Source organism: Silurus aristotelis (assembly GCF_946808225.1).
Source record: "Silurus aristotelis genome assembly, chromosome: 20".
NCBI lineage: Eukaryota > Metazoa > Chordata > Actinopteri > Siluriformes > Siluridae > Silurus > Silurus aristotelis.
In genome coordinates this window covers 8784410-8899409 of record NC_139593.1, presented here as the reverse complement: position 1 = coordinate 8899409, position 115000 = coordinate 8784410, and the positions used below count along the sequence as shown (strand labels likewise).

The following is a 115000-nucleotide window of genomic DNA, read 5'->3' as shown; positions in this document are numbered from 1 at the left end:
GGAGGATGAGTAATAGTAGTAGTAGTAGTAGTAGTAGTAGTAGTAGTAGTAGTAGTAGTAGGAGGAGGATGAGGAGGAGGAAGAGGAGGATGAGTAGTAGTAGTAGTAGTAGTAGTAGGAGGATGAGGAGGAGGAAGAGGAGGAGAAGTAATAGTAGTAGTAGTAGTAGTAGTAGTAGTAGTAGTAGTAGTAGAAGTAATGTGCTATTATATACATGGAAATGTGCAATTTTCTTTTATGGCGTATTGACCTGTTTCATCAACATGTTCATAAATGCTGTCGTACTATATCAGTGTTTTCTTTGTTGTTGTTTTTTTCAAAATAATTTTTCCCTCCCTTCCTTTCCTTAAGTTCTGGATTACAGCAGTTGTGAACATTATAAAGGTCACAGAATATTCCTTAAATCACATCATATAATTGATTAAGGCTTTTCAAACTGTGATATCAACCAAAATGGAAGTGATTCAACTGAAAATTATTCGTTTTGTAACACAAGACAATGAGTCTGAAGTCAGTCGGATTTCAGCTACTCTCTGTTAGCACTCATTATCAAACGCGGCTTGCCACCTACCGGACAAAGCGGGAAATGCAACGCATGAGGAACGCGCACGCGCACTGGCGCCTGAACGCAGACGGCGCCACTCAGTCGCCTCTGCCTCCTCAGGTGAGCAAAATAGCAATTTACCTCCGGTAAACACCGGGGATAGAAAAAAGCTCATAGGCCACCTGATGCCCTGTCGCGCCAAACGCCCCCCTAAAACGCCCCAACAAGTGGCAATTTTCTCTGAGTCTCCTGTCAGGGCCACTGAGGTCGGGAAAGACTACATATTAATTTCAGGATACTCAGCTGAGCAGGCTAGGCCTTTGGCTGCCGAAAATGCCAGCGTTACAGTTTAAAGGAGATTTCACCTTGAGCCTTGTAATACCCTGGGACAGTAAAGCTTGTTGGGGTTATTTCAGCTCAGTCTTTATCTCACTGTGTCCATTCTCATGGTACCAAACATCCCACCATCTCAAACCACCCCAGAAACTATTTTGTACTCAAGATTTTTACTAAACAATGTTATTCTGGAGAATTCAAACATCATATGGCCCAAATTGTAAGGAGACCAATTACTGATTGTACCTCTTCTGCTGCAATACATGATTTTTTGACATACCACTGACATAAATGTACATGGATCAACAGTAACTAGAGATACATTCTTAGCACAACATTGTTGTGTGTGTGTGTGTGTGTGTGTGTGTGTGTGTGGAGGGGGGTTGTTTTACAACACCTCTGTTTCAATGCTTTATTGGGAAACATCTTCCAACCAAAAATATCCAGTGCGACTGCCATAACCATGGGTCTTGGTGGCTTGGAAAGCTTGCTTGCAAGCTTTTAAGATTAAATCTACTAAAATTACAGGCCATGTGAATGAGTGGCAAGTGGTAAAAATAACAAAAACTGATGAAAATGAACGAATAAAAATATATACGATGTAAACGAATGTAAGTTAGTGAGAAAAATCTATGAAGAGACGTTTGATGTGATCAGGCAAAAATCAGTTTTTATTGCATTCTTTAATGATAATAATATGAATCTATTATATTAATAATAATTTCTTATTTATTCCTCTATTTTATATTCTTTCTTATTTTGTTACTTTTTATGTCACGGACTACTGTAATTATTAACAGCGCAGAATGTCGTACTGTATGATTAGATACATGACAAATAACATTTTAATTATATCTTGCTAGGTACCTGTGAAAAGGTAGGATATATTAGGCAGGAAGGGAAAAGTCAATTCTAAAAGTTGATGTGTTGGATGCAGGAAAAATGGGCAAGCATAAGGAACTAATTGATTTTGATAAGAGTAAAATGTAATTGTTTATCCTTTTTTCTTTCTTTTTTTTGCTGCATTGCTGCAGAGTAAGTATTTCTCTTAATGTTAACAGTAAAAAAGGTTTTGATTTTGCCTCCAGATTTCTTTAATCTCAGACTGATTGAGCATCTATGTGAGGTGCTGGAGAAAAAGAAAATCTGATCCATGGAGACCCCACCTCTGAACTTACAAGACATAAAATATCGGTTGCTAACATCTAACATATTGGTGCCATGAATAAGAAAATCTATCTACAGTATCTCACTAAAGTGAGTACACCCCTCACATTTCAGCAACTATTTTAGTAGATCTTTTCAAGGGACAATACTATAGGAATGAGACTTGGATATATTTACTCAACATACAGCCATTATTGTATTGTAAAATAGCTGGCAGCAAAAGTGAGTACACCCCAAGCGACAACAGCTGTTTGTCGCTTAACCATGCAAAGCCACATGACGTCCCATTCATCATTTTCATGTTATTGTCTGCTTGACAGGACCAGAAAAATTTGTGTTTCTCAAGTTAGAGCAGTTCAAATTTGGTGCTTTGAGTACAATTGTCTCGTACTGACCATTTAATGTTTAAACTGAGGTCATACAGAGGTTTTCCAAAATGGGTTCCACTCAGAACAGACCTCACAAGGGTCCATTAAAGAGGTTTAGTCCTCATGCTGTGTGTCAGGGGCAGAAGCTGGCTTCAAAAAACAGATGCATAAATGCTGCCAGCGTTGCTTTAGAGGTTGCAACCATACAAGTCGGTTAGCATGGACGTCTTCTCAGAAAGAAGCCTCTTCTAAAGCTGGCTCACAAGAAAGCCTGCAAACAGTTTGCTGAAGACAGCCTGTCTAAGAGCATGAATTGCTGGAACCATGTCCTGTGGTCTGATAAGACTAAGATGACCTTAAGCAGAAGGTGGAGATGCGCCATGTGTTTAGCATCCAGCAGCTCTGTGATGTCATTATGGAGGAGTGGAAGAGGATCCCAACAACAACCTGTGCAGCTCTGGTGAATTCCATGCCCAGGAGGATTAAAGCAGTGATAGATATCAATGGTGCTTTACACAAAATATTGACACTTTGGACATGTTCACTTAGGGTGTACTTTTGTTGCCAGGTATTTGAACAATAATGGCTGTATGTTGAGTTATTTTCAGAGGACAGTAAATCTGTACTGATATACAAGCTGCACATTGACTACTATTAAACATATCCAAGATTCATTCCTATAGTTTTGTCTCTTGAGAAGATACTAAAATCTATACTATCTATCTATCTATCTATCTATCTATCTATCTATCTATCTATCTATCTATCTATCTATCTATCTATCTATCTAGATACAATAAATTGAACTTACTTGTCATAGCTTCATGCAGTTGTAGATGATTTTTTTTAGTACATTAGTGCAATATTTAATGCTTGACTTTATGTATTCTAATATACTTTAAGAGGTACAATTTCTACATCTAAAAAAAATTTTGTTTCGTTAGAACTATTGTTCTCAATGTGTAGTTCTAGAACTGTGGCGCCCCAGTGATGTGGCAAATGATTACTGCATGTGCTCTTCCACGTACACACACACACACACACACACACACACACACACACACACACACACACACACACACACACACACACACAATTCTTACCATTCTTAAATAGCATTTCCCCTGCATAATTTAGTTTTTTTTTATTTAGTGTTTACATTCAGATCACATGTTATATGACGTTAGTAGTTGTTATGTAGTTTCATTCCATGATTTCAGTACATACATTTATTTAATGGTCAAGAGGTTCCTTGCTTTTGCAAACTGGTTTTGCATTGGAATATAATAGAGAAATTACAAACTGGGGTTCTACCAAAAGAGCAAATGAAAGAAGGCATACTTAAAAAATAATAAACTAAACACACACCAAAGCCTTTAGACGTAATCATCTCACAATAATATAACCAACTTATATAAGTGGTATCTTAAAGCTTTCTTTTATTGTGCCTTTATTATGTACATTCCAATAATATGTGGGTCCTGAGAGTAGCACCCTGAGGACAATGAATGTTTAGTTCATTTTGATAAAAAAAGGTTCGAGCCGAGCATTTCCAAAAAAAAACTTGGCCCAACAACCTTCAGATGAAGGTTGATTATTATTTACTGTATTGTACATAATAACTGATCATTCTTCTGTACGTTTCTTGAAGTGTTGCAGGAAAATGTTACCACAAGATGGCACTGTTTAATACCCGTTTGGTCTGAGTAAGCATTCTATAAAAAACAAAAAACAAAACTCGTCCCAAGTCCTCACCAATGGAAAGAGCAACCTCACAGCTGATCCAGACTCATCTTACAGTAGCATTACTGCGTTACTCCCATGATGACTGGCCTTTTTTCAGATTACAGGGCAGACTTGTAGAACTGCTGATACAGATCTACATCATACCTGGGTGGTGATTACTCATTCAAAAGCCACACAGATTGCCTTATACATGGTCATGTAAGCTTTAAAGCTCAGCCTGCTTTATAACAGGACTGATGAGTGAATGTGACGGTATAAGGTCAGTGTAAAAAGAACATCCAGGCTACACACTTCACACGAGAGACATTTACAGCCAAAGATTTCCAAATAAAGGGAAGTGAGCGAGCGCCTGTGTGTGGATTCTTGGAGTATACTTCAAAGCTTGCGTTTCACCTGGCTTTCATCAGTAGAAATACCAATACTGTAAAAAACAAAGGCGTCTCATCCCCATGTTTGCAGGCATGCTGCTGCTGTGTGAAGGATATTTCTGTCAGTCATAAAGAGATTGTTGAGAAAAATGGGTTTTTCTTTAAACCCTTTTGCCAGTGTTGTTACTGCTGCAAAATTGTTTTAGATGGACTGCGATTTTGGTCTGCGATATGTTCTAGACATGTAGATGTTATCTGGGTTCTGTTTGTAATAAAAAAAAAAAGACAGAAGCATTGGATAGACACATGCTGTAACAAGTCGTAAACAGAATATAAGGCTTGAGTTACACAATGTACTATCGAGTGTAGGGAACATCACATGAAATCAGGTAGATGATCTGGTAGTGTTTGAAAGCGAGGTAGTGGCACTGTCATGCCAGAACAGGTTTGTGTCTCTTAATTCCAGTAATTCTACTGTATAATTATTTATTTTTGCTTGCAACATTGTTAGTACATATGGCTGTGATGGTTATGTCTGTACATACTACTTTTGCACATATTGAACATGCTAAAAAAGGCAGATATCAAATTCTGTCTGAAGTCAATGTATATTCTGTTAGTTACGTTGATGTATGTTAAAGTGTACAGTTTCACACTTTATCAAGGCATTTTTTTATACACCTGTCAAATAAATAACCTGTACACTCTATAATTAACTGCAGCATCTTAATATATTCTATTCATAGTTATTTATTATAAATTAAAATATTTGTTAAATAAGAACAAGCACTAGCATGAAATGTTAGTCATAGTAATATCTGAAGGCGACTATTCTTTATGCTTGAATCATCATCCATATCAGCCATTATATTATTTATTTGTGTGTCATTTCCCGTAGGAACTGCCTGCCAAACCCAACTGATCATGATTAATAAGGCATTGTACCAACCAGACTTCCTGCATTTGTCAGTCAGCCGACAGGGAGGAGCAGAGTGTCTTTCCACTTTCGCCACTGTTTTGTCCATACATGAATAAAGGAGTGGAGCTCTGCAATAAAGATGTGGCAAGGCAAAATATGAGAAAGTGAACTCTGAGTTATTGTTGCAATAATCACCTTATTTTACTCTCTGATCTGGCTCTCTTATCTCCTAATCTCTCTCTAACCTTATCTCATGCATTCTTCGATTTTTTTTTATCTCTTTTTCTCTCCCCCCTCTGCCAGCTCTGACTCCATGATATGGCGAGCACACCTGTGTGTCCATGTCCATGCTTTCAGGCATATTGTTTCCAGATGAGAAAGGATTCTCAGCTTCAGACATAGTTCAAAGTTATAGCTGCCCTTCATGTGCCCTGTTGCAGTATTTCATTTAACACTTGAACACACTCGGTGAAGGCAATGTGAAAAGAAATACATTTTGTGAAACTATTTGAAATAAATTTCTTTGTGGAACTAACAAAATAAAAATTTTACTCCAAAACTGTACCATTTTAAAGGATTTATTACCTATTTTAAACCTTAAATTGTTTGGTTTGATAATAACTTTTCCAAGTTTTCTAAATTATCAATTTAAACGTTTAAACATAAACTTATTAAAATGATGGCATTCACATAACATTGGTTGTGCGAGTTTAACAACAATTCCTGTATGTAGTATTCGCACCAACACTACAGATATAATAAACTGGGAGTTGAAATGTAAAAATGCTGAAGTATTCCTTTCAAGTTAAGACAATGTGGTTCATATAAAGAGAATCAGATCTCTAAAATTAGAGCAGATGCTCCAAAAACCATGAGCGCATTTGGACTACATCACAAGTCTCTGTATACAGTAAGATCTTGGTGTTTTGGAGATTTGCAGGATTTCGTGAAGAACAGCCTTGAGGTTGGGTGGGAACAGGGAGGGTTTGAGATGTGCATGAATGAGCAGGGTGGGTCACGAGTTTTCGTGTGTGTGTGTTGGAACAGGGTAGAAGGGTGTGTGTTCAAACAGGTAACACTATGTGACTAGAAACGTACCTTTTGCTAGTTCCAACAGGCCAATCACTTCACATTTCAGAGAAAAAGCATTTTGAAATGTTACACACTGATGTTGAACACAGGCATGTTTGTACCCCAGGACAAGTCATTTTAAGGAATTTGAAATGATCTATGTACAATAGTCTCTTTCATACCATCTCTTTATTTCCATTCTTACAGAATGTATGAATATACAAGCTGGAATATCTCATATGTTCACTTGCCATACTAAGTAGAGCAGGGATCAAAAAGGTTGTAGAAACCTGACCATACCACTCATATGTGGTTGTTGAACATCTACATCTTATTCCAGATTATGTCCTACTTTGCTGTTAAGATAACCAACATTCCTCAGAGAAAGCGTTCCACTAGATTTTGGAGTGTGGATGTGGGAAATTGTGTTCATTCAGCTACAAGATGTCAGGCACTGATATTGGGCGTGTTGCACAGCTAAAATTCCAGTTCCTGTACACTTTTCAAATGTTTTGGATGAATTTACTAGCTTTGTGCACAGAAGTATTGAGCTAAATTAAATTGCTACAGAACATACAAACCGGATAAACAGTTGCACAATTTCAGTAGCTGCGTTTAAATAAACCAGAGGTGGAAAGTAACAAATTACATTTAATATCATTTTTTCTACTTTAAAAAATTTTTTTTTTTATCTGTAATTTTACTTTTACCTAAGTATGTTTTGTTTGAAGTATTGTACTTGATTACATTATAAATGATATTTTTACTGATTTTTAAATAAAAAAATAAATACAAATAATGTAAGGGGAAATAAATTGCGGGAAAATACGCACTGATTGATTGAGAAACTTCATCAGACTGTTTGGATTTGAGTTTGTTGGTCTTGCTTGTGTTGACAGGAACTAACTGTAATTGTAGCTAAAATATATTAAAAGGTGTGATGTGTAATTCTTTAAATAAAATAATTTCTCTGGCTATTATTCATTTTAAAAATAAGAGCAATAAAAGCATACAGCAACTCTAGGTGTCGGATCAAGCAAGTTAATTCCACAGTGAAAACATACTGGAATTGCAAATCAATGAAGAATGACTAATGACAGTTTCAATACAATCCTTTTTATCACAAATGTGAGTAATAAACAAAAAAAAACAAACAAAAAAAAATCTGTATCTACAATATGCATAAACTTTCTTTTCGGCTTCTCCCGTTAGGGGTCGCCACAGCGGATCCTCCGCACGTTTGATTTGGCACATGTTTTACGCTGGATGCCCTTCCTAACGCAACCCTCCCCAATTTATCCGGGCTTGGGACCGGCACTAAGAGTGGCTGGGGATGGTTCCCTGACCGGTAATCGAACCCGGGTCACAGCGGTGGGAGCGCTGCATCTTAATCACTAGACCACCAGGGGACATTGTATCTACAATATGCATACTCGTTGCTATTGTAAGTTGTACTGCAAAGATTCTCCAAGGAGAATTCTATCTATCTATCTATCTATCTATCTATCTATCTATCTATCTATCTATCTATCTATCTATCTATCTATCTATCTATCTATCTATCTATCTATCTATCTATCTATCTATCTAAGGAGAATTAAATGGTTACGAAATGTGTGCTACGGTTACAGGACTGATTTTCTTTTTTCTTTTTTTGCTGGACCTTTCACTCAGACCTGGTAACCATACTCCAAGTTCATGATGAGCACCAGGGTAACCATGTCTAATGTGGAATGTCTCTCCAGGATTCCAGAGTCTGAACTGGTTTTACATTCACACGGTTGTTCGCTTATTCATTCTGCCGTATTTGATGTTCGCTATTGCACTTTGGATTACATTGTGCTTTGTATGTTAATGCTAATTTCACAGTGCCACCTCAGCACATCACTAATCTGTGGATGCTGGGCTCAAATTAGATTAATGTACTTAAGGAGAATGCTGTCAGTGTCAAACAGAGGAAGTGCAATGTTTGTTGTTTACCCGCTGAATCTAACTTCCTGATTTAGTGATGCTAGTGCTACAGGATGTGATAGACTGGTTAGCATTGTGTTATAGATTTTTGATGACTCACTATGAGTTCATACTCATAAATATGATCTGCTATCAGGACTATGTTGCATTAAGATTGCTCAGATCACTTTTGGGCTACTTGTACAATCTTCTTTAGTACTATACTAGTATACCATGAGACCTTTGTGTTAAAACCAAGCAGGTTGGTTGGTGTTTGTCTGATGCGAGAAATTTTATTAAACAAGAGCCAGTGTGAGCTTTTTTTCTAAACAAGGACAACATAACAAAATATGAAATCTGCGAAGGAAATCAGGGTAGTTTTTATTACCTCTACTGCCTGATTAGTGGAAATCAGAACACTGATATATGGCATGTAAACCGTGTTGGCTGAATTTGAGAAAACATGGACCAAAAATGGTGAGGAAAGCAAAATTAACATTTGAAACAAATTGTGTAATTATTTTCAGTTTCTGAGAACATTTAACAGATGAGTGCTTTTTAGTGTTCTGTATACTAAACAAATAAAAGAAAATGCTTAAAAAATCAATGAAATTGAAAATAAAATCTACCTCTAGTCTTAGACCTTAGTCTAATACAATTCAGAAGCTGTTTAATGATTGTGTTTGTATGTGGAGAAGTGAGGTCATTAAGACCAACCAGGATGAGCCACAGTGTGGTTAAATGCAGGCAGTAAACGAATGCCATCATAATTCCAAATAAAAGCGAGAAACTGTTTGTAGTTTACGGTTTTCTTGTGGAGGGTTTTTTTTTTTTTTAGTGTAGCTCAATAGACATCTATTAGAGTGATTTAAGCATTCAGTGTGTGTTTGCATTTTCTGGCGCCCAAATGTAATTCCTTAGGGTAATGAGTAGTCTGCACAGTAATCTGTGAAACGACACACACTACAGACTCTCTCTCTCTCTCTCTCTTAAACACAAACACACACACACACACACACACACACACACACACACACACACACACACACACACAAATCCCAAAGCTAATGTATTTTATATGCTGTTGTTGGTTTTTTGGTTTGCCATGCAACCAGTTGGGTTTTTGCATTACTGACCCACTCAGTATTGAGAATTATTGAGCAAAGCCATCAAATATAAACTGTTGAAGTTTAAACACCTGTAATTCTGCACCAATACTCCATTTCCATCAGCTTCTCTTTGGCCTTATCGCACATACATACAAAAACCTTACATAATCTGAACTAATTTTTAGCCTTCATATATACTGTATACCCTGTGCTTACAGAAGCTAAACTGAATTTTATTCCCTAGATGGCTGCTTCAGGTCATGTCATGTTCTATAAATAATATTGAAACAATACGTCCAGAATGTGAACTAGGCGATAGGTGAAGTAATGATTTCATTCTCGTTCTTTGAAGCTGTATTTGCAGGAAGACACAGTACAGACTGGAACAAAAGGTAGAGGAGACAGGAAATAAGATTATGCAAACCAAAGACAAAAGGAAAAGAAATTGTGTAGGAAAGCAAAGGAAAGACTTCCAGGGCATTAATGCAGCTTTCAAACCTTAAACCATAAACACACATTAATATTGTTGCATTTGAATTCTCATCTGAAACACAGTAAGTGCTGATTACAATTACTGTATGTCATATAGTCATTAGAGTCTAGATGTTTTTATTATAATTGATCTGTTGCATTCTGTGTTATCAGGGTGGCACTAAATCTTTAATTGACCAACTTAACCACACACATACACACACTAATGCCACATTCACGTGAGTCACCAGTCAGGTGTTGCAACTACTGGTCCCCACAGTGTCTAGACATCAGGGACAACAAGACTTTCTCTGTTGGTCTAAACACTTCAGAAACACTGACTTACATTTTATAATATTTTTATGAATATGTATTCAATAGTCTATTTTCTAAATTTTTTAGATTTTCTCTCGGTTGCACTGCTTCCAGTAGGGTATCTTTATGAGTTTATGAGTATCCAATCATATTCCAGCCATCAAGTGTTGCCATAATCAAATAAATCTGCCTTGAGCCTTCAGAATAAAGCTTTTGCTTTAACCATTCGAATTTTGAGTTGGCGACACTGGGGCCATCTACCAGGCGTACAACATCAGTATTTTCACATCCTTGGACTGGATGGTCACAAACCTCATCTGTAGCAAAGTGCACAAGCTGAAATTTATTCGTGTAGACCTAGTGGACGTTGTTTCATTCCACAATGGCTGACAAAGGAGAAGAAAATGATTTTTATCGCAGATATACATACGAAGCCATTTTCAGGATGGATCTTTCAAGAAAAGCTGGACATCGTAATGAAAGTCTTAGCTAAATCAGTTCAGAACAGTTGTTAAGCTTTTTCAAGAACTATTTATACTTTTGTGCTTGCTTTCCTGTAGAATTTGTACAAAAACACAATTTGCTTTAATGTCAAATCCCCAGGAAAACTGTAATGCATGGAAAATGCACAAAATTGCACAGAAAGCTGTGGTAGACTGTATTTTCTGTAATTTTATGAGGTTAATATTGATGCTTCTGCTAGAGATGATGTATGTGGGTGGTGCAGCTGTGGTCACAGTAAAAGGGGACTTGTTAAATTGTGTTAATTGGGTTTCTTGCTTTAGTTATTGCATTTTCATGGCATGAGATACCTGTCTGCGATGCAGCACTCTGTTACATTGTGTTTCTCTATAATACTGATGGTGTCATAATGATGGTATTAAGAGTTGGATTCATCGAGGTAGGATTTTGTAGTGACATTTTTTTCATCCAGCCAATTCATTTGGAAAAGTTTGTTACCATGGGGATGGGAAAACTCATGCCCGCGGCTATGATTGGCTAATAACAGGATGTGTTGGATGGTTGGTAAATGTCTCCACTGAGCTTCAGGTTTAGAGATATGCCCAGAATGATACAGTGTAGACCAAATTATATTTCCAAAGTCATAAACACACCGCCTGAAGGCACATTTTCACTTCTTAAAAGCGACTGATGATGATCCTTGCTTGTGTCTGTTCATGTTTTTATGTCTCAGTCTGTCGTCCCCTCGTCAGCTGAAACATTAACATTTGTTTTTGGTACTCTTCCTCCTTTCATAATGGTTGAAAAGCATTGGAAACAATTGATTTTAGCACAATAATCATTTGAACGTGAATTCTTTGCCATATGCTGGTGTCGGGTTCCTAACAAGTACTGAATGAAGTTCTTGTTGAATGGATTGTGTTAGATAATGTTAGCATAATCTCTGGAGCTGGTTAAACAACTCACAGTGTAAGGAACCTTGTGAAATTTGTAAAAACGTTCCCCCAGGCCAAGAGGAGGGATTTATGTCTGACAAAGGAGAAAAGTCTGCAAAGCGTGTAACATGTCAACTTTAGTTAGCTATTAGGGGCCAGAAATGACAACAGACTGACAAATTTCTCTCAATGATGACAATGAATGGAGCTTCTCTATATCAGACAATTGTTTATTATACATAATGCCTTGCTAAATTCAGAGGGATGATGAGAAGCGGAAAAGCTTCCTATCGTAACCTGCTGTACATAGCTATACTATGTCTGTTCTAACAAATCCGATTTCCCATACTGCTTTTTTTTTTTAAGTCAGAAACAAATACTAGACTAAAAACTAGTGTACAAACACAAACAAACAAACTAACAAAAAAAAAAGAAAGCTCCTAGAAAGAGTTTCCCAAGCTTAAGTGGCTCAGATGTTGGCCTGCTTACCATTAATGAGCCACATGGTCATATGACCACCATTACAGGTAATCCGGAATGCTAAATCACTCCAACACCATAACCACGTTCAGGAGAGTGAGAGAGTTTCCAGCATATTGTACAAACATTATTCATCGCAGTGGTTTGGATATAGAAAAGCTAAAAGAAAAAAGTCTGTGTGTGTGTTTCAGGGTGTGTGGAGAGCTTCCTGAGTTTATACACCATGATTTTGGCATAAACAACTCATTTATTGCAGTTTAAGCAGCAGTGGCTGAGCGGTGAGCGTTATGAGGATGCGAAAATAAGTGTAAGATTGAAAGCATGTGTGAGACACAAGGCTGCACAGAGAGTATACATTTTACACAGGCGTTGCAAGTCTCACTAAACACAATGAAGATACTGGTCCTGTTCCTGTCCCATGTGCATTCCAGAATTGAGTCCAAAAGTGAAGCCAAGACCAGAGAGGAGTTTGATCTGATTTACATAAATTGCATAAAAGGGTCGGCTTGTCTTTTTTAAAGCGCATGTGCAAGGGAAGAAATTAATTAAAAGTGCACCTTCTACTCACAGTGAGGAGAAGAAAAGGATGGACAATCATGTTTTCGCTACCACACAGGCAAGGCACCCTAGAGGGCACATTATTTCAAATCACATTTTTTTTTTCACCATTAAAGAGAATTAGATAGACTTAAATGATCACAGTCAGATAAGACTGGAGCATCAGAGATTAAACAAACCCTGAGAAAATAAGTGATGAGAAATAAGATTTTCATGTGCTTTTACATGCCCTGGCAAGGCTGAACTGAATGTTGGTATGTGTGGCCTCAGGGGTATCAAATGTGTGTGTGGGTGAGTGTGTGTGTGTGTGTGTGTGTGTGTGTGTGTGTGTGTGTGTGTGTGTGTGTGTGTGTGTGTGTCGTGTGCGTGTGTGTGCAATATCATTGTTGTAGTCTGCTGAAGGGAAAACCGGTTTCACAATAAAGAACTATTAGATGCCCCTTTCTCTTTAAATACCAGAAACTAAGCAAGCGAATCAGACACACACACACACGCACGCATGCACGCACGCACGCACGCACTGTGTTTCTCCCAGACTTAATTTAATAAAGAATTTGTAGGGATTAGAACAAATGAGTGTGATTTCTCTGGGTTTAATCAGAATGAAGTTAGACAGGCGTGACTCCCTCAGCCTTAAACCGATGTTCTCTTGTTTGCTTGTTCAAACAGTGATTGCATTTAAAGCATGATATACACTATATGCCCAAAGGTTTAGGGACACCAGCCATTTTCCAGCCATATGTGATTCTTTCCCAAACTGTTACCACAAAATTGGAGGCACACACCTGTATTGGATGTCTTTGAATTTTGTTAGCATGAAATGTTCCCTTCATTTGAACTAGGAAACTCAAACATGTTCCATCATGACCTGCTATAGAGCTTTGACCTCAACCCTACTGAACACTTCTGAGATAAATTGAAACACTGATTGCTCTCCAGTCTTCCTCACCTTACATAAGTACCTGACTTTACTAACACCCTTGTGGCTGAATGAGCAAAAAATCTCCACAACAACATGCCAAAAACAACCCAAACCATGAACAACCATATTTTACGGTTTCATTTGCTCAGTAACAGCCCACTGGCTATTAACTCGCCTGCTAAGACCTTACTATGAGTTTCCTAAACATTTCCTTTCACAAAAACTAGCTAAAAAAGCAATTCAGTCCAAGTTTTAAGGACAGCGCACATATTTTTGTTGTACATTTCTAAAGAAGAACCGAACAACTGCCAGAAACAAGTACTTTTGTTCTTTTTGGATAATATGATTGCTAGGCCACTAAATGACAAAAATACTATGATCCAAGCACATAGCTCAGAAGTTAAAGGTCAAACGTGTGGCCTGGCAATTGCAGTCCTGGGACCTTCTTTTTAAAACACACAAATCTGCACTACTGAATGTACCATTACATTCTCATTCATCAGTTAGGATATAATGGTGCAAATTCAATTGACTCCACAAACCAAACCCAGCCTCAAAAGCAATAAATCATCGGTGGTGAAAAGGGTAATAGTAATAAGCCCAGTGATCATTTTCACATTTTGTAAATATAATGCAAACCAGACGTTTGTGGCAGTGTGCAGCTGCCCAGACACATCACTGTGTGTGTCATGTTTCGATTCGATGCATGTCTTTGACTAGATGACTAATGCTACATCAGGGGCGGTTGCTCTTTTTTTCCCCCCTCAACTCCTTATTTTTAACAACAGTGGCTACTTGGCCAATCGCCTCCCAAACACCTGGAAGGAAGTCTTGGCTTCTGTATAAACTGGAGCTTTTTTAAGGAAGTCTGCATAAAACCTGAGGGTCACACACGCACACGCACCAGGGACTTGAAGGGAGTTTCTATGTTAAGACATTTGGCAGATGGAGAGCTGTCCTCTTCAAAGACTGAACCCCAACAATCCTTTTCACACAACCTTGGAGCTACAGTAGGATGGGACACGTGTGTGTGATCCAGCAGAAAAAAAAACAGGACTTTCATTATTTGACTTCCCACACACCAACTGGGTCAATATTTACCCCGCAGAAATTCAGATTTATTCTGACACCATTCTGATACTCCTTTCATATGTGAATACTCATAAAAGGATGGCTATCATGAGGCTATGTAAAAAATGCAGATTTTGTCGTTACACCCTGTTTGGGTTGGTTATTTATGAAATCCCTCCAGCTGGAAAAGCTCCAGCTGCAGATATCCAGGCTTTTAGATAACACTATAATCCTGTGACTTATAAAATGTCTGATGCTATTTATAAATAAACTGTTAATAAAAAGATGTAGGTAATGGGTGTAATTATGGTTTTGTCTATTTCTCTCACTCTCCTGCACACACACACACACACACACACATACACACACACACACACACACACACACACACACACACACACACACACACACACACACACACACAATAATGTACAATTTTGCATTTGACAGTTAATAAGTATTTAGATTATTCTTAATTGACTTCTTTTTATTAATATCAGCATAAACAATGGTTATAATTATTATTATGAATATTTCTTATTATTATTAGTTTAAAACCAGTAATCAATTAACGATCAAGCAATCCTATAGAAGTTCTACATTACAAAACAAAGCATCCTTAGCAGAATGTAACAGAATGTAATGCTTGTGTTCTTGCGTTTCGTTGCGCAAAAAGGCATTTTCCATCAAAGCGTTCTTACATTGTCCATTTTCTTTTATTATTTCCTATAATTGTGGCAGAATTTAACAGTGTACACACACCCTTTAGTATCCTGTGTTACAGTATTCTCCTTTAAAAATGCAGCCCTTTTTGCCACTTACAAATGGTTCTGGTTGAGAAAACACTAAAACATTTTGCACTTGCTGGCAAAAGTTACTGTGGGCCATCTTGAGCATGGTCTACTGCTTTGCCAAGAATGTGGCTACGTATTCCCACAGTATTGTTTCTCGTTGCCATGGAGCTGACCCTGTATGTTTTCTCCTTCTCACTGTACGTTTGTGAGTCTCTGTGTATGTGTGTTCAGTCATGACTTGACTTGCTGTTGGTTGAACTCTTCAGTGTCTCCGTCTTACCCACTCATTCTCTTTCTGTCTCCTTCAGCCACACCCTTACACTGAGGGCACTGCTGAAAGTTTTTTTTAGTTTAAAACACTTAAAACCATGCCACCACATGAGCTTTATTACCACCTTTAGGACCTATTAGGATCTTTTACAGGGCCACACTATGAAAAACGCCTCTTTACACACAGTGTACAAAACACACTTATGTACAGACACACACTTAATTCTAGTAACTACAGTCTAAGTCGGATTAAATTTATTGAAACGTGAAAGCTCTTATGTGGTGATCCATGAAGGGGTGGTTAATGTGGTAGAAATACAATATCGTGATAACTTAAGATCTTCTCACAAAGCAATATATCCATCATTCGTCGAAGTGAGAAGAAAAGCAGTGCTTTTTGCTTAGCATACAAAAATATATGGTGAAATTGAATAAAACCATTCACATGGACTTGTGCTGTGCCTGTGATATATGAGCCATAAAAATGAAATGAATTCAAATCCCATTTCCATGGCCACCTGCGGCCAAGAACGCAAGAAAGTGTAACTAGCCGTAGTGTCTAAGTGGGAAGTTATAGTCTTCCACCCCTGTCAATCACAGCAACACTAGCCAACTGTAAATATTTTTGAGCTAGCATTTACTCTCTTTTTGGTTGGTAGCTGGAGAGATAACTAGCACCCAGCAGCTAACAAAGCTATTAAAAGGAATAGAAAGTATGGTGAGGTTCGATTTTAATTTATTATTTTTTTTTAGATGTTTCAGGATTTGGGTTTCTGAAAAGACTGCCTGTGAATGAAGACTCAAATCTCAGAAAACCCAACAGACTCAAACAATTTTTGCTGCATTTTTATGAGTTGGTAGGATTAGTATGACACACAGTAACACCCCTCTATTCCAGACACTTAGTTATAATATCTTAAGAATCAAGCCAGCACTAACAACTGGTACTGCCACACCTTTGTAAAACTATCTCTGCTTCAGCTCCCTTTGGATTATTGTTGTATGTGCTATAAATTGGTATGTGATCATTTTTTTCTCCTGTTCGTATTGTAGGGCAACACAGACATAAAACTGGATATAAGAACTATTAACACAAGGGCACATGTGCATTTACAGTGGAGGTGGTCATGCAGAAAGGACCTTTTGCTACTTTAAATAAATAGTCTTCATAATGTAGCTTTATGGCACTTATTTGGCACTGTTAGGAAAGCTTCAGCTAAACTAAATAATATGATAAATATTATAAATCTTGTGGGAGAATAGTTCCTTCTGTGTCCCAGATGGGAAGTGTCTGTGTGTGTGTGTGTGTGTGTGTGTGTGTGTGTGTGTGTGTGTGTGTGTGTGTGTATATATGTGTGTGTGGGGGGGGGGGGTGGGGATTGGGGGGTTGGTGGGGGTAGGGAGGCATTTGATAACCAATAGTCTTAAGTAGTCACGTGAGAAATGTCGATCAATTGTCAGTGATCAATGAGGGGAGCAGAACAAGACAAAGATCAATACTCTCTTTTTTTACACACGGTATAATGTGCTTCCATACACACTCAGGACTGGGGAATTACATACAAATGTCAATCTTAACACAGAAAGATAAAGATGTAATTTGCTGTAAATGAAACTATAATAAAGCCTTTATAGTGCCTCTTTACAGATAACCTTCCTTGACTCCCGATAAACAGCTTTAACAGCTGCGCACTATAAAACTGAATTTAACTGCTTGTTAAATCGTATTGGTTCGGTTTATTTGGTGATGCTCGACACCCAGGCCTCATGAATTATACATACAGAGTCTCAGGATCAATACAGTCAATACTCCATAAACGATTGGCTGAGAGGTTTAATTATACAACTGCTCCTGTCACTCAGCAATCAGAGTCATATTAGTTCCGTGTTAAGGTTTGTAAGTGTGGCAATGGGTGGGGAGGTGTATGTATGAATGTATGTGTGTGTGTGTGTGTGTGTGTGTGTGTGTGTGTGTGTGTGTGTGTGTGTGTGTGTGGGTGGGTGTGTGTGTAGGGTGGGGGGTGGGGTTGCGGTAGTCTGGGAGTGGCGGTAGGTTTACTGGAGTTATGATTCTTTTTTTAATTTGTCCTACCATTGGAACAGCATCATAATTACATCTTTCAATCACAACGAGCATTTTACATGATTATAATATGTTGATCAGGAAACCAGGCTCGTTCTTCAGATTTCTATATTATTTGTGATAAAGCAGCTTGGAAGAGGAAGCTTGAAGCAGAGAGAAAGGGAGAAGAGAACGAAGAAAAAGAAGAAGTAGGGGACTTAATTCCGAGACTCTTTTTTAAAATATAAGCTGAAGAAAGCAAATGAGAAATGGAGGAAAAGAAGGACAGAGAGATGTCAATATGAAAGAGGAAAGAATGTCAAAAAAGGGGGGAAGGGGGAAGAAGAAGAAGAAGAAGGAGAAACAGACACAATTTAAATACCCTGTTTAAAATATAAAATGAAGTAAGAACATCAGGAACAGTGGAAAATCAAGCAGGGAGATGTCAATAAGAGTGAAGAAAAAATCTCAAAATAGGGAAAGGAAGGTGAAGAAGAAAAGAAGAAGAAGAAGAAGAAGAAGAAGAAGAAGAAGAAGAAGAAGAGGAAAAAGAAGCAGAAGAAGAAGAAGAAATAGGAGGAGATTACATTTCCGAAACTCTTTTCAAAATATAAACTGACGAATGCAAATGAGGAATGTAGGAAAAGAAGGACAGAAAGATGTCAATATGAGAGAGAGGAAAGACTGTCAAAAAAAAAGGGGGGGGGGGTGAGGAAGAAGAAGAAGAAGAAGAAGAAGAAGAAGAAGAAGAAAGAGACTTAAGTCAAATACTTTGTTCAAAATATAAGCTGCAGTAAGCAAATCAGGAACAGAGGAAATACAAACAGAGAGATGTCAATAAGGGAGAGGAAAAAAATATCAAAAAGAGGGGAAGGAGGACGTAGAAGAAGAAGAAGAAAAAAGAAGACTCAATTTCAAGACTGAAGGAAAAGCTGAAGAAACGCGAATGAGGGACGGAAAGAAAGTGAGACAGAGAGATGTCAATAAGGGAGTGTTTGGCTTTAATTGAGGTCACACCCAGCCTGAGTGTGCTGTACAGTCATAGCCTGCAGCATTGGATTTCAACACTAGGACGGAACACTTGACGTGTGGACGGATGACAAGTGTACTGTACAGAGGGCGTGCACATGGAGGCTAATTCAAATATTCAATCACGACTCACTCCACGTGCGCGTGCACATATTTCAGTTTATGTATTATCCCTCCTGAAAAAAGAATAAAACATTATTCTAAAACCTAATTTTAATAAATTAAACTTTATAATATAATTTTGTAATTCATGCAATTATCCAGTCAGCCAATCATCTTGCATCAGAGTGATGACTGAAACAATGCAGGTCAAGATCTTAGTGTTCGCACTAAAAATCAAAATGAAGAAAAACGTGATCCCGCTGACTTGGCGTATTTTCGTTTGGATGATGAATCCGTTCGACCATTTTAGAAAGTGCTGAACAAACTCCTGTGAACAGCTTGTACAGTTTACACAGAATAGTGCTACATTGGGCACAGATTTAACAAAAATAGATAGTTAAACTTAGGTAGCGATGATTTTTTTCTTAAACTGTCCAGTTTTAGTGAGCCAGTGCTATTAGAAGTTTGCGGAGGTTTGCATTTCTGAGCAGAGACTAATAACAATAATATAATAACTGAAATCTTGTCTACAGGCTGAACTGTGTTTTTTTTTGTCCTTCAAATGCCCCATAATTGCATTTAAACATAGGGTGAATAAAACATCTGGTGAGACATATGTTTAATATTTTTCCCCTTTTTATTGCCACTCTGTACCTTTTGATTTTGTCTATGAAACGAATAGTGAGAACAGTTACAGTCTATAAACATCTGGGCTTTTGACTCTCGGAGTAGGTTACATACAATCTTTATGTTCTACTCTGCATCACTGACATTACTGTAACATATGCCTACATGCACTACAAAAGATCCGATGCTTTTACATAAATAAATCAAAAATGACTTACATTGACCAAAGTCATGTGCCTGAACTACCTTAGACTGAGTTATGCACAGAAAAAGTTCCTCCTTACAAGCATGATTTTTTTTGTTCATGTTCTTCATAATGGACTTGTGTAAACCTCCATGTGCAGATTTGTATTTGTTCTTGTAACCCAAATGAATAATCCAATTGTCTACTTCTTTTTTTCTTTGTGCATCTTTCTCCTTTTTTCTTTTTCACTCTGTATCTTACTCACCCTCGGTGGCTGGGATAAAAGGAGGGCAGATTTATTGCTGTAGGTGGACACAAAGCTTACATTGTTTCACTGCCCCTTGTTGTTTTCAGACTTGGACATGTGAAATCTATTTTTCTCCAATCTGATATTTTGCTGTCAGACTGAAAGTAATTTTACTGAGGTTTTAATGAAAAAGTTGACAACCCTAATGGGCAGGTACACAAGGAGCAAAAAGCTTTTCATTAATCTGATCTATGATTTGAATATTATTATGAATAATCCATTCAAGAAATTGGCAACATTATCTGCAAATTTAATTGGGGTTAGTCAGCTAGAGAGCGACCTTGCTTCAGGACTCAGCTCATTTAAACAGCCTTATTTAAAAAGAGCACTTGTGTTTTTTTTATCTAAGATGGAAATCTTGCAGGTAACAGACACTAAAAGGAGTGCAAATCCAGATGTGGATTATTGTGCAATTAGAACAAGGTCAGGTAAACATGTTCAGTAATGTAATACGATATCCAATCAGTATGGTGAATATAATGTGAAAACTGTAAGATCAGGCAGTAGCATACAGTAGATACCTAAAATGTAATGGGTACGTTTGCAGCAATTATAAGCTAATGTTTTATATAATGAACTTTAGAGTACATTACATAAAAACTTGTCTGAAAAACAGATTAATACAGAATGCCAAAATTCAGCGATTACAGAGAAATTTTTTTCTATGCATACTTTGATATGTAGGTCCGAGTACAGACACTGTAGTTACTGTTTAATGAGTTACTAAATACAATGTACTTTCTATACTTATATAATATTATAACTATGTTAATACCCATGTATATAATTATACCACAATATATACCATTATATACTTATATACTGCCTCTATACTCAAATATTATAGGTTGAGAAATGCCATGCACAATGCCATGCACCTCTGTAGATATTCCTACTTTGCACTGTACATTTGTAAATAAAGACCTAGCTCTATAATTCCCCATTTGTGCAAACTAAAGCAATAAATGACTGTTTTGAATGACCTCTGATTTTTTATTAAATTGAGCTGTACTGTTACACTAAACATAATGCTACCAGAGCATAAAGTTGAGAGTTTATATCCATTGCAGGGCCCTTTAAGTGCTTAGCATACCGTTTTGTCCCACTTCAAAGTCACGTGTGGACTCTTGTTAACAATATGCTACCAGCTGTGATGTCCTGTTTCCATTAGAAAACATTTCCTGCCAGGCTGTGTATTGTCTTTAGTCAGAATATCATGTAGAGATGTCATTTGTTTAACTGATCAGTTAGCTGGTTTCCCTTAACGTTTATATCGGATATATGAAACAGCATCAACCAGCACAGGTGTACATTGCATCTGTTTGGTTCTGATTGACTTATGATTCAACAAAATCAGTTAAGATTGTTTTAGATAGTGCTGTTTACAATAACACACCTGCAGGTCCAATGCATTTATTTTTTTTGCATTTACTGAGAACAAGTATTGTAGAAAAAAAAATCTATTGGAATATTCTGATGTTCGTTTCTTCTTCTTCTTCCTCTTACGGCTGCTCCCATTAGGGGTCGCCACACCCCCCTGTTCTCTACGTCTGCCTCTTTCACCCCAACTACCTGCATGTCTTCCTTCACCACATTCATAAATCTCCTCCTTGGTCTTCCTCTTTTCCTTCTTCCTGGCAGCTCCATCCTCAGCATTCTCCTACCGATATACCCCATGTCCCTCCTCTGCACATGTCCAAACCATCTCAATCTCGCCTCCCTCACCTTGTCTCCAAAACGTCCTACATGCGCTGCCCCTCTAATAAACTCATTTCTAATCCTGTCCATTGTCGTCACTCCCAACGAAAACCTCAACATCTTACGTGTTGCAGAATGCCATGTTAAAACAAGAATGCCATGTTAAAACAAGGCAGAAATATTGTGCAGCTGATAGTATTGTCACCTCACCTCTCCATGATCCAAAGTTTGATGCTGATCAAAGTTAATGGGTCTGGAATTTTCTTTTTATTTCGGTTCTCCCACCTCCAAAAACAACGGATTCACTACTCTAAACTGGTCCTAGGTGCTTGGTGTATATGTGCATAATGTGCTGGGATGAACTCGCATTACATTCAGGGTTTATTCCTGACTCATACAGAAGTTTCTGGAATTGGCTCTGGATCTATCACAACTCTGACAGGGATCAATTGGTTTACGGAAAATAATTGAGTAACTAAAAAATTAGGGCTAAGATTTCACATGTTTTTGGAACACTTACTCTTTGATTTGTAAGTTGCACAGATGGTCTTCTAACATCTGGCAAAATACCTAGAAAAAGTAACAAGAACACAGAAAGGGTGTGTATACGCCTACTCTATTATTACATTTTAATATGAAGCGTTTAAACTCGTTCCTGGGAGATCTGGATTCTCACCTATACTTCTTTCTAGGTAGTTTAGCTTCAAAGGAAACCAAACATATAACAAAGTTTTTAGTTACCACCTGAGGTTGCTTTTGGTGCAACCGGAAGTTCTCGCAGGTAAAAAAGGGTGCGTGGCTTTTGGTACTTTTGGGTGGAGTCCCTCAGAAATGGCGCTAGGAATAAAGAGAGAGAGAGAGAGAGAGAGAGGGAGGGACCGAGGGATGAAGGGAGGGCAGAAAAGGGGAGGGAGAGCTCGTCACCACGATCCTTCCCACACCATAACACTAAAAAACCCTTCTGTTATAGATTTGAGTGAATGGTCTGAAACAGCAGGGCTTTTGGAGAACCAGGCACAAGCGCTCCACAGGCGGAGAAAGAGAGGAGCGGACTTTGAAGACACTGCTGAGACTTTCCGTGCATGGACATGACGCGTTACCGGACCCTTACCTTGTGTCTCATCTGTTTATTGGAATGCGTCTTAATTTCCGCCTTCAACCTGGACACGGAAAATGTGATCAGGAAAAAAGGGGAGAAGAACAGCTTGTTCGGGTTCTCCCTCGCTCTGCACAGACAACTCGATCCGACTGATAAAAAAATGTAAGGCCATGTTTCTGATAACGTGTTTATTATGTGGGATGCAAACAGGTGCTTGGTTTTGCGTTTGGAGTTGTTTTTCTGGGGTTTTTTGGAGTCACCTGGCAGGATGCGTGCAGATGCAGAAAAAAAATCAAATAACAGTATTTAAAAAAAAAAAAGAAAAAAATAAATATAAATAAAAAAAACACAAATAAATAACAAGAAAAAAATTATATATATATATATATATATATATATATATATATATATATATATATATATATATATATATAATAAATGTTTTTCTGCATCTGCATGCACCCTTCAAGAAAAAAGAAAAAGACAACTAGAAATTATTTTCTAAACTAAACTAAATGACCATAAGCAACAGATTTCTTACTTTTAACTTTTTTTTTTTAATTGATATTATATTATTGAATTTTCAGATTCTTATTACTATTTTACTTTAGTTTTATTACACTTACATTTATTGCATTTGGCAGACAGCATTCAGACCGACTTACATTTATCTCAATCATACACCTAAGCAGCTATAGGGTTAGGGGCCTTTCTCAAGGGCCCAGGAGTGTTAACTTGGTGTGGCTGTGACCTTTGGATTCAAAGTCCTTACCAACTAAGCCATTATTATTCTTTTTAATGCCCTGGTGAACGTTGGTCCATCAATTAATCTATAAGTGAGGAGGGTATTGTGAGGTAATAAAACCATGTTTTACTCTGAAACACTTCCCAAAAATGTAGGTTGTTATATATACAATTTTTCACTGTATTATTTTTTCATATTGGCATGTGATTATTGAAATCTCAAAGTGGCAATTAGGATGCCTTTTTAACATTAATAGCTCGTTAATATGCATACCTGAACATGTACTACTCATTAGGATGTTTTAGCCGTTATTGCAAAAATCAACTAAAAAAATGTACTCACTTGAGACAAATCCAGTTGGGGTTTTTCATGCACAAATACCACAATAATTAAAATGCTAAATAAAAGAAATGGTATAAAATATAGCTATAAATCCCTAAGGGCGAAAGAATGAACAGAAATAGTATTTCAATTGTTTTAATTATTATTTATCTGTGGAGAAACGGTAGTTTTACTGGCTGCATATTTGAGGTAGTTTGTATGAGTCAGGTTATGATTCATTCCCCAAATTCTCCTCAACTGCCCACGTTCCTGACCATACGGATGGCAGGATAAGAGAGAGAGACTTGGCGACATAGAGAGAGAGAGAGAAAGAGAGAGAGAGAGGGAGAGGGAGAGAGACACATAGCACAACTTCTGTTTTTTTTTTTAGAGAGAAGGTGGTTGAGAGAGTGTGTAGCCTATTTGTGTAAACCACCAAGGGAAAGTGTGAAAGAGAGGGTGGGAGAAAGATTGTGGGAGCGACCAAATGTCCAGTACCACAATAACACCCCATTTACACCATGCACAGTGTGTAGTCATCAGCTGGCTCTGTCCTGGACGAAAGAGGTCCCAGTGAAAAAATCTTGGTTACTGGTTTGGTTGTGGTTTCAAAATTTTTCATTGTACTGTGTGAGAGGTTCAACCATGACAGTTGTCGTGATCTTTCTGACAATTTCTGACAGTGTTAGAAATTCTACAATGTACATCTACTGACTAGCCAATAAAATGCTAGTCAGGGATACATTGTACAATTCTGGGCTGTCACAGATGAAAGATATCTTAGAAAAACATGGTGATTTCTTTGGTTTTGGCTCTTAAACAGTGGTCTTACATTGTACTGTGTGGGAGATTTGTAAATGGCAATTGTCTTTTGCAAAAAAAGTTCAGAAATTCTGCAATTTACACCTCCTGACTAGCCAAAAAAAAGCAATATAACTTTTGTCATAGGCTACGATTCAATAGGTGTCATTATCGTACAGTTTACATAGATTTCATAACCAAGTTTATTCAATCCATGTTGTGTGATTTGTAATGACAACATATGATTGCTAAAATCATCCAGTCTGTAGGAAGCATTAACAAAGAACATGCAAGAAATTCTCAAAACACGCAAATTTAGAGGGTACAACAGTCACAACCTGCTACTTTTGTGTCACAAAATAAACCACTAAGGTACTGAAAAGGAAGGTCCATAATAATACCCATGGCCCTGCATTTATTCTAGCGAGTGACAGTCACTGGTATTTACTGTAGTTTGTCTCTTAGTGCAGAGAGATTACTTAAATGGAAACTAATCAAGTCAAGTCAAGTTTATTTCTATTGCGCTTTTCACAACATATTTATCCCTGATGAGCAGCCATGGCAACTGTGGCAAGGAAAAACTCCCTTAGATGTTATGAGTAAGAAACCTTGAGAGGAACCAGAATCAAAAGGAAAACCTATCCTCATTTGGGTGACATCAAAAGTGTGATTATAAGTAGGGTATCAAGTAGGGATTTTGACAAACGCCAGACCCCATGCATCATACCACTTGCTCTCTAATAACCTGATTGAATCATGTCAATCACAAGGTCAATGGCTCACACTCATTCTACATAATTTAAGATAGTGGATTAAATTTGTTTATTTAAATCTTAATATATAGCATTAGCAATAGTATTACAACCTTAGAAGACAAATTCTTCTAAATCTGATGGAGACATTTATTTGTTTTTGTTGCTGTATCGCTATCATACCTAATTTAGACAACTTGAATTATACAAATGCAGTCGGTATGCAATAGGTGTGCAAAACCAAAATGTCTAAAAATGTTAAGTGACAGACTTGAGTACATTACTGCATGTGGGAGACGTTCTGACCTTGCGGGTATATGCACACGGTTGGTCACTTGTTTGTATAAACATTTCTTATCACTATGGCTACACTTGGAAGTCAGTATGGTACAAAGCTTTTACAAGGGCCAGGAAAAGGCTCCTCTAGCACCTCTAAAAACTATGGTTGGAACATTTTTGACAGGTGTGTGTGTGTTTGTGTGTGTGTGAAAGAGAGAGAAAGAGAGAGAGAGAGAGAGAGAGAGAGAGAGAGTTTGTTTGCTTGTGAATGGTTCATCTTGACTCATATCCTCGATGACAGCACATGGGCTTGCCTTGTTTCAACACAAGAAAATGCCTTTCAGTGCCAAATGTGTACCCTAAAGGTACTGTATGTGTGTGTATGGGTGTGTTTTTAAGAGAGGGAGAGAGATTCACATACCTGCAGGCCAAGGCAGGGCAGCGTTGGGCGTGTGTTGAAAGGGGGGTAGGTGTGAAAGTGGGGTGTAGCATACTTTATCCTGTCATGGCTAGTGTGTGTGTGAGCTAGCATATTTCTGTGACTGTGAGTCAGTGTAAAGACTTCATTTTAACATGCACAAACAGTTCTTGTGTGTATGTGACTCTTTAACAAAGCCATTAAAGCTCTCAATCAATTGCTACACACACACACACACACACACACACACACACACACACACACACACACACACACACACACACACACAGAGCTTGGGCACCCTGTCACCCAATACCTCTCTTTGATTTTCCTCCTTCAGAGCTACCCAGAATACAAAGCTAGAGAGAGCTGAACACTGACTGCTCCGAGGCATTGCTCTTTTCATTTAGACTCGACTAAATAAATCAAGAGAGAGAAAGAGGTTTAAAAAAAAAAAGAGAAAATGATTATTAATATAAAACATCAGATGTTTTTACAGACTTGAGCATACCACAAGCAATGAATACAAAATGTGTGAAAAAAGTGTATGCCTAGTATTGGTGCCATTGTTGAATTTAAGTACCTGATCAATAACAGATTGTAAGTTTGTGATGTTGAATATCTGAATACTTTATTGATTCTACAGGAAAATTGTTATTTCGTCTCATATCCCATATCCCAACGATGTGGGAATCTGGGGTCAGAGTGCAGGGTCAGCCATGTTACAGTAGCCGATGGGGCATAGAGGGTTAAGGGCCTTGCTCAATGTGCCCAAGTGTAGCAACTTGCAGATACAGGGGCTTGAACTCCTGACTTTCCGATACAGCACTCCTTCATTATCCCTGTAAAGCTTCATGCAACCTATTAACCAAAGTATAATAAATGTCACTGTTATGTCAGTACTGAGATCTCTGAAAGGCAATATATATAATAAATGTTTATAAAATGTAACATACAGTATATGATACAAACCAATCACAAAAACCTACAAAAACTGTTAAACCTCAAGCATAACCATCACACTGTTTTCTGTATTGAAGCTAATATTTGCTTGATGTTTTTTTCTCAGCATTTCCAATAGTGTAAATTATTTCTTAAGATCAAATGGGAAAAAAAAAGTATATTTAACTTTTCTTTACATGATTGCATTTTTTTGTTGTTGATCTTTAGGGAATGGCAATTCACAACAAGTACTAGAAACATTTACATTATCATTAAATGTGTGAAAGCGTGAACATACAGTACAGACCAAAAGTTTGGACACACCTTCTCATTTAAAGAGTTTTCTTTATTTTCATGACTATGAAAATTGTAGATTCACACTGAAGGCATCAAAACTATGAATTAACACATGTGGAATTATATATGGAATTATATACATAACAAAAAAGTGTGAAACAACTGAAAAATGTCATTCTAGGTTCTTCAAAGTAGCCACCTTTTGCTTTGATTACTGCTTTGCACACTCTTGGCATTCTCTTGATGAGCTTCAAGAGGTAGTCACCTGAAATGGTTCCCAGAGAGATGCTTGGCACTTGTTGGCCCTTTTGCCTTCACTCTGCGTTCCAGCTCACCCCTAAACCATCTCGATTGGGTTCAGGTCCGGTGACTGTGGAGGCCAGGTCATCTGGCGCAGCACCCCATCACTCTCCTTCTTGGTCAAATAGCCCTTGATGCCTTCAGTGTGACTCTACAATTTTCATAGTCATCAAAATAAAGAAAACTCTTTGAATGAGAAGGTGTGTCCAAACTTTTGGTCTGTACTGTAGATACAAAGAGTTGCGTTTTTTTTTTTTTAAATGGCCAAAGACTTCCACTTGTAAAGACGCTTGTGCAAACTGTTTTGCCTTTTTGGATCATACTCTTTCTCATGTAAAAGACTTATCTTTGGACAGAAGTGTCAATTAAATTGTTAAATATAACCCATTGCAGGAGCTATGTTACATAACCAGTGCATTCGAAATAACAATATTTATGAACAAATTGCAGTGGCTATGTTGCATAAAGTTAAATGTGCAGTGTGGTTATTTAAAACAATTCACATTTTACAGATGGAAAAGAGCATAAAGGGAAAGAGCAGTTGTATAACCAAGAATGATTGGATTAGGCCAGTTTAATACTTGCTTTTATTTGCATGGCATGAAATACAAATTGACTGTGAAGTCTGTCTTTTTGCACACTGTTGCCATGGACCGTGACGTTTGTTTAGGGTTTGTTCAAAGCTGTGCTTACCTTCAGCAATCCAAGCCTGAAGCAACATGAAATAGAAGACCTGAAGTTGAAGAAATGCTGCAACTATTAATCAGAATGAGAACTTGGCAAAGGCAGCTAAAGTACAGGATCTTGGCTTCCATAAGTGATTGGTTTTGACTTGTCTGTATCTTGCTGGTCCTGGCAGGCAGTCTATGGTAATTATTTTGGGCTGGTGCTGGTTGTAATGAGAAGAGAAATGTTCTACATTATCAGTTGTTACACCACAGCAACAGACTGATTTGGTTTGAATGCATGCCACATAACAAAAATCCCAATGTTAAGATTCATGATAATGTTGTTAGACATTTTTGCTCTTATATTATAATCTGGGTTAAAAACTGACAAATGCACTGACTCCATTAAGGAAGGTGTGGTGGATTTACAGTCCAAAAGTAAATCCTAGAAAAAGAATAACTGGATCCGGAGGTGTTCGTGCACATACGGTATATCCTCCGGTGTTTCCTTTGGGTATGCTTAAACAAATAATAAACAGTGATCATAATATGCACCAGCTCTGAAGAACAATGCAGATATAACAAGAAATTCCCCTAATCATCTCCCAAAACGGCACCATATATAACCTGGCCCATATCCTGGTATGTAAAGGGGCTAGTGTGTGGAAACAGGCTCTCTTTCCTTCCTTTGATTCTCTCAGCTTCCTGTTCATGAGCTTCTTTGTAGATTGAGATTTTCTGCAGTAAGGGTCAATATTTAATTTGCAGTACTCAATTTAGTGAGACTTAATTACACCTCATAACTTAACACCACTTTATAATAACTTCATGCAAAATTACGACTTTGCAAGTGGAAAATAGAAAAATTGGATAAACAATAAAGTGATGCCGAGCCTGGTTGGGAAGAACATTCTATTCTATTTTTTTTGGGAAATGGCAACTTAAGCTGTGTTTTGATTATATAATTCATGATCAGGGACCTTTCTAACTTTACTCAATATGCATTATTTTTACAATTAGGGACGGTATTCAAAATGTATACTATAATATGACTAATCTATACTATATAATGTCTAATATAGATGAATAGTTTCTGAAATGTTTGTCCATTGAACCAATTTTACCATAAAATTGTCCTTAGATGCCACTTATTTAGAAATAAACTAAATATAAACTAAATCGTGGCTTGTAGTTTCTATTACAACTAAGTTAGAAAATCCTGGTGTCCCATGGCTATGCTTCAAGGTCTTGTGGGAACAGACTTACAGTACGTTGAGAACCGTGGGTCTTGTGTCCTCTGCTTGTTTAACAAGGGACTGTGTTTTTATCTGTTCAGCAATGATAGTATACTTTAATAATCCATTGCATTTACTTTTTGTAAACATGAAATAATCCACGATGATTAGAAAAGCAAAACACACCTGTACTAAAGTGTTGCAAGACCAAGTTTCCATTTAAAAGATCAGAAACAAGTGCAGGAGAGATGTAGAAAAATGGAGTGTTGGCGCACATGACCCCGCAACAAAATAATCAAATTACAAATGAATCAAAACTAGATTTAGGTTAAGAAATACATGATGCAAACATATGAATACTTCAGTCGTATCATTTAATTTTAAAATAATAATAATGTGAAAAATGTTATCGCAGAGGTTTTGCCGATCACACCTTAACCTTTTTCACCTAAACATGAAATTGAAGAACATTGAGGTGGGATCAGGTTTGCCTTTTTGCACCTATCATTCCATCAGTGTCAATGGAAAGCTGACCCCTTGCATCAGCAGATGTTCAGTTTCACTAATCGTGTTCATCATTGTGAATTCCCTGATGCACAATATATCGGTCCTCCTATATCTGTCTCTTGTGGAAGCTTTTTAAAAAAAAGTGAAATAATATTAGCATACTAACAGTCTAGTATTGCATGAGTGTTTAAGCTGTGTTAAGCTTTGGAGAGGAATGAAGCATATCTTGAGTTGTAAGTCATCCTGAACCAGACAGTGAGATAAGATGTATCAAAGCTCACCACTGCAGGACACAGTATGGAGTTGCTATTAGTGTCTTCATTAGGACTTGTCATTGATAAACCATACTGTTTTGCTTCTGAAGTGGATGTTATTTATTTATCAGAACAGTTTTAAAATCTTAGGAATCATCCAGTCATGGCTATAGAAGGATGTGTAGAACATTTACTCCTATCTAAGTATGGCATTCTGAGTCTTATGCATTAATGCATTAATTGAACCTTACAGTTACAACATTATGACGTGTTTCTATAGTTGTTTTTATTTTTCATCATTCAAATTCATCTTATGCAACAGAAATACCGTAATTTCCAGACTATAAAGCGCACCCATATATAAGACGCACACACTGAATTTGACAAAGATTTTTATTTTAAACATAAATAAGCCGCACCTGTCTACATTGAAACTAATTAACTTTACACAGGCTTTAACGACAGTGTCTGTCACACGGGTGAAATATGTTGTGGCTCCTTTAAGAGCAGAGCGGTATTTTGGGAATAGGCTGACACCACATTTTTCCGGTATTACTGCATGTGTGCAAGGCAGAGGAATATGTCCTTATTATTTCCTGATGCTCATTTCTTAGTTTCTTTGACTAACCCGTAACTCTGTTGCCAAGATATAGAACCCTAACCCTTACCCTAACCCAAGAAATAAAAAAGCACGAGTTTTGGAAACCTGTCTGTGCTTATATGATTTCTGTTGCAACTGGAGTTAGCGAGCTCTAGTCATTGTTTACAGTCTTCCTCCTTCCTTTCACAACAATTTCTCTCGAGAGTCTTTTGGCATCGTCGTGCGTTTAAAAAAACCTTTTTTCTCCCGATGCCGTGCAGCTCAGAACACAGGTGAGGTGCGTTTTTTTCGTTTCCGTTTGGAAATTTCATTGGTCTAATGTTATGGGGTTCAGTTTTTTGGCTTGAAGTTTGTGAAAACGGGAAAAAAAACAGGAAATTTAATAAATAAGCCGCTTCGTTGTTTAAGCCGCGGGGTTTAAAATGTGGGAAAAAGTAGCGGCTTATAGTCCGAAAAATACGGTACATATGACAAAATGATTATATTGTGTTAATAGTAAAATTAGCTGATGCTAAAAAACACATAATTGCAGGGGTGCAATGATATTTTGTAGGATACATCACAATGCAAAAACAGTAAATGTGATCGGCATCCTATTAATCATTTATATAATGCTGCTTCATCAGAAGTTCAAAGCGGCAGAACTCTTCTCGTGTGCTCGTAACATGATCTGATTCTTGTAAAGAGCCTGTAAGCACTGCACTGAAGCCTGATAACTCTGGATTGCAGCGACCAACATGCAGTACAGATGCAATACATATGATTACACAGTCATGTTATAATGGCACCTTAGTAGCTTTTAAACAACACCAAAAAATTAAAAAGTGGCTATTTTAGCATACTTTGTAGCTCTGCATTTACCACAGACGGTAAGTTCTTTCATTGATTATTTGCCCCAAGGTGAGGTACCTTATTTATTTACCTTTTTTACTGTTTTAACAATATTAAACCTCTGTTAGTAACAAGTGTTGATTAATTTTATACATGTTGTTTTGAATTGTTAGTCATAATTAGTTTTTAAACAAATGTTGCTATAGTTATATAAGAATCAAACATAACATTGAATCATGTCCAGTGTGTATCATTATACATCAACTATGTAGTATAATTATTCATTCATTCATTCATTCATTTTCTCCCGCTTATCCGTAATTCGGGTCGCGGGGGCAGCAGTCTAAGCAGGCCCCCACCTTTGACTGCTGCCCAATCCTCACAGCACCGTCCCTTACGGTCCCTCCTGCAGGTGGTGAGCCCACAGGAAGGCGGCCCCATGTCACTCCTTGATATTTTCCTTGTAAGGGACCCCCGGAGCATAGAGGGTTAAGGGCCTTGCTCAAGGGCCCAAGAGGGGCAGCTTGGCGATACCGCGGCTTGAACCCCAGACCTTCCGATCGGCAACCCAGCGCCTTAACCGCTGGAGCCACCACTCCCCGTAGTATAATTAAATATATATAAATACATAGTGAATATCTACAAGTGAAAACTGTAGCCTAAAGTTCCTGTGTACATAGTGTGCCATGTCTGATAAGGTTGTTTGCATGCTCTTCCAGTCTTTAGTTGTACAGCCTCAACTTGGTTTAAAACTGTTTATCTAATGGTGGAGGTCAGCCAGGCGTAGCCGCAAATGCCTCTATTACATTACTGTTGAGCCGCTGTGTCTCACTCTGGATACCATGAACCTTCCCTACGCTAATGAGAGCATGATTCATTGTGTCATTAAAGAGAAGAAAATATCCAGGACTCGAATGATAATGAACTTGAATATATTGCGTAGCCTCTCGTCTCGGTCCCTCTGTGTTCTTTTCTTGCTCTGATTTTATTTGCTATTTATCTTTTTCCTGATGTCATGATGAGAAGAAAACTAAGTTGTTGCTCTACAACCCAGAAAAAAATCTTGTGATTCTTTATTCACAATAAAACAAGAAAATAGAACAGTAGTTGCTTGTGTTCAGTGAATTCCTCTGTAACTCTCTTCATAGAAGGGCAATTTGTTAATCCTTTTCTTTCAAAAATTCTGTTGATAAAAATACCAAAACACTTATATCATGACACAGTTGCTGGCACTAAGATGTTACAAAAAGTGATCACTGGTAGATCTTTGTATTTTTTTCTCTGGCAGTTTTTTCACACTTTGTGTCAGACCAGTTTTCAAAGAAAAAATTTAATCGTTGTAATCCTTAGATAAATTTTTTCAAACTTTCCAAATGAGTCATATTTGGTCTTTGGTACGCTGGAATACATTAGCATTGATTGGTGATTTTTTGCTTATTACCTCAGGCAACATGAACCAGTAGCAGTTTTTCTTTCTTTTCCATCTGTGCAACAAGTACTATTTTAGCTATCACTTATGTTATAACAGATATGAACAATCTTGTATATTTCTTAATGTTGAATAAGACAAGAAGACAGTAAAAAGCAAGTTAACCAAAAAAAGGAAAGGGCAAAGTTGTCTTTGATGTGGTTGAAAGCTAACTAGCTAGCTAGGTAGGTCGGTAGGTACGTAGATGTTTCGATTTGAAATAGATTCTTACTGAAAGCTTTACAATGAGAATGATTAAATACTTTAAGTAACATGTTTTTTCATGTTTAACTTGTGGTCAGACTGTTTCTAGAAAATGAACAAACAACTTAACGATTTAAGAATTTGTTGATGTTTACTGTATATGTGAAATTAACATAGATTGGCAATAGTGGTTGAGTTTTTACTTGGATCTTACTTGGCTGATTGCAGTGTTCTTTTTTCTTCACATTCTTTGAAATATTTGATGTTTTGTCTGCCACATCAACATTTAATAGGTGTTCAGACTGGAGCAAAAAAAACCCAAAAAACACTAGATTTGTGCATAAAATGAATGTGTGTAATGTTTAAGTTTTGCATTAGTGGCTGAGTTACAAATGTATCACCTCAAAATTCATTATGATATTAGAATATCTGCCTAATTTTAATCACCTCTAAGGAGTAGTAAACAACAATTCTGTATCAGTGTAACAGTACAACAATCCCCATCTCACTTGCACACTATTTCCAATTAAAAGATGGCCACCTGCCTCAAACCTCCCACATTCATCCTGACTGCAAATCTTCATGAAAATATGATTGTGTAAATTCCATGGAAAATGATGGCTGTGGGATTTTCTTGCAAAGGAATGGAGGGAGTAATGGATACGTATAACCTTTTACCCAGAATTCATTAGCAGGGTCATGCAAAGCCCTGAGGGAGAAATGTGAGAAAGAGGAAATTATTTCTCAGCTACTCGATCAGATATCGGTTTTGTGGTTGGCTTTGGGAAGATGCCTACTTGAGAAGTTGAAACTGAAGTCAGATCTGCAGAAGAAGAGATATTAGAGGACAACAGAATATTAGATGGTCGATAATGAATTTTTTTACACCCAATATTACAATATATACGACCACCCTGATATATTAGTATCAGAATAGTATTAGAAGAGTATAATGGGATAATATTGGATGTAGTAAACTGCTTTTGTACCAGTTTTTAACACTTGTATGGTTACATTCAGATTTGTATACAATGTCCTAATCTAAACAATATGGACAGAAGATTGTGGACACCTGACCATAAGATTTGTATGTACTTTTTGAACATCCCTTTCCACATTTAGTCCCATCTGCTGTTATAATAACCTCCACTCTTCTGTGAAGATTTTCCACTAGATTTTAGAGTGTGCTTGTGGAGATTTGTGCTCATTAAACCACAAAAGCATTAGCAAAGTCTGGGGTACTGTCAGTGTTCCAATTCATTCCAAAAGATGTTCAGTAGGGTTGAGGTCAGAGTTCTATAGCAGGTCACTCAAGATCTTCCACTCCAACCCATGTAAAGCAAATCTTTATGGAGCTTTGTGCTCAAGGGAGGAGCTTTGTGCGTTTCATGCAGGAACAAGTATGGGTTTCCTGGTTTAAGTTGCAAGAAAATGCTACCGCTTTCACAGACCTCCTATAAAATTGTGTGGTAACAGTTTGGAGAAGATCCACACATGGCTAAAAAAGTCAGTTGTTCCAATATTTTGTCTGTAAAGTGTATCATCAAGTAGTAGCAAATCACAAAACATTTATGATATGTTTTGTAGTAAACATATGATCACTAAAAACACTTTAATATTAGATGATTCTTCATAGTGGCTGAACATTTTGCCCTGATCACAACAGATTGTCCCAAAATAGTTGTACAATTGACTTGCTTGTATTGTATATGACATTTAGTGATATCAGACCTCATCTTGGCGTTAATTCGATTGAAAATTCACAAGAATGCCTCACTGGAATTCCGAACGTGCAAATTGGACAAGGGGCAAATGTATTTAGCAGCACAAAGAGAAGCTTGTCTCTTTGGAAAATTTGACCCATTTTTCATTATGCTTTGTGTAAGAGCATGGCTTGTTCTTGTTTCCAAGCTTTAGAAAAGCATTTAAAGCATATAAATGTAAAATAAAGCAATTTGGGGTCAAATTATTTTAGAGATGTTTGCTGCAGTGTGTCCAAGTGATTCACAATAATTTATAGCCTTATTTATAATCTGATTGATCTAATTCATCTACTAACAAAATATCAGGTGAGCTTTAGTACACATGAAATGCTAAAATTGGGTTTAAGCGGTTTGAACAGTTTGTTTTTGCTCTGTGCAAAAATGATTAGGACATATTTAATAGTCACATATACAAAATATACACATAAACATTCGAGGATGATCTGTGGGGTCCGAACTTCTTCTTTTGGGTGCTTCCATTAGGGGTCGCCGTCTCTATACTACTCTGTCCTCTACATCTGCCTCTTTTAAAACTCTTCAAATATCTGCATGTCTTTCCTCACCACATCCATAAACCTCCTCCTTTTGCCTTCCTCTTTTCCTCTTTCCTGGTGGCTCCATCTTTAGCATTCTTCTACTGACATACCCCATGTCCCTCCTCTGCACATGTCCAAACCATCTCAATCGGGCCTCTCTCACTTTGTCCCCAAAAAGTCCTACATGCACTGTCCCTCTAATAAACTCATTTCTAAACCTGTCTATCCTCGTCACTCCCAATAAAACCTCAACATCTTCAGCTCTGCTACCTCCAGCTTCGCCTCCTGTATTTTGCTCAATGCCACTGTCTAATCCATACAACATCGCAGGTCTCACCACAGTCCTATAAACTTTTTCTTTTACTCTCACAGATACCCTTCTATTAACAAATCACCCCTGACACTCTTCTCTACCCACTCCACCCTGCATGCACTCTTTTCTTCACTTCTCTAACACACTCTATGTTGCACTGTTGACCACAGGTACTTAAACTCATTGACCTTCTTCACTGCCCTCCCTCTCATTCACACACATGTACTCTGTCTTACTCCTACTGACTTTTATTCCTCTTCTCTCCAGCCCATACCTTCACCTCTCCAGGCTCTACTCAACCTGCTCCCTGCTCTCACCACAAATCACAATATCATTCACAAACATTATAGTCCATGGAGACTTCTGTCTGACCTCGTCCATCAACCTGTCCATGACCACTGCAAACAGGAAAGGGCTCAGAGCTGATTCTTGATGCAGTCCAAACTCCACCTTAAACCAGTCTGTTGTTCCTACTGCACACTTTACTGCTGTCACACTGTCCTCATACATGTCCTGCACCACCCTCACATACTTCTCGGACACACCTGATTCCTAATACAATACCACAACTTTTCTCACTATGTCATATGCTTTCTTAAAATTCACAAACAAGTGGGGTCCGAACACTGTCTGAAAATATTTCACCCAATGTCCATTAAAGAGACGAGAGATCAACATACTGTACCTACTGTACATATAACTCAAGGCTAGTCACGAATACCTGCTGAAACCTGATTAGATGACCTAATAATAGCCCTGTTTTTTAAAATTAACCCAAGCATTAATAAAAATTCAAGTACTGATTAGCACAGCAGTGTAGTACAGCAATTTTAAGCTGTACTATGCTGGGTGCGGCTTATATATGTCCGGAAATTACGGTAAGTTTATACACAATGTATATACAGATGATATACAGATATGAGGATAATCAACAATGTACAATGAATAGTGTGTATATATAATTCATTAGACACGTTGTAAGTCAGTGAGTGCAAGGTTCACTTTCATAACACTGTAATTTGCCTTATGTGACTGAGTGTCTAAATCAGTATAAACCAAAATATTCACAGCTTATTGGTTAATGTAAATTAACTATATGGCAAATATATGAAACCGGGAAAAACCCAGGAAAAATTCATAAATTAGCCGCTTCGTTGTTTAAGCCGCGGGGTTTAAAGCGTAGGAAAAAAGTACCGGCTTATAGTCCGAAAAATATGGTATATAAATGTACAACCTTGGATACAATTTACACATCCCATATTGTAAATGTATGTCACAGATTCTGTACACATATTGTGCCTTACACTATCTATCTATCTATCTATCTATCTATCTATCTATCTATCTATCTATCTATCTATCTATCTATCTATCTATCTATCTATCTATCTGTCTGTCTGTCTGTCTGTCTGTCTGTCTGTCTGTCTGTCTGTCTGTCTGATGAATACTGAATAATAATGCTGCACTAATTGTAATTCAGTAAAGTTTTAATAAAGCATGGGAATTCAGAAAAAAATAATTATATATATTATATATATATATATATATATATATATATATATATATATATATATATATATATATATATATATAATTTATTTTTTTATTTATTTATTTGCTTTATTGGGCTTGAAAAATAGTTGGCTGAATGTTCTTTGAACAATTAGGATGTTTTTGTTGGGTACACCCTCCATGTGCAACAGGATTTCTAACACACTGGAGCAAAAACAATAGGTCATTCAAGCAAATAAGCATTTCCAGTTTTTAATGGCAGACCTTGAATATCTTAAAATATAACTGCATTTCATTAGGCTCTAAATAGCCTTTTGTAAGACTAAATTGTCTTGCCGATAAAGTAATTGAGCTATAAGGTTGTTTGACTAATGTTCTCTAAATAATATGAAGAAAATCTACCTATACTATAGACATATTTTGAAATCAATTAAGTATAAATGTAATCAATATATTTTAATTTAGAATTGGAAATGTAGCCAAAAAAGGAAGATCAAATGAAAAATCATGAAGGTATCACCCTGTACCCAAAATACAATTAAAAACAAATATATTGAATCGAAATACATCCATGGCTTACTAAAGCAAGATGACATTTCATTTACCAAGCAAGAAAACTCTGGAAATGACACATTAGCAACTTTAACTATTATGAATGAGTGCACTTTTCTTTCTTTTCATTTTTGCCATTATGACATTTGACCTTACTGACCTTGGCCTCTCGCTTACACTGAATTAATTGTCATTGACCGATGACACATTTAATAGGTTTTGTAGGTTTGACAAATGATTTTAAGTATTACTCACAGAAGTGAAATATATTTGATTTGTTGTGTTTTGTAGCAAATCTGTCACAGATACGACATCATTGTTTGCCTTCTTTACCTATTTTTCTTTAGTTGTTCACTGTCGTGTCACTCGATAGCTGAGTTACATCTTTTTGCATTTTACTGAACTGTATCTGTTTCATGAGCTTTTGAAAATATAAAGCCTCAGAACAGACCTGTTTGATTGCCAAACGATTTGATATTGTCCCGAGGCCCTTTCCTGTTGCATTGTGGGTAGCGTAGTCTGCATTGCAGTCAGTGCCGCTTTTTGTTCGTGGCAACAAAGAGAACTTGTATAGCCGAGTCTGAAGTGTCTGGATGAATGTTATCAACACAGCAGCCCATCAGAAAAAAGAAGAAAAGGGCCTTTCAGTCAGATAAATGTGCTGAAAGTAGAGTTATGGCCTGTGCCCTGTGTGTCTCGGTCGTCCTCTCAGTGTTGCTGCTCTACTTTTTTAGACAAGAGCAGAAAGAACAGCTCTGTCGTTTTTTGTTCTTTTTTTGTCTGAGTGATTTGACTGATGTGTGGCAGACTGGAGTTACATAGTAAGGGCTTTTGGTGGTGTGAAGAAACACGTTTGTCTTGTTTTTTGTGTTCTAAAGCACACATTTTCCCTAAAAATTGTTGCGTATGAAACTGCGAAAGATGATGTTACTGCAAGTAGAAACGAAGCAGACCGTAGTCCAATACACTATTAATATCATACTGCTGTTTCTAATATGTAGCATTATAGTTGAAAATGATGTGTTATGTTAATACAATTATTAATGATTTTTGATGTGTAGTGTTTTTTTCAACTGTTGAAGTTCATACATAGTGCTTTCATAATATCAAAAATGTCTTTAAATGTTTATCGTCTGTAAGATTTTTTACTAAAATATATAGAAGCTTGTATTAGGTCCCCTGGTGGTCTAGTGGTTAAGATGCAGCGCTCCCACTGCTGCGACCCGGGTTCGATTCCCGGTCAGGGAACCATCCCCAGCCACTCTTAGTGCCGGTCCCAAGCCCGGATAAATTGGGGAGGGTTGCGTTAGGAAGGGCATCCAGCGTAAAACATGTGCCAAATCAAACGTGCGGAGGATCCGCTGTGGCGACCCCTAACGGGAGAAGCCGAAAAGAAAGTTTTTATATAGAAGCTTGTATTGTATTGCAGCCTGCCATGTAGTTTTATTTATTTTTTTGTCAGTTAATTTCCATTAATTTCTGTAAAGCTGCTTTGCAAAAAAAGTCCTTTCATAAAGGTGCTGTACAAATAAAATGTATTTAAAATGAAATGATTCTGCACAAATGTTTAACACAGCTCAGACAGGTGTCTTGTGTATTCTATAGTTTGCCTGTATCTTGTTTGATTATATAAATACAGATGCTACCCACTGTACAAACATTCACTTTACAAACTTTCGAAAGTCAAAAAAATTCAAAACGGAGGAGAGCCGATGCTAGCTAGTTGTCAACCGTAACGACAGTTACAGTCTGATTGAAAATAGATAAAAGTAGACTGTACATTAAAAAAAAAATACTATGTGCAGATGTACACAATGATTTTTTTTGTTGTATTTGTTAATAGCCAAGTGTGATCTGGATTTCGGCTTAAAATGTTTTCACATTTTTTTCACACAGGTTGCTGGTTGGTGCTCCCAGAGCAAAGAAACTGCCCAATCAGAAGTCACAGATAACGGGAGGCTTGTACAACTGTGATATCAGCTCTACCAACACTGCCTGCCCGCGAGTTATTTTCGATGATAATGGTACAGTACAATAACATTGTAAAAACAATATTTTAGCAAGTGATGACAGATTAACATTTATGTGTTAATAAGATGAATTTGGTGGCAGATAATTTTGCTTTTTTTTTTAATAATGGTAAAAATGACAAGAATTATTTGCTAATATTAAAGACATTTTAAAGCTGAGAACAAGTAAATAAAATTTCTACAAATGTGTAATAATGTAGAAATAATATATTTGTGTTATTATAACCTAATAGGATATACTAGATGATTTTGGCTGTATTGAAGATCTATTGAAAAATCATACAATCTTTTAATAACTATATTTTAAATTCCTCCTGTGCGATGAGGTGCTGTGGGCAGCAAGGGCCTGATGGTTTACTTGTCGTTTCCTTAGCAGTTTTGTTACGGGTTTGGTTGCTTAATTACTATATACACTACCAGTTTTTTTTTTTTTTTAAGAAATGTGGTCTACATAATTGTTTAATATCAATTGTAAGATAAATCTTGGCTTGTAATACCTTACAGTTTTACATCTACATGTATGGCATTTGTAAGGCACCCTTATCCAGAGTATTTATACATCTGTGTAGTTGTGGGCCTTGCTTAAGGGCCCAAGAGCAGCATCTTGGTTGTTCCTGCATTTGAACTTATTATCTTTTATCAACAAATATCATAACCACTGAGCTACTTCTCATTGTTTTTATAGTTTTTACAGTAAGAGCTTAACACAAGTACAGAGTCTTCTTCTTCTTCTTATGGCTGCTCCCACAAGTACAGAGTGACGTTAGGAAATTAGACATTTTGGAACTTTGGTGACTCTGAGATGTCGGCAAATATTTGGAACCAGTGCGAGCTCATTAAGAACCCTTTGTCATTAGTTATAATGAATCAGTGGAGTGGTGCCCAACAAGCGTTCTTCGCTGTAAAACATTTTATAAGATCAGTCAAAGTGTGAGTGCTGCACAAAGGGAATTTCGGCATCATTACCAGTTGGGACGTCATGATTGGGTCGCCAACTCCTAGTTTTAAAATTCCCTGTTTTCCTGTGCCACCCTGTATAAGTACACTTGCCTGAAATAAAGGTTTTATTCATTACAGCAAATCCAGAAATTGGTATTTTCTAAATTCTGAAGTTTACATACTGCATGTATTGTATTTGTGTAAACTGTGCATAGTTGAATATTGTGATTTGTGGGAAGAGTAGAGAGCAGGTTGATAAGAGTCTGGAGAGGTGGAGGTGTGTGCTGGAGAGAAGGGGAATGAAAGTCAGTAGGAGAAAGACAGAGTACATGTGTTTAAATGAGAGGGAGGGCAGTGGAGTGGTGCAGTTGCAATTAGAAGAGGTGGTGAAGGTGAAGGAGTTAAGATCCTGGGGTCAACAGTACAAAGTAATGAAGAGTGTGTTAGAGAAGTGAAGAAAAGAGTGCAGGCAGGGTGGAGTGGGTGGAGAAGAGTGGCAGGAGTGATTTGTGATAGAAGAGTATCTGCAAGAGTGAAAGGGAAAGTTTGTAGGACTGTGGTGAGACCTGCAATGTTGTATGGATTAGAGACAGTGGTATTGAGTAAAAGACAGAAGGTGGAGCTGGAGGTAGCAGAGCTGAAGATGTTGAGATTTTTAATGTGAGTGACGAGGATGGACAGGATTAGAAATGAGTTTATTAGAGGGACAGGACATGTTTTGGAGACAAGGTGAGGGAGGCGAAATTGAGAGGATCATGGGGTATATTGGTAGGAGAATGCTGATGATGGAGCCGCCAGGAAGGAGGAAATGAGGAAGACCAAAGAGGAGGTATATGGATGTGGTGAAGAAAGACATGCTGGTAGTTGGTTTGAAAGAGGCAGATATGGAGGACAGGGGGGTGTGGAGACGGATGATCTGCTGTGGCGAACCCTGATGGGAGAAGCCGAAAGAGGAACAAGAAGTGCATTGTTGTTTCATTTGATGTCTGTTTTGTGTGTGTGTGTGTGTGTGTGTGTGTGTGTGTGTGTGTGTGTGTGTGTGTGTAGAGAACCTGGACCAGGAAAGCAAAGATAACCAGTGGATGGGTGTCACAGTGCAGAGTCAAGGACCCGGGGGCAAGATTGTGGTCAGTGTTTGCTAGCTTTTGTATCTTTGTGTAAGAGGTGTATCCACTAGTTTCTGGTCTAGTTAGTAAACACCTGATGATTTTTATATGTTCTACCAGACTTGTGCTCATCGCTACCAGAAGAGACTTAATACCAACTTGCCACAGGAGTCCCGGGATATTACGGGTCGATGTTATGTGCTCAGTCAGGAGCTGAAAATCGATGAGAGCACTGGTGACGAGGGTGGGGACTGGAGTTTCTGTGAGGGCCGATCCAGGGGTCATGAGCGGTTCGGATCCTGTCAGCAAGGCCTCTCAGTCACCTTCACCAGAGACTACCATTACTTAGTGTTTGGAGCACCCGGAGCCTTCAACTGGAAAGGTGGGGAGAAGGGAGGAGAGAGGAAAGGAGCAAAGATCTGGAGGGGAATTGAAGAGAAAAGAATGGATGGGAGAGTAGTGAGAAAAATGAAGTAGGATAGATTGGAGTAAAGAGGAGAAAAGATTTTAGTTGATGATTTTAGTCAGGAGGAGAATGGAGCAGAACAAATTAGAGGGGAAGGTAGAGAACATGAGAAAGGAAGGGAGGTGAATAGAGGCGAGAGGAGAATGTATGTGGGGTAAAACAAGTTACAGAGGATAGAGGAGTGGGGAGGAGAGGGGTGTGATGAGAGATGATTGGAAAAAAGAGAAGATGTAGGAGAAAAGATGAGCGGCAGGGGGTGACAAAGGGGACTAGGATGGGAGAAGAGACAGGTGAGGATTAGGAGAAGAAAAAGTAAGACAGAGTCAACAATAGAAGAAATGAGAGAGAAAAAAAAGAGAAGTAACTGAAGAAAATGGAGCATAGAAAATAGAGTGATAAGTGAATGAGGAAGGCAAAGAGGAGAACAGGGGAAAGTGGGAAGATAAAATGACAAGAAAGCTGAGAGAACAGAAGGGAGTTAAAGAGGGGTTTGAAATGCAAGTGAATTTGCTCTAATTGTATCAGTCCCATTTTAGTGTACAGTATCACATGAAATTACTAAAACACACTTTTTTGTTTAGTTCTCATCGCACTTCATATAACATATTTTGTTTCTTTCACTCTTTACTTTCTTCACTTTACCCTCCAACTACTCATATCTTCACTATCCTCCACTCTCATCTGTTCATCCATTGATTCCAATGATCCTTTACTTTGGCCGCAACCTCAGGTGTTGTACGCTTGGAGCAGAAGAATAACACACTGATCGAGATGGGTATATATGATGACGGACCATACGAGATCAAATATACGACTCCTGAAGCGCTCGACGAAGTAGCCGTCCCTGCTAACAGCTACTTAGGTGTGTCTGGTGTTCATTACATCACATCACATCACATCACATCGCATTTCCTTGAAGCGCTCATTTAATCTGAAAATAAACCATATATTCTGTTTTCATTGAGAGAACCAGGTTGATCCTTATATACTGTAATGAATTTCTTCCTGCGCCAGGTGTCTGTTACTGTGTGTGTACATGTGTGTGTGAGTTTTAGGTGTACTGTTCATGACCAGTGTGTCCTACAGCGACTCTGATCAGTTTGTATATAACTCTCATCCTCCTCGAGACGACGCTACAATGGAAAGCCACTTGACCACCAATAGCTATATAGGTTTGTGGGATGTCTGGGATGATCCTCATTCATTCTGTCATATCCCACAAAGAAATATACATTATAATTCATGTAGATCATCATTACAAATTTTCCCATTTGTGGCATCCTGTCTGAGCCAAAGCATGTGGTGTTGTGACAAAGTGGAGTAACTAGTGGATGCTTGAAAAAGTGCATGTTATGATCTCACTAGGGATGTTACGGTGTGTTATTTTCACCATATTAAGACTTAAGAATATGTTGTTTTTAATAAACTATTTTCAAAATAAAACAATTTCTTTATACTTAAGTACAAATGTACAGAGATAATAAACTACATCATACATGGCACCGTAACAACCCTAGTCCTTACATATGCAAAAAAAAAATAAACACTCATACCAATTGTGTGGTCATTTGACTAATATGAGTCCATTATGTAAATGTAATGAGCCATCATATATCATTAGATACGTGTTCTGATCTATGTATTTATGAATGCTAATGTTTATATTCATGACTTAAGGCCACTTAATTGTAGGACAACCATAATTCCTAAAAATTGCATTTTAACGATTGAAAAGATTGAAGTTGTCGTGTAAAGTATGCGAAACAGATGCAAATGCAGACATATTTAATAAATGCCAAGGCAGACAAATACAATGGTAATCCAAAGAAGTAATCAGAAAAATGAATCCAAAGAATTTACAAACAGACTAGATTTAGAGAAAAACGAGATCAACATCAGGGACAGAAACAGTTTGTCAATGAAAGTTTTAGAGTTTCACAGCTTGGCATTTGTTAAAGAACAAGAGTGAGCAAGCAAATTACTTCATGTGGATTTCCTACAGGAAAGTCCTTTAAATAGTCTGTGAGTGTGTATGTGTGTGTGGGAGTTGGAGTTGGAGTCAGGGTGGCCTTGTTTGACGGCTGTGGTGTCTGGTGGAAATTTAAGTTCAAGTCTGTAAGGGACCTAAAAAAAGAGACAGAGTGAGCATTTATTATGTGTAAACCTTTATGTGATGAGGTCAAATCCTGACTATGTAAAGCTGCCACTCATGGGCCCCTGAGCAAGGCCCTTAAACTTGTAACTGCTCAGTTGTGTAAATGAGATAAATGTATGTCACTCTGGAAAAGGCCGTCTACCAAATGCTATCAATCTGAATGCAAGGCAAATTAAAAAAATATATAATTATAATAATAATAATAATAATTATTATTATTATTATTATTAAATATATACATTCGTAAATTAGCAAGCAGTAAACACTAATTTAATTTTTTATAATTTTTTGCACTGGTAAGATTGACAGGATTTGATACAAAAGACACTGTATTTTCTACATTTTCATGTTTTGTTCGAAAAACTGATGCATAATTAAAAAAAATAATTGATCAATAGAATATGCTATTTCAACTAATTTTGTACGTGTTGCAGAAGATATCTAGCCAAATAGCGTAAAAAAAAAAAAAAAAAGTCTGACATTCATTAATAATTAATAAAATAATTAATATAAAGTTTTCAGAGTGTCTTTGTCCTTTTTGAATTAGGAAATTTGATCAGTAAAAAAATTTGTTGACATCCCTAAAAGCTAACAATTGGGATTAAATGAATTTAGGTAACTAATGAAAATAGCAAAAATAATATTTTTAATAAAATGTTTAATTAAGAGGTAATTTTGACTTAAAGAGATGTGCTTAAAATTGAAAATGGGGGATTTTTTGAATTTGTGGTTAAACATTCTGACATGTCGCTCCTCAGGTTTTTCTCTCGACACTGGTAAAATGCTGACTAAGAAAGGTCAACTGACTGTGGTTGCCGGAGCCCCGAGAGCCAATCACAGTGGAGCAGTGGTTCTGTTGAAGAAGGAATCAGATTCAGGTTCGAAAATGATCACTGAGTATATCATTGAAGGAGAAGGCCTAGCCTCGTCGTTTGGCTATGAAGTTGCAGTGGTGGATTTAAACGGAGATGGGTAAGATTAGCAAATCAGCAACTTTGACAAAATTTCTCTAATATTTGTGTGTGCTTAACTGCTGTTTCCTGTCACTCCTCTACAGATGGCAGGATCTTGTAGTTGGAGCTCCTCAGTTCTTTGTGAAAGATGGTGACATCGGTGGCGCTGTTTACGTCTACATCAATCGGAATGGTGACTGGGACAAGGCCACTAAAACTAGAATAGACGGAGCCAAAAACTCCATGTTTGGGCTGGCAATTGAAAATCTTGGAGACCTGAACCTGGATGGATTTAATGGTTTGTGATATTGAAATGTTGTTGCCATAATATGTTTCACTGTATCATTTAATTTTTTCTACCTTTAACACTGAAAACCTGCTTTTTCATTGTTCACTATTTTAGTTAGATGGTTTATAGTTTTGATTCTCATAGTCCATTGCTGCTTGGTTATTGCTGTCACATTAAATTGGGTTAAAATATCAGGACAAAACCTACAGTTACAAAACAAATGACAAAGGAATATATACTGAAGGAACCAGTACTTGTATTTTCTGATCACTTTTTGTGAATTTACTTATTTCCTTTATACCTTTGTCAAATTCTTATAAAGTATATTATAATTTCATCATGTTTTAGTCTGTACATTTTTGGATGTTCTTAATTTTACACTTCTACACTTTAAAAAAAGCTTTCATAAGTTTTAATCAGCAGTTTTAATAAGTTTTAATCAGCACCTATTATAGTAATTTGTCCTTTCCAGTCAAAATAAAAATGGTGGTTTGATCATTCCTCAAGTTGGTAGAAAATAAATAGTAACATTCCCTGAGTACCTCTAGGTTCCAGTTTAGGCTCTTTTTGGTTTTTGAAAGTGCATGTGCTTTAACAGTTTTAGGTGTTTTTGCCAATTGTCACACTAAGTACCTGAAAAGGGCTACGTTTGTGCCAGAAAGATGTTCAAAAGAAAAAGTATAAGGTGATAATGCTTATAATATATATTAGAGACAATTGGAAACATAAAAATAAACCTATGCAGTAATCGTGACATATACCTACATGTATTTATATATTGTTTTGAGATAGTGGTAATGATCATGCTGAAAATTATGGTGAGCAAGCTAACATGGGTTATTTGTGTTTTGCATAGATGTAGCTATTGGGGCTCCGTATGATGATGAAGGCGCTGGAAATGTCTACATCTATCATGGCGCAAGCGATGGCCTCAAAAAAGAGCCTTCTCAGGTTTAATATCACTTTCACATTTATCTAACAGATTTTCTTACTGGAAACTAACAGCTCCATCTGACATTTTGTAAATGACTGACATTATTTGACTATTTATATACAATCAAATAATCAATTAATACAAGTGAAGAAACTATTGTTAAGTATTTTGCTAGTGCATATATTTTTTCCACTCACTTATTCTCGTAATATTGCTATTCTATTCACTCTCCATCAGGTTCTGAAAGGATTAGACCTGAACATTAAGATGTTTGGTTACTCTTTAGCTGGTAACATGGATTTAGACAACAATGAATATCCAGACTTGGCCATTGGATCGCTCTCTGACACTGTGGTCGTGTACAGGTGAGAACTCAGGCTTTTTAATCAATTTAATGAATATTTCCTATTGTAAATATACAAAAAGTATTTGTACACCTAACCTTTTCAGGCATATTTTGTTCCTGCCCAAACTGTTACCACAAATTTTGAGGTAAATAGTTGTATAGGATGTCTTTGGATGTGGCAGTCGTAAAGTAAATGTATATATATTTAGGAGGTTGACCCCCCACCAGTTGTTTCATGAGAATATTTTCCAAACTAACCTTGTTAGTGGTGTACAAAAGGTTGGCTTTTTTAAATGTTGCTCAATTTCTGACCAATGATTGTTGCTGAGACCAATAAAAGCTAAATGTTTGACATGTTTGGCTTGGCCTGTTCTTTTCTATGCCTAGGAGGCCTATATTCGTTTTCTTCAGTCCTTATATTTACAGTTAACTCCAGCCTGGTTTTATTTGCCTTACTCAATGACACAATGAAATTTGCAGTATATTCACTAAGATCAAACTTCTACAACTTATACTTTTTGTTTTGTATCTGATTTTTTTTAAAAATATCTACTGCTCCTCCTGACCATTTATTCCTGACACTTTACAGAGCTAGGCCAGTTGTCAACATAGAAAAGACAGTCACCACCACTCCCAAAGAGATAGACCTCACCAAGAAAAACTGTGGAGACAGCATCTGGTAGGGGAGCTTTATCAAACCTCCCATCTGTCAGTTTTTTTTTTAAATGTATTTGCGCTAATGGTTTTTAAATAAACACATATTTTCAGTCTTCAGGTGGAAATCTGTTTCAAATTCACCTCCAACGCCAAGAAGAACAGCCCTAACATCAGTAAATACCTATGTGTTCTTCCTACCATGCTGAGCCTGCCTTACAATATAGACATTTTTATTTTACCTGATACATTTTTTCTTTTAACTCGCACTCAGAAATTAAGTACTTCATTCAGGTGGATGCTAAGAGGAAAAAGCTGGGACTTCCCTCTCGTGCTATTTTCTCCCCGCCCAGCTCCACTGATACTGACTTTGAGAGCACAGGAGAAATTATACTTGGAAAGGAGAATGAGAAAAAGTGCATCACTAAAAGCCTCAAACTTCAGGTATAACAAACACACAAACAAGGTGTTAGATGAACATAAGCAGCAGAACTATTTTCCCTGCTTGTTTAGAGATATTCTGGGGTTAAATCCTGGATATTTTTTAATTTTTAATGACCAGATTACATGGGTTAAATACATATTTACATAATAAATTTAGTAACAACAAAAGGAACCATTTTCCCAGGTAGGGATCAAAACAGCACCTCCATAGTTTGCTTAGTCTGTTTAAATGTTATTACAACCTTTGAGGAAAATCATGTTTTTTTGTCCATTTTATAAGAATTATTTTGCTGTCATTTTGTGTTGTGAAGGATAACTTAAAGGATATGCTGAGAGCCATACCCATAGAGGTGAACGTGGAGATCGTGAAGCCGTCTGGACGGAAGAAGAGACAGGCCTCCATGGCACAGCTGAGTCCGGTCCTTGCTGCGAGTCAACCATCTCTTACTGAGGTAATCAAACTATATAGTACAGCATGAATGAAAAAGACGATACCAAAAAATTTGTATTTTATTTAAAAAAATGGTTTACATTTTTTTAATTTACTTTCTTTTTTGTTCTCAGGTCAATTTTGTGAAGGAGGGCTGTGGTGATGACCTGAGGTGCCAGAGTAACTTGAAGCTGGAGTTCAATTTCTTCTCTCGAGAACGCAGCCAAGACATCTTCGAACCACTGCCCCTGTGAGTTCTCTTTATAAGTGAACAAATTGTTCTCTCACACATTTTATTATTATTTTATATTCAATAAATATATTGTTTGTTACATTGCTGAAGTATGATAGTTGAAATATATATATTTTTCCATTATATCCTTTTGCTTGTCTGTTTGCTTCTTATAAAACTCTTATGAATAATTTATAAATATTGATTTATATTAAAATAACAAATACTAGACATTAGAACTTTATTTTTAGTAGACATTCTTAATACTAGATATTTCAGATAAAATTTCTGGTTTCGATTAACTTTATTACATTATATTTGCTCCCTGATCTACTATTATTACCTACTAAGCATGATTTAACTACAGTGTAACCATATTATATCTACTATCATCATTTCAGTGAAAACGGCGTGCCAGTTATTTCACTCAGCCACCAGCAAGAGATTGCTCTGGGGGTCACGGTGACCAATAAGAACGGAGATGACGCATATGAATCAGTTCTAACTGCATCATTCTCCAACTCCCTCTCTTACTCAGCAATTCGCACCAAGACTTCTGTGAGTCTGTCTACTTAAATGCGTACCCACATGATCTGTCTTTTATTTTCCCTCTTTTATATTTAATCAAACTTGTGTGTGTGTGTGTGTGTGTGTGTGTTTGTTTGTGTGTGTGTTTGTTTGTGTGTGTGTGTGTGTGTGTGTGTGTGTGTGTGTGTATGTGTGTGTGTGTGTGTGTGTTTGTTTGTGTGTGTGTGTGTGTGTGTGTGTGTGTGTGTGTGTGTGTGTGTGCAGGGCAAGCAGATTTTCTGTGCGGTCAATCAGAATGGGTCAAAAGCTGAATGTGAAATAGGAAATCCTTTTAAAAAAGACTCAGAAGTAAGTAACAAGAAATAACGCAGATATTTAGCCGGTGGAATTGATCTGGTTTGACGCCTGTGTTCTATGTTTTGTATTATAGTTTGTATTTTACATTATTCTGAGCACTGGTGGGATTGCGCTGGACACGAGTGAAGTAGATGTTACACTCGAACTTAAAACGTAAGTAAAAAGAATCAGCTTGTCACAGTATATGCTAATATATATATATACAGTGGAACCCGGTTATCTCGCCCTCGGTTACCTCGACAACCCTATTAAGTCGATGTTTTTGAAGTGGAACCGCCAAATTCTCGCTTTTTCTAAGTATTTTTTATCGGTTATGTCAACTTTTTTATGTCGCCGAACCCTGATATCTCAAACACAAGGGGGGAAAAATTTGCCATTTAACGTCGGTTATCTCGGTGCAGCCGCAGAAGAACTCGCGGAAGTGGCGAAAAAATCAACCCTTACAGATGCTACAGGTGTTGTATTGTGTACCGGTGCATCTCTGCTGTTAGTTAGTGCTAGTGTTCGTAGTGCTAGTAGGGGCGCGGCGCGGCTTTGGGAAGGAAAGAGCAGCCGTTGAGAGAGTGCTGGTGGGAAGACACGTACCGGGAAACGCATGAGCAATAACAACGACCGCCGTGAACCAACATATACCAACAATAACGGACAGTGAGAGAGTGGAAGTTTAAATAGGAGCTGGTGATGATGATAAACGAGCAATTAAAGCCGGGAGCTTCAGAGAAAGCGGCAGAGAAAACACCTGCCACGCTGAAGGGGGCTGAAGGGGGCGTGGCAGGTGGATTCATGACAGATAAACATGTACTGTATGTATTTTTATAGCATGCCTTCATCAAACAAATCGCGGCAACGCTGTTGTGTAAAAAAAACCTTAAAAAACACGTGCATGCACATTCTCATTTATTAACGCACATCATGTACATAAAGAAATTTCAAGCACGTTAATATACTGCCGCCATTTTGATTTCCGTTTATCTCGATCATCGGTTATCTCGATGCTTTTTGGCGACCCCCTAGGACATCGACATAACCGGGTTCCACTGTATATATATATATATATATATATATATATATATATATATATATATATATATATATATATATATATATATATATAGACTTTCAGTTCGGTACATGAATGCAATTCTTTTTACATGTGGAACATAATCTAAATTCTCTCGGGAAGTGGCAGACGTAATTTTTTGTATAGTCTCCGCCACGCACTTTGAGCGCATTTTTTATTATTATTATTAAACTTGAAAACATGCACAACAATGCAAGGGGTATAAAAAAGGAAACTAGAGTTAGCGCAGTGTCACGATAAAAACGGTAATGAAACCTTCCTTCCTGGTTAGCAGCTAGCGGCTAACACTAACGTTAGCGTTTTATGTCCAGCTTAAGGATTTCTCTTAAAATTTGAAAATCCTGAAAATCACACATATTGAGGGAGTGAATGATGGAAGAAATTGTAGGCTAAAAAAAGGAGAACATTTAATTAGCTTATAACTTTAGAAAATTAAACATTAAACACAATTTATTTTAGCCGATAACAGTTTTGGCATGTACTACACAAAACAACAGAAAATGTGTATAGGCAAAACCTAAGCTTGTAAATGAGACAGATGTGATGCAAAATCTCACTTTACACCTTACAGGACAAAAGTTATTTACTTAGAAATAAAAAATGTGTTCAGCAACAGACAACTCTTCTGACCGAAGATATAAACTACTGTATACGAATACTGTATACGGACAAAGGTTTATGGACACCTGATTAAAAGATTTATACATGCTTTTTGATCAACCAATTTCACATTTAGTTTCCTATAACGCTTATTGAGTGTAATATTGTGTGTTTGTGTGTGTGTTTCTCTGCTTTGTAGGACAAGTGACCAGGCAGCACAGACAGTGACAAAGAAAGCTAATGTTGTAATGGAGATGCTACTGACGCTCTCAGGGTAAGATACCGAAAGACCACAAGTTTTATATTCATAATTATGCAATGAGGGAAACACTAACATAAACAACACACCTACATAATCAATTGAATAATAGTTGTATATACTAATTATATGAAATATATATTATAATATTATAATATAATTAAATTATTAATTAATTAATTAATTAATTAATTAATCAATATGAATTAATTAATATTATTAATAATAATCATAAAACATTTTTTTTTTTTACCAGGGTGGCAAAGCCATCTCAGCTGGAATTCAGTGGGAAAGTTAAAGGAGAGAGCGCTATGAAGACAGAATCCGACATTGGCAGCCAGATTGACTACGAATTCCGGGTAAATACGTGATCCTACGATACAGCGCATTATAGGCATACAGCTTTAATCATTATGCTTTAATGTAAGTCTGTTCTCTCCTCTAGTCTTTTTCTTTCAGTTGGGTAACTCTGTTTATTGTGAATCCCAAAGGTAATTAACTTGGGAAAGCCTCTGAAGTCCTTCGGTACAGCGTTTTTGAACATTGAGTGGCCAAAGAACACAGCTTCCAAAAAGTGGCTCTTGTATCTAATGAAGATCACTACTACGGGTACGGACACTATCAACTGCAGACCAGATGAGGTCAACACACTGAATTTTAATCAGGTACGCCACTATTCTGTGTCCTTAGTTTTTACCACTGCGATACAGCATTTATACATATACCATATACACTACATGGACAAAAGTTTGTGTTCAGAAACTGATGCAGGTACTGATGTAGGTGAGGTGAGGAGGCCTGGGGTGCAATCAGCATTCCAATTCATCCCATATGTGTGCAATAGGGTTGAGCTTAGCAGGCCATTTAAGATCTTCCACTGCAACATGGAGCTGGTTTTGCGCACAGGGGCATTGTCATGCTGGTTTCGGTCTCCTAGTTGAAGTAAAAAGATAAATTTTTTATGCCACTGTATACAAAGACATCCTATGCTGTTTAATTGTGTGCCTCTAACTTTGTGGTAACAGTTTGACGAAGAACCACATATGACTGGAAAAGTCGGATGTCCCAATACTTTTGTCCATATCATTGAAATGAAATATCCGTATGCTTTATTTTTATTCCAGGAGCCATCCAGGACTAAGCGTGAAGCTAAAGACGAAGGTGGAAGCAAAGAAAAAGAAGGTGTTTTATCCTCCCTGTTTTCTGACAAGAGGAAATCAAAAATTTTGGTAAAACCCTGTTTACTGTTCATTAATATATTTCTCCCTGATATTCTTTTTTATTTGTTTTGCATGTAAATAGTTGTTTGTTGTATCGTTTACAGACCTGCGAAGACGGCGCATCGTGCGTTACGCTAAAGTGTCCTCTTCAAGGATTGGACAGCAACGCAGTGATTGCACTGAAAGCTCGAATGTGGAATAGCACCTTTATAGAGGTGGGTTTGAACAATTAGGTTTTGTGCAATACAAAAAAGTTTTTTTTATGGTAAAAGTTCAGTGTTTAATATTTTCAGCAGTTAAAGGACATACGTTTTTGAAATATTATTGTTCATACCAAAGTCATTAAGATGTTAAAATTTGTTAATATGTAGTCCTTCCTGCTATTCAGGCCAGCAAAATAGTCCAGATTGGACTGGTGTCACTTTAAAGTACAGTGTTTTACACTTATAGCTCATATCGTGTGAACTTTGAATCCATGAAAATGTTTCCTGATTTCTTTGCTTATGTAAAACAAAAAAAGCCTTAAGAACCAGCTTTGGGTGGTCAAGCCCTATGTTCAGGATTACTTTTTATATATGTTTATTGGTCTCCTTTTAAAAAAAATCATATTAAGTCAATGTCCTAAATTCTGTACTGCAACATTGCTCTTGTTTTATACAGGACTTCAGTGACATGAATTATGTCGATATAATAGTGAAAGCATCACTCAATCTGGATTCTGCTCCCAAAAATTTGTTGCTAAAAAATAAAGATACACAGGTGAGCTGGGACAAAGTTATATCATTAATATAATGAGTGATAACGTATTTGTAAATATTGACAATGTTTTATTATCGGTTATCGGTGTGTGTTTGTGCGTATTAGGTACGAGTGACTGTATTCCCAGTACGTAAGGTAGCACAATACGGAGGTTTACCCTGGTGGATCATCCTGGTGGCTATATTACTGGGCCTGCTCCTGCTGGGTTTATTGGTTTTCCTGCTCTGGAAGGTAAAACAAGGTTTAGCTGTATTCTAACAGATTTATCTTTCCATCAGCGTTCATTCATCAATTGCCTATGCCTGTATTTGTGTGTGCATGTGTGTGTTAAGACAAGAAGAAAAGTGGCAGATGAACTACACCAAGATATAAACACTGTTCAACATAAATGCATGGTTGCGTCTCAAATAAACATTTAAAGACAAGAATGGGAATCATCAAAGTGAAACACATTATAGCTTCATCACTGCAGTCTAAAGTGTGGTGGGTTTGGATTAGCTAGCTAATATGGGTTCAAAAATAATAAGTCATTGAAAACTGACTGCTAAGAAAACAAACAAAGCATTGTATTATTAGACTGTTAGACTTATTTGAAACTAAAGTAGTAGGAATCGTACAAACGTTTTTATTTATTTATCAAAAGTAAAAACTGAATTCTTACATCCTTGTAATATATGAGCCTTTTCTCTGCATGATCAGAGGACAATCTTTGGACAAGACATATATGGATCGCTCCAGAGCATAACCCAGTGGTCAATATTAGCCCAGTATCGATATACAACTACATTCTTATAGTTATAACAAGCTTAAAAACGAATATTGTTACCATATTAGTAAATGTGTCACAGACCATATGATCAATAAATAAACATATTTACAAGTTACCTTTAAAAAAAAAAAAAAAAAAAAATGCTTCTTTAATAGGACACATATGTGGCACCAACACACCATCTAACATTAGTACAAGCCCCACCCACAAGTCCTATTATTTCTGTTGGTATCCAAAACAAGTACCAAAAATGTGCTTTGTACAGGAATGATCTGCACTGATTTGGTACTTTATGCAGTGGGAGAAGTAAAAGGCCCTAACCAAATAACTTTACTTCTTTTAGTGTGGCTTCTTCGGAAAAAGCGAGCCCAAAAATGAACCTGAGAAAGAGAGGCTGACTTCAGATGCATAGCGAGAGGGAGTGACAAAGAAAGTACGAGCAGCTCTTTTTTTTTGGTAAAGGACCTTTAAAGATCCATTCAAGCTCAGCGATAGCATGGAGTCCGTGCAGGCTGCGCTAACTCACGCTAGCCTGAATCATCCTGCTCCCTTGCATTGCTTAAATCTGGAAAAATGGTGGCAATTATTATTATGATTGTTTTATTATATTATTATATTTTCGCTTCCGGTGCATAGTATTAACTTAGAATGCTGTGTGAAATGCAAACTTTTCATGTATGGTGTTGGTGCAGGGGATAAAGGGGTTACATACATGGACACAATATTTTCCCATATAATGCTTTACATAAATATATGTATACTGCATAACTGTGTTTATTAAATTGCAACTTTTTTTGCTCAGCTTGATTGCAGATGCTTAGAGCTTGCAGGCTCAAATCTTTCCTGCTTTTTTTGAGCATGTAAAATTTTTCTGGGTCATCTGGTGCCAGATTCCTGTCTATTCCCTCTTTTGATGAAGACTTTCTTTCTTTTCATGTCTGCTACGCTATCAGTTTGTATAAATCTAAAACAACGTATCAGTCCGCGGTTTGGCTCATGCAAATGCTAATCTTCAACTTTGTCATTCCCTTCAGTGTGGATTTTTCAAACGTTCCAAATACAGCGACAGCGTGCCAAGTTACAACGCTGTGAGGATTAAGAAGGAAGAGCACAGGACAGAGAAGCCGACCTCTGTGAAAAAGAAACAGTGGATGACTTCTTGGAACGAGAACGAGAGCTACTCCTAGCCTGATGCTAAATCAGCTGCTAATGCACATTAATATCCTGCTTTTAAAACAAACACACAAACAAAACACAAACCAAAGACACTTTCTCTAAGATGTCAAGACATCTTTGCACACCCCAAACTTCTGATTGTAAATATGACAATGACAAAATGAAATGTAAAAACCCGTTTTATGTTCAGAGACTACTTAAAAAAAAAAAAGGAAAAAAAAAAAGATACATTTTAAATGAGATGAAAACAATTTGAGAGATGGATATTTTTGGGCTTCACTATGCTTCAATGATCCTCACTGTTTATATATATATATATATATATATATATATATATATATATATATATATATATATATATATATATAGTCATGTGTCAGTGGTCCTTTTCTTTCTTTTTCTTTTATTTTTCTCATATTTCCCTTTTTCCCCCTTCTTTTTCCTTCTCCCCACCCCAGAACCAGACTATTGTTCCCCAGCTTTTACATATAGGCATGAGCCAATAGTCTGTTATAGGATATATTACACAATATTCACATGGAAAAAACACAAAACAACACAAGGAAATTTCACAGACATCAGTTGTGGGTTACATTCAAACAGGATAATCATATACAACTCCTTGTTCCTCTGGGGGTTAAATATATGATGACATTCCTCAACATGCACAGAATCCACAGATGCGGTTAGCAATTAATGCTACATGCAATTGCAGTGTTATTTTAATCATGTTATGGCTTTTTTTTTATTTGTGTGTGTCATTTACCAACACATCTGAGGGAAATGTTGATATGTTTGATAAAATTATCTAATTTACACTGTCATTCTGCCTTTACATTGTGCTGTATAGAGGAGGTGTGGGCTACATGCTAGCTTGGTAAACTTTAGCCTCATTTTCAGAAAGTGCCTGCAGTCTGTCACTGGTGGTTGTTCATAATGGAAACAAACTTTCAGGATGAACAACTGCAAATTTACAACACAACCACTGTATATTAGTTTTCTATTAAAAATCCATTATTTTTAATAGGCACATGTCTAGTTGTGTATATATATTAATTGTGTTCAGAGAATTGGGGATTATTCTTTAGTTCTTAAAAGAAAGCCAAATGTTTTTCTGCTTTTCTGGCTAGATGTGTAGCTCCTACATCCTTCAGGATTTCTATTTTACACAAATGTTTTCCGTCGTACTCAGATTTAGATGAATGTAAATATTTGTTTTCCCCCCTTTTAACCGTTATTTACTTCTTAATTCTTGTTTTTTTTTTATATATATATGTTTTTTTTTATTGTTATTATTATTATGGCTTGTGAAGATTGGTACTGATTTCAGTTTCACATTGGCGTACTGATGGATATCCGTTTACTTCACTCGCACAAATCATCATTTCATGTCATTTGACTACACAAGGGCTGAAATACATTCATGCAATCTGCCACCATTTCATATAAAAAGTATTATGCATGTCCATAGGTTGACTTGATGGTAATGGAAAAGTCAGACATTGTTTCCGGTTACAAAATATGTACCAACAGGTTTATATTGTTCAAATATTCTCGGTTTTGAAAAGCACAATTCACATGTAAAAAAAAAAAAAGCTTGATTCTGGTGCAAACATACTGTCCAATAAAACTAAATAAAGAGTTTTTTTTTTAAACATCTTTTTTTAATCAATTCTTTAAAAAAAAAAAAATCTGTTCTGCATTTGTTTAGTGCCCTTTAAAGTTCTAACCAGGAAGGTTTTCTTAGGTTATCTTGCATATTTCTTACAACAGAACTCACAGAATAGTGTAAAAAAAAAAAAAAAAAAAGGCCATTTACCTAGAATTTACTATACTGAACAAAATTATAAATGCAACAGTTGTTTTTGCCCCCATTTTTCAGGAGGTGAACTCAAAGATCTAAGACTTTTTCTACAAACAATCTTGAAGGTGAAGATGCTGGATGTGGAGGTTCTGGGCTGGTGTGGTCCAAGATTGTCTGTTATGAACAGTAAAACTGTTGAGAGAAGTGCTCACTAACGCAGATTTGTGAACAATATTTGAGAGAAATAGACCTTTTGTGTACATAAAAAAAGTCTTGGATCTTTGAGTTAAGCTCATGAAAAATGTGGGCTTTTATAATTTTGTTTAGTTTATGTATTCTGAGATTGATATATATATATATATATATATAAATTGTAGTTCTCCTTTTTTTTTTTTCTAAATTGTTCCTGAATTTATTCCATTTCACGTTTTTTGGCCACATCCTTCAATTTTCAGGTTTTTCCCCATTATCTCAAATATTTTTGCCTGGTTATGTGTGAAAAACAAGTCAAATAAAACAGGAGGTTCATGTAAAATACGTTTTATTTATCATTACACATGTAAAACCATCTGTGGCATAAAAGACAGTGAAGACGTCTTCTCTTCCTGACACATTTCCACTGACAGCATTGCCTCATTATGTACAGCTGACAATAAAAATAAGCGGATATTTTGTAAAAAAAAAAAAAAAAAAAAAAAAAAATCATTAAAAAGACAAAGTGTCCAGTAGGGAAGGTGATGTGCACACATAAAAGTGTACACTCAATTTCCATTCAGTAGGTTTACTTGCCAAAGCATGTGTGTGTGTGCCTTGTAATGTAGACATTTGCTTGCTCAAGTACGCGATCATGCTAAAGTGCTGAGTGTAATCTAGAATTCACAAAGCAGTCCAGAGAAAAGTAAATGGGATTTGCTACAAAAAAAAATTCCCTGTTTATGCCAGATAAGACAGAACCAGTATCAGCAGGTTGAAGCTTCGTGAATGCAGACCCTAATGAGAAGTGCTCTATGGGTCATTTCAATTACACTGCTGCCCTCCAGTGTGAATAAATAAGAACTGCTACTTTAGATTGTGTGCATGTCCCAGCCTTAGTGGCTCAACAAGGCTGGAGTTTAGGCTACAGTTCATCATCAAAACACAGATTCAATGATATGACATCACCACAAGAGTTTTGCTTATGATATGGATGCGAGGTACCCCAGGGCCCAGTTTTGGGCCACTTAAATGTTCAAATATTTTATATGTAGAGCTTTTTTAAGATTAGTTAGCTAAGTACTTCTTTTAGCTATCGTATGCATAGAGCTTTGTTTTTGTTTGTATGAAATTAAGATGTGTAATACTTTATTTGTAATATTTTATGCTAAGCATTGAATTAAGCCAATCAATGAAATGCACTAAAGGGGTAATGGTGATATTCATATTCCCTGGTTTGTGATTTGCTAAAATTGCGTCCTACCTTCAATGACACCTGCCACATGCCGAAATCAGGACATTATTCTCATGTTCATATTCAAGTTCAAAAAGTAAAATTTTAAAATAAGTTCATTTAGGTGGAAGACAAGAATCAATTGAAAACAGCAGCAGTGTAATTAAGACACTTTGGGTCATATGCTCTGAGGTGACATATAAAGATCCTAAGATAAACCTATGATTAAAGTTTGTGAAAAATATTTTTTTTTACTTAAGCACTGGAACTGAGAGAATGTGCTAGAAGAATCTAAGTAACTTCCAATTGAATGTGTCTCTACGTCCATAACATCCATGGTTCGCAGTAGATGCACACATACGTACACGACATAGATGACATCCTGTTGGGAATGTTCGTGTTTTCCCACACTGGGGGGCTTTTCCCTGAAGTGTAAAAATGACTGCCGATTCAGATTTAGCAAGCAGATTCAAGATTTGCAGGTTTACCACCAGTACTCAGTCGAACCTCCTTCTCCTTCTTCGCCCGCTGCTTCTCAAACTTTTCCTGTGCCTTCTTCATGTCCCTCAGCTTCCTCTTAATGGTGGCACGATCTCTCTGACTCGACACCCCCAGCTCCTATGGCAAAATGATCACAAATGTCTGCATTTTACTCAACAATGACCATGCATGCAGGTTATAATGAATACGTTATTGGTGAATTCCCACCTTTAATTTACTGCTGTCCAAATTCGCCAGACGTTTGCCATCAATGCCTTTCGCAGTGAACTCTGCTATATACTGGTCCATGTTCATGCCCATCAACCAGTGGCACACCTGCTGATTGGTCCAGTCAAAAAGAGGGCGGTTCTGCCACAAGTGTTGCCTTGTGACAGCAGCAGGCTCATCATTGAGGGTCTGAACAAGAACACAAGTATGAGAACACAAACCAACAAGCAATCACATACAGTACACACAAAGATGTCCTCTGGATAATAAACCTGTTTTTTTTTATTTATTTAAATGCTACAGTTTTTAAATAAAATGTATCTAAAATACATGTAATTAGAAAGTCTGTGCTTTAACAACCTTTCATCATCAAAAATACTACTACTTTCAGGACTCATCTAATAATTCTTGCACTATCCGGTCAATATCTTGACACAAAAAATTAATTTTATTCATGTTCTATTTAAGTGGCTATGAATACCATCTTATACTGCATAATTATGTTTCTTATCATTGTAGAGTATTTTGTGGCGTACCTGAAAGTTAGATTCTAGGCCTAATATCATTCAACTTTACATAACACCATCTGTATCTGCATATTGATTTAAAGCAGAGGTGGGCAGAGGCTAAATTAGACTTCAGATCGTTTTTAAATTTGATATGCAACACTGCAAAAAAAAAACAAAAAAAACAACAACAACAGAAAAGCACTGAAAATTCCAGCATTAGTATAAATGGTGTGTCTTATCTACATCAATGAAATTCATAACTAGGGATTTCTACAAGTATGTTATCCATACTGTAATCCAGCTTGTTTCTACCTGCTTACAATCTTTTCTACCAAATATAGTTGGTTCTGTTACTCAAACTGTATACAAACTACTATCCTCATTTAAACAGTCACAACCATCAGGCATTTACTAAAGATGATATTCGTATCATTAATACAAATGATTGTACTGATGAACATGGTCTTTCTCAGACTTGACTACATCACCATACCTGGGTTTGAAGACATTTAATGACAATAACAAATTGTAAAGCACTGTAAATACTTTCCAGATGCACTGTACATATTACATATATACAAAATATATAAAATAGTTATATAAATATATAGTATATTCTTAGAAAAAAGAAAATCTGAAAATCCAGGGTTGTTCACTGTGAGCTGTGTAAACTCTAACCATGTTACTGCAGTTCCACAAAAAAAGTTATTGGGGCAAGTTGAATCTAGAGCACATTCAGGAATGAGGCCATAGAAAGTACGAGTAAAAGTGAGAGAGGAAACAAAGTGATATAAGAAAGAAAGCAAACTGAACACTCCTTTCAGTACATTCCACTTTTCCACCTGGATGAAGCAGTGCCACAATTAATAGTAAACTTGGTTTTATTCTAACTAGATTTAGAACTAAATTCTTTGTTTACAAGCAACTTTCATATGAGTCCAATGAGATTTGTACATGGATAGTGTATAGACCTGCCTTTGAAGTCTCATCTGTAATTTTAAGAAGAAGAAGGAAAAAAAAAAAAAAAAAAAAGAACATAGTGTTTATAGGTTACACAGGCAAACTTGCTCTTGTGTACTTTTAACACCTTTGCTAGGTTTACATCATCACACAGACAATCTTCTGTTGTAAACAAACATATTTCAATATCCAACATATGGCGTTTACCATAAAGTGGCATGCCTTTTTTATCAATCGAAACTGTACAAACTTGACAACCTAATCATGTCAGGAAAGACTAATTTACTGGCCCAGTGTCTAGCGTTTGAAATGAAAAGAGAATATTGATATATGTTGTGAGGAAAAGGTTGAGAGCCTCTGATTTATTAAACAATCAGTCTCAGATGATCAGTTACTTATAACGTTGCATCGACCGTGTGACCACTGCGGTCGCTCACCTCGCAGGAGGAGAAGACGAGCTTCTGGGAGTGTCCTCGAGTACGAGGTTCACTCAATAAAGAGGCCAGGGCAGAGCGAGGACTGCTGGTGTTCAAATCAAAGCTCTGCAGCAGCCAGGACGCACACACACGCGCACACATGCACACACGTGTACAAACAAACAGAGTTAATATGTAATTAATCTGGGTTTAACAAGGAAAGACTGTTTTACTTCCCCCACATATTTAAAATTACTTTTATCCCACTGTGTTGAATTACAGTATATAAAAATATGACAATACGCCCCCTTCTGTTAGGGGGGAAAAAAAGCACAGTGCAAGTATCTGAGACCATTTCTACCATCAAGTCTCCTTACACCATGCCTACTCATATTGTAAAAAATGTAAGATTTATGTACTTCTTGCGTAATCATAACTTGAAATAAAATCAGCGAATTTCATGAGATTTTCTCTCATATGTAAAAATATTACCAATAATTTCTTTCTGAAAATAATCCATCCTATTCATTCTTCATTTTGCTGTTTAACTGCTTTCTGAATATCATGGGCTACATCATATTAGGTGGATTCAGTTAGAAACGTATTTAAATTACAGCCAGATCTACTTTTCAATCAGGCCAATATAATATTTTTTTTATCACAACACTGGTCATCCAATCAAAAACCAGTTTATGTTACATTAACATAACAAGAAGTGAATACAATTATATCAAAGCAAAGCCTGATTACATGCATGACAATTGTGATTTTCCCCCCCAAAATACGTAAGTTGTACTGGCCACTTTAATAGGAACACCTTTTTACACAGAGCAGTCTCTAGCGTTTACAATTAATAATAAAAAAAAAAGGATAAAAGTTCTTGTTGATAAGGAGAAGTGCCCAGACTGGGTAGGCTATGGCAGCTCAAAATAAAAACCTTACAAAATACACTCTTTACAACTTTAAGGAGCAGAAAAGCATCTTAGAATACATAACAGAGTATGTCTAACGTCAGCCAACAACAGGAATCTGAGCTTACAACGGCTTACCAAAATCGAAGCACTGAAAATGAAAAAAAGACTTGGCGAAATGTGTTCCTAATTAAGTGGAACATGAGTATATGTACATTGCTTTACTGATATTAAAAAGAAAAGAGGTACAAGCAACAGCAAACAGAGCTACAGATGTGTCATGGTGATTATTTATTTAATAAACTGTGGCCACCAATTTTTATGCTAAAGTCACAAGTAAAATTTCCTCTAATCTATAAGCACTTAATTAATGGCAAGTATTGAATATTTAAAATGAGTGTGACTCATTTTGTTGCATTGCATTGTGTGATTGCATTAGACTATTGTGTTTATGGAGTCTTGGTATGATGCACACTGGAATCACTTAGGTTGTGACATGCAGTGTATATACAATATATTATAAGCCAATGAAGCCAATATAAGTCTATAAATAGGCTTTCACCCAAACAATTCCTGCCGAATAACTTTTGCATGCATATGTGGTGTCAATATATGAATTTGTGGCCATATTTGCTAAAAAATAAATAAATAAATAAATAAATAAATAAATAAATAATGACACCCCTAAGGCTCTGTTAATGTTAGATTGTTAGCAGATATCTTTTAGGTTTAATTTTTAAACTTGGTACCAACACTTAGAGTGAGACTACTCCACTGCTGGACAGTGTTTGTGGTACATTTACGAAGACATCAGTCAGTCATATAACTACTTCCAAAATCAGACAAAGCCAAGTGACCAGTCTGCATAACACACTAATATCCTCTATAAAAAGAATTGAGGGACTGAAAGAGGTTAGTTTGCTATATCTAATGCAGGAGATTATGATTCGCTGTAAATATTTTCATACTGTACCAAATCTAAGGAGTACGAGAGGCGAGAGAGCCAGGACAAGTTGCTCTGTTCCAAAGAAGAGTTCAAGAAACAGTTCTAGCAAACGGCTGACTTCAATATTAATCAAGAGACTGTCTCAATGAGATACCATTTATAATAAATATTACTCCAAAGTTATTATATCACTGAACTTTTATCCTGAGGCTCAACTTCTGGATGGATTTCTCATCAATTGGTAACCGTTTGCTGCTTCTGAGGATGGTTTCACATGAACAGCCTTAGGGTACAAAATCTCAGCTGGAAGCTAACACAAGACCCATGAATATAGATTTGGACTGGAATTAATATGAACAGTTTTGCACTCAGGTGTCCATCAGTGAAAAGTTGAGAAGCTCAACAATGATGAAACTATAACGAATGGACATTCAACCAGATTAAAATGGGTTCCTGTTTGTCTGGTTCCTCACGAGATTTCATCCTCAAACCATTTTAGGGATTATTTCCTTTCCACTAGCTTGCTCATTAGGGGTAAAAATGAGAGATACAATTCCTACAATTCCTGCAAGCTAGTGGAAATATTCTCGTTTTGCATGCGTTCACACTGACAGACAGAGTATTTATTTGATATTGGCTGCTGTTATTTATAATTAATTGTGTTAACATATAAAAAAAACAAAACAAAAAAAAAACAAAACACACATTAATAAAACTTTTATAAAAACTTACCAAAATAATTCGACAGCTACTAACCAGTAGAAAACTGAATAAAAGTTTCTGTATGCATGCAAAAATCTGCTGTTAATTTCTCACCTTATTCTTTTGTTCTGTTCCATCTTCTGTGTGTCCCTCTGTAGGACTGTGGGGAAGACTGTAGCTGGACAGCGACTGCTCTTTTTCTCTCTCCCTGTCTCGAGACCGCTCCCTGTCTCCGAACCAGGAGAAAGGCATGCAGGATGGGATGGAGGATACAGAGTCAGAGGGAGAGGCGTTTCCACTTGATTCATCCACAAGCTCTCTGGAGCTCCTGTGTTTAGACAAGAGAGAACAGTGCAGATATAGTGGCACTAATTATTACTTACAACCAGAAATGACATTTTATATTATATGGGGAGAAAACCTTTCAAATGGACTTAAATGGACATAAAACTGATGAGAAAAAGCTACCTGCTTCCGACAGAACCCCGCTGTGCCTCCTTTTCCTGCTTGCGGCCTTTCCCACCCGATTTGCGCAGACCTCTAATGAAAAACAAGGTAAAAAGAAAAATAAACCCAACGAGCATGCAATATATATAAAATGTTTGACAACTTGGTAGTTACCCAAAATCTGGAAATCTTCTTTTAGATGTTCTTGTTGTTGAGCTATCACTTTCTTCATCTGTGGAAAAAAAAAAAGAGAAAAAAAATAAAAATAAAAATAAATCACACAATGTTCTTTTTAGTTTCCTATTAAGTTTATAAAACTAGGTCCCCTGGTGGTCTAGTGGTTAAGATGCAGCGCTCCCACCGCTGCGACCCGGGTTCGATTCCCGGTCAGGGAACCATCCCCAGCCACTCTTAGTGCCGGTCCCAAGCCCGGATAAATTGGGGAGGGTTGCGTTAGGAAGGGCATCCAGCGTAAAACATGTGCCAAATCAAACGTGCGGAGGATCCGCTGTGGCGACCCCTAACGGGAGAAGCCGAAAGAAAGTTTTTATTAAGTTTATAAAACTATCGATATTAAGTGAACATTGGGAATTTATATAAAAAAAAAGAGCAACTTTGTTATTTAGCTTGTCCCTCAACATTGTTGAATTCTTGATTCTGGTTGATTTGATTTGAATTGAATTAAACAATAACTGATTTTAGGGTAGAATGCATCACAGCACCATCTTGATTAATTTTTCTATTATTGCAGATCCCTTATTTTATTTCTTTATCTCTATAACAATTTAAAATGCTAACCTGCTTTCCTAAAATCACTGTAATATTACAATACATATCAAAAACTCAAAGTCAGTACGTTAACATTATAATCATAAAAGAATGAAATCAGCAATTCAAAAAAAGCAATGCTGCACCTTTGCTCTTCCTGCTTTGGCTGCTCTCCTTCTTCTTGTACCTCCTGTTACGAAGGCTGTGGAGCAGGCCGGTGGATGACTGGCTGGACGTGGGAGAGTGAGGTGTAGACGAGTCTTTAGGAGGAGACAGGCTAGACCTTGTGCTGCCTTCTACATGTTGCATAAGACCCTGAAGTGAGGGAGAGCTTGACAGATCACCTCCTTTTTCTCCACCAGGCCTCGTCATGCCTTGAGACTCACTCCTCTGCTCGCCGCCTGGTAGTGCAGTGGGTACAGGTATGGAAAGGCTCTCCAAATAAGATCGTCTCCGGTTCATTTCCACATTGTTATCGCTTATACTCTCTCCTTGCTATAAAAAGAATTAAAGGAGATCAATTAACTTAAAAGCCTGCTATATTTTATATAATCACTGGAATTAAAGATTTGAGATAATCATATTAAAGTTAACAAGCAAAAGAACATATACATACACTATAACAGACGAGATGCCATGTATGTAGTATATTTCTTAAATATACTAGAATACTAGTATCCTACAATTGGTATACTATAATACTATACCATATAATAATCTACTATTTTTATTTTGGGACTACATTTTAATACACTAGAAGTCACCTGGGGTTGAACAGATGACTGTGTGCTCCTAGCCGACTCTCTGAGTTTGCTTCGAGACGGTCTTTTGCGCTGGACTCCTTGGGTGAGCCTGGCTTTGGCTCTGTAAGCGCTGCAGTCTAGACAATCTGTCCGGGGTATGGCCTCCCCCAAGTCGGCATCTAAAAAGCAACAGGTTTCATAACACTGCTTATTATTGCAACATCTGACTTTATTTGCAGTGCAAAACTAGAAGCAAATTTGGGATCAGGGCATTGCATGCTGCAAACATTCTTTAGGAAATAATCAAACACATAAAATCCCAATCAAATAATCTAAATTGTAGTAAAGGTTCACTATGAGCAAACCAAACTAATATAAAAAAGACTGTTAATGCAAGGAGCTTTAATGTGGGAAGGATGTGTTGGGCGTAAATGCCTAAGAAATGAGAATTCAAAACATGCTGGAATGATTCTGCACTACCATGAACGAGGACGTCTAAAGCACGCTCGTTCCTATCTGAGGATCCTGAGGTAGGGCTGCTCTGCTGGCTCTCTACTGCAGGACTGCATGAATCCTCGGGCTGATCCAAACTCACTCGACCTTCCAGAACGGCAATCTGAAGACCAACAGACAAACAAAATGTAAATGCGCCTTAAATCAATGTTTTTTAAAAAGTTATATGTTTTGTCCATTTACATCTAATGTTGTAAAAAATCCACAAGAACATACTTTCATCATAACCTCTAATGACAGTAAGTAGCAAACTAGCAAACTTTTTTAAACTCAAAAACAACAGGCGTTGCTCAAGGGCCCAGCAGTGGCAATTTAGTGGAGTGGGATTTGAACTCATGACCTGAAGATCAGCAGTCCAACATCTTTACCATTAAGCTTGCACCTCCCCTAAATATACTTAAAACAGCAAGAAAGGCACTTAAGAAATCTATGTGCATGTTTTGTTAGGTTGTTCATGCAATGTTTCAAACCCTAGTGGCAGAGACATAAGAAATGTAAAAAGAAACCAAGAAGCAAAACGTTCTCTGTCCTGAAGACTTTCCTGTGGCAGAAAAACCCATTATACCCAACATTAAAATAAATGCATAAATACAATCACAAAACTATTGTCAGAGTTGCTGGTTTAGAAAAATCAATCACCACTAACCAACAAGATCAATTAGCTTGACAAATTGTGATTTAAGTGCATAAATGAATGCACACAACAATAATAAGAGCAAGTCACAACTTTCATAAAAGTTTCAGACAAATATTTATTCCTTAAAATACTGTACTGTAAATGCACAAACAAGAATCTTATCTTCAGCGATGACTTAATCACATTATAATCAAAGCTTAGCACACTGCCAGATTTACCTGTTCATGAAGCTTTCTCAGGGTCCTCTTATAATCCCTTTCTCTGTCCTCTATACGTCTCTTCAAATCCTTCTCTCTCTTCATAAACTCAGCCTCCCTGCAAATGGAGCATAATTAATTCACTCGCACTCAAATGCATTAATTATTTAAGGCCTTTTTCACTTTTTCATATTCTCAAGTTACCCAATGGCTAGTGAGCTCAAACGAGCATACAGTTTCATTTAAATTTCACTGATAATTTTACTATCATGCAAGATATATGCTATATGGACAAGTATTGGGACATATAACTTTTCTAGGTATGTACGGTTCTTCCCCTAACTGTTGTTGTAGAACAGGGGTTCCCAAACAGAACAATTGTATAGAACAGGGGTTACCAAACTATGTGTCTGTGGGCTGAATGCGGCCTGCCGCCACATTTGGAACAGCCCTCTAAACAATGCCAGAGACATACTTTGAACATTTTATAATAAATATATGTTTCACTCATATCATATCTGCAATTGCTTTTCACTTAGTTATTAATAGAGGTAGAGGCGCTGATAGTTGAATGCTGGAACTATCGGCAAAAATTTATACAGATAGTTTTTCCGGCTTTCGCCGTCATAAAGAGAATGGCCTCTAGGGGCGAATTGCTGACGCCACATGCTGTTTGTTTTTACATTAGAGCTGGCACGCTGCACGGGAGCGCTCTATTACATTTCTTATTTATAAATTCTAAATTATATAATTATATTTATTAATAAATCAAAAAGCTTTAGCTTAATATTAGCTCTTTCTACTGTACTGTCTACTGATACACAATATACTAGCTTGATTTTACAAAGCTAGCTAAACAAATGTTTCATTACACTACAGTTAAACTAATAACTAGCATGTTGGTATATATTTAGTATGTTGTACTAAACCTTACAAAATTTAGAAAGAGTGTGAGCAAACTTGACTGTGCTGGGTGACAATGCCAGTCACCCAGCACACAGCCTGTTTAACAAACTGCCATAAGGCAGGCAGTACCAGAGTATTCATTTCAGAACCAATAGGCTGAAGAATCATCAGCGAACTGTAATACAGTCTCATTGCAAATCACTGCCAACTGACTCTTTTATACATTTCATACATATATGCACTATGCACTCTGTTTAACACACTGGCATTGCACAATTCTTAATTCACAGAACTCTTATATTGCTAATATTGCTAACTAATATTGCTGTAGTTTGCCTGTAGCCTCACTAAAGAATTTTATTGCACAAACTGTCACTGACATCTGTACATATTACAAATAAACTTGAAACTACACATATATTTAAAACATTACACAATACTATAGAATTAACATTTAATACATTAACTATATTATTTCTTTGCACTTAAAAATGTTTCCTCTTGAAAATTATTTGACTGCAGTCTGCAGAATTCTCAGTATTTAAAAATTTTTTTTTTCAAGTTGGCCCAGTTCTTTATTTCTAGTCGCGTCCCACCTGTGGTGTAACGGGCTCAGGTAGAAAGTCAATACACACAGCTACATCCAGCATGGAAGTAACTGCTTTCAGCTGAGCTTGGCCCATATAAGAAAAGCCAGAAGTGATGTGTACAGTCAGCTTGGCTCTGGACAATTGTCTTTTTGCCGATGTCGGCATTGAGCCTACAGTATCCGTGGTGACTATCTCGAAGTATTAATACCACTACACAAATGGTCTAGTGTCCAGTGTCTTATATATTTGAACACAAGTTTATTTAATGCTTTGTGTCTTACCGGTCTTTGTAATCTTGTAGTTGCTTGTTGGTTTTGTCATATTTGATCTGTAGTGACTCGTGCTGACTTTGGGCCTCGCCGAGTCTCTCGTTGATGGTCTTGCAGAGAGCCTGAGCTTCGAGCCAGTGTTTCTCCAACTTCTCTATTCTCTCTCTGCTCTCATTTACACTCTTCTCCAGAGACACACCTCGAGCCTCCCAGGCTAAGCGATTAGCTTCACACACTCGCAGCTACAGAAACATGTACAGACACACTGTTTAACAGTGAAAGATAGCATGACAGAGGGCATGGCCGAGATTCTGCCTACCTTTTCCTTCATCTGCTTCAGCTCCGCTAGTTTTGTGTTGTGCTTCATTTGGAGCTGAAAGAAAGATAGAACAAGCTTAGAGAGTGTTTGAGGGAAATGTTTAATTTGGAACTATTAGCAATGAATATATTCAAATAAATAAAAGGAACACAATTTTTTTCCATATACCAAATTCGGCCCAAAATGTTTTGTGTGTGAAGTTTGTTCTTTTTTTCTTTTCAGTTGAAAACATCAGTGGACACCTGACCAAAAGATCTGTATGATCTCTTTCCACAATTAGTCCCATTTTGCTTTTATAATAACCTCAACTCTTCAAAGATTTTGTAGTGTACTTGCAGAGATTTTTGCTCATTCAACCACAAGGGTGTTAGTGATATTAGGTTTTTGATGTAGATTGAGGAGACCGGAGTTGCAGACAGCGTTCCATTTGATCCCAAAAGTGTTCAAAAAGGTTGTGTTCAGAGCTCAATAGCAGGCCACTCTAGATCTTTCACTCATATCCATTTAAAGCATATCTTCATGGAACTGGAATTGTGCACAGAGCCATTGTCATGGTGGGGACAGATTTGGATCTCCTAGTTCAAGGAAATGGAAAATTAAATGCTACTGCATTAAAAGACAATACAATTGTGTGCCTCCAACTTTATGATAAAATTTTGGGAAAGAGCCACCTATGACTTGCATGTACAAATGGTGATATTGTGTCTAATGTCTCTTCTGACATTTGCATTTAGAAGACACAATAATAATCATTTTTTTAAAAGATGGAGACCCCCCCCCCCCCAAAGTTGCTAGCCATTTTGAAGCTTATAAATACTTGTTCTGACTTAAATGTTAATGACCCCACAGTAAGACGTTAATCTCAGTCAGCATCCAGTTATAAAAATGTTCCTCCATTATACCTCTTTAAATGTTTGGTCCAGCTCAGTGTGATTTGTGTCCTCAGGAATAACAATGCCTTGATTCTTTAAGTGTGCAAACACTTCCTGAGTCAAATCAAAGCTTGTGTCATCTTCTTTCTCCTCCTCCTTCTCCTCCACCCGAGCTTCTCCATTCTGTATTATGGCAACAAATAAAACAGACCAATCACAAACTGATAAACAGTTCAAAAGTAAATAAACCAATGCATTCTCAAATTTCTACTGTCTCGCTCTTACAGTACCTTCTCCATATCTATTGGGTTCTTTTCTTCGTCTAGTAGCTGGGCTTCTTGCTTGATGTGTTCCTGTAAGATGTGAGCCGTTTGCTTTTCAAGTTGAGCTTCTCGAGGGTGGGGATCCTTTTCTTCATTCTCTGCTTCTAGGTCGATAAAGTCATCATCTTGCTGTAACTGTTTTAGCGGGTTCTTTTCTTGCTCCAGAGTTTCACTGATTAATCGAGCCACTTCGCTTTCACCCCCTGGCTTTTCTCGGCCAATCAGAAACCTGCATTTGGATTTAGACGTAAATTCTAAACCAAAAAACGCATACACAGATTACAGAATTTGATCATAGGTTTGCTGTGGAGTTCTGGCTGAAAACAGCTAGAAAAGAAAAGTAATTTTGGAAAGTTCTGCTGCCTGTAAAAATGTTTAATTAAAAAAAAGTATACCCCCCAAAAATTTGTCTTGTTTAATTTTACACTCCTGACATGTTCTTGGTTCTACATCCCTTTACTGGAAACAGTAAAGAAACACATGACAGATAAGCTACCAGTGAAATAAATCATTAACTGATCTTTCAGTCTCAAATATTCACTATCATTGAACAAACACAAACACGCCCTATGATCTATGAGCACTAAAACCAGACACTACAGTTAAGAGGTCACACTAAGAAGGCACTGCTAAATAATGAAGCACTTCGGTACATATCCTGATGGCAAACAAACTCCACCTTGAATCCTTCACAGTAAATGATTGACTCGATATGCAATTTTGAGCTCCGTCATGTTTATGTGCGTGTTCATACTTCACTAGTCCTCTAGTGCTCTTAAGTACAGTGGCAGCGAACAGCTGGGTGACTCCTACGAGGCTGATCCCATCCACCTCCACGATCTGATCGTTGACTTGAACACTGGCAAAGACACGGCATACAAAAATTACAGAGGCATCATATATTACTCGATCCGAAAATGAAAAGCTGGACAATGCATTGAATTATGAATTAGCAGCTGGTAGGAATCTGCTGACTGGTAATATGTCCATAATATATTATAAAGATTGGAAATTTTGTACGATTTAACTTGGGTACCGGCCATCGCGCTGAGCCGCTCCTTTCTCAGTTATGGTTTTGATGAAGATACCAAGTTTCTCCAGACCTTGATCAGCTCCTACACCCATTCCTATTATACTGATCCCCAGACCTTCATCACCTGTTAATGAAAAGCATTAAACATAAATTTCTACACTAAAGAAAATATAGTTCTGTGCAGAAACATGTCTTCGAATTAATCCATTCATCTTCTATAACATTCATCCTACACATGGTCATGGGGAAGCCTTGGAGCCTTTGCCAGGAAAAGTGGTGTACAAGGTGGGGTGCACACACATCCACACCCACACAAACACACATTTATTCACACAGTAGGGACAATTAGAAAATCACCCGATAACATAAATGAGTGGACTGGGGGAGAAAACCATATGTACATTTTGTTTAATACAAACAATAAGCCAATATGCATTGAAAAAATGAACTAAGTGTATAAGTAGGAGTCCTTAGTGCCAAGAGTCAAATGATGAAAATATCCATTTTGTTAGAAGTAAAATGTCATTCACAATAGAAACTGGAATACAAATGGGGTTAATTCTTCTGAAATTCCTGGTATTCTACATGATCACCCACTTTCAAACAAAGCAATTTCGCTCCACCCACTAAAACTAATTTCCCATGATACCGAAAACCTACTCCAGTGACCAAACCATGCGCAGCCCATCACTCACCAAATTTTATATGTTACCTTTCTGAATTTCCACCGGGAAGACATCCATTTTCTCCACCCTCTTCTCTAGCTCGTACTCGGCTGATGCCGATACAGGGTCAACCTCTTCGTTCCTTCGATCGTAGTCATCGTTAGAATATGTACTGAAGACCTGCAGCCATGCATACACAGACAGTTAAATTTTAATCCCATAATGTTTCAGGCAGACAGTGAGAATTCACGCTTAACTTAATTTTTGATTATTAAATGCAAAAAAAAAAAAAAAAAAAAAAACATTGACACTTTCAATACTTATTATACTTATATATATATATATATATACACACTAGCTGAAAGTACCCGTGCTTCGCTACGGAAGGCAGAACGCTAAGCAATATGGCAATAAGCAGTAAGCACTGAGCAGGACTGGATGATCAGAGATCAGAACGTAACGTCAACAAATAACGTACAACCCCTTTGTAGTACCGATACAGGGCAAACTACTTTGAAAATAATTTTTATCGTGCATCTAACATGTAATAAGAAACAATGTAGTAAGTTTCATTAGGATCCGTAATGTTATTTCGAAGAGTTTACAATGCGTGAGAAATCGCGTTTTTCGCGAGTTAGCCGCGATCCAGGGCGAATGTTTCAAAACCCTTTCTTAGTGAGCACCTAAGACCCAAGAGGAAGGTATGTTCCAAATTTCATTGCAATCCGTTCAGTGGTTTTTGAGATTTCGTGATGAGTGAGTGAGTCAGTCAGTGGTATTTGAGCTTTATATATATATATATATATATATATATATATATATATATATATATATATATATATATATATATATATATATATATATATATATATATATATATATATATATATATATATATATATATATATATATATATAAAATTTATTAAATTCATTATATAAAAAAATGAATATAATATAATATAATGTATTTAATATAAATACATTATATTAAAATAAATAATAATAATATATATGTTCAAGAAAACTGTGTTCAATTTTACAGTTATTTATAAATTTAACAACCCCCAGGCTCTCCGGACCAAACTATGAGAACCACAGATATAGACAGATCCTGTGTCAAGGAAAAAGGAAACCCCAATTCCAATTTTAGATTTAGAAATGTACTATATGACTATAACATGCCTGAGTGAATGATTCTATTAAACGTATGGTCAATTATTTTTAATCTGGCAGACTACAGCAGATCAGATTTTGTGTGTGTGTGTGTGTGTGTGTGTGTGTGTGTGTGTGTGTGTGTGTGTGTGTGAGAGAGATAGATAGAGAGAAAGAGCGAGAGCGAGAGAGAGAGGGAACCCAATACAAGCAACAAACTTGGCCTACAAGCAATTAATAAAAGCAACACATCAACTAGAAATCAGCGAACAGTCTACAGTAGAACAACCAGGAAACTTTACATTTTTTTCATCAAAGCCTATTTTGAAGCCCATTCTGTCCATAATCCACACACACACACACACACACACACACACACACACACACACACACACACACACACACACACACACACACACACACACACACACACACACACACACACACACACACACACACCTACTTCTTTTGAGTGCTAATGTTAGGGGTCACCACAGCGGATTATTCGTCTCCATACTACTCTGTCCTCTACATTTTCCTCTTTTAAACCAACTACCTGAATGTAACCCATGTCTCTCCTCTGCACATGTCCAAACCATCTCAATCAAGGTGAGAGAGACTCTCACCTCGTCTCCAAAACATTCTATATGCTCTGTCCCTCTAAGAAACTCGTTTCTCATCCTGTCCATCCTCATCACTACTAATGAAAATCTCAGCATCTTCAGCTCTGCTACCTCCAGCTCCACCTCCTGTCTTTTACTCAATGCCACTGTCTCTAATCCATACAACATCGCAGGTCTCACCACAGTCTTATAAACTTTCCCTTTTACTCTCGCAGATACTCTTCTATCACAAATCATTCCTGCTATCGCTCTTCTCCACCCACTCCCCCCTGCCTGCACTCTTCTCTTCACTTCTCTAACACACTCTCCATTACTTTGCACTGTTGACCCCAGGTACTTAAACTCATCCCATACACACAAGTATATACTGGGTCAAAAGGTTGAACAGTTTCTACAGCTAAGATCAGAAGTGAGCAGTATCCATTACAAATACAAACCCAAACAAAACGACGAATCTGCTGCTGTGAAAAAGCCTCAATCCAGATACTAATTGTATCAGAACTTTAATATGGTGCATCTGAGGTCACTGTGAGTTGTTAATATAGAATACAGTAACCAATTTTATTACAAGTGCTGCTAGTTATAATACACCATCTCAAAAGAGCACATTATACAACTAGGACCAAACACGAGGCCACAATCAGCATTTTGTTCCTGTATTTAAAAAAACAACAACATTTTTGGGTTTCCTGTTGTCATGGAGTAACCGTGCACCTTTGAGCAATGTCTTTTCTTCAGCAGTTATACACAGAGCAGTCTCTCTCTCTTTCCTGCTGTATGCCTCTTTCCCCATACACAGAGCACAGTTTATTCTTGGTGACAAGCAGGGATGAGATTTATAACTGCACGACTAGATGAGAGTGAGAAACCACAGGAGTAAAAGCAGTAATCAGGTCACACATTAGGCTTGGATTCCACTGTGTTTTTGTTTTTTTTGGAAGGAGCTGTTGTGTCTCAGGCTGTAGATGCAGCTGGGTAATAAGCATTGCAAGACTCGAAGTGGAACTAGTCAAGGGTGAAATCTCTCCAACACCACAGCAGCACAGAAAGCAGCCTGATTTAGCCCCACCTGTTAGTGCCAGACGACTTGACTTCTCACTCTAGCAACCGGGATTTTCGAGTGTGTGTTTGCTTATGTAATGCTGCAATACAAAATGTGGGAAATTTTTGACATAACTGGACCTCAACAGTAAATAATGGTGCTGTAAGACTTATGAGCGAAGGGAAAAAAACTGTTTACGTATACAGAATAGTTATGAGGGCATCAGAGATTTTTAGCTCAAGACATATATATATATATATATATATATATATATATATATATATATATATATATATATATATATATATATATATATATATATATATATATATATATATATTAAAAAAAGCTTCCACTCTTGTCGTTCAAGACAGGCAGCTTTATATCTATTCAGGTCCTCATCAAACCTGTCTAACGGCGATATGCAAAGGAGGAAAATTCTTTTTTTGTTTTGTTTTTTAAGAAGAAGAGGAAGTTAAAGTGTGATTCATAGACGAGGCAAAGTAAAAGATGTCTGCTATAAGAAAGCTACCAAATAAATCAAGGAAATGAAAAAAAATTCATAAAAAGGAAAAAGGTGTATAATATTAATTATAATATAAACAAGGCTACTGCCAAAGAACATCTGATAAGAGTAAAACTACTATTAGTGGCAACCAGTTAACATATTTAAAACACACTATAGAGTGCATGTGAATTAACAGTATCTCTCTCACACACACACACACACACACACACACACACACACACACACACACACACACACACACACACACACACACACACACACACACACACACACACACACACACACACACACACACACACACACAGAGGAGTCTTTCTTTCCCAAGCAGGATCTGTGCCTTTTAAGTATTCCACTTTCTAGTTGTCCGACAGTCACATGACCTTAAACAATACACTTCCTGTGTGATGCCAACCAATCCTTCCCCTCCAAGGATGTCTCTTTTTTGCCATCTAGTCAACTGCATGACCTTGCAAAAAAACATCCACATCAACAGACATTAAGAAAAAACAGTCAACATTTGGAGAGTTACTATTTAATGCTAAGGGAAACTTGCAGGCATAATCACTGAAATTGAAATTAGGATTCATGAAAAGCAAGACATTATAGACATTTCAGACATGAGCAAATAGGACAGCCTGAGTTGAAATATGAGGATAAAGAAACACTGCTGATATAAGTGTCCCCAGTTCTGATACAGAAAGCTTTGCTAATCTGTTGAGTGTGATGTGAAATATAATGTTCTATAATTGAGAGGCTATTTGACTTTGACAGGCATGAAGGTGGATGGATGGTAGTTGGAACTTTAAGGGGCCTCAGCCAAAATGAGACATGATACCCCCAATGAAATATCCAGTAAATATTAACCTATTAGTGACCTGAAAGTTTCTACTGCTGTTCCTGCTCCTAACACACCTGATCTCATGCTGGGAGTCAAATTATGCTTATCTGTTGTGTCCTGTTTCTGCCCCCTTAAAATGCTGAAGATTTTCCAATGAGCTCATTTGGTTCAATTACTTCGAAAAAGCTCAAAATTAAAAATGTTCCTCCATGAATTGACAATTCTTTCTATGGGTCTCTCCTTGTATTGCAATATACATTTTTTTTCCAGTCACACCTGCATGAGTACAAGATCTTCTCTGGGCCCACAAATTCTTATTGGGTTGCTTTATGATCTCCATGGGATCCCACTGATCTAGTCCTCATGGACACCTGTGGAGCTCCTAGCAGGGGAAAACATAATTTTCAAGTTGGAACTCCATGTAGAAACTGTAAGCATTATCAGGATATGATCTCCTGTCATTTGAACCCTACTTGAACCCATTGGGGTATTTGTAACAAAAGGGTTAGCGCCCCCCCCCCCCCCCACACACACACACACAAAATAATAATAATTTGTGATCAGCTGGCTAAAATTGTTGAACAATTAAGTAATGTTTTAAAGAACCTATTCACAAAACATAAACATTGGAGTACATAGGATCACTTCCTGAGGCCTCACTTCAATACAAGTCAGCTTTACTATATAAAGACTTTTTTCTGTTCTACACCCTCAGGTCCCCCATGAACATGGAATGAACTTTTATTAAGCATTTGGTTACCATCTGTGAAAAAAGTTGTGGCTATTCCAACCCTTATTTCAGGTCAGCTAAAAGCTCAGCACACAAAAATACACTACGCCTCAGGCTATTTCTCTTTCTACCTTTATTTTTCTCTTTCCACATTGACTGTCAAGAGGCAAAAAATAAATGACATGCCTAACTTAATGCAAGCTCAGACAGGATCTTTGTTCCAAAAAGTGGATTGTTTCCTCGCACCTGAGTGCCCTATTTACTGATCCAGAATCAGATGTTTTACCTATGCAGTACTATTGAAAACAGCAAACCTGCTCTTTGGTTGCCACTGTTGAGCAACATGTTGGTACTAAAAAACACTTTTGCCAGCATGTGAGATCTTGTAAAAAAATTTAGAGGAAAAACAGACACAGATAAAACAAACAAAGAAAATTTCCCAACTGAAGAAGGTGCCAAGACTGACAAATACAGACTACAACAGAAAAGAGAATTTGGCTAATGCTACTACAATAGGACTTATACATTTTTTTTTTATTATTATTCTAAAAACATTTACCAATATATACATTCACCAATTTTTATCACCAAGTAGTGGGTAGAAATACAAGCCTAAGTTTACCCCATACCTTGATAGGAGCAGTGGAGAACCTGATCTTCCTCCTTGGGGTGATATCTTCTTCATCAGAGAGGCCTGGAAACTCCTCATATTCCTGCAAATGATCAAAGTCTGGTTCTGTGTCTTGTTCCTTTTGTTGATAGTCTGACTTACTTTCCCGGTCGTCCACAAAAGCAGCATTCTCAATTCCACATATCAAAGATCTCTTGCCAGCAGAGTCCTCATTCATTTGCTGTTGCTTCTCTTTCACGGTCACTTCTTCAACATCATGTTCATCTTCCTCTTGCACCACATCATGATATTCTTCCACATGCTCCTCGATTTTCCTCTGCTCGTTCTGACTGGTACCTTCCTCCTTTTTCATCACTTTCTGTTCAGGCTTCATCTCACTGCATGAATGGTTCTCTATCACTTGCTCTACGTTCTCTTGTACCACTTTCACCTTCTCATCCTCCACTTGCTCAGTCTCACCTTTGTGCACATTTTTATCCTCAGCCAATTTTTCCTGATCCTTGTCTTCCACAACCATTGTTCTATCGACCCTTTCCATCCTTTTCTCCTCCCCTATCATAAAGTCCCTCCCTGATTTATCTTCATGATATAGGATTTGGACCTCCTTTCTGTCAGTGAGCTCTGTGGGAAGATTTGTGGGAGATTGGTCCTCCTTGACTTCTTCAAAAACATCATCCACAACTCGTTCTTCCTCGTTGCTCTCACCTTCTGATGATTCATTATGGACCACCACCATTTCAGCTCGAACCGTAGACAGAGCCGGGCTACCAAACTCCACTTTGTGTTGCTTTTCTTTGACATTTAGCTCCAAATTTTCATTTGCATCTCCTGAAGGACTGACAGAACCACTGCTCAGAGACAAACGATGACGCTTCTCACTTTTAAAAAGTACAGTTTGTTTTGTTGACACAACAGAAACCAGAGTTTCATTAGCATTGTCCATGGTGGTGTTTGTGCTATGGCTGCTCCACTGAGGGCTTTCTTCCATGAAGACTTCATTCAGTGTCGTTGGTGAATACGGAGACTCACTTTTTGAAGTTCCATCTACCTGGCCTGAAGAGCTTTCAGGCCACAGAGTGTATGATGTGGGAGAACCATTACTAACAGGTGACAAAGGTGGATCTGAATGCTCGCTGTTTGGGGACGATGGTGGTTGGGAATGACTACTTGGACTTTGTGAACGAGTTGAGACAGATGGGCCAGACAAAGACTCACTGTCACTGTCTAACATGAAGCTCTCCAGTCTCCTGGATATCGGTCCTGCATTGTTCATCATTAGTGCAGACTTATGTGGCGGCGTCTCACGCTCAGCACTTCCTCTGTCCTTGTCTTCATTTGGTTGTCCTCCTTTGGCTTGAATTTGTTCACTCTTTTCTGTCAGCTTCTTTACATCCCTGCCATCCTCTGAAGCACTACGCAGAGAGGATCGGCTGACAGATCTATCAGGTGCATTTCTGTCTTTCGGCAGCCCACTCTCAAAAAGCTTTCTGGTCTCCGAGAACTTTTCTGCTAGTGCCACTTTGTCAAACGAGATGCCCTCTGATTTCCGTACCACTTCTGAGGTGCCCGATTCCATGCTGGAGGTGCTTCCCATACTCGATCTATATGAGGAGGAACTCCGCTGCAATTTAGCCATTCCCGGTTTGATTTGGTCCTGTGGCTGTTGGGTATCCATTTGAAGAAAAATGCTTTTGATTTCGTTCACTCGGCTCCCTGATGGTCTGCCTCGTGCCTCGCTCCCTCCATAGGAGTAAAAGAGAGACGGGCCCTCGAAGGAGCATTTGATGGAGTGGAAGTCTGATTTGTATGCATTTCTATGCGGCGAGGCACTCCTCAGCACTCGGTCACTTTTGGCTTCACTTTTGATCATCTTCTAAATGGGAATTGATTCGTGCAACAGGCTGAGGATAAAACCGGATAATAAAAAAAGTTGAGGATTAAAAAAAGAGCCAGCAGTTTTTAAGATATTTGCTGGAATGTTCTACACAGCCTTAGACAGATCTTGTGTGGTATCTAGTGGAAGGATGATCTTGAAAACCACATAGAGGTGCTGTTACCTAAAGAGAAGAAAAATCAATTCTTTAGACATTTGAATAGTTTATTCATTTGAGTTGAATGTATTATTTTTTCGGTCACTGGGACATGATTGATATTTTCTCATTTATTACATTTTGGAGTTATTAAATGGTTAATTGGCAAATATTTATTGTTACTTATTTGTAACAAGCACAACAGCAAAACTTATTCAAAGTATAAACAAAAATCAGATTAGACCTGAAAACTCTTCCGCTATAGTAAATCACACTGAAGTCTCTAAAGCACTCAAATACGGTTCGTGTCCATATTAAAACCAGTTCGACTCCGGTTTAAAACCAGGACGCCGCAGCAGCGAGTCGTCTCTTAATTCCTACAATATTCCTTACACAATCGAGATCACTTCATAATCAGGGACAGTAAAACTCAAACAAACTCACCATAACTCCATGCATATCATATCATATCATATCACACCCTTCCAGCGGCTCTCTTCCCTGCACGATTCGCTCTGCGAACCACCTTGTCGCCGAGTGCGCGCTCCCGCTCGAGAGGGTTTAACGGGAGCGCGCAGGCGTGTGCGCGTAGGAAGGCGGAGGCGCGGAAAAGCCAATCGAGAAAAAGACAGGCATTCCCGAGAAAAACCGTGGGAAAATATTCCCAATTAGCCTGCTTGCTCCACCGACATAACAGAGGAATGCAAAATGTTCACAAAGCAACAGGAAAGAATTACATTTTGTTGAAAATAGCCAGATTCAACCATAAATCCATTATCCTACAGTATATGGTTATCTGATACAGGGTCAAGGTGGAGCCTGGAGCTTATCCCAGGGAACTCAGGACACAAGGTGGGGGCACACCGGATAATAGTGCCAACAGGGCACAATTGCAATGTGGACACTGGATAAGCCAGTTAGACTACGACACACAAACCCTAAAACATTGGGAGAACATGCATACTCTACATGCACAAATGGTGGAGACAGGACCCCCTGATTTGAAACCCTTAAAGCAGGGATGTCCAATTATTTCCACATACCTGCACCCACATCGGCCCTTAGTGGAAAAGATTAGACACCCCTGCCTTAAAGTGTCTGTATGAAATCGTATAAAAATTATTGATTGAATGAATGAACAAATGATTGAATGATTGATTCATTTATTTATTCATTCTTTGTAGCATCTTTATACTGGTCCTAGTGGATGCTCTGACTATGTGGAACAGTAAAAAATATATAGATTTATTTATTCATCCTTATTTGATCTTTATAGAGTATCTTTATACGGGTCCTGTTGGATGCAAAGCGTATCCTTGGAATGCTGGGGTTTGGGATCGGGATACACCTGGATGGGTCGGCAGTCCCTTAAAGGCATATTAGCACAATCAATCAATTTACTGGCATATGTTGGGGAGGTGGAAGAAAACCGAAGAACCCAGAGGAAACACATAAATATAAATGTCACAGAGACACTAACTTCAGCTCATGGACACTAAAGTACACAACAAGAAACTGTTTCTGAAAATGTAGAATTCTACTTCATGCAAGTAGAGGCCTGAACCACACATATTGTTTTCTAATATTCATATTGTGATTTAAACAATTTGATACCTAAAATTTGTGTATGTGTTCTCACTGGGTTTAGACTTTAAGAAAGTAAAACTTCCTCAGAGATGTTTTAAATGGATAACAGTTCCAGATTTCTAATGAGGTCATACTTAAGGGTTTCATAAAAAGCTTGTTCTGTAGATCTTGGCATAGAGCCTCTATAAATCCAACATCAAATATTTAATATGTGTATTCTTAAGGTATAATTTATTTCTGTGAAGCAAAGCAGTGAAAAGGCCTCACTTTGATAGCTGAACAGTGTCAAAGGAGTCTGTGCCATTATGTGAGGGTTATTTGTGAAATGTTTGGCTCTCAATAGAACCTCATGAGATCAGGAGTGTCGGGTGAAATAAGTACAATCTTCTCTTGAGCCACTCTTCCAGAGCAGATCTGATATGGTGGAGCTTTTGTCTTTCTGATACACATTTAGGTCATGGCTGACAAGAGGAGACGAGAGGATTAAGAAGTTGTGGGGATGTTGTGAGTGTGCTTTAGCTGCTGTCTGACATTTCCTTTTTTAGATTTTAGATTTTCTATTAGGATATTGTAGCTTAACAAAGCAACAGAAATCAGTTTTACCAAAAATTCCTTGACTGTAAATATTGCCATCAAACCATGTCTTGTTCTTTATGATAAGGCTTGTGACACAGCTTATAGTTATTAAAAAAAATAAATAAATAAAAAACAAAAAACAAAACAAAAAGAAAGACAAGAAAAAGTACTTATATATCTAAAAACCATGTACAGTTCCAGGGGCCTGCCATTCGGGAAATGACAAAGCACCTGTGCACAAAGCCAGCTCGCTGAATGTATGTTTTAAATGGGAGTAGAAGATCTCAATTGGCCTGCTGAACACCTTTGAAATAAACCGAAACATTGACTGCACTAAACACTGAAGCCTCCACACCCTACATCAGTACTTGACTTTACTAATGCCCTTGTCGCAGAACGAACACAAATCTCCACAAACACACTTCAAAATCTAGTAGAACATCTTCCCAGAAGAGTGGAGGTTTATAATAACAGTAAATAGGGACTAAATGTGGAATTGGATGTTTAAAAAACCTTTAGTCAGGTGTCAACATACTTTGGCCAATAAGCTGTACAGTATGTGGGCAACTGACAATCACATTGACATATGCGCATTCCAAATCCATGAGCATTTACATAGATTTAGCCCCCCTTTGCTCCACTTTCGAGAAGGTTTTCCACTTAAATTTGAAGGCCTGGCTATGATGATGAAAGAATATTTGTGAGGTCAATCACTGATGTTGGAAAAGGAGGTCTGGGGTACAGTTGGTTCCAGCATTGTTCAGTAGGGTTGAGGTCAGTGCTCCACATCAGTCTGTCTTTCACTTCAATCTTGGAAACAGTGTTTTTCTGGCTTCATGCACAGAGACATTTTCATGCTGTAACAGGTTTAAACCTGTTATGGAATTATGGAGGCCACTATGCTCTCGGGAACCTTCAACCTATAGCAGTTTTTTTGGTAGGCGTTGCCAAATCTGTGTCTTCAACACAATTGTGTCACTGAGCTCTACATTCAGATTCTTTGACCAGTTAGATCTGCTGTGTGCCTTTTCAAATTCTGTTCAATCATTTCGATTTTCCATAGGCAGACTTTAAAAAAGTGAACAAACACGAGATGATCCATAGAAATAGGATGCAGTGTAGTTCAGGTTATATGGTCTAGCTTACCAATACCAATCTAAAAAGTATTCAAAGAACTGCATCTATAATTATAAAAAAAATAACTAAATAGACATTTTTGTAACTTTATGGCAAACGTGATAGTTCTTGGCATATCTAATGCATCTGTTAGCCTTTACTCTTCAAATTTATGGCTTGCAGGGAACCTTAACCATGTCTGAGGAAGAGTATGAGAGAGTGAATCCTCTAACAGATGGCATTTTACAGCCATTACATATTGAGAGTAGATTATCTCTACTGATCCACTGCCAATCAACACGCCTCAGAAACAGACCTGGACTACCATAGCTTTCTATTTAAACACATTAAATTCACTGAACCCTGAGTGAGCAATACTGTGTGATGATGTCAAAACAGCTTTTTCAGGTTTATGAGAATATTTAGGAGGTGAAAAATCGACCCATTGAAGTTATCCTAACTGAAAATTATCATATGTAATCTGCTCTACATACAAACTTCACATCTTAATTTAGTCCCTATCAGCCCAAACTATCGTCGACAAGGCGATCACAGTTTTGAGATTTTTACTAATCTGGAATTGTTTAATTTATGTAGGAATTGTGTCATTGATTTAGCTGCATTATGACTATCATAACCAAACTGGATTTGTTTTCGGATGCATGCCTTTAAAAGCAGTTATTTTGGTTACATAAGATCAAGACACATTCCATATTAAAAATAGAACCATGGCAGAAATTGAAAGTACATTAGAGAAACAAAAATACGCAAATGTGCCTCTTACCATTTCTTTTTTTAGAAGAAGAAGTATCCAACTCTATGCTTGTCAAGCTGCACGGATATTCGAGTTGAACGGATTTGCTTCCACTAATGTAATATATTCTGTTTCCTTTCTGTTTTTATGGACTAATGCCTTGCTTTTAGTTATTCACTGGTGTGGAGCTATGGGTTGGTAATATATTACTGACATTCTTTGTACTTGGCCTGGGTTTGTTTCATGGCCTGAATTTGGTGCTGTTTTCCCCAGGTGGCCTCCGGACCTAGATATATAAAAATATCACCCAATCAAAGTGGCAGAGCAGAGAGGAAAAGAGGGAGCAAGTTTGTGAGAAGGATAAATTTGGACAGTTTGGATTTTTGATTATGATAGCCCAGGTTCAAGACAGATTATTGATCATATTAAAGAGTGTCACAGTCAAGGTTATTGGCATTTATTCATATATTTTTTTCATTTTGGATTTACAATGATGCAAGAAGGTCATCAACAATTTGCTGTCAATCTGACAATAAAAAAACACAATCTAACCTCTGGCAATTAACTGGTGCACAGTGATTAAAATATATCATTGCCATTTGTAAATTTGTAAAGATAAAAGGTATTTAAACAATTGGTAAAATGTAAACATATGAACTTATGTACATGTTTTAGACCATTAATAAAAACCTAACAAATATACAGCAGATTGTTACTAAAACTATGATTAAAATAAATATGAATAAACTCCATAAATACATTAAACATCATCCACATTACTTAAAGATCACGGCTTCCAATGAAAGGTATATATATATATCGGTATGTACCACAGTTTTTAAGTCACGGTTCGGTTCAATTTCGGTACATTAAAAAACTTAGTATTAGCGCATAAAGACATCTCTACCAGACTATGACAGATGGGAGTGTTAAGACAACACTGAATACTGTACAAAATATTATGTAAAAATAGTTTACATACAATTTTAACATGCAGTATGGCAGTATGGGGTTTGGGATGTAGTCCAGAACTTTCAAAGAGCAGACTGATAAGTTTTCTTGGCACCATGCTCTTGGACAGATGGTGATCTATTTTATCTCCCAATATTCACCCATTCCCCACACGCTCTGGGCCATGAGTGCAGATATAATCACAGAGGCCTTCTTTAGCATAACACAAAGCATAACATAGATCCTCCACGACACAACTAATTTAAGCCATCATCTGAAACATAGACGATGGTCATATAAAACACTGTTTGCAGTGGCAAAGGCAATTTGTAAATTCAAGCCATGTTATTTCCCTATTCAGCTCATTCTCTTTGAGTCTGTGTATTTTCTTTATTTTAAAAAAATTACATAAGAACTGATTTGGTCAATATTTATTACAATATATTTATTGTGGGCTCAGTTTCTCTCCACTGCTCCTAATCTCTGGGTTTTGAGCTCCTTTAAAACCACCGCAAACCTTGAACAAGTGATACGTGTCTATGTGTGTGTGTGTGTGTGTGTGTGTGTGTGTGTGTGTGTGTGTGTGTGTGTGTGGAGCTGGCTGATGCAGTGGAAAGCAGCTGTGTTTCTGTTTATCATCCTAAAGCACTTGTGTCTTTTCAAAGACCTTTAACAAAGGTCCTGCAAACCACATAGAGAGGAACTTTTTCTAACTATAAGGAGTATTAGTAGTCCCACAGGATCTCTGAGCCACATTGAGAGCTCCAGGGTCCTGGGTATAATTTTCTGCTTTTTGTTACTTGCTGTATGTTTTACCTTTGTTTTCACCAGGCTTCCCTCAACCAAACAAAAACATGCTGGCTGCTCTGGCTCCTGGTGCTATGTGACAGACTGCTTTCCAATGCAGGGGGAAAGTGTTATTGTTCTGTAACTAGTTTTTCATGTAAGGGGCTGCTACAGATAAATGAGTATTTTATCATTAAGAGGTTCCATTTCGGGTTTTTTCAGAATTGCCAGAATACGTCTTGTGGTGTTTAGCTTAGATATGGGTTTAGATATGATATGGGTTTAGATATGATATGGGTGGGGTGTAAAATAAGTTGGACATCAAAATAAAGATTTAATAAAAAATGTCATCTTCATATATGATCATTTATATGATTATATAATTGTTAATATAGCATAATGAAACTGCATCTAAATCATTACAAATTAATTTATTTGTAAATATCATGCTGAAATTTTGCAATGTGCTTTTTTATTACATCATAAATACGTACATACTAAACTTTCTGAGTCTGATGGTTACTCTGCTGAGGAAGTGATTGTAGTTTTAATGTCGTTTCACATCTATAGCATTGTTTTCTCTGTGTTTTCTGATTTTATCCTGTATTTATTTTGAGACATCTGCTTTCAAGAAGCTTGCAAACTTGGTCTAGATTCATAAACCTGATATAATCATAGAAAGTTCTGGATGGAATATACCCTATAAAGCCAAAATATGTATGGAGGTTTATTCAGTGAATGTACGTACATTGGATGTGACTACAGATGAAGGGGAAATTCTGTCGCCATCAGCTGGAAGACATCGAAAAAACTGATTAAAAAATTTAAACAAATTAAGAAATATCACATATTGCAGAAGTAAAATATAAGTTCTGTTTAGACCCCCAGGCTACTTTATGACACAGGCACTTCTTCTTAGAGATATCAAAGCAAAACAAGTCTGATCAAAACAAACCACCTGTCTGTTTAAAGTCCCAAATGTTTAAAGTTCACATTGTAAAGCAATAAAATATATCATTAAAGGTATAAATGTGTGTGTGTGTGTGTGTGAGAGAGAGAGAGAGAGAGAAAGAGAGAGAGAGAGAGAGAGAGAGAGAGAGAGAGAGAGAGAGAAAGAATGAGAGCGGGAGCGAGAGAGAGGGGGGGAGAGAGAGAAAGAGAGAGAGAGGCAGAGCGACAGAGCGACAGAGAGAGAGAGAGAGAGAGAGAGAGAGAGAGAGAGGCAGAGCGACAGAGAGAGAGAGAGAGAGAGAGAGAGAGAGAGGCAGAGAGAGAGAGAGAGAGAGAGAGAGAGAGAGAGAGAGAGAGAAAGAGAGAGAGAGAGGCAGAGCGAGAGAGAGAGAGAGAGAGAGCGCGACAGAGAGAGAGAGAGAGAGCGACAGAGAGAGAGCGAGAGAGAGAGAGAGAGAGAGAGAGAGAGAGAGAGAGAGAGAGAGCGACAGAGAGAGAGCGACAGAGAGAGAGAGCGACAGAGAGAGAGAAAGAGAGAGCGCGACAGAGAGAGAGCGACAGAGAGAGAGAGCGACAGAGAGAGAGAGAGAGAGAGAGAGAGAGAGAAAAAGAGAGAGCGCGACAGAGAGAGAGAGAGAGAGAGAGAGAGAGAGAGAGCGACAGAGAGAGAGAGAGAGAGAGAGAGAGAGAGAGAGAGAGAGAGAGAGAGAGAGAGAGAGAGAGAGATTACTAAATTGCACCATCTGCTGGGAGAGTTAAAAATCATAATTAAAAGCTTATAAACAGTACGTGTAAAGTAAAAGCTCAAATGTGGGCAGATTCAGGCACCAATACTTACATTTAATTTCATGTATAAATTAGACAAAAGAGAAAATAAACAAAACTATTCAACGAATAATAATTAACCCAATAAATAATTTATTTTAACAAATCAAAAAATGCTCATTTCATATAAATAGTCAAAATAACTGTAGTAATACAATATTAAACAAAAGTCATTTTTGTAACTGTAATTGAACTGTAAAAAAAAAAAAAAGCAAGAAAGAAAGAATTGGTTTGATTAATTCAGAAATACGTAATGAAGAAATAAACAATAAAGATGCAATTAGATAACTGTGTTGTATTTATGTTAAAATCCGCGTTTATTCCTGTCTGAAACTTTTAAACAATGTTTTTCATATTTAAGCACATGCAAGAATCTATCAGCTTCAGCATCAATTATTTGCCTTGTCTACATAATTTAAAAATAAAACCTTTAACATTTAACTATAAAATAATAGAATTATAAAGAAATTGTCTAGTGTAAAGTTATACCCTATATATGAATTTAATAATATGGGGCAAAAAAGGTTTGAATTATTCTCATTTATGTCAGTTCTGGGAATGACAAATAAATAATGAGTAAGGATTAAAGTTTCTAATGATTTAATTGTGGGCATCTTAAAACACAACAAATAATCCATAATCGCGCACTCATTCCATGACTATACACTGTATCAGAAATATACACATTTTTCTTGTCATTGTTATGGAAGCATTAAAGGTTTCCTTTAGTTTGTGCCTTTAATTAGGTTGAAAGGTAAAACTTAAGTCATGTTACCATTTCTGATCCAGTGATAAGGATGTTTAATGCTCATGACTAAAAGGTAAGGGTTTGGTTGTCAAACCTTTGGGGATCTGAAGTGTTACATAGTTTACATTTCTCTTTAATTGGATTTCTGTGTTTTAGTTGCTCTTAAAATTCAACATTTAAAAACAGGAGTGTTTGCATGTATAAAGTGTGCAGTGGCGTGGAAACAAGTGCACCATGTGTATCTGGGATTCATCTCCAATATGTATTTCTCGTTACATTTCTAGCGACATCTACTGGAGAACTTGGGTATCTCAGCTTGCTTCTACTGAGAGACGTCATCGGTGGTATCCAAGCCTCCGTGCAGCATCAGAGGGAACCGAGCAGCTTCAGTATCTCCACTGTGATCCTGCGCCAGGCGTCCAGCGTCGTGCTCAAGGTCGGAAATGACACCAATTCCGCGTCGTTTTATTTATTTTTTTGTAGAATGTGTGAACGCACATGCGCTTTAAACTGCTCTGAATCTGAGTGCGTTGAGAAACTGCAGCACGTGAGACTCCGTTTCGACGGCTTTCATTTCTGTTTTTATAATTTTGAATAATTGTTATTATTTTTGATTGATTCTATACTTTTATTTTATTTATTCAAAAACACGACTATGAGTCTACATCCGTCTGCGCGCGCCGCATGTTGCGACTGTTGTAACGAATGCGCGCGGCGCCGTTTGCGGTCTCGCAGTAACGTGACGTGTTTATGCAACGACTGTTTACCGTTGACCGTTAGAGCGCAGGTCTGCGCGGTTAAAACGCCTGTTAATGCGCTGATCGGCAGCCATGTGCACGGCGGACACGCGCGTAATCCGGTGTGTAAAACAGGCTCGAGGCGCGCGCCCGTTTCATTAGATTCGGATTAGAATTTGCCGCATAGGTGGCTCGCGCGCGCTTGTTACCTTGGCGACGGAACGGTTTGGGGAAAACATGGCCGACTTGTTTGTTTATTTGTTTGTTTGCCTATCTATCTATCTATCTATCTATCTATCTATCTATCTATCTATCTATCTATCTATCTATCTATCTATCTATCTATCTATCTATCTATCTATCTATCTATCTATCTATCTATCTATCTATCTATTTTTAATGCGCATATTTAGTGCTAAATTACAGTTTTTCTCAGTTGCTTTGTGGCGTTTCTCAGATCAGACATGAATTTCTCAAAATGACTTGTTCCACCTCCACATCATTTAGTAATTTGTGCACATCATAAAAACATTTCTTGTTGCTTTGATCAAATTGCGAAAGCTTTTGTATACTCATTTAATCGATTGTGTACAAGTGTCTTCTGTTTCCTACATAATCAGTTGTTTATGTTCGTGTTGATCAAAATATATTAGAGTGGTATACCGGTTTCACCCGAATAGTCTTAACCCCCAAAACATCTCAGCATCAGTTCATTTTTAAGTCATTGAATGCAAAATGGTTAAACCAGCTGGCGTCACCTGTCACCTAACATTTTTATTGAACTTTTTTTTTGTAAATGTGTTGAATTGCTGAATTGTGCAGATGAATCTTGAATGTCAGTAATGAAGGAGAGTGTATGGCATCAGTTTAACCAATAATCAACTAGATCTCTAAAACAGGTCAAAGGTGAATCTTGTGAACCCTTAATTGGAAAGTGTATACAGACAGAGCAAAACAAATAATTATACATTCTGAAAATGGAGTAACAACCAAGAAATGAACGGACACTATTACATTACAGTAAAAGTGTGAATCCTTTCCGGTCTTATGCAATCAATATATATATTAAATATGCAATCAAATAAATTTATTAGTGCTATTGATTACAGACGAAATTCAGCCTTGTGCATTTTCAATTATTGTAATCCAAACCGTAGTTTATATCAGGAAATCCTGAAACTGTGCAGCGTCATACTGACAACATGAACATTTTGATGAACTTGTTTGTGAACAATGAGAAAAAGACTTGTTATTCTGATGGGTATGAGATGTTCATTCACACACATACTTACTTTTAAAAGAGGAACTTTTGCAAGAAATCCAATGTATTGTGCTGCTTGTACAAATGTTTTGAAAATGAACTTACTGGTTTGCAGATATTAAGAATGATTTGAGAAAAACTGTAATATACATCATAATATTCTCAAACCATAAATCAAAAAGGCTTATTTGTGGATAGTGCATCTCAAGATGTTTGGTCTGTGTAGACCAACATCTTTGTTTTCCACAAAATAAATCTTATAAGGGTCTTCACCCTCCAGAATAAGTTTGACAGACAGACAAGATAGAGAGCTATGAAGTTGTTTTAGTTTACAGTTTTTCTCCTTTGCTTTGGGGCATCTCCTAAAAGTAAGTGTTTGTGTCAGTGAACAATTTATTGCTATCAGAATGACATGTCCTTTTGTCATTGTTCACAAATAAGATCGACAAAATGTTTGGTCATGTTGTCAGTATGACGGCGCACAAGCTCAGTATTTTCTGATATACACTACGGTTTGGATTACAGTGATTGGAAATGCACACGGTTGATTTTCTTCTGTTTGACATGAATGAAAAAATCAACAGTACAAATGTATTTATTTTATTGCATATTTAATTTTATATTGATTGCAAAAGACTGGACAAGATTCTCACTTTTACTTTACTGTAATAGTGTCTGTTTTATGGTTTGTTCATCAACTTTCAGAAATTGTAATTCTGTGTTTTGCTCTGTCACCAATAGAAGGTTCACAAGATTCGTGACCTGTTTTAAAGAAGTATTTCGTTATTGGTTGATCTGATTCTGTTTACTCGCCTTGTAAGAAAGGATTCCTATTTAGTTGTATTTCCATGCTTCACCACTAGAGGCAGATATACAGTTTACCAAGCAATGACAAGCTACCTGTGACATCACAGTACACCGTCCTCCACCAAGAGTATAAAAGGCCAGAACACGGAGCCGCGGCAGGCATTCTGTATCACGCAACCCACCGAACAGCAGCAAGCAGAAGACAGCAAGAATCACCTCATATACAATCAATTCTATACCCAGTAATGTATTGTGTTCTGAATCCTGTATCGTGTTTTTACTGACGCGCTGGGGCGAGTACAATCCACTGATCAGCGCATAGCAGATAGTGAGAATCCTTATATGGTCCTTTGAGCTAGATAGGAAAACTTCCTAACATTTGGTCCTTCAAGCCGGATAGGAAAAACTTCCCAATACGCCTTCATTAGTGACATTTAAGATTCAACTGTACATTGGGTCAATTCAAGACACATTTACATAAAAAAAGTTTATTAGAAATTTAAGCTTCCCAGATGATGACAAGCTGCTTTTCCAAGCTGAAAAATGGCCTACTAACTTGCCAACTTTGACCACTGAGTTGTATTTTCCAGCTTTTTATGTCATACATTTAACAGTATACTTACAGCAATTATGGCATCATAAATAAGGATCACAGTGTACACAATTAATGATTCAGTTTGTGTCTTATTTTAGGCTCAGTTAGTCTGCTGTAACCCAAAACTATGGGAAAGGAAAAGCTGCACATCAATATAGTGGTCATTGGTCATGTGGACTCTGGGAAGTCCACCACCACTGGGCACCTCATCTACAAGTGTGGCGGCATCGACAAAAGGACCATTGAGAAGTTTGAGAAGGAGGCTGCTGAGGTGAAACATTTAAATTTAGATCAGATGTTGAGATTTAGTTTCATAAACTAATATATTTGACAGAACTTTCAAATTGTCTCTAAGGGATGAATAGTCTTATTTTATAGCACAATGTACATTTTAGTTTATCATATAATGCATATAAAAATCATAAAACTAATTTGAAATAAACAATTTTTATGAACTGATCTCTAACTTTATATTTTTTCAGATGGGTAAAGGTTCTTTTAAGTATGCATGGGTTTTGGATAAGCTGAAGGCTGAGAGGGAGAGGGGCATCACCATCGATATCTCCCTTTGGAAGTTTGAGACCAGCAAGTACTATGTCACCATCATTGATGCCCCTGGACACAGAGACTTTATTAAAAACATGATCACTGGTACCTCCCAGGTATGTTTCTTGAAAATATAATTTGATTCCATATATTTTGTCATGGAATCAATAATAAATGAACTATGCAATCAGATAAATACATTTGTGCTGCTGAAATTCATAAACCATACAGAAGAAATTCAGCCTTTCAATCATTATAAGCCAAACGGTAGTTTATATCCGGTTATACTGAAACTGCACCGTCATACTGACAACATGACTAAACATAAACAACCTTGTTTGTAATCAAAAGGACTTGTCATTCTGATAGCAATGATATGCTAATTGACACAAACACTTACTTTTGAGAGGTGAACTAATGATTTTGAGAAAAGTACAGGCATTTGCAAGAAATACAATATGTTGTGCTGTTTGTACAAATTGGTCTAAGAATGCACTTACTGGTTTGCAATTATTAAGGATGATTCTAGAAATGCCCCAAAGCATCTGAGAACAGCTGACGATTACATTTAGTAGATTTTCCTCTTCTGTCTGTGAACACAGGCAGACTGTGCTGTACTAATCGTGGCAGCAGGCGTGGGTGAGTTTGAAGCCGGCATCTCAAAGAATGGTCAGACCCGTGAGCATGCCCTACTGGCATACACGCTGGGTGTGAAGCAGCTGATCGTGGGCGTCAACAAAATGGACTCCACTGAGCCTAATTACAGCCAGAAGCGCTATGAAGAGATTGTGAAGGAAGTCAGCACCTACATCAAGAAGATTGGCTACAACCCAGAGACAGTGGCCTTTGTGCCGATCTCTGGCTGGAATGGAGACAACATGCTGGAGGCTAGCCCAAATGTTAGTAAAATGCTGAGCATGAATAATTGCAAGACATTGATCAATCCTAAACAATCAGACATCAAAGATGTACAATGATGTCACATTTTATATGATTGAGAAAATGACTTTATGACTGTATGGTTTGTATTGTATTTCACAGATGACATGGTTTAAGGGCTGGAAGATCAACCGCAAGGACGGAAGCATCTCAGGAACGACTCTATTAGAGGCTCTGGATGGTATTCAGCCTCCAACCCGGCCAACTGACAAACCACTGCGCCTCCCACTCCAGGATGTTTACAAGATTGGAGGTGAGGTAACACATTTTTCTAGCCCAGACAGGAGGATTTTATTTAAAAAAAAACAAAAAAAAAAAACATATTTAGTCATCAATGTAAAAGTCTTGCTCCAAGTGCTATTACAGTTTTCTCAGTTGCTTTGGAGTGTTTCCCAGTTCAGAAATGAAATTCCTAAAACTACTTGTTCAACCTCCACATCATGTAGTCACTTGTGTAAGTCATAAAATCGATTTCTAATTTATAATCAAATTGTGAATGCTTTGGTGCATTCATTTAATTAATTGTGTACAATAGATTGTACAATTGTGTACAATCAGTTCATTGCACAAGTCATTGAATGCAAAATGGTTAAACCAGCTGGCATAATTTGTCCAGCTCATCTTCTTCACATTTTTAGTAAACATCATGAATTGTACACATGAATCCTAAATGTCACTAATGAAGGGGAGTGTATGGCATCATATCAACCAGTGATCAACTAGATCTCCAAAATAGGTCAAAAATGTATCTCAAGAACCTCAATTGGCATTGAGTATACAGACTGTGCAAAACAGAATAACAAAAATGGATGAACAACCAGTATATGAGTGAACATTAGTACACTGCAGTAAAATTGTAAATCCTGTCTCTTGCAATCAATATCCCACATACAGTAACGTGTAAATTTGTGTTGTTGAAATTCATGTGATACAGAAAAAAGTTTTTTAGCCTTGTGCATTTTCATTCCAAACCGGAGTTTACATCAGGATATACTGAAACTGTGCATATTGACAACATGACTAAGCATTTTTTACTATCTTGTTTTTAACAATGACAAAAGGACTTGTTCTGGCATGGGATATGTTTATTCATTGACACAAATACTTATATAATAAAAAAATTATTTTGAGAAAAGTCCAGGCTTTTGCAAGTAAACCATTCTGTGTGCTGTTTGTACAGATAGTTTTGAGAAATGCACTTACTGGTTTGCAAATATTAAGAACGATTTGAGAAATGCTCCAAAGCAACTGATAAAGCTGATAATAGAGACAGCACTCTGAAAATTGAAGTCTTCTTCTCATTCGCAGGTATCGGTACAGTCCCAGTTGGCCGTGTTGAGACTGGTATATTGAAACCGGGCATGGTTGTGACATTTGCCCCTGTAAATGTAACCACTGAGGTTAAGTCTGTGGAGATGCATCACGAGGCTTTGTCTGAGGCATTGCCTGGGGATAATGTGGGATTTAATGTAAAAAACGTCTCTGTCAAGGATATCCGTCGTGGGAATGTTGCGGGAGATAGCAAGAATGACCCGCCACAGGAAGCTGCTAGCTTCACTGCTCAGGTGAGCAGACAGCTCCATAGCTTCCCTTTTTGCTTGCAGATTGTTTATAGCCGGTAATATTTCAAGTTAGATAACCAAAATCTGGCAAGAATATAAGCTAATAAGAAACAAAAGATCAATGTTCTTGTAAGAACTTACTCTTTTGTGGTTCATATATCTCATCTGTTGTTTTTCATTTACACAAAGGTCATCATCTTGAACCACCCAGGCCAGATAAGTGCTGGCTACGCTCCAGTGTTGGACTGCCACACAGCCCACATTGCCTGCAAGTTTGCTGAACTGAAGGAGAAGATTGACCGTCGTTCAGGGAAGAAGCTAGAGGACAACCCCAAATCGCTCAAATCCGGTGACGCTGCCATTGTGGACATGATCCCAGGCAAGCCCATGTGTGTGGAGAGCTTCTCTGAGTACCCTCCTCTTGGTAAGGTATCTTTCAGATGACCACCTTCTAGTTTTATTAAAGTGGTCCTCGAGTGTAAAAAACTTTGTGTTTCTCTCTACTAGGGCGATTTGCAGTACGTGACATGCGTCAGACGGTGGCAGTAGGCGTCATTAAGGTGGTGGAAAAGAAGACGTCCACTTCAGGCAAAATCACCAAGTCTGCCCAGAAGGCCCAGAAGAACAAATGAATATTGTGCAGGGCTGCAATCTCTCGAGACAGCCACAGCAGAATCCACGTCATCCATACGCTCCTTAGCTTAATAGTCAAAGCCTGGCAAATTATCACAATGCATCGCAAGAGTAGACGAAGGAAAAAACAACAACTAACCAACCGCTCTGACAATGATGATTTTAGTTAATATATTGTACCATTGTATTTATAGTTTCTAGTTTCTAGTCTGAAGTGTCAGTAGATGTTCTGTGAATATTACCAGCACCTTATAGTGTAGATTAAGTAAAGGAAATGGTGATTGTTTCCATCTTTCCTGCTTAATGTGCAAAAGTCTGAAACCTTTCCTAACATTGACCAGCTATAGTATGTAGCTAATGTCCCTAAATGTGATCTGGCATGCAAATGCAATCAGCCTTTTCTGCTTCTTGTAGTCAAGGGATTTTTTTTGTTTTACTCTGGTCCGTATGAAGCTGATATGTTTGTGACATAGCTTTAAAACTTGTATCGTTTCTGGCTGCATGCATGAAGCTACGCTAGTGCACTTTAATGAGACTCCCTTAGCACTTTGAGAAAGCACGAGCTTAATACTTTGCACTTGCACTCATGTACTTTAACATTTACATATATATTTCTCCATAAGCTCATATAATAAAACATTGAGCACTCTTTTTTTCTTTTTTTTCTTTTTTTTTTTTTTAGTTTTGCTTATAAAAATGAAGCATACTAACATCTAAATTGAGACTAAAAGGATTGGCAATTAGAGCTTAGCAAGGTTTCCTGCAAAAATTATTATTATTATTATTATTATTAGTAGTAGTAGTAGTAGTGGTAGTAGTAGTATCATACGTCTTCCTTCTTTTCTTTCGGCTAGGTTATCTATGGCATCCAATAGAACAATCTGGCAAAAAGTTGTGAAATTTAGCACAGTGATTAAGGAAGGTTTAAGAAACATTAGCAATGTACATAAGAGCTTTGAACGTTTTTAAATGAAAATACATGAAACAAACAGGAACAATAAGTGCTAGTTCGTGTTTAAGGAAAAGGTAGGTCTTCACCCATCGTTTGAAGATAGGCAGTGACTCAGCTAGGACATCTAGGGGAAGTTAATTCCATCACCTTGGTGCCACCATTGAGTCAAATTTGGTCCTAATTTAGAAGTTGTTTTATGGTCATATAATTTTATCTATGTTCAGAAGCCAGTTGTCTCTGTGTCATGCTGAGTTCAACACTTCAGTGCAGTTTTTCTTCTTCAGACTCATCACCAAATTTTTTGAATACTATAAATGTTTTGCCTGTAATCCGTCAACACATCCGATATCAAAGTCACCAAACAGAAAGTAAGTATGGTAGCTTCAGGGACAAAGCTTGGTAAACATGTTTAGGATTATGAACAGGTTATGCAACAAAGTTCATGCCCATGCCACCTATTGGCAACTTCTCCAAAGTTACAATAAATCTGTCTCACATTATCTTAACACCACACTGAACAAAAATTATAAAAGGAATTTTGCTATTCAAAATCATGGTGATTTTGAATATCAGAGGTGGGAAGTAAGAAGTACAAATACTTTGTTACTGTTCTTAAGTAGATTTTTCTGGTATCAGAACTTGAACACAATGAAGTTATGGGAAAGAGTAGTGGAAGCCAGGCTGCGAGAAGAGGTGACCATCTGTGAGCAGCAGTATGGTTTCATGCCGAGAAAGAGCACCACAGACGCATTATTTGCTTTGAGAATGTTGACGGAGAAGTATAGAGAAGGTCAGAAGGAGTTGCATTGTGTGTTTGTGGATTTAGAGAAAGCGTACGACAGAGTGCCGAGAGAGAGAGGAGTTGATGGACAGGAGTCTCCATGGACTATGATGTTTGCGGATGATATTGTGATTTGTGGTGAGAGTAGGGAGCAGGTTGAGAAGAGCCTGGAGAGGTGAAGATATGTGCTGGAGAGAAGGGGAATGAAAGTCAGTGGGAGTAAGACAGAGTACATGTGTGTGAATTAGAGGAGTGATGCGGTTGCAGGGAGAAGAGGTGGAGAAGGTGGAGTTCAGGTACCTGGGGTCAACAGTGCAGCGTAATGGAGAGTGTGTTAGAGAAGTGAAGAAAAGAGTGCAGGCAGGGTGAAGTGGGTGGAGGAGAGTGGCAGGAGTGATTTGTGATAAAAGAGTATCTGCAAGAGTGAAAGGGAAAGTTTATAGCTGAAGATGTTGAGGTTTTCGTTAGAGGGACAGCGCATGTAGGACGTTTTGGAAACAAGGTGAGGGAGGTGAGATTGAGAAGGTTTGGACATGTGCAGAGGAGGGACATGGGGTATATCAGTAGGAGAATGCAGAGGATGGAGCCACCAGGAAGGAGGAAAAGAGGAAGACCAAGGAGGAGGTTTATGGATGTGGCGAGGAAAGACATGCAGGTAGTTGATGTGAAAGAGGCAGATGTAGAGGACAGGGGGGTATGGAGACAGATGATCTGTTGTGGCGACCCCTAATGGAAGAAGACAAAAGAAGAAGAAGAAGAAGCTCTATATCAAGTTTGGTTTCACTAATAATAAACATACATTTGCATAAAGCATCCATATTTTCCATGCCAATGTTGATTAGAGTATTAAGAACTCTATCATGAGTTAACTCAAGACAATCGTGCGAGTAATTACAATTTAATATTTTAATCGACTGACAGCCCTAACAGTAGTATGACGTGAGGTTCAGTTACCAGCATGGCACTAAAACAGGTCGAAGTAATGGATACTTTTTACTTAAGTACATGTCAGAGCCCAAACTTCTTTACTTTAACATGAGTAAAAGGGTGTAGTCAGTACTTCAACTTTTACCAGAGTCTTTTAAGACATGAGTATCTGCACTTCTACTTAGGTGAAGGATGTGTGTACTTTTGCCACCTCTGAGTAGTAGTAACAGTACATTATTAGTAAACAGAGCAGTAAAAAATTGTGAGTAGCAAATACAGATTTTGAAATACATGAATCTTGACAGACTTTTCTATTTACGTATCAGGATTTACTCCTCTATACCTTACTTCCTTCTGCTAGCTTGCAAACTGTTTCTCTAGCAACTAAAATCTGCATGTCTGAAACCCTATTTCAAGGCTCTTTATGACAGACAGATGTTTTTCATTATTTTCAAAACACTTTGGTCACACTAGCTGGGCATGTTAACAGATTATCAACATCTCACAAAAATAGCTTGCAATCTATATGGCTAACCTGAGACAAACTCTAGTTCAGTTGTATATGCATTTATTTGTACAAGTATAACTGAGTGTTTCAGGTGTGTTTTTAGCTGAGTATGTATCACTGTTTTAGCATATTGCACTCAATTTGGTGTCATTACTAATGATGTAGATATGTACTAGGAGCATAGACTACTTTTTTTTTTTTTTTTTTTTTTTTTTTTACAAAAATACTCCAGCTATTAATATACAGTACCTAAATATTAATTAGTTCTCTACATCTGTGGTTCATATTCAAAATGAGCAAATCTGTTAGCAAATCACCACAAAACTCCACATGGTTTTAGAGAAGCTGAAATCACTGCTTCGGCACAGAACAGGACACAATAAACAAGGAGAATCTATCGCTACTCATTATTTAATTATGATTTTTTTATTCAAAACTGTACAGCATTAAACAGTAAAAGGTACCCTTCATTATGTCTGGGACGTCAAATATTTAAACAAAAACAAAAGACTTCACAATGTAATGTAACATTTAAAAGACGTAAAAACATTTTTTATTTATTTTTTATTTTTTGTAGCAAAGATTTGAAGTTGGCTTGACAAAAACAGAATATAGTACCTATAAATATAGCTCATACTATACGTTATAGGATATGTAACAGCGTCTGTTTTTTTTTTGTTTTTTTTTAGTTTTTCAGAATTATAAAAAATAACAGTTGTAATTTGTTGCACCTGTTTCTACTTTTACAGTATTACTGTTATTAACTGTACAACAACAGGGTCCTCATACACAAGGGATGTTCAAGAATTTCTCTTCATAGGGGCAAAGAGGTTAAACCAAGCCATAATCATGATGGTTTTATTGAGGATATGTGTGTGTGTGTGTGTGTGTGTGTGTGTGTGTGTGTGTGTGTGTGTGTGTGTGTGTGTGTGTGTGTGGCTCAGTCAAATATCATGGAAAAAAGCAGCCAAATAAGTACTAAACAATAAATAGTAATAAATACTGATGTTAAAGATATATGAATAAATACTAACAGTACCATCTGTTTCGAATAGATTAACGTGCACTGCATAAATCTACACTGCTTTAAAAGCAGGTTCTGAGATTACGTTCTGTCTGTGTACGCTGCATTCTTAGGGACTGCTGCAGGACTGTACCATTTAAAAAATGTTTGAATAGCCAACAGCTTCTTCATTCTACCTCACTTGGAGCATTTATGTTGTTATTGTTTTTCCATTGACAGGCTAGGATTTTATTTCTCAATGTGGAATCACTGCGCTGGGTTTGGGTTTGTTTGCTTGGCATGTTCGTCATCCAGTTACACATCAAAAAATAAAAATAAATAAAAAATTTAACATGCGTGCACACAAACACATACACAAAAACAAACAAACAAACAAAAAAAACCCTAAAGTGTAAAGTCTTGGCTTTTTATCCAACAAACATAATCATAGGTGCCTCACAATGAGAAACCTATGAGTAATAAGTTTGCATTTCTGCTTTATTCAATGCCTCTACTTTTGTAATTTTTTTTTCTTTTCATCACACATGAATATCCCAAAAAATCCCTGTATCGATCAAATAGAGGCTTTAAACCTGGCTTGTGTAATCTCATGCTTGATAGCCTTTATCTCCCTGACATTACCTCTAGAGCTGCCCCCACTCACAACTCTCCCTTTTGACGTCATTCTATATCTGAGAAAAAAAAGACTTTAGCATATCCTAATACAAGCACATAAAATTGTCAAGCCAACTTGTTCATAAACCTTCCTTAATTTATGTGGTTCGGACTTGCAACATCATTAATACTTTCTTTGCTTTTTTTATTGGTGGCATGCAAATTCTCAGTTATGGCACTTTTACCTATGTGGTTTGTTTTAGGCAAGTGTGAACATAGCAATCGCACTTAGGTGTGGACCAAAATGGCCAGTCTGAAACCAAGTGAGTGAATACTGAAGCAATTAGATTGACTTGAGAACACAATTCAACCCTGATTCAACCCATTCACATGAAATAGTCAATTCATAACAGATACATTTCCGATCCAACCTATCTCGACATTTTTTTGGTTTTGACACACGAAATGAAAGATGACCCAAATGAAAATAAACAAAGTTTTACTTTTTTGTTCTGCATTAAAAAACAATGGAACATGTGAAAAAGCGCCATTTCATTATATTGCAATTTCCCTTGTTAGGCTCAAACTAACAGTGCTTTAGAAATAGCACACTGCATGCAATGAAATGTTTTCATGTAGGTTCACTTTGTGATTTTTTTTTTCTTCACAAATAAACCAGTATATAACAATAATATATAAAATTAGATCATAAAAGAAAAGAAAATTGAATAAAACAATACACCATACTCTTCTTGCCTCCCCAGCATTTCAGTTCCAGCTTCTAAAATAAAATAGTTAAAAGTAAGACATAGCCTTCAAGCAAGTTTCATGCCCTTGAAGAAGAATAAGAGTTCATCATGTCCATGACTTATTGTTTTAACCAAACATGTGGCAATATGAAAGGCTTTGTACCACCCAATTTGGGGGCCAGGCCAAGGCCATCTCTTGTTGCACTCTCTGTCCTCAAAAGTTCAGAGGAGAAATTGGAATTTGCAGTAGGCTGTGGCATGAAGCCAAAGCCTGGGGACCGAGTCTGAACTGAGTTCTCCAGGTCTCCATCTGCAATAAAAAGATCGGCCTCTTGCCAGCCACCTCCTCCCACCTCGCTCTCTGCAGCCAAGGAGTCCTGACTGCTGCTGGCTGAGAGGCTGTGGTGCCCATCAACCTCTGGTATACCAATGAGGTCCTGAACATTAAAGGATTTTCCCACAGCCTGGTCACCTCCCTCTGGCACCGAGGAGGATGAGAGCTCCACCAGAGGATCCATCTCCATGCCCATCTCTGGGCTCATATGTCTCCTCCAGGAAGCGTCCTCTTTGGTGTTGGGCCGATTTCTAATGCTCGGTGCCAAGTCCTGCTGGGACCTGTTTGAATAAGATGGGGGAAACTGATCAGAAAAACTAGACTGAGACTGTGTTGATCCCTTGTTCAGTTGGCCTGACTGAGGTGGAAACAGGGGCAGCTGAAACCTGGCAGTTGCTGGAGGGGGTGGAGGAGGGCTGGCCAGTCTGGGAAAATGCACCCCACCATGGTGAATATTGTTTGCCATGAATACAGGTGGGCAGTCTGCAGTGGGTGTAGCAAGAGGCTGAAGAGGAGATGGGCTAAATGGTGAGGCAGAACTGGGTTTGTCGTCTCCAGAAGGTGACCCTGATGAGTTGTTCAAGTTGAAGTTGAACTCATTGGGCGCCAAGATGAGATGGAATCCCCGGGGGAAGTTGGAATTATTCATTTGGCTGAATTGTGAAGGAGAGGAGAGATCTTTGGAAAAGACCGGGCTTGGGTAGTCTGTTGTTTGTGCCAGCTCGAAAAGGGGCAGAGAAGACAGGCTGAGAGCTGACGAAGTGCCTTTTTGCAAAACCTGCCGGTAGACGTCAAGCAATGAATCCAACTTGGATTCAATAGATTGTACCTAAACAGGGGACATGGAAAAACTTAAGCATTTAATGACAAAAATTATATAAAAAAATACAATAAAATTTAGTTGTAGTGAAATGTAACACCCCTGTATTGTACCTTTAGTTCTACTCCCTGTAGTCATTCCATTTCAATTCGGCTAATCTTTCTCATCTATCACATTTAAAATTTTCGTATAGTAGCTTCAGTTAAACATAGAAACTACAGACAAGGTAAACTTCAGATATTTTATCTAAATCACAAATATTAAAATTGTAAACCACTTTTCTAACAGATCCATAATGTTCATGCACCACCAGTTGATTTTTTGTTTAATACAGAGTTACTGTTTGACAGTTCTGCATGTCAGCATCAGCAAAAATCCAAAACCATAGATTTTCCGGGTTGCGGCTGCGCTGGAGCAGCTGAGAATGTCTGCTGTTATTGTACAATACAAGAGCGGCCTCTAGAGGCAAATCACTGACACCACATGCTTGTTTTAAGATGAGACAGTATGCTGTACCTCAATCATGTTAATTCATAGTGTATTAACTAAAATTAAAAGATAAAATTTAAATTTTAGTAAATGTTAGCAAATTAACAAACAATAAGCAAAACTGCAGTTATTAACTTCAGTTAATGTTACAAATGGAATCCTACTTTAAAGCGTTACCATTTCACAACACATAACAGTCACGCTTAAGATCACAATCTTTGAATGTCGTCATAAACTCCAGAGCATTAAAATTACATTTATATAATTTTTTTTTCTTTTTGTAAGAATAGTTCACCTATTTAAAATGCAGTATTTTTGTTTTGTTTTTTATCCAGTAAATATATAAAAAAAACTATTGGTTGATTTATTGATTATCGGCAAGTACGATGCAAACTAGTATTTTAGTTGTTCCTATGTTGTTTCTAGTTTCATCCTACTTCCCAAAACATTCGCATGTTGTGGCCAAAACAGGGGTGTGTGCTATTACTGGACCATCTTTGTGCTATATAACCAGCTAAAGTCACATCACCTAACAATTTATTATCTATCAGCAATGCTTTTATTCTCCCGCAACCCGCCCACACATCATTATTTTACCGCCCGCACCCGCATTCACCAATCAAATCTTGTTCTGCGCCGCACTCATTTGCATCCAGTGCAGGTCTCTACTCTATAGAACGGCATGTTTTATATTTCATCCTGTACAAAGCACTTGAGCATCAAATGTGCTTACCGCTGTGATAATGGGCTTTTATAAATCAAATATATTTGAATTTGGGTTACAACAGTACAATGTTTGCTACTAATCATACACACTCACCTGCCTCTCAACCTTACACACCCTCCCCAACATGCTGACGTCCTCCATCAGATCTCCATCAGACAGCATCTTCTCCCTCAGCTTCTTATCTACAGGCACTTGCCCCTTCCCCAGGATCTGATCAACCCTAAGACACACAGTAACATTATATATTTTTCCAGATCAGACACACAAAAACAAACACATCTATCTACGAGTTAGCGTGACGGTAAGATAACACAACTGCTTAAAAATGGATGAAGGCGAAACATCAGCACAAAAAGCAACAAACTGTATAATTATCACGATCAAACGATTCAATTTTTAGGCACTGTTGTGGTTTTCATGTACATACAGTGGTCCCCCAGAACTCATGGGGGTTACGTTCTAAGCGAGTTCCGAAAATCTGAGAATGTAAATTCATCTGGAAATGATGTCACTTCAATACAACAATGTGTTATAGAAATGTTATGAAATTTGTTAGTTAAAACAGTTTAAAATGTTTTTTTCCCAACGTTTCTGAACATTCGGTCCTTCTGCGGATTCCCGCGAATTGCTGTTAGTTATGTTCCAAATGAGAACCCGCCAATTTTCCGAGCCGGGAATGATCGGGATTGACTGTATTAGCATTTTTTATTAAATTTTGTTATAATATTGTTTTATTAAATCCAAAGTGATTGTAATATTGGAAATCTGAGAGTTTGTTAATCCTGTTATGTGTGTGGAGGACACACTACATTTCACTGCTATAGTGCGATTTACCTCGTCTGTAAACTTTTAATCCGGCACAACATGTCCAGGTGTCCTGCTGAGTACTGCTCGATCACGTCTTTGACGTCATATGGACGCAGAGTCTCCTTAAACTTCTTCTTTGCAACATGGAATTTCATGATCCTGTATGTATTAGATGTGAACATTATCATGTTAATGGAGATATATATTACTAGGGAACATAAATAAATAAACAAACAAACAAATAAATAAATAAATAATGCAAAAATAACATAAAATGTCTAATCTTCATTAATTAATTAATAAACACATGTTCGAATTATGTGAACATTATGTTCAAAGTTTCAAGTGGGATTCAAGTATGCATGTTGGCTGGTATGCTGCTGCACAAGTATGCTAGTATGCATGGAATTCCAGCTACTACACATATGAATTCATGTTGTTTTCCATAATGGCATTATGCAAGGCAAGTAAAGGAAAAAAGCTGAAAACAGACCATTGATAAGTACTTTCATATTCAAGCCACTAGGGGGCAGTAAAATGCAAAAAAAAAAAAAAAAAACCCTGACAGACACTACTGTTTTTGGCTGTTGTAAAATCTAAATAGCGAGACTATTTCTTTAATGATAAAACTAATTGCTTTAAGGAAAAAAAAATCGTACAGCATAACAAGAGAAATGGAAGTTTACCCAGAGAAAACCTTGAACCTTTGTTTTCCTCTTTTAACTCTAATATGGCACCAGTTCCCACCACCTCAAACACATGTACACCTCCCACACACACCCGTACAGCATCTTCCAAAGCCTCGTTTCAAGGCTAAAACAACATTTGTACACAATCCACACTTGAGCACAATTACAACACAGCAATGACAACCAGAAGGCTGATACTGAAGCTAGCCACTGGCAGAACACTGAATTCATCATAACACTATAACATGCTCTCATTCCTGCAATACTGCCACATGAGACATGCCTCATTTTCTCTCTTTCTTTCTGATAGTGTAGCAGTCAATAACTGTAGGCCTCTAACCTGACCCTTAAGTATACTTAGGTTTCAAGGAGTGTGAATATGCTAGTACGATAGTGTTCAAATTCTGAAGATTTCTAGTTGGCAAGTATAAAAGTATTTAAGTATACAGTACAAGTATTCATGTTAGCTGGTATACCTGGTGCACAAGCATGCTAGTATGCATGCAATACGTACAGTATGTATATTTGCATATTTGTGTTATTTTTCACAACAGTAGTATGCGAGTAAACCAATATTCAAATGCTGAAGCATGCATGCATGAAGTATGGACAGTAAGGTGCTGGATAGTATGCTTATCCATCACATTGTCTAGTATGCTAGTACGCATGGAAAAACTCCCTGAGATGAGATAAGGAAGAAACCTTGAGAGGAACCAGACTCAAACAGCGACCCACCCTTATCTGGGTGGCACCAAATGTCCACTCATTACAGTTACATCATTGTTGAGGTACTGTTATGTGATGGTTCTTAAATGCAAGACTGTTCATGCAAATTGCAGTCCTAAATTGGAATAGGATGTTTATATTACTTACAATGCAAATACCAGTGTTCAAGTACACTCGCATGCTGGTTGGATAACGTTCTATGGCTCAAGTAAGCAACTTGTATGAAATTGTCGTAGTGGTTAGCATGCTAGTGTTCGAATGTGCAAGTATGCATTCAACTGTACTATATATCCCTGTAGTCTTTTAATCTAGTGTGCAAGCATGCACGTGTGAGTGAAGGTTGTCCAGTGCTTAGTCACCAGAAAGTTTAAACACCCCCCCCCCCCCCTACAGCATTCTTGTGTCGTTAGTCCCCCATTGCTCTGCTTAATGTTTACTTTTTAACAGTGATTTAACTGAAAGTGGTGTAAGAGTGTAACAGCATGAGGGTGTGTTGAGGTGTACCGGACTGCTCGGATGACGGACTTCACTGCCGGTGACAAGTCCTCAGCGGACATCTCACAGTGGCAGCCTTTTTCATCCACGCCCTCCTCTGGTGCTATATTAGCTTCACCTGCTCCAACACACACACACACACACACACACACACACACACACACACACACACACACACACACACACACACACACACACAAACAAAAGCACACATGTCAGTTCACTCCCTCCTGCAGTCAAGTACAGTTCCACTTAGTCATCAGTTTCAGAGAGCTCTTTTTATTGTTACATTAAAATGGAGAAAAATAAAACAAAAAGAAAGAAGAAAGTCTATTAGACTATAAATGTATTCAGCACAAAAGAGTCACAAAAAAAAGTAAATGAATAAAAAAGAGGACAAAACATCAACAAGAAAGAAACAAAGACAGAAAAGTGGAATTACAGCAAAAAAAACCAAAACACAACTATTCGTATTGTCTTCAGTACTGTTACAAGAAAAATAGATATTCAAAGACGGCATAGTATTAAAGTATGCTAATATACCGTAAACATTTGCCAGCATTTTACTAGCATACATATGCATATATGCATGTTTCAAGTCAAGTAGCTTTATTACCATTTCAACTCTATAAAGTACTAAAAAAGAATCGTTGGCAAATAGTTGGCAATTGTATCATGATGTATCGTTTGTAACACATTTTCATTGGTAAAAACTGATTTATTTATATATAATCATTAGTAAATGTGCTGTAGTTTTATTATTGAAAAGGTGACTAATAATTTGTGACCCATATTTTATATGTAGATAGATTTCTCTTCAATAAACTGTTTCTCAAGCACGTTGTCTCAACACCACTTTTAAATATGACACTACGGAGATTGAGGCGTGTCCTGAGAGTCACATAGAATACAGATTAACATGGCAGAGGTAGAGCTGCATCTTCCTGGATTCAGAAGAGAAAAAGAAATAGTTTAATTTAATCTTTTTTCATAAATTTTTTTTTTTGACATTAAATCGTTGAATCGAATCAAAATCGCATCGCATCACATCGGTAGCTGCTTCATATGTATCTTTATTGTATCGTATCATTGGCTATGCATCGAGATGCGAATCGCATCTGCCTCAGTTATGGAGATGCACATCCCTAGTGTTCATGTTCGCTAGTATGTTAGCATTAAAGTATACAAGATTGCTAAAAACATGTATGCTAATGCATGCATGTTTCTTATTATGCTAGAGCTTAACCATTCATGTATGCTAGTTTGCTTGCATTTGCATGTAAGTATACTAGAAAGCATGCTAGTGCTCAATTATGTAACTCATCCAATCTTATGCATGCATATATTTAGGCAAGTATGCATTCTTTTTTTTTTTGAGTATTCAAATATACATGCCTGGCAGTATGTATTGAAGTGTGAAACTGTGCTAGCATAATCTTTTGCTAGTATGTATGTATTTGAATGTAAAGGAAGTTTCCAAGTATGTTAGTGTATGTTGTAGTAGTCATATTTAATATTATGCTAGTGTTCAATCAGGAAATTATGCTTGCAAATGTTCCAGCTTGTAGTATTTTATAGATGGTAGCATGCTGCTCAGGCATGCAAACAAGCATTCATACTAGCACACGAGTACATGAACATTTGCTAGTATGCTTGTGTATGCATGTTTGCTAGCATGTTACTGTTAAAGCATGTAAGTATGCCAGTTGTTCAGAATGCACTTTGAGCCATTTCTATTAGCTTTAAAAAAATTCTGAACCGAATTCTTGACAAAAAAAAAAAAAACAACAAAAAAAAACCGCTGGAAGAGGTCAGAGCTGAGAATACATGTGCGTGGGTATATGCGAGTACAGTTTGCATGTTTGGATGTCTGATGAAACCACTGTATTCCCAGAGACCCAGAGAGGAGACAGGATCTGCAGTGTCAGCCCACAGAGAAAGGGATGAAGAAGGGATGGAGAAAAAAATAAAGGGCGAGAACAGATCCTGTCTCAGCAGGAGATTTCTGGGGAACCATCTGTCCCTGATGAAATATTGCTCGAAAAAAAAAAATATTATCCATCGTTTGTGTCAGGTGTTCACATGGTGCTTTACTAATGATAGTAAAACTTATAATATATAAAACTTCTCCTGTAATTAAACTATTCTAATCAAAGTGAGCTAAGAAATCTAGAAAGGAGTTCATCCAAAATGTTTGTGTTATTTTTTTAAATAAACGACTAATGTAAAGAAAAACTTTATAAAATGAAGCATTGTGTTCGCATCATAGTAACCGCAATTACAGATTCATAGAGCAGTGGAATAAATCCTGCAATCGGATTGAGCAGAAAGTGTTTGTTACATAATCCTTCATTCATTCATTCATTTTCTCCTGCTTATCCGTAATTCGGGTCGCGGGGGCAGCAGTCTAAGCAGGCCCCCGCCTTCGACTGCTGCCCAATCCTCACAGCACCGTCCCTTACGGTCCCTCCTCGTAAGGGACCCCCGGAGCATAGAGGGTTAAGGGCCTTGCTCAAGAGCCCAAGATTATGTTACATAATCAATATTTTAATTAATTACACGTGGCTGTTTGAGTTTCTTTTTCTTTCGGCTTCTCCCATCAGGGTGGCTGTTTGAGTTTAAATACTGTAATTATGTAAAACTGAGTGTGCATGCTTGCTAGTATGCTAGTTTCAAATATGTAAATAATTTTTTTCCCCTAGTTTTCTGCTAGATATTAACATGTATGGCATTTGGCAGACAAATTTACCCAGAGTAACTAACATTTATCTCATTTATACAAGTGAGCAGATAAGGGCCTTGCTCAAGGGCCCAGCACAGGCAGCTTGGTATACTGGTATTGAACTTACAACCACTTTTGTTTTACATGAATATGTAAATTCTTTTGTATGAATTATACATGTTTACTAGTATATATTATTATAATATATATTAGTTTTGAAGTATGCATTTACTTTGTCATTCTGAATTGCGGTACACAAGAATGCTAGTATGTAAGTATATTTGTAAGTATACTACAAATATATAAAACTATATATATATATATACATTCAGTATATTCAATATATAAGTATATATTTAAAATACTATATCTACTAATGTTTAAGCAGGCAATGGTATTACGCGACTATGCAAAATTTTCAAGTAGACAATTAAACTTTCTTACATTTCTGATAGAAAATCTCATTACAAGAGTTTTTTTTCCTATTATTTTTTGTTGTAGAACAAAAAGGGGTTAGATTAATAATTTTTGCAAAAACACTGTCCTGTATTTGATCAAAAGAATTTGCATTTTTTAAATTCTATTGACTTATTTTGAGGAACCATTATGGTAAATCAGAGCCTGCATTTTTATACATTTTCCTGTTTTTCTGGCAATTTGACAAGTTTAATATCACAATGAAGTCTCACCATCGTTGGTGGAGCGGGACTGGCTCTTAAGGCGTAGAGAGGGTCGAAAGCGAGTGCGGTCGTTGAAGCTCCAGCTCTTCTGCACTTTGACCGGACTGGATCCGTCGGCACTGATCTCAGCACCTGGGGAACGCCGGTCTGTGACAGATGTCTGTCTGCTCTTGATGGTCTGACCGCGAGGACTGGCCATCCTTACACGGTCTTTAAAGCTCAGCTTCTGACTAATAGGCAAAAGAAGGAGAAATATCAAGAGCAAGAACGTGAGAGCGCTCCACAGAATTTAAGATGCTGTAATAAAACACTGTAAGAAGGCATGTTGCTTGCAAGCTGCACACAATCTCATTCACTGACACTTCGTTCTATTAGTTTCTGTCTTGGCAATACACATCCTCTCTTATCCCATGCCACCAGAGGCCATTTTCTTTTATAACCAAGTGCACAATTTATGTGATTCTGACAGAAAGGTGTTTGCATATTGCATGTTCTTGCTCAAGGTTCAGCTCTAATTTACACAAGTTTCCAGAAATTCTACACATAATATTTTATAGTATTTTTTGAACTATTTTCTGACCAAGCTTAAGCTGAAAAACCACGTGCAGCAACCTTTATAGCTATGCATTTTTATAGTTTATTGTATAACTCGATTCGTTAGTGTTTTATAGTAAACCTTCTACTCCAACGTTTATGGTACTGTATGTTTGCTTCCCCAACAATAACCACAGTTTTTATATGACTCAACTCATGAAAAATAACCACCAGTTGAATTGAACGTAAAAGACGTTAATTTCAACAGTAATAAACAACTTTCCTACAAAGTCATTTGTATAAAATTCAACTTGGAACTGTTACTTGGAAAGCCTACGAATGCTGCTTGGGTATGAAGAAAAGAGCTAAATAATTGTATTTTAGTAGGCACAGCAAAAATCTTATTAGTAATAATATTGCTTAGATAGAATGCAAAAAAGTCCACTATATTAACTAAGACATGAGAAGTTATCACTTTAAGCATGAGCATGCACTGTCTGTGTGAATTTTCATTTGCAAGCAAGGTTCTTTGAAAGTAATCTGTTTGCAGCAGCGGCTCGTGACCATAATTTTGATGGGGCAATATATAACGGCATAGACTTTCACACCGTTAACTGAAAGGACTATCACACCTAACTTGTGCTACTACCTGTACATTTTTTAAACTACATAACAGGAACTGTACACCAATTTTCAATGACAGAACCCAGAGACATACTGTGACCAAGAAGCCACAACCCCAGCACAAATGAATGCTTTGTAAAAACATCCTCACACAATACAGTGTCCTTAGATGATCAAATCTGACATGCTGTAACCCTGCCACCTTATGCTTTCACTTGTAAACAAATTACAGATGTGAATGTTTTTCGATCACAGTTTTACTGTAATGAAGGTAGAATTTAATACAATTTTCATTTTATAACTAATTGTTGTATATTGATTAAACATGTTAACCACATCAGTGAAAAGAATGAATAATATAGCCTAAAAAGACACCAGTATTCATTTTGCATTTACATTTTTTTCAGTTGTGGTGTCAGTGCAGGTGTGTTACTCTTTGCAATTAATCACAGTGTGCAAGATGTAACATTAATTGTTCTGTCTGCTGCCTTTCCTCCACTCACATTCATAGAGTGAACATGGACAGCATGATTTTTGCCTCAGTGGACCTTTGCTTATAAAAACTCCCAAGCTATATGATTCAAACACACTGCAACGTGACTTTACAACATCAAATCAATGGAACATGGAATTTAAAATGTATCAACTTTGTAAAGATTAAACATTTGTTAAATGGATCATTTATATGGTTAAAGCTCTGTCCCACCTGCCACTATGGATGAGCCACTACTGCAAATGATACTACTAGACTGTGGAGATAAGCACACTGCAGATAGATATCACTTCCACTCTGACTCAATCTGACGAACAAAACTAAATCTCCCAATGTTCCCAGTTGTCCATGCATTTAAGTTCAAAGTCAGTCTAGCATTCCGGAACGGATCAGAGCACGATGCATGGCACATATACCTCCTTGAACTCAGTTTCCTGCGAAGTCCGCGCTTATCACTAAGACCCTTACTAGGATCAAGGGAGAGATACAGGTACAATGTTGTTAGATTGATTGCTTTCTCTTGGTGGATGACTGATTTGTATCTCACATGGTCTTCGGTATGTAGCCGTTCCTAGTTTCCACTAGAACAACGTATGGAAAAGTTTATAATGAGCAGTGAGTCAGAAGGCAGGTGACTTGAGATTCATTTGGAAGCAATGAATGCTTCAGAAAACCACATTAATCTTAAGAAGGGGCCTCGTTTTCGCACCTCATTTACATCTTTTGTATGGTGATTTGGTGATCATTTCCCATTCTGGATAAATTATATTATTTAGTTTGGTTTGGCAATTTTTTTCCCCCCATTCGGCCAAAGGCCATTATTCTCTCTCCTTAGAAACCGTGCACTAATTATGATGGAAAATCATGCAGCTGGCTGTAAGGATGTCAATTTCAGCTATTTGACAGCAGCAGCCATTATTTTCTCTCTTTACCTCGAAACGATGTCCCCTGATGGACCATATATCACAGATATGTGACAAACATGTGCGTGCGCACACACACATTTAGCTTTAGAACACATCTGCATGATTGTAAGATAATTAGAGATTGGAAGTGAGATTCTTTAGTATCCTTATTTCTTTTAATTATCATTTGGCCTACTCCACAACACGTTTAAAACTTATGGACTCAATTGTACAAGACCTGCTTTTGTGTTTACATTATCGAGTACAGACTAATGAAATTTCAAGAAAAAACATACTAACTTTGTCGATGTCTCCGATTGATCCTTCCTTTAGTAGAGGTGGAAGGATACATGGGAAGAAAAAGAAGAACACATAAATACCTCTTGCTACAGGTATGTATTATATTGATATGACAAAGAAATATTACATTTTAAGAGTGAACAACTGGATAAAATTGAAAGCATAAAGTTAAAGCATCTGAGTTTAAAGGAAAGGCATTCAGTCATTATGGCAGACATGCACGCATTCAGTGATGCAGTAGTACTGCAAGCAAAGATACAAAGCAGTGTGAGATTTATACTGAATATATTTGGTGTGTAAAATAATTAACATGCTTGACTTTGTGGTGTAATTAGTTGCTTTTGAATTTTTCAGGCTCAAATATGTCAAATTGTTTCTCGGCCACTTTCTCAAACCTGTTCCTCTTCACCCTTTCACAGCACACTTTGGTTCAAGTTTGTCTTTCCATGCTTTTTGTTGTTTAATACTGTTAAATAAACAAGGTCAATATATTGTTTCTTTTTTTTTTTTCTAGTGTTAGTGTCGTTTGTTCCGGCAGCGGAATATAAAAAAATAACGATCTCCATTAATGCCTGTTGAACTGCTAATATTTATAGTATATATATATATATATATATATATACACACAGTGAAAAAAATAAGTATTTGAACACCCTGCTATTTTGCAAGTTCTCCCACTTAGAAATCATGGAGGGGTCTGAAATTGTCATCGTAGGTGCATGTCCACTGTGAGAGACATAATCTAAAAAAATAAATCCAGAAATCACAATATATGATTTTTAAACTAATTATTTGTATGATACAGCTGCAAATAAGTATTTGAACACCTGTCTATCAGCTAGAATTCTGACCCACAAAGACCTGTTAGTCTGCCTTTAAAATGTCCACCTCCACTACATTTATTATCCTAAATTAGATGCACCTGTTTGAGGTCGTTTGCTGCATAAAGACACCTGTCCACCCCATACAATCAGTAAGAATCCAACTACTAACATGGCCAAGTCCAAGGAGCTGTCCAAAGACACTAGAGACAAAATTGTACACCTCCACAAGGCTGGAAAGGGCTACGGGGAAATTGCCAAGCAGCTTGGTGAAAAAAGGTCCACTGTTGGAGCAATCATTAGAAAATGGAAGAAGCTAAACATGACTGTCAATCTCCCTCGGACTGGGGCTCCATGCAAGATCTCACCTCGTGGGGTCTCAATGATCCTAAGGAAGGTGAGAAATCAGCCCAGAACTACACGGGAGAAGCTGGTCAATGACCTGAAAAGAGCTGGGACCACCGTTTCCAAGGTTACTGTTGATAATACACTAAGACGTCATGGTTTGAAATCATGCATGGCACGGAAGGTTTCCCTGCTTAAACCAGCACATGTCCAGGCACGTCTTAAGTTTGCCAATGACCATTTGGATGATCCAGAGGAGTCATGGGAGAAAGTCATGTGGTCAGATGAGACTAAAATAGATCTTTTTGGTCATAATTCCACTAAACGTGTTTGGAGGAAAAAGAATGATGAGTACCATCCCAAGAACACCATCCCTACTGTGAAGCATGGGGGTGGTAGCATCATGCTTTGGGGGTGTTTTTCTGCACATGGGACAGGGCGACTGCACTGTATTAAGGAGAGGATGACCGGGGCCATGTATTGCGAGATTTTGGGGAACAACCTCCTTCCCTCAGTTAGAGCATTGAAGATGGGTCGAGGCTGGGTCTTCCAACATGACAATACCCGAAGCACACAGCCAGGATAACCAAGGAGTGGCTCTGTAAGAAGCATATCAAGGTTCTGGCGTGGCCTAGCCAGTCTCCAGACCTAAACCCAATAGAGAATCTTTGGAGGGAGCTCAAACTCCGTGTTTCTCAGCGACCGGCCAGAAACCTGACTGATCTAGAGAAGATCTGTGAGGAGGAGTGGGCCAAAATCCCTCCTGCAGTGTGTGCAAACCTGGTGAAAAACTACAGGAAATGTTTGACCTCTGTAATTGCAAACAAAGGCTACTGTACCAAATATTAACATTGACTTTCTCAGGTGTTCAAATACTTATTTGCAGCTGCATCATACAAATAAATAGTTAAAAAATCATATATTGTGATTTCTGGATTTTTTTTTTTAGATTATGTCTCTCACAGTGGACATGCACCTACGATGACAATTTCAGACCCCTCCATGATTTCTAAGTGGGAGAACTTGCAAAATAGCAGGGTGTTCGAATACTTATTTTTTTCACTGTGTGTATATATATATACTATAAATATTAGCAGTTCAACAGGCATTAATGGAGATCGTTATTTTTTTATATATATATATATAGCTCCCTATGTGCTTTTTACAAAAAACAGTGAGAAATTGAGGGTAATAGAGAACAACAACAGGGATTTCAGTAATTACATATAAATAAATAAATAAATAAATAGATAGATAGATAGATAGATAGATAGATAGATAGATAGATAGATAGATAGATAGATAGATAGATAGATAGATAGATAGATAGATAGATAGATAGATAGATA

At 37.3% G+C, this 115000-nt stretch overlaps 4 protein-coding genes and 1 long non-coding RNA gene across 10 annotated transcripts in view; 3 read left to right on the top strand and 2 right to left on the bottom strand.

Annotated features, from left to right (window-relative positions):
- The first annotated feature begins 22744 nt into the window (after positions 1 to 22744).
- On the top strand, positions 22745 to 56241 carry itga6b (integrin, alpha 6b). Of its 3 annotated transcripts, none has more exons than XM_083522948.1 (26): positions 22745 to 23126; positions 40160 to 40287; positions 42280 to 42359; positions 42459 to 42720; positions 43535 to 43666; positions 45718 to 45931; positions 46017 to 46210; positions 47058 to 47152; positions 47373 to 47500; positions 48071 to 48160; positions 48250 to 48311; positions 48410 to 48579; positions 48891 to 49031; positions 49144 to 49259; positions 49643 to 49799; positions 50034 to 50117; positions 50200 to 50279; positions 52007 to 52081; positions 52323 to 52425; positions 52558 to 52731; positions 53191 to 53295; positions 53391 to 53501; positions 53947 to 54045; positions 54151 to 54276; positions 55158 to 55270; positions 55849 to 56241. In XM_083522948.1, exons 1-25 carry the CDS (start codon positions 22948 to 22950, stop codon positions 55224 to 55226), a joined length of 3174 nt encoding a protein of 1057 aa, XP_083379074.1. In that variant the 5' UTR covers positions 22745 to 22947; the 3' UTR covers positions 55227 to 55270; positions 55849 to 56241. The 3 variants fall into 3 exon arrangements, with proteins under 3 accessions (XP_083379074.1, XP_083379075.1, XP_083379073.1); XM_083522949.1 differs by having other exon boundaries at positions 22751 to 23126; positions 55158 to 55247; XM_083522947.1 differs by lacking the exon at positions 55158 to 55270 and having other exon boundaries at positions 22751 to 23126.
- LOC310716121 lies at positions 42727 to 43272 on the top strand. Its single transcript, XR_014530492.1, has 2 exons — positions 42727 to 43116; positions 43148 to 43272. It is a non-coding gene; the product is annotated as an uncharacterized lncRNA (long non-coding RNA).
- Positions 56242 to 58318: 2077 nt separating the features above from the next.
- ppp1r9alb (protein phosphatase 1 regulatory subunit 9A-like B) lies at positions 58319 to 80839 on the bottom strand. 3 transcript variants are annotated; one of them, XM_083522942.1, is made up of 20 exons: positions 80676 to 80839; positions 78200 to 80258; positions 72702 to 72834; positions 71993 to 72113; positions 71711 to 71815; positions 70924 to 71185; positions 70664 to 70816; positions 69762 to 69815; positions 69455 to 69684; positions 67699 to 67795; positions 66811 to 66946; positions 66352 to 66509; positions 65734 to 66082; positions 64994 to 65051; positions 64841 to 64912; positions 64487 to 64700; positions 63698 to 63742; positions 61835 to 61939; positions 59929 to 60117; positions 58319 to 59838 (listed from the first exon to the last, which is right to left on the bottom strand). In XM_083522942.1, exons 2-20 carry the CDS (start codon positions 80069 to 80071, stop codon positions 59677 to 59679), a joined length of 4515 nt encoding a protein of 1504 aa, XP_083379068.1. In that variant the 5' UTR covers positions 80072 to 80258; positions 80676 to 80839; the 3' UTR covers positions 58319 to 59676. The 3 variants fall into 3 exon arrangements, with proteins under 3 accessions (XP_083379068.1, XP_083379069.1, XP_083379070.1); XM_083522943.1 differs by lacking the exon at positions 63698 to 63742; XM_083522944.1 differs by lacking the exons at positions 61835 to 61939; positions 63698 to 63742.
- A 7982-nt stretch (positions 80840 to 88821) lies between these two features.
- On the top strand, positions 88822 to 96256 carry eef1a1b (eukaryotic translation elongation factor 1 alpha 1b). Its single transcript, XM_083522975.1, has 8 exons — positions 88822 to 88961; positions 92024 to 92196; positions 92408 to 92587; positions 93074 to 93370; positions 93513 to 93663; positions 94719 to 94975; positions 95162 to 95396; positions 95480 to 96256. The coding sequence occupies exons 2-8, from the start codon at positions 92053 to 92055 to the stop codon at positions 95602 to 95604; spliced, it is 1389 nt and encodes a 462-aa protein (XP_083379101.1). The 5' UTR covers positions 88822 to 88961; positions 92024 to 92052; the 3' UTR covers positions 95605 to 96256.
- Positions 96257 to 99628: 3372 nt separating this feature from the next.
- Positions 99629 to 115000, bottom strand: part of kcnq5b (potassium voltage-gated channel, KQT-like subfamily, member 5b) — a 110944-nt gene continuing 95572 nt past the window's right edge. The window contains exons 9-15 of one of the 2 annotated variants that reach the window (XM_083522951.1): positions 112486 to 112512; positions 111697 to 111747; positions 109639 to 109859; positions 106237 to 106345; positions 104345 to 104476; positions 103604 to 103730; positions 99629 to 102303 (exon numbers count right to left, since the gene is read on the bottom strand). In XM_083522951.1, the coding sequence (XP_083379077.1) occupies positions 101260 to 102303; positions 103604 to 103730; positions 104345 to 104476; positions 106237 to 106345; positions 109639 to 109859; positions 111697 to 111747; positions 112486 to 112512 (1711 nt within the window). In that variant the 3' untranslated portion in view covers positions 99629 to 101259. The remainder of the gene's footprint in view (positions 102304 to 103603; positions 103731 to 104344; positions 104477 to 106236; positions 106346 to 109638; positions 109860 to 111696; positions 111748 to 112485; positions 112513 to 115000) is intronic. The other variant, XM_083522952.1, reaches the window with a different exon arrangement.

Excerpts from the sequence above, each read along its gene's own strand:
- eef1a1b (XM_083522975.1), top strand. The coding sequence starts at position 92,053 with ATGGGAAAGGAAAAGCTGCACATCAATATAGTGGTCATTGGTCATGTG. Across the intron at positions 93,371-93,512 it reads TGCTGGAGGCTAGCCCAAAT|ATGACATGGTTTAAGGGCTG; the intron begins GTTAGTAAAATG and ends TGTATTTCACAG. Across the intron at positions 94,976-95,161 it reads CTGCTAGCTTCACTGCTCAG|GTCATCATCTTGAACCACCC; the intron begins GTGAGCAGACAG and ends ATTTACACAAAG.
- itga6b (XM_083522947.1), top strand. The coding sequence starts at position 22,948 with ATGGACATGACGCGTTACCGGACCCTTACCTTGTGTCTCATCTGTTTA. Across the intron at positions 40,288-42,279 it reads AGTTATTTTCGATGATAATG|AGAACCTGGACCAGGAAAGC; the intron begins GTACAGTACAAT and ends GTGTGTGTGTAG. Across the intron at positions 47,501-48,070 it reads GACACTGTGGTCGTGTACAG|AGCTAGGCCAGTTGTCAACA; the intron begins GTGAGAACTCAG and ends GACACTTTACAG.
- ppp1r9alb (XM_083522942.1), bottom strand. The coding sequence starts at position 80,071 with ATGATCAAAAGTGAAGCCAAAAGTGACCGAGTGCTGAGGAGTGCCTCG. Across the intron at positions 67,796-69,454 it reads CTACAAGATTACAAAGACCG|GGAGGCTGAGTTTATGAAGA; the intron begins GTAAGACACAAA and ends CTCCATTTGCAG. Across the intron at positions 66,947-67,698 it reads TGAGAAAGCTTCATGAACAG|ATTGCCGTTCTGGAAGGTCG; the intron begins GTAAATCTGGCA and ends GTTGGTCTTCAG.